This window comes from Nerophis ophidion, linkage group LG14 (assembly GCF_033978795.1).
Source record: "Nerophis ophidion isolate RoL-2023_Sa linkage group LG14, RoL_Noph_v1.0, whole genome shotgun sequence".
NCBI classification, from domain to species: domain Eukaryota; kingdom Metazoa; phylum Chordata; class Actinopteri; order Syngnathiformes; family Syngnathidae; genus Nerophis; species Nerophis ophidion.
Genome location: NC_084624.1, coordinates 25,192,538 through 25,320,441, shown reverse-complemented (window position 1 = coordinate 25,320,441; position 127,904 = coordinate 25,192,538). Strand labels below are relative to the sequence as shown.

Below are 127,904 nucleotides of genomic sequence, written 5' to 3'. Positions count from 1 at the left end.
TGCAAATCTCTTTTAACTTACATTCAATTGAATAGACTGCAAAGACAAGATATTTTATGTTCCAACTGAGGAACAAGATTTTTTTGCAAATAATCATGAACTTAGAATTTAATGGCAGCTGTACAGATGTTAAGTACAATATCACATAGCGTCCGGAGGGGGCGCCGTTGAGTGTATTGTGTGGATTAAGAAGAAGATGAAGAAGAACGAGTAAAGGAAGCTGTGTGAAGTTTACATGAAGTCTCTCTGACAGCCTGGAGTCTCTTATCCCGACCACTATGCGGTCTCTTATCATGTCCTCCTTTAAAGGGGAACATTATCAGCAGACCTATGTGAGCGTCAATATATACCTTGATGGTGCAGAAAAAAGACCATATATTTTTTTAACCGATTTCCGAACTCTTAATGGGTGAATTTTGGCGAATTAAACGCCTCTCTATTTATCGCTCTTTTTGCGATGACGTCAGAATGTGACGTCTCCGAGGTAATACAGCCGCCATTTTCATTTTCAACACATTACAAACGCCGGGTCTCAGCTCTGTTATTTTCCTTCTTTTTGACTATTTTTTGGAACTTTGGAGACATCATGCCTCGTCGGTGTGTTGTCGGAGGGTGTAACAACACTAACACGGAGGGATTCAAGTTGCACCACTGGCCCGAAGATGCGAAAGTGTCTGCCGCTAGACCCCCATTGAATGTGCCAGAGTGTCTCCACATTTTACCGGCGATGTCAGACATGACACAGAGATGTATGGATAACCTGCAGATGCATTTGCAACGATAAATTCAACGAAATCACAAAGGTGAGTTTCGTTGATGTTGACTTATGTGCTAATCAGACATATTTGGTTGCGGCGTGACTGCCAGCTAATCGATGCTAACATGCTACGCTAATCGACGCTAACATGCTATTTACCGGCGGCGCTAAAGCAGACATGGCACAGAGATGTATGGATAACCTGCAGATGCATTTGCAACTATAAAGTCAACAAATTCACAAAGGTAAGTTCTGTTCATGTTGACTGCCAGCTAATCGATGCTAACATGCTATGCTAATCGATGCTAACATGCTATTTACCGGCGGTGCTAAAGCAGACATGGCACAGAGATGTATGGATAACCTGCAGATGCATTTGCAACTATATTACGTTTCCTTCCACCCACATTTAATGCGAAAAAAACATTTACCAATCGAAGGATTTAAGTTGCTCCAGTGCCACGAGATGCAAAAGTCCTGATCGTTTAGTCCGCACATTTTACCGGCGATGCTAATGCAGCTATTCAGCCATGCTATGGCTATGAATAACGTCAATAGCTATTCGCTCAATAGCTTCAGTTTCTTCTTCAATACTTTCATTCTCCAACCATCCGTTTCAATATATGCGTAATCTGTTGAATCGCTTAAGCCGCTGAAATTTGAGTCTGAATCCGAGCTAATGTCGCTATATCTTGCTGTGGTATTCGCCGTTGTTTGTTTACATTGGCAGCACTGTATGACGTGACAGGGAAATGGATAGTCACATCGCAAATAGCGAAAATCAAGCACTTTAAAGCTTTTTTTAGGGATATTCGGGGACCGGTAAAATTTTGAAAAAAACTTCAAAAAATACAACAAGCCACTAGGAACTGATTTTTATTGTGATAATTTTCCTTTTAAGGCACCAAATTTGCAGTGTTCTGCCAGCTTATGCACATCTGTGATAAAGTTATCTGCAGACTCACCTTGTTGTTGCTGTCTGCTATTAATCTTTGCACACTCATAAATGACGTTGTGCTTACCTACAAAATGTTCATCAAATACTTTTGTCACCTCGGCATAGACGGTCTTCTGTTGGTCGCTTAGTGGTAGCGTAGTGAGAATGTCGTCACTCTTTTCACCCATCACATACAGTAGAGAGTTGACCTGATAGCCGTCCTCTTTTCCGCTCAATCCTGAAGCCATCCTGAACCTCTCGAACTGTCTCAACCATTGCGGCCACAAGCTGGGCTCCTTGAAGTTGAAGCTGCCAGGAGGCGCGATGGAGAATATTTGATCTGTCATCTCCCGTCCTTATCCGGGCTCCGATGCGGATCCACTGCTCTCCGTAGCCTAGCGTGGCTTAGCCTTCCGCCGGCCAGGTAAACAATGACGACTATTTCTGCCTCATTTCTCCCAACCACACCTACTTTTTACCCACAGTAGGTTCGCCTACTTCCGACACCATGTTGTGGTAGTGTTTATATACGTGAAAGCAGACTCCAGAGACTTCATGTAAACTTCACACAGCTTCCTTTACTCGTTCTTCTTCATCTTCTTCTTAATCCACTCAATATACTCAACGGCGCCCCCTCTGGACGCTATGTGATATTGTACTTAACATCCGTACAGCAGCAACACATTGCAAAAAAGTTGTCACAGGGGCATTTTACCACTGTGTTACATGGCCTTTCCTTTTAACAACACTCACATAAGGTTTGGGAACTGAAGACACCAATTTTTTTAAGCTTTTCAGGTGGAATTCTTTCCCATTCTTGCTTGATGTACAGTTTAAGTTGTTCAACAGTCCGGGGTCACCGTTGTGGTATTTTAAGCTTTATAATGCGCCACTCATTTTCAATGGGAGACAGGTCTGGACTACAGGAAGGCCAGTCTAGTACTATGAAGCCACACTGTGCAGAATGTGGCTTGGCATTGTCTTGCTGAAATAAGCAGGGGCGTCCAAGACCTTGCTTGGATAGCAAAACCTGTATGTACCTTTCAGTATTAATGGTGCCTTTTCAGATGTGTAAGTTACCCATGCCTTGGGCACTAATACACCCCCATACCATCGTGGATGTTGGCTTTTGAACTTTGCGAATGTGACAGTCCGGATGCTTAATTTCTTCTTTGGTCCGGAGGACGCGACGTCCACAGTTTCCAAAAACAATTTGACTCGTCAGACCAAAGGACACTTTTGCACTTTGCTTCAGTCCATCTTAAATGAGCTCGGCGGCGTTTCTGGGTGTTGTTGCTTTTTGATGCAGTACCGCCTGAGGAATTGAAGGTCCGTAATATCAATCAATCAATGTTTATTTATGTAGCCTGTGCTATATAATATCATCGCTTACATGCAGTGATTTCTCCAGATTCCCTGAACCTTTTGACGATATTACGGACCGTAAATGGTTATATCCCTAAATTCCTTGCAATAGCTCATTGAGAAGTGTTGTTCTTAAACTGTTGGACAATTGGTCACGCATTTGTTCACAAAGTGGTGACCCTCACCCCATCCTTGTTTGTGAATGACTGAGAATTTTATGCAAGCTGCTTTTATACCCAATCATGGCACCCACCTTTTCCCAATTAGCCTGTTCACCAGTGGGATGTTCCAAATTAGTGTTTGATGAGCATTCCTTAACTTTCTCAGTCTTTTTTGCCACTCTTGCCAGCTTTTTTAAAACATGTTGCTGTTATCAAATTCCAAATGAGCTAATATTTGCCAAAAATAACAGTTTTCCGGTTCGTACGTTAAGTATCTTGTCTTTGTAGTCTATTCAATTGAGTATAAATTGAAAAGGATTTGCAAATCATTATGTTCTGTTTTTATTTACCATTTACACAATGTGCCAACTTCACTGGTTTTGGGCTTTCGGAAAGCGTATGTCTCGCTGAAATGCGATCCAGTTCACATTATCCGCAGACGTTCTGCCCCGTCATAACCTCTCCAATAAAAAGAATCACATAAAAGTCAGTCCTAATTCTGCGTGCATTATTTGTCATGCACGTCTTCTTCTTTCTAAGTGACCCTTTTAAAGTAGCAGTATTGGCACAAACAGGACGGACAAACCCCCCAATTTTGTGAAAAAATAAAATAAAATTTAAGTAGCTTTGAAGGTGGACTCAAAAAGCTTGAAAAAAGCAAGGAAAATACATTCTATCATGTGGCTTCAAGGCCGTATATTTTTCCTATCACATTTGTAACCTCTGCGCCGTATTCAAGCAAGAAGTTACGGCTAACTTTTTTTCCACAAATGCGGTAAATCATTTCCCCCGCAGTGTAAATCTCACCTCATCCGTCTTTATCACGACAGCACTAGAGCAGTCGGAGGCCATCTATGGTATAGTTAGCGGTGGCCCGGAGCCCGCCTACCTCAAGTAGCAACAAAGATGTGTAATAAAAAGTCAGCTCAGGTAAATCACTCCTCAACCTGTCATCGCCCGCTGGCGTCTTGTTATTGGAAACAGGCAGCGCGCGGGACATGTGGATAGCAATGACTTCCATACTTCCTTATGCGTACATAGATACTGCCACAGGTCACAACTTTAGGTACACCCTCACATACAACAGATGTAGGGTTGTACGGTATACCGGTACGAGTATAGTATCGCGGTACTAATGAATCAAAAACGGTACTATACTCTGTTTGAAAAGTACCGGTTCCTAGGCATGATGACGCATCATCACGTCATGACATTGCTGGTTTTTTGAGCGGATGAGCATGTTCGGCAGCACACAACCACAGAGTACTTGCAAGCAGACACTGTGTAGACAGAAAAGGGAGAACGGACGCATTTTGGCTTAAAAACTAACAATAAATGTGAGCTATAACACTGAAACGGCCTCAGGAAGAGGAGCTTTAAAGGCCTACTGAAATGAGATTTTCTTATTTAAACGGGGATAGCAGGTCCATTCTATGTGTCATACTTGATCATTTTGCGATATTGCCATATTTTTGCTGAAAGGATTTAGTAGAGAACGTCAATGATCAAGTTCGCAACTTTTGGTTGCTAATTAAAAAGCCTTGCCTTTACCGGAAGTAGCAGACGATGACGTCACCGGTGTGAGGGCTCCTCACATCCTCACGTTGTTTATAATGTGAACCTCCGGCATCAAGAGCTTTTCTGACCGAGAAAGCAACAATTTCCCCGTTAATTTGAGCGAGGATGAAAGATTTGTGGATGAGGATATTGATAGTGAAGGACTAGAAAAAGAAAAATAATAAAGTTAAAAAAAAAAAAAGGCAATTGCATTGGGAGCGATTCAGATGTTTTTAGACACATTTACTAGGATAATTCTGGGAAATCCCTTATCGTTCTATTTTGTTGCTAGTGTTTTAGTGAGTTAAATAGTACCTGATAGTCGGAGGGGTGTGTCCACGGGTGTCTTGACGCCAGACTCTGAGGGAAGTCACGGCAGCTGCATGGACAGCGCAATCTCCGCTGATCTCCGGTAAGAGGCGACTTTTTACCACAATTTTCTCACCGAAACCTGCCGGTTGACAAGTGGTTGGTAACCATGTTCGCTTGACCGCTCTGATCCATAGTAAAGCTTCACCTCCGGGAATTTTAAACAAGGAAACACTGTGTGTTTGTGTGGCTAAAGGCTAAAGCTTCCCAACTCCATCTTTCTACTTTGACTCTCCATTATTAATTGAACAAATTGCAAAAGATTCAGCAACACAGATGTCCTGTGTAGTTGCGCGATGAAAAGAGACGACTTTTAGCCGCAAGTGGTGCTGGGCTAATATGTCCCCTCCAACCAATAACGTCGCAAACGCGCGTCATCATACGTGTCATCATTCTGCGACGTTTTCAACAGGAAACTCAGCGGGAAATTTAAAATTGCAATTTAGTAAACTAAAAAGGCCTTTCGGGCATGTGTTGCAATGTTAATATTTCATCATTGATATATAAACTATCAGACTGCGTGGTCTGTAGTAGTGGGTTTTAGTAGGCCTTTAAGACACAGCTAGCTCGCGAGTAGCTAACATCCATCCAGTATTTTAGCTACTTCTAAATCACTAATCCTCGCCTCTATGGCGACGAATAAAGTAAGTTTCTTTCAAGTAGCAATATCACTGCAGGACGAGGAACAGCCAAATATGCTACACGACACACCGTAGGGGGATACAATAGGTCAGTGGTTCTCAACCTTTTTTTCAGTGATGTACCCCCTGTGAAATTTTTTTTATTCAAGTACCCCCTAATCAGAGCAGAGTATTTTTGGTTGGAAAAAAAAGAGATAAACAAGTAAAATACAGCACTATATCAACAATTTCTGATTTATTAAATTGTATAACAGTGCAAAATATAGCTCTTTTGTAGTTGTCTTTCTTGAACTATTTAGAAAAAAGATATAAAAATAACTAAAAACTTGTTGAAAAATAAACAAGTGCTTCAATTATAAATAAAGATTTCTACACATAGAAGTAATCATCAACTTAAAGTGCCCTCTTTGGGGATTGTAATAGAGATCCATCTGGATTCATCAACTTCATTCTAAACATTTCTTCGCAAAAAAATAAATCTTTAACATCAATATTTATGGAACATGTCTACAAAAAAATCTAGCTGTCAACACTGAATATTGCATTGATGCATTTCTTTTCACAGTTTATGAACCCATCCATCCATCCATTTTCTAACGCTTTTTCCTTTTGGGGTCGCGGGGAGCGCTGGTGCCTATCTCAGCTACAATCGGGCGGAAGGCGGGGTACACCCTGGACAAGTCGCCACCTCATCGCTGGGTCAACACAGATAGACAGACAACATATTTTGTTGAAGTATTATTCATTAAATACATTTATTAAGGATTTTTGAATTGTCGCTATTTTTAGAATATTTAAAAAAAATCTCATGTACCCCTTGGTGTTGAGATCAGCTACTCGGATCTTCACAGATTGTTGCTTTGTTCTCTTTTTGTGTGTATTCTCTCCATATTACTCCTGATTTCCTGTTTGCTTTGTCTCCATGGTTCCTGATTTGTTCCACCTGCTAATCATGGTCTCTGCACACCTGTTTTCTTGTAATCACCTCCCTTATTTAAGCTCGCCCCTTTTTGTTGCTCATTCTGGGATTCTAATTTGCCTACGTGCAACAGTGACGACTGTCTTCTATGTACGTATATTCTTGCTGGCTTTCACGCTACCCCGTTGTTGTTTTTATTCTAGCTCTCATGCTAATGAATGTTTTCTCTTTTATGTGCCTTTGTGCCAAGTCTAGTTTTTTGTTTGGTATTCCTAGCTTTTATGCTAGCGTCCTTTGTTTGGTTATCTATTAGCTCCAGTATTTTTGTTCCTTAGCTCCCTTTGTTACTTTAATAAATTCATCATACCTTACCTTACGCTGTGTTCATTGTCGACGCATCCCTGGAAGATCGAACCCGGCAACAACATGCCACGTGGTCGTTTCACTTGGCATACCTTCAAATACCCCCAGGGGAACGGGTACCCCCATTTGAGAACCACTGCAGTAGGTCATCGGCATCACCGCTAACAAAAGCTAGACAATATTTAAGTTAACAAAATTTGCGATTACATGGAGTACATTTTTTTCCCCAACATAGAAAGAAAGAATACATTTAGTAGGAAAAGTCACAATACTTTATTGATACATACTATTTTCAGGCTTTTGAGGGCAAAATAAAATGAAGTGGTGGACCACATCTTGCACCCGGGCCTTGAGTTTGACATCTGTGGTATACATAGACATAGCTTCTGTTATGCAAAGTATCTATTATTATTAAATAGTTATGGCTACTTATACATTCTCCTTGTGTATTAAAGGCCTACTGAAACCCACTACTACCGACCACGTAGTCTGATAGTTTATATATCAATGATGAAATATTAACATTGCAACACATGCCAATACGGCATTTTTAGTTTACTAAATTGCAATTTTAAATTTCCCGGGAGTGTCTTGTTGAAAACGTCGCGGAATGATGACGTGTACGCGTGACGTCACGGAATGTTAAGAAATATTAGCGCTGCGCACACACACAGCTAAAAGTCGTCTGCTTTAACCGCATAATTACACAGTATTTTGGACATCTGTGTTGCTGAATCTTTTGCAATTTGTTCAATTAATATGAGAGAAGTCAAAGTAGAAAGATGGAGTTGGGAAGCTTTAGCCTTTAGCCACACAAACACACGGTGATTCCTTGTTTAAAATTCCCGGAGGTGAAACTTTCCTATGGATCAGAGCGGTCAAGCGAACATGGATCCCGACCAAATGTCAACCAGCAGTTTTCGGTGAGAAAATTGTGGTAAAAAGTAGCCACTTAACGGAGATCAGCTGAGCTTGTGCCGTCCGTACTGCTGCCGTCGACTTCCGTCAGACACTGGCCTCAAGACACCCGTGGACACACCCTTCCGACTATCATGTACTATTAAACTCACTAAAACACTAGCAACACAATAGAAAGATAAGGGATTTCCCAGAATTATCCTAGTAAATGTGTCTAAAAACATCTGAATCCGTCCCAATGCAATCGCGTTTTGTTTTTTTTAACTTGTTTTTTTGTTTGTTTTTTTTCTAGTCCTTAGCTATCAATATCCTCAAACACAAATCTTTCATCCTCGATCAAATTAATGGGGAAATTGTCGTTTTCTCGGTCCGAATAGCTGTTTTTGTTGGAGGCTCTCATTAAAAACAATGTAAGGATGTGAGGACCCCTCAACGGGTGACGTCATTGTCTGCGACTTCCGGTAGAGGCAGGGCTTTTCTGTTAGCGACCAAAAGTTGCAAACGTTATCGTGGATGTTCTCTACTAAATCTTTTCAGCAAAAATATGACAATATCACGAAATGATCAAGTATGACACATAGAATGGACCTGCTATCCCCGTTTGAATAAGAAAATGTCATTGCAGTAGGCCTTTAAGCAGTCATTAAGTAGTTCATACTTTGCACACGTTTTGTTTTGGTAGGCAAATGAAATGTTTATACTGCATTTTGCACGCTGGATCATCATAATTAAATCAGGGTGTAATCTGACCAAATAACCATGCCTAATTAATTAAACAGCCTCCGGTGGAAAAAGTCAAGTTTATGCTCCCTGGAAAATTAATTCAGGGAGTTATTTGACTTCCTCCTCCGTCTGCCGGTCCCGAAATCTAAGCCGCATCTGAGAGCGCTGCACTGTGAGGGCTTTACTGGCTTTCCTGCTCCCCAGGCAGCCCACAGAGCTGCTGACTTCACATTCTCATCCCTCTGGCCTTTCCTCTATCCCCCCCGGTGTCCTGTTTACCCGCCGTCGCTCTGCCACCTCGGAGACAATCCAGACCACCGAGGGGGCCCGAACGCCTCCCCTCATCCTGGGAACAATGGGGCTCTCCCAGTGGGTGAGGGTGTGGCCCAGACTGTGGTCACAGTGTGGGTGAAGATCATGTGATTAAACATGGCCGCTTCCTCCCGTGTCAACTGTAGAACCACTAGATGGCGCTGCACTTTCCAAAATATATTTTTTACATTTAATAGGCAGCCTTGGCAATGGGTAATAATACACACTACTTTCTTTTCCAGGACGGTGCGGGTTTGATTCCCAGTCAAGGTTAATAGAAGGGAAAAATAAGCCCTTTAGGGTCACAGTTCTAAAGGTTTATTGTCATGTGCACAATAGAAACATGTTTCATCTGTACAATAAAATGATGTTTTTTGTCTTCCACACTACTGTCGAGTACAGAAAAGAAAAAAGGCACAGTAATACAAAACCAAAAATCTGAGAAGTTGGCACCTTGTGTAAATGGTAAATAAAAACAGAATACAATGATTCGCAAATCCTTTGGAACTTATATTCAATTGAATGGACTGCAAATGTTCCAACTGAGAATTTTTTATTTTTTTTGCAAATAAATCATTACCTTAGAATTTAATGGCAGCAACACATTCCAAAAAAGTTGTCACATGGGCATTTTTACCACTGTGTTACATGGCCTTTCCTTTTAATCACACTCTGTAAATGTTTGGGAACTGAGGAGACCAAGAAACTTTTCAGGTGAATCTTTTCTCATTCTTGCTTGATGTACAGCTTAAGTTGTTCAACAGTCCGGGGTCTCCCTTGTGGTATTTTAAGCTTCATAATGCGCCATACATTTTCAATGGGAGACAGGTCTGGACTACAGACAGGCCAGTCTAGTACCCCACTCTTTTACTATGAGGCCACCGCTGTTGTAACACATGGCTTGGCATTGTCTTGCTGAAATAAGCAGTGGCGTCCATAAAAAAAGACGTTGCTTTGATGGCAACCTATGTTGCTCCAAAATCCTGTATGTACCTTTCAGCATTAATGGTGCCTTCACAGATGTGGAAGTTACTCATGTCTTGGGCACTAATTCACCCCCATAGCATCATAGATGCTGGCTTTTGAACTGTGCGCCTAGAACAGTCTGGATGGTTCTTTTCCTCTTTTGGTCAGGAGGACGCGACGTCCACATTTTCCAAAAACAATTTGAAATGTGGCCTCGTCACACCACAGAACATTTTTACACTTTGCATCAGTCTATCTTAGATGAGTTTGGGCCCAGCTAAGCCGCCACGTTTCTGGGTGTTGTTGATAAATGGCTTTCCCTTTGCATAGTAGAGTTTTAACATGCACTTACAGATGTAGCGACCAACTGTAGTTACTGACAGTGGTTATCTGAAGTGTTCCTGAGTCCATGTGGTGATATCCTTTACACACTGATGTTGCTTTTTTATGCAGAACCCGCCTGAGGGATCGAAGGTGGACATTCCATGTTGGTTTTCGGCCTTGCTATATACGTGCAGTGATTTCTCCAGATTCTCTGAACTTTTTGATGATATTACAGACCGTAAATGGTGAAATCCCTAAATTCCTTGCAATAGCTCGTTGAGAAATGTTGTTCTTAATTTGTTCGACAACTTGTTCATGCATTTGTTGACAAAGTGGGGGACCCTCGCCCCACCCTTGTTTGTGAATGACTGAGCATTTCATGGAAACTGCTTTTATACCCAATCATGGCACCCTTCAGTTCCCAATTAGCCTGTTTACCTGTGGGATGTTTCAAATAAGTGGTTAATGAGCATTCCTCAACTTTCTCAGTCTTTTTTGCCACTTGTGCCAGCTTTTTTGAAACATGTTGCAGGCATCAAATTCCAAATGAGCTAATATTTGCCAAAAATAACGTTTCTTAGTTCGAACGTTAAATATCTTCTCTCTGCAGTCTATTCAATTGAATATAGGTTGAAAAGGATTTGCAAATGATTGTATTCTGTTTTTATTTACCATTACACAACGTGCCAACTTCACCGGTTTTGGGTTTTATATATTGGTTAGAACAATTTTGATAGCAAGCAAAGCTAACTGCAGTTTTTTTCCCACGACAATTCACATTTTCTCAACTGGGAACATCTTCCTGCGGATTCTACTGTTACATTCTATACGTTCTGCTAGACGGGAGGTTTTCTTACCGTCCTACTTAGGTTTCCTCTGTAGTAATGAAAGGAATAAGATATGTTGTTTTTGACAGAATGCTGGCAGGGGAGCTCCATGCAACTACAAGTGTCCTTCCTTTCGAGAGTTTCAAGCGCCCCTCTATTGGTTTAAGGTGGCAATGCCTGCAATAACCCAGAACCCAGCCCCACGACGACGTCTATTTTTGCACGGGTGGTCCTCACGTTGAACCTGGTGACAGCGGGCCCTCGCGAGTGGAAGAAAATAGCGATGGCCCAATTTTGGGCGGTTAAAAGACGTTCCGCTTGGGGTCGACCAAGCGTCGAAAACCAAAAGTAGCACACCCGCTTGTTGCTGACTGCCAGGACATTGTATTCTCTGCTAGAGGCCCGCCACTGTGGAATGATGTAATGAGTGGGGAGTAAAATAAGGCCTTGTATAAGAGCTGCTCTGTGGCTACTTTTGGTGGTGGGGGAGTCGTACATGGCCATATGGGGTTAAAAAGAGACTGCTGGAGGAAATAGAGGGCGTGTGGAGGGGGAGAGGGGGGGGCACAGGTGTGTGTGTGTGTGTGTGTGCAGTCATTTTCTGCTGAGTTTCAAGAAAGTGGTTTCCTGCTTCGAGGCAATCAGCAGCAGTTTCCTTGTGGTTCTGATGGGTTCTGCCTGTCAGAAAGGAAGCTGGCCAGAGGGGTGGGGGCGAGGTTGACTTAGTAAAAGACCAATACCCACCTTTGTGCTCCGTTCTGTATTGAAAGAATGTTGCATGAACATGCGGCACGAGACTGTATACTAGAGCTGGGCAAATATTTTGACTCGGGAGCCACATTGAGAAACAAAAATGTGTCTGGGGGGGGCCAATGTGTATGTGTGTATAAATGATAAATACACATTTAGCTGTAAAATATGCTGTACATAATGTGTTTGGGTCACTTTTTTCCTAGAACACAAATACCAAAAGTCACAATGTCAGATAGATATCTAAAAAAGTTATGACAGACCACCTGAAAAAAACCGGAATGGAATTGTACAATTTTTTTTTACTGAATAAGGACACCCAAAATGTACATGGGGGGGGAAAAAAGAAAGTGGGGTTTACAGAATTAACTATGAACAATAAAACACTGAATATTGACAACATGCATTGGGGCAAAAAAGTATTTAGTCAGCCACCGATTGTGCAAGTTCTCCCACTAAAAATGATGACAGAGGTCTGTAATTTTCATCATAGGTACACTTCAACTGTGAGAGACAGAATGTGAAAAAAATCCAGGAATTCACATTGTAGGAATTTTAAAGAATTTATTTGTAAATTAGGGTGGAAAATAAGTATTTGGTCAACCATTCAAAGCTCTCACTGATGGAAGGAGGTTTTGGCTCAAAATCTCACGATACATGTCCCCATTCATTCTTTCCTTAACACGGATCAATCGTCCTGTCCCCTTAGCAGAAAAACAGCCCCAAAGCATGATGTTTCCACCCCCATGCTTCACAGTAGGTGTGGTGTTCTTGGGATGCAACTCAGTATTCTTCTTCCTCCGAACACGACGAGTTGAATTTATACCAAAATGGATACATGGGATGATACAGCAGAGGATTGGGAGAATGTCATGTAGTCAGATGAAACCAAAATAGAACTTTTTGGTATAAACTCAACTCGTCGTGTTTGGAGGAAGAAGAATACTGAGTTGGATCCCAAGAACACCACACCTACTGTGAAGCATGGGGGTGGAAACATCATGCTTTAGGGCTGTTTTTTCTGCTAAGGGGACAGGGCGCTTCATCTGTGTTAAGGAAAGAATGAATGGGGCCATGTATCATGAGATTTTTAAACCAAACTTATTTTCATCAGTGAGAGTTTTGAATGGTTGACCAAATACTTATTTACCACCATCATTTACAAACAAATTCTTTAAAAACTCCTACAATGTGAATTAGTGGATTTTTTTTTCACATTCTGTCTCTCACAGTTGAAGTGTACCTATGATGAAAATTACAGACCTCTGTCATCATTTTAAGTGGGAGAACTTGCACAATCGGTGGCTGACTAAATACTTTTTTGCCCCACTGTATGAACATCGCTCCTCTTTTACTTCTCAGACCAGATCCTTGATAAACATATTTTACAACAAAAATGTAAAAAACAGCAACATAGTAATGCAAAGGGTAATATACACCTACAATATCACATTTATGCAGAAATTTGTTGCAAAATATTGCGTCCGCATCTGTTCCTGACAGACCACCTGAAAAAATCGGAATGGAATATTACATTTTTTCTACTGAATGGGACACCCAAAATGTACAATACAAAAAAGGAAAGTGGGGTTTACAATATTAACTGTGAACAATAGAACACTGAATATTAACAACTTATGAACATCGCTTCTCTTTTACTTCTTGGACCAGCTCCTCCATAGACATCTTTTACAATCAAGCAAAAAAAACGGCAAAATATAAACACAAAGTGTAATAAAACCTACAAGATTATACATGATCACTTTTATGCAGACATTTGTTGCAAAAAAATTGCTTCCTCATCTGTTCCTGAGATATGCGTTTGGGACTGGTTGCTCTGAAAACAAAGCCCACCCACTCTGCTTTTTCCTGGTCTTAGCTGCTGTGACGTAGATTACCGTAATAACTTGGATAACACTCAGAAGCGCAGATTTCAACAATTGAAATACTTTCTATAGTTCAAAACTTATGGTCATTTAAAAACATAACTGCACATCATAATGACAGCTGCAGTTTTGATGTCAAAGGTCTAGAAAATTTATGTAGAACGTCCGGGGTGCCAGATTGAAAATCTTAGAGGGCCGCATGTGGCCCACGGATGTTCAGGCATATATTTGGCAATACATTCCATTCTGCAAATTTAAATGTTCCACTATTTAGAGACTTCCTAGACATGAAATTCCGTAAAAATAGGTTTGTGGTTTTAAAAAATATATATTTTATTTTATTTTATTTTTTTAATCTTTATTGAACCAGGAAGAAATCCTATTGAGAATAAAAAAAATAATTTTCAAGGGAGTCCTGGACGCAGCACAGTTAAAATGACATTGACATTACACATTAAAATGACAGACTGGACATCAAGTAAAACAGTTACAGATAACCGGGGTCCTCAAAGTTCTCTCGGTTTAGATTTAAAGGCATTTAAGGATAAAAAATTCAGTCAGCTTCCAGTCTCTTTGGAGCATGTTCCAAACACAAGTAGCTGCATAGACAAAAGCATTGTTCCCCCTAGTTCAGTGCAAGCAAAAGGGACAGAGACCCACAGCTTATTGTTGGATCTCAGTGCATAAGAGTTCGGACTTCAAGCTGGGGCCGTATAACTTGGTTGGCAGAGTGGCTGTGCGAGCAACTTGAGGGATACAGGTTCGATCCCCGCTTACACCATCCTAGTCAGTGCCATTGTGTCCTTGGGCAAGACACTTTACCCACCTGCTCCCAGTGCCACCCACACTGGTTTAAATGTAACTCAGATATTGGGTTTCACTATGTAAAAGCATTTTGAGTCACTAGAGAAAAGCGATATATAAATATAATACACTTCACTTCTCTGTGCACAAATGTAATCGGGCAATATCCCGGAAGAGCCTAGTAAATAAAAGTGTTCCAATGACACTGTCTCCTAGTGCAGTGGTTCTCAACCTTTTTTCAGTGATGTACACCCTGTGAAAATTTTTTTAATTCAAGTACCCCCTAATCAGAGCAAAGCATTTTTGGTTGAAAAAAAGAGATAAAGATATAAAATATAGCACTATGTCATCAGTTTCTGATTTATTAAATTGTATACCAGTGCAAAATATTGCTCATTTGTAGTGGTTTCTATTGAACTATTTGGAAAAAAGATATAAAAATACCTAAAAACTTGTTGAAAAATAAACAAGTGATTCAATTATAAATAAACATTTCTACACATAGAAGTATAATCATTAACTTAAAGTGCCCTCTTTGGGGATTGTAATAGAGATCCATTTGGATTCATGAACTTCTAAACATTTCATCACAAAAAAAAGAAATATTTAACATCAATATTTATAGAACATGTCCACAAAAAATCTAGCTGTCAACACTGAATATTGCATTGTTGTATTTTTTTTCAGTTTATGAACTTACATTCATATTTTGTTGAAGTATTATTCAATAAATATATTTTTTAAGGATTTTTGATTAGTAGCTATTTTTAGAATATTTTTTAAAAATCTCACGTAAACCTTTGCATACATTCAAGTACCTCCAGGGGTACGCGTATCCCCATTTGAGAACCACTATCCTAGCGGACAGAGAAGGTAATCCCAATGGAGAGTACAAGTCCCAATGGTGTGTCACAGCTGTACAGTTTGTGATGAACCTCAAAGGAACAAGGACAAGAACAAGTAGCATTCATGTAAAAAAGATAAAAATGTGGCAGACAAGGCACTTTTTTACAGCAAAATATATTTTATTACGGAAGAAAAACCCCCATTTAAATGTGTGTTTCTTTAACAGTTGATCGATAAAAGGTTTAAAAGTGAGCGAGTAATCAATTAAAACACCAAGGGTTTGTATTTATATTCATGCACCACTTCTAAGACATGACAACTGTAATGCCACTTCCACTGTTTACAACAATGTACATTTAAAATGGCATGAAGGTACCTATATTGGTCTGGTTGGCCTTTTTGGGCTTGCCTGCCATTATTGAAGTCCACATTGCTCTCAGACATGCAGAGGAAACAGGAAAAGAGTCAAATGCTGCTATGTGCATTCTTGGGCCTAAATCTACTTGACCACACAGCGAGTGGTCCAGTTTTGGGGAGCCACTATATGCGCTGTTGGCAGGCGGAACAGTGTTTTTGTGGTTTTTTTGGAGTCATTTTAGATGACGACCGTGATAATAATGATGATGGTTTGAATGGCAAATGACAGGAATTTGGGGCATGTTGATGTTGGAGGATTACAGGACCAGGTTGTAAATAAATGACTCGTAATTACCTTTCCTGCACATTTTGTTGATATTCTTAAACATCCCATGGACATATGGCTATAATAGAATACATGCATTATTTAACAAAGTTGTTCACATTCCTGAACATCAATATATCCTCTGCTGCAGACAACAGAATTGAGTACTGCACACCACTTGGTGAAAAGTGAACTACAATTATTATAAGGATCTGGACTTCATTGCACTTACAAAGGGTTGTCATGAGTATACCATTGTATGCTTTGTACAAAATATTTCAAATATTATAATTATATATTTTAAAACAGACTTTAACTAAGATTAATGTTGAATCAGTTTGAGTATGATCCCAAAATAAATCATAATGCTGGAGTGCATAAAACCCTTCTTTTTTTTCCCCGGGAAAGTCCAGTATTTCTCCCCGGCGCCCTGTTGTTTTATTCTTTTATAGTTACCCGTAAATTACCCATATTTGAACTTGTATTGATAAAAAAAAAAGAACCTCTCGTGTAGGTTACTGCCAATGGAGGCAACAATCAAGTCAGGTTGGGCCTCCAAAATAAAAGCACATCAGTAAAATAACACGTTTGCATTGCAATAAGAGGGTAGTCTTTCCTCTGGTACAACCAATGGCTGTAAAATCTTTGGGGAGAACTGAAAGCATCCAATTTGGTTTAATTTCCCCATTTACATGATTGCATGAAAAATTGCCCCCATTTTAAAATTTCAAACTAAAATGTTGAACACGGCAATCATGTATGGTAACTAATGCAGAAAAATGTTTTCATACAGTATTTACTGTCACGTTTTGTGGTCACGTTCTGTTTGGTTTTGGACTTATTGTGCACTCATGTTTGTTTTTTCACCAGGACAACTCATTAGTTTTCACTTGTCATGTCACACACCTGATTCACTTGATTTATCACTACAGCACTATTTAAGCCTGCAGTTGCCAGGCAGTCAGCCTGTCGACATCACCCTCTACATACCTTTGTTATCTGTGCTGATGATTCATGATCTTTTCTCGTTCCAAGTAAGTTGTCGTTAATCATGCAAAAGTTTGCAAGTTTTGTTTTATGTCCATAGTTTACGTTCTAGTAATAGTTTTTGTTTTCATAGCCAAGTTTTGTACCTCCGCTGAGACCGCCTTTTGTTTATACCCTTTGTTTTTTTATAATATTTTTGAGTTAATAATAAAATATGTCATTACCTTCACGGCGTGTCCAGTCCAGTCGCTTTGCACCACTGGAAAACAAACCGCACCAAAGTCCACGTCAAGACATATACACAAGTGGGCTCTAAGAAGCCCAAATACATTTCTAAATACTGTATCAGATATTGGATACATATTTTAACCAGCTTTGTGTTTTGACTTAATTGTTGTTTATTCAAATATTAGAAGTTAACTAACAAATTTTAAAGGGGAATTGTACTTTTGGGGGAATATTGCCTATCATTTACAATTATCATGAAAGACATGATGGATGGATTTTTTTCATGCATTCTAAAAATGAAATAAACGTAAATACAGTAGAAGTGGGAGCTCCACTATTTCGAACATTTAATCCGATAAGTAATCCTTCAAAAAGTGCCAACACTACTCCATTTACATTTTGTGATTTGAATATTGAATATTAACCAAGTATTAGTGATATCGTTATTATAGACGGACAAACTGTTTAGAGCGGCGCCGTGATCACTTCCTGTGTCCTTATGTTTACATCATCGACTGATCAGCTACTTTCTCGCTTCCTTGCTCCCTGTAATTTTATTGTAGTTAATAAATCACGCCTCTCACCTGGACAAGAGGTGGCTTGTGTCATAATCCCACAATTTGGGACACTTTGACCGCCTCTTAGCATCTGGAAATGGCAAGAAACATACAAAAAGCGTTTGTTCCCCCACCCTGTTTCTTCACAAGGATTATGAGACATATTGCATCTAAATGGGAATTTATGGACATCCCAGTAGTCTGCATCCTAATGACAGCAGACATTGTACTGTAAGTGATGTTTGTTGGCTCTCATGAAGTCTGCAGTGAGTAATAATCATTGATAAAGAAAAAATAAAATGAGAAAAATCCGGTATATATTAAATGTTATTATAAATGTGCTTGTGACCACATTACATATATGTTCAACCCAACATCATTTGTATAAAACCCTAATGGAGGTGTTCGGATGTTTTTTAAAGAACTGAACAGCTCCCACAGGCTCTATTGTAAGCGGACTATGAAACACATTTATTTTATATTTAGAATGCTTTAAAAAAAATCCATTCATCGTCATGTCTTTCATAATGATCGTGAACGATAGGCAAAATTCCCCTTAAAAAAAAATTTCAACAGTGTTTTGACATCTTTCTTTAATGTAATGCAAGTAAAAAAAGGCACAATTATTTTTTTATGTACTTTCATTAAATGTTGTAAAATAAAAATGATTATAATTGCAAACACTATAACATTACTAACAGTTCCAAGTCATTGTTTTATGTAGCAGAAGTAATTGTTAATGAGTGGGAGAGGAGGAAGTTGTACCACTAAGGTGCCACTTGGAGGGGCTAACAATGGCCGCTCATATCCTGTGGCTGTCACACTATTGACGACCCAAAGCAAACACTTGCAGTCAGTTTTCCAGCTTTTGTGTTATTTTTGTCATGCGTTTAGCTAGATTTGAAACATTTCAATCAATCAATCATATCTTATTCACACAGCCCCTAATCACGTGTCTTCACAAACTCACAACCACGTCCTCTGATATCAACCCAGTTGGAACTAATTGACTGTTTAGAAGTCACGGTCTGCCGGCCTACAGGGTCATACTATACAGCAGATCTCAGCAAAATACGGTCCGCGGGCCACATGCGGCCCATTAAGATTTTAAATCCGGCTCGCCAGACATTCTACAGAATTTTGTTAAACTTTTAACATCAAAACTGTAGCTACCGTTATGATGTGCAGTGCTGTTTTTAAATGACCCTAAGTCTTTACCTTACGTGAACAGATTTTTATGTGATAATATATCATATTGTAGGTGTTTATTACCCTTTGCCTTTGGTATTATCAATCAATGTCAATCAATGTTTATTTATACATCCCTAAATCACAAGTGTCTCAAAGGGCTGCACAAGCCACAACGACATCTGCGGTTCAGCGCCCACATAAGGGCAAGGAAAAACTCACAACCCAGTGGGACGTCAATGAAAATGACTATGAGAATCCTTGGAGAGGACCGCAAATGTGGGTAACCCCCCGCCCCTCTAGAGGAGACCGGATGCAATGGACATCAAGTGGGTCTGACATAATATTATGAAAGTCCAGTCCATAGTGGATCCAAAATAATAGTGAGATTCCAGTCCATAGTGGGGCCAGCAGGACACCATCGGGAGCGTAGACGGGTCAAGAGTGCAGAGATGTCCTCAACCGATGCACAGACGAGCGGTCCACCCAGGGTCCCGACTCTGGATTAACGTTTCTGAAGAAAAGAGACCCAAACACACATACTGTACAGCAGATTTTTACAGCTAAGTGTGTATATATCATTTATACACACATACACATTGGTAAAGTGGACAGACGACGGCATGAAAGAAGGGATTGATGGGGAGAATAGAGAAGGAATGGAGTCACAGACAGAAGGATGGACAGACCAAGGGATTGATGAATGGGTGCAGCAGACAAAAAAAGAGATGGTGACATAGAAAAAGGAGACAAACATGAATGGATGGGCGTATTTTTAATTTAATGAATTTTAGTGTCTTTAATCTCGTTATATGCAAATATAATGACAATAAAGTCCATTCTATTCTACAACACACTGATACGATACATCACAGTATATCTACAACAAAGTGATGTGATGTGAGGCTGGTTGCGTTAGCGCAGGGGTCACCAACCTTTTTGAAACCAAGAGCTACTTCTTGGGTACTGATTAACGTGAAGTGCTACCAGTTTGATACACACTTAAATAAATTGCCAGAAATAGGCAATTTGCTCAATTTACCTTTAATAAATCAATCTAAATATATTTAAAAAAATGAGTATTTCTCTCTGTCATTCCCTCGTACGTTTTTTTCCATTTACTGAAGGTTTTTTGTAGAGAATAAAGATAAAAAACACTTAATTGAATGGTTTAAAAGAGGAGAAAACACAAAAAAAATGAAAATTAAATTTTGAAACATAGTTTATCTTCAATTTCGACTCTTTAGAATTCAAAATTCAACCGAAAAAATAAAGAGAAAAACTATCTAATTCGAATCTTTTTGAAAAAATTAAAAATAATAATTTATGGAACATCATTGTTAATTTTTTCTGCTTAAGATCTATTTTTGAATTTATGACATGTTTTTAAATAGGTTAAAATCCAATCTGCACTTTGTTAAAATATATAACAAATTGGACCAAGCCATATTTCTAACAAAGACAAATCATTATTTCTTCTAGATTTTCCAGAACAAAAATTTTTTTTAAATTCAAAAGACTTTGAAATAAGATTTAAATTTGATCCTACAGATTTTCTAGATTTTCCAGAATATTTTTGGGGACTTTTAATCATAATAAGTTTGAAGAAATATTTTACAAATATTATTCGTCAAAAAAACAGAAGCTAAAAAAATGAATTAAATTAAAATATATGTATTATTCTTTAAAATAAAAACAATAATTTACTTGAACATTGATTTAAATTGTCAGGAAAGAAGAGGAAGGAATTTAGAAGGTAAAAAGGTATATGTGTTGAAAAATACTAAAATCATTTTTAAGGTTGTATTTTTTCTCTAAAATTGTCTTTCTGAAAGTTATAAGAAGCAAAGTAAAACAATTAATGAATTTATTTAAACAAGTGAGGACCAAGTCTTTAAATATTTTCTTGGATTTTCAAATTCTATTTGAGTTTTGTCTCTCTTAGAATTAAGAATGTTGAGCAAAGCGAGACCAGCTTGCGAGTAAATAAATGCAATTTAAAAAATAGAGGCAGCTCACTGGTAAGTGCTGCTATTTGAGCTATTTTTAGAACAGGCCAGCGGGCGACTCATCTGGTCCTTACGGGCGACCTGGTGCCCACGGGCACCGTGTTGGTGACCCCTGTGTTAGTGCATCCAATACTTTGGTGCAAATTTTCAAAAAGTGAAAACATTTAAAGCTGCTTCTTCCTGGAATAAATACTTGACTGTGTTGGTCAGGTGGATAGACAGAAGAAGGGATAGTTGGAGAACATAATAGAGGAGTGAAGTCACAGACAGAAGGATGGACCAAGAGATGGAAGGACAGTGGATGGACAAATCGACAGGTGGACAGACGTTTAGACTTAAGCACGAATGAATAGACAAATCAAGTCATGGATAGAAGGATGGACAGACCAAGGGATAGATGGATGGGTGGACAGATGGAGAGGACAAAAAGAGACATGGTGGCATAGAAGAAGAAAACAAACACTGCATGAATGGGCGTGTTGGTCAGGTGGATAGACGATGGATCAGAAGAACGTATAGTTGGAGAACATAATGGAGGAGTGGAGTCACAGACAGAAGGATGGACCAAGAAACGGAATGACAGGTGGATGGACAAATCGACAGAAGTTTGGACTTAGGGACGAATGAATAGACAAATCAAGTCATGGGTGAATGGGCAAGGGTAGACAGACGGAGACACAAACGGAGGGCCTGATGAAGGGGACAGAAAGAGGGATGGCTTTGAAGAAAGGGATGGACAGAGGGACGGATAGACGGACAAAGGGAGACAAAGAAGTATTGAAGGACGGTTGGATGTGGATAGACATGTTGGTAAGGTGGATAGACGATGGCATGAAAGAAAGGATCGATAGGTAGAATAGCAAAGGAATGGAGTCACAGACAGACCAAGGGATGGATGGATGGATGGACAGATGGAGACACAAATGGAAGAACAGATAGAGAGGACAAAAAGAGAGATGGTGGCATAGAAGGAGATGAACATGAATTGAAGGACGGGTGGATGGGATAGACAATGGATCAGTAAAAAAGGATAGTTGGAGAACACAATGGAGGAGTGGAGTCACAGACAGAAGGATGGACAGACAAAGGGATGCAGGGATGTATGGACAAACGAAAGGAGGGATGATAGATGGATCTAGGATTGGAAAGACGAGTTTAGGCGTGAGGGAAGGAAAGCACTGGCTGAAAGAGACCTAGATACTTGGACGGTCTTTGAGGTCTTCTTTAATTGGATGTAGGGATGGATGAATGAACAAGGCAATGGACGGAGGGAGAGGGAAATGAAGTCCAAATAACTTCACCTCAGCGTGACCCTCCTGGGCTCTGTCTAATCTGTCATGTGTTGCATGCTGGGAAACATGTCACACTGTGATAGCCTTTGAGCTGCCATGTCCTCTGTCTTGTCCTCATCTAGCTGGGCCTCTCCCCGCCGCACTGACACCACCGCTGGGATCGTCCATCACGCTGCGCGGCGAGGGAGGACAAAACGCCGTGGGTGGTATACGGGGGAAACACGCCGGTATGTACAACATCATGTACAGTATGATTATGTCTAACATGTACATTACGTTGGAGACGAGGAAGCGGGGAGGATCCGATGAAACACCAGGGGATTTTTGTGGGAAGGACAATTAGACGTTTGCATGAGTTCATAGTAGTGGTTGAAAAGAGTAGTGATGTGTTCAAACACAACTACCTTTAGTCCAGTCAACAATGCACTGAGCTCCATATTCAGAGCACTGAAGTGGCCGTGATGAATGGGGGCTCTCTTGGCTTTAGAGACAACTCAGCAGGGCTGGCGGACTGAACAGAGACCCCGTGCTGGCATCGGCGTGAGTCAGAGGGACAAGTAAATACAAATCCGATGGAAAAGGAGCCCCCGTCGTGAGCGCGTCGGACTAGTCCAACTCAGAACTGGAGCAGATGACCCGACTGGAGTGAACCTCCCAGCTCATTCTAGGCCATTTGATCACATCTAAAACTGACGAGTGCAAACACTCGATTCGGCAAGTCTCCTTTGGAGTCTCGTCTGCATTATGACGTTGTGACAGAGTTCATCAAGATTACCCGTGCTGTGTTGTCGGTGCTTCTTTTAGGGTGGGCAAATCAAGCGCTCCTTTTCTCCGACTCATGTCATGGACCACAGGTGTCAAAATCTGGCCCTCCACGTCATTTTATATGGCCCACAAAAGCCTGGAAATAATGTGTGTCGATAAAATACCTTGTTTTGTTTTCTTTACATTCTTACTTTCTTACTAAAGGTATTAGGGGTTTTTTCTAATTTGAAAGAAGAAAAAAATGTGTTCAATATTGCAACAAATATTATATTATCTAACTTTTTTGGTCAAAATCCAAATTAATACTTAAATATCTGCTTAACTTATGATTTCGAAGCAAGTTATCCATCAAATTGTGCACTATAAAAATGAGCAATAGATTTTACTGTAAAATTTCGATATATTTTTACAGCATTTTAATGTACCGTATTTTCCGCACTATTAGGCGCACCTAAAAACCTAAAATTTTCTCAAAAGCTGTCAGTGCGCCTTATAATCAGGGGCGCCTTATATATGGACCAATACTGAGCCACAACCGGTCTCACAACTACGGTAAGCAGCTGCCGATTTCATTTCCCCCGTAGGAGAAGAAGCGCGCGGTGCATGCTGGGATATATGACTGCGCCAGGCCGTGCCGTTTCATTTCCATTTGTGTGTTTATGTAAAGACCCCAAAATGGCTCCTATTGAGAAACATGATTTCAGGAAAGCAGGAATTGTCACTGAACTGCTAGACAACAGCAGCAACACTGACTCCATTAACGACGTCTCGAAATAGTGCAGAGCAATAACAATATATCAATAACTCAACGTTAATCAAACGTTAATGTCACACAACACAACACACAAAATAAACATGTAAAGCTCACTTTATTAAGTTATTCCTCATCCATGAATCCCTAGAATTCTTCTTCTTCAGTGTTCGAATTAAACATGCCACAAGAGGTCTCGCAACTACGGTAAGCAGCCGTCTACCTTATTTTCTCCCGTAGAAGAAGAAGTGTGCTTATTCTTCTACGGTAAGCAGCCGCCTACCTTATTTTCCCTTGTAGAAGAAGAAGCGCGCGGTGCATGTTGGGATACTGCGGGCATACTTGCCAACCCTCCCGGAATCTCCGGGAGACTCCCGAAATTCAGCGCCTCTCCCGAAAAGCTCCCGGAAGAAATTTTCTCCCGAAATTCACGCCCCCTCCAGCTCCATGTGAACATGAGTGGGGACAGCCTGTTTTCACATCCGCTGTCCTGTTATATAAACCGCTTGCCTGCCCAATCACGTTACAACATCTACGGATTTTTTATAAAAAACTGCACACACAAGGAGACGAAGCAGAAGAACGAGGAAGTTATAGCGATGGCGACGCCGTCTGTAATAGAGTGATTCTATGTTGTCTGTTGCCATCTCCTGGTGAATGTTGGCTATAGCGTTATGGGGTTGCTTTTTGATTGGCCAACGATTTACGTGGTGTTGTGCACCTGACGGCAAGTGACTCTCGCCAGTACGGCAAGCAAATGGCAGAACAAAGCTTATTAAAATAGTGAAAGGTAAGTGTTGTTGTTTTTTTTAGTAACCAGCAAGCACAGTAAAGTTAGTAGAACAACTGTGTTTTTATTACTGTGTATTTGATAGGTGCCGTCTGAAATTCAACTATTTCTTTTATTTATATATATAATAAAATAAATATATATAGCTAGAATTAATTGAAAGTCAAGTATTTCATACATATATATGTATATATATATATATATATATATATATATATATTGTAAATATATATATGAAATACTCGAGTTGGTGAATTATACTCGTCCCCTCTTAACCACGCCCCCGCCCAAACCACGCCCCCAACCACGCCTCCTCCCCACCCCCGACCACGCCCCCGACCACGCCCCCCACCTCCCGAAATTGGAGGTCTCAAGGTTGGCAAGTATGGACTGCGGGAGGCGTGCCGTTTCTGTGCAGAGTTTAAACTCAAGGCAATCAGTCACACAGTAGAATACGGGAATAGAGCAGCAGCGAGAGAATTGAACATTAACAGCAGCGACAGAATTTAACATTAACACAGCAACACTGACTCGTTTAATGACGACTTCGACAAGACGGAGCCGCATGTTGAATGCCGTATTCGCCCAACTGTTTGATTTGAACACTGAAGAAGAACAATTTGAGGGATTCGTGGATGAAGAATAACTTAATAAAGTGTGCTTTGCATGTTTATTTTGTGTGTTGTGTTGTGTGACATTATCCTTTGAGCAACGTTGAGTTATTGATATGTTATTTCTTTGTACTATTTCGAGTGCTATTATATTGTTATTGCACTAACGTTTGATTTACCGTAACAGTATCAGTTTTTTACGTGTTTATTGAATCGGGGAAAATAATAAAATAGCTGTTTATTCATTTTGGGAGTGAACGGAGTTATCAGAATGCTGGTTTGTAAACTATTAATAAAGTTTGACTGACCTATCTGACTGTTTTCTTGACATTCCCTTTAGCGCAGCTCCATCTAAAGGATGCATAACGTAACTCTAGCCTCTACTGTAGCATCTATTCTATGCGCCTTATAATTCGGTGTGCCTTATATGTGAACAAAGTTTGAAAATAGGCCATTCATTGAAGGTGTGCCTTATAGTGCTGAAAATATTGTAAGTTGAAAAAAAAAGACCAATGTTTTTTTTTTTTACAGTAAAATACTGTCAACTGAGCAATCAGTTTTTGTTTGTTTTGTTCACTGTAAAATCCACGGTTGATGATTTTATGTTGCCACATTTTATTATGGTAAAAAACTGGGAGCCAAGTTGCTAAAATAAAATGAAACAGGTGGACTGTATTTCTATTTACAATAATATGTTATAAATTAGAAAAAACACCATGTATTTTTACAGTAAAAGTCTGGCAACTAAGATGCCAGGTTTTTTCTGGAAAAAAAAAACACTGGTAAAATCCACACATTTCTTTTACTCTTCACTAAAAAAAATATTTCAATTGACAGGCAAATTCATTAATTATTTACTGTTGCAAGCGGCACTCTAATGGCAGCCATGACTGTGGTTGGGCCCTCAATGAAAACAAGTTTGACACCCTTGTCTTAGACTTACTCTGAGCTCATTGTAAACAAACATAGCGTTGACCTTCTATGCGGTTTCATTTCGCGGGCTATTTGCACCAAACGTTCTGCTGACATTCCGCTAGGAGGAAAAAACATCACACATCAACACATCAAACTTTATCAGCCACTCGAAACACTGATCGCGTACTACGAACGAGACAAGCGGTAGACAATTAATGGATGGATGGATGATACACTTAAAATCCTTTAATTTTCTCAAAACTCAACAGTGAGCCTTATAACCCGGTGCACCTAATGAAAGGAATAATTCTGGTTTTGCTTACCGACCTCAAAGCTATTTTATTTGGTACATGGTGAAATGATAAGTGTGACCAGGAGATGGCAGTCACACACAAGAGATACGTGTAGACTGCAATATGACTCAAGTAAACAACACCAACATTTTATATGTTCCATTAAAAATATAGAACATTACACACGACACTCAAAAATCTATGAGAAATGTTTTAGTATGACTTTGGTAAGCTATGAAGCTGCATCGCTTGATGGATTGTACTGTACTTCAACATTCGAGTATTATTATGGTGTGTGTATAAGGTAATACATATTATCTAGAGTTTTGTTTCGCAACATTATGCAAAAGCAATTTTTCTTACCTTCTGGTACCTGCTGATGTGTATTTGGGATCTGCATAAGTCTTGAAAATGCGCTCGCGTCTGCCTTGTCGGCACGGACCTTTTTGCCACAAAGTTTTGAAGTTTGAGGTGAAAAACATACCTCTTCACTTGTCTTGACTATGTAATTTTTCTTTGTTTATACTCGTGATCGAAATGTTTATGTTGTTATTAATGCCTTATTCTATAGTGATGTCTTCATCATGATGCCTGTAAGGTGTCTTTGGGTGTTTTGAAATACACCAACAAATAAAATGTGTTATTATTATCATTATTTATTTTTTTATTTATTTGTTATAATTATTTTTATTGAAATTCAATGCATGAAAACAACAATAATTGTTTATAATTATTATTGTTATTATTATTATCATTATTATCATAACATTATTATTATTATGTATTGTTTTATTTCTTATCAATATTATTATAACAATGCATGAAAACAACAACAAGTGTTTATTATTATTATTATTATTATTATCATTATTATTATTTTAATATTATTATTATTATTTATTGTTTTATTTATTGTCATTATTATTATTAAAACAATGAATGGAAACAACAATAATTGTTTATCATTATTATTGTATTATTATTAATATTATGAGCACATTTTACTTGAAATGCTATTCCTAGAATTACTTTGGGTTTTTGTTGTTGTTTTTTAATTTGAAGAACTGCAGCTATATAAAACAAAAATACGATAGTTTAACTATATACAGTTAAATTAAATTCAATGTGCTTTTGTTATTTGTATGACTACTTTGTAAATTGTCTTGAAGTTAGTCACCTGAAATGGTTTACACATCACACATGTCCTTAAAGCTCATGGAGAGAATGCCAAGAGTGTGCGAAGCAGTAATCAGAGCAAAGGTTGGCTATTTTGAAGAAACTAGAATATAAAACATGTTTTAAATTAGTTCACCTTTTTTTGTTAAGTACATAACTCCACATGTGTTCATTCATAGTTTTGATGCCTTCAGTGACAATCTACACATTGGATGTTTCAGACTAAGTATTATAAGGGGTCGAAGAAAAATAAGTCAGCAGTTTTTGGGACACAGACATTTTTTTTCCATGGCGTTAGTGAGGATATTTAAAGCAGCATTTTTTTTTGTGCTGGAAGAGGACGATCCAGCTGGTACCTTCTGAAGGTGTGACAGCACAGGTCCCACCAACATAGAATGTGTGTGAGCCTATTACTGTACACATTACTACATACAGTATATATATAAATATATATACATATATATATATATACATATATATATATATATATATATATATATATATATATATATATATATATATATATATATATATATATATATATATATATATATATATATATACACATATTTATACATATATTTATATATATATATATATTTATATATATATATATTTATATATATATATATATATTTATATTATAGGTGTGGGAAATAATCAATTCGAATACAAATCGCGATTCTCACGTTGTGCGATTCACAATCTATTCTCTTTTTTTTTTTAATCGATTTTTAATTATTTTTTATCAATCCAACAAAACAATACACAGCAATACCATAACAATGCAATCCAATTCCAAAACCAAACCTGACCCAGCAACACTCAGAACTGCAATTAACAGAGCAATTGAAAGGAGACACAAACACAACACAAAACAAACCAAAAGTAGTGAAACAAAAATGAATATTACCAACAACAGTATCAATATTAGATATAATTTCAGCATAGCAGTGATTAAAAATCCCTCATTGACATTACAGTGGCTTACACATGCATCGCATCTCATAAGCTTGACACCACACTGTGTCCAATGTTTTCACAGAGATAAAATAAGTCGTATTATTGGGCCATTTAATAGTTAAAACACATTTACATTATTGCAATCAATTGATAAAACATTGTTCTTTAAAATTATAAAAGCTTTTTAAAAAAATCTACTACCCTGCTTGCATGTCAGCAGACTGGGGTAGATCCTGCCGAAATCCTATGTATTGAATGAATACACAATCATTTTGAATCAAAAAATATCGTTTTTGAATCGAGAATCGCGTTGAATGGGAAAAATCGATATATAATCGAATCGCGACCCCAAGAATCGATATTGAATCAAATCGTGGGACACCCAAAGATTCGCAGCCCTAATATGTATATATATATATATATATATATATATATATATATATATATATATATATATATATATATATATATATATATATATATATCATATGTATGATATATATATGATTTTATATATATATATATATATATATATATATATATATATATATATATATATATATATATATATATATATATATACACATATATATATACACACCCGTTTCCATATGAGTTGGGAAATTGTGTTAGATGTAAATATAAATGGAATACAATGATTTGCAAATAATTTTCAACCCATATTTAGTTGAATATACTACAAAGACAACATATTTGATGTTCAAACTGATAAACTTTTTTTTTGCAAATAATCATTAACTTTAGAATTTAATGCCAGCAACAAGTGACAAAGAAGTTGGGAAAGGTGGCAATAAATACTGATAAAGTTGAGGAATGCTCATCAAACACTTATTTGGAACATCCCACAGGTGTGCAGGCTAATTGGGAACAGGTGGGTGCCATGATTGGTTATGAAAACAGCTTCCCAAAAAATGCTCAGAGTACACCCCTTTGTCCACAACTTTGTGAGCAAATAGTCAAACAGTTTAAGAACAACGTTTCTCAAAGTGCAATTGCAAGAAATTTAGGGATTTCAACATCTACAGTCCATAATATCAAAAGATTCTGAGAATCTGGAGAAATCACTCCACGTAAACAATACACATGGCCGGAAACCAACATTGAATGACCGTGACCTTTGATCCCTCAGACTGCACTGTATCAAAAAACCCGACATCAATCTCTAAAAGATATCACCACATGGGCTCAGGAACACTTCAGAAAACCACTGTCACTAAAAACAGTTCGTCGCTACATTTGTAACTGCAAGTTAAAGCTCTACTATGCAAAGCGAAAGCCATTTATCAACAACATCCAGAAACGCCGCCAGCAACTCTGGGCCAGAGATCATCTAAGATGGACTGATGCAAAGTGGAAAAGTGTTCTGTGGTCTGACGAGTCCACATTTCAAATAACTCCACATGTGTTCATTCATAGTTTTGATGCCTTCAGTGACAATCTACACATTGGATGTTTCAGACTAAGTATTATAAGGGGTCGAAGAAAAATAAGTCAGCAGTTTTTGGGACACAGACATTTTTTTTCCATGGCGTTAGTGAGGATATTTAAAGCAGCATTTTTTTTTGTGCTGGAAGAGGACGATCCAGCTGGTACCTTCTGAAGGTGTGACAGCACAGGTCCCACCAACATAGACGTGTTCTGTTCCCTCCTCCCAAATCAGAACCACCTGTTCTGGAGGCAACTCTCCTTCATTCTGGACCTCCATGTAGAAAGTGAGAGTGAGAGAACACTCCTTGTTTGGACTCACGTCAGGGAATCTTACATGAAACGTGGAATCTCACCCTTCCCATACCCTCCTACAACTCGCCTCCCTTCTGGAGCACAAGCCTCAATATTTTTTAATTACGCACAGGAAACTCCTGTTACAAAGGACACTTTCTTAGTGGATCTGCAGGGGGAGGCCATGAGAACTTCCAACTCTCTGTGGCCTCTGCAGTGTGTGGGTGGTACATGTATCGCCTAACAAGCCCAAGAACTTGCCACCCGTAGTTTTGGGTCACTGATGATATTTCCCCAATGCCAAGATGGCTGACTCCATGTAGCCAAAATCCTTTCCACGTTGTACAATATCATTTTATACATTTGGATCAAGATTTTCTCAAGTCAGTACTTTTTCTTTTCAGTCTCGTTTTTTTTTTTTTTTTTTTTTGCTGCGGTGGTCTTTAACTGACAGGAACTCAAGCACTATTTGTTATCTTTAGGCCCAATAAGTCCATCTGGTTTTGGTTTGGCTCTCGGAGATCGCCCCTGGAGATGTGGATGGAGGGGACTAGGAGGTGAGGCGGGGCAGTTCCAGCAGGCCCCCCTCTTTCTCCTCCTAAATTGAATTTCTCACCATTCCGACCCGGGATCGAGCGAAAGCTTGCATCTGGCTTCCAACCCTCGGGCTTCTGAAAAGCCTCGCAAAAAAATATTTGGAAGAAATCAGTATCACCTGTTTTGTCAGGAGTCATCGCTGCATGCTACTATTACTAACCCTTGGCTGTATAGTTGACTTTCATGGGTTATTTATGGTGCAAAACTCATGTAAGCAAGTATGATACATTATTTAAATGCAATATGTAAAAGGTTCTCAAAATGTTAGGTCACTATTAGACTTGATAAAATCAGTTAATATATATATACACATATATATATATATATATATATATATATATATATATATATATATATATATATATATATATATATATATATATATATATATATATATATATATATGTATACATATATATCCATCCATCTATTTACTACCGCTTGTCCAGAAATATGAAAAAATTATCATTCACCGATCTTTCTTTACTGTAAAAAAAAAGGTATAAACCATGAAAATATATATGTGTGTATGTATGTATGTGTGTGTGTGTGTGTATGTGTGTATCCATCCATCCATTTACTACCGCTTGTCCAGAAATATGAAAAAATTATCATTCACCGATCTTTCTTTACTGTAAAAAAAAAAAAGTATAAACCATGAAAATATGAAAATATATATGTGTGTATGTATGTATGTATGTGTGTGTGTGTGTGTGTGTGTGTGTGTACGCGCGCGCGCATACACAATTTAGAAAAATTAATGATTTAGGGTGGTTTGAAAAAATTATGAAAACATTACTGCACTATTTATTGTCTGAACTTACACAAAAGTAATATCAATAACCAACAAAAATGAGTTGAGCATTTCTTTTCATCCGAAAATGAAAATGAAGAAATTAGTTCCATTAAAAATGATTTGCATTTTACAAGCAACAAAACAAAAAGTTATAAGTAATGCAACAAAACCAATATTGTACAGTCACCTTTAACTTTTTCCATTTTTGAAACTTCACCCTTTTGAAAGTTTGCCAATCAATGTCATTTATAAGTATATTTCAAGGGAGAATCATATTAGGGATATTACAAGTGACGTATTTAGGCCTTGGAACCAAAAACACCACTCTCAGCTGGCTGCCAAAAAATAAAATAAAAAGTTTTATTAGGCATTTTGCTGATATTCATACAGTACATAAATGTAACAACATGTCAGTAAAATATCCTGCATTAAAAACTGTTTACCACCTGTTTAGGTCTTGTGACAGCACTCCATCACTATGGGGTTTGATCTTGGACAATATTTATGACAAATTTGTGCTTTGTCTTAAAGATGTGCTTTTGGATTTACACAGAATGAGATATCTTTCGAAAAAGGAATTTAACCTTTGGAACCTCATTATACTATTGGCTAAGTTTTATATTCATAAATGTAAGTTTCTCAATACTCAACCTGTTTTGTGTGCCTTTAAAAAAAGAGTTACAACTTTACTTTAAAACGCTATCTACCTGTGACAACCAAAAAGCTGTGAAAACTATGATGCTACGCTCCAAATTTAAACTATTTACAGAATGTGTGTGAGCCTATTACTGTACACATTACTACATACAGTATATATATAAATATATATACATATATATATATATACATATATATATATATATATATATATATATATATATATATATATATATATATATATATATATATATATATGCATATATATATATATATATATATATATATATATATATATATATATATATATATATATATATATGTATATATATATATATATATATATAAAATATTATTTTTTATTTTATTTTGTTTACATATATTGAATTAACAACCCCCTGGTGCTGTATTGTACTGTACTGTTTTTGTACTTGTTTTAATTGTCCTTGTTCATATGTTCGTTTGTAAAAAGAAAATAAATAAAAACAGATCAGCTAATGTATGATTGATATATATAAAAATAATAATCATATTTCTTAAATAATCATTTTGAAAAACTACATTTAGTACAATAAAACTATTAATTAATATCATTATTTACATTTCAACTAAACATCTCACATACTTTACTGTATATATAAATATATATATATAATTGAGGAATATAAAGTAAATATATTTAATAGTAAAACATCATAAAATATTAAATATATCAATTATATATATATATATATATATATATATATGTATATATACATATACATATATGTATAAATACATACATATCATATATATATTTGTATCATATATATATACATAAATATGATATAAATATATATATGACATGTATGTATTTATACATATATATATATATATATATATATATACATATATACATATATATACACATATATATACATACACATATTTATATACAAACATATATACACACACATATTTATATACACACACATATATATATGCATATATATATATATATATATATATATATACTTTATATATATATATACATACTTAAATTGACATATAAATAATGACATGTGTATAGTTATATTATTTCAGAAATGTGAACAAATTATTATTAACCTATATTTTTTTACTGTAAATGTTTACTGTAAATGTTTGTAAATGTTGAACTTTATAAATAAAGGTGTATGTAAAAAAATACAATTATATTAAAAAGTAGTTACAGGGCAGCCAAATAGAAAAAAAAAGCATATATATATATATATATATATATATATATATATATATATATATATATATATATATATATATATATATATATAGACACACAATATCCTCAGAGTACATTAGCGACCTCTGCTGGTGATTTAAGGAACAGCATGCTTGTTGGTACAATGACTTCCCAGCCAACAACCCTGCGCTGTGATTTGACGGCGGAAAAGCTCGTGCGTGACGTCAGTCAACGCCTCTTGACACCCTTTCTCTTTTTTTGTTTTTATTCTAGTGTTGCACCTGTGCTTGACTGTCAGGACTGAGTGCCAGCGCCTCCCCAGGAGGGGACAACAGCTCTGTGACAAAGGTCCCTGGACACAGCCCTGCCGGGACCCCCAGATGTCCAACCAGGTAGGTCTATGTTTCACTCAAAGGTCAAAGTTTATGCATCTTGACGGTCACATAGTGGTACCTGTTCATTATGTTGATGTGTGTCATGGTGGACTTCTTCCACGCGTCTATTTATAGCGGTGTACAGTAGGACGTCCTTCGTTTTGTCTGCAGGAGAGGCATGGAGGAAAGCTACGAGACTTTTGAAGAAGAGCTAGGACGGTCGAGAGAAGATTTTCCTCCGCGGAAGCCCGTTCGACAACACCCAAGACCAGCTGGTGACACACAACAACACACATTTGTCTATTGTGTAGGAACACTATTGCACGTCTATAAATACCTGGTGTGGCCACAGCTCTGGAGAAATATGACCCCCGTAGTCCTGAGATGGTTGCTGCGTGAATCACTTCACCATCAATAATCAGCTCTCATCACACCTGATGTTTGTGGGACACAGCCTGAAAAAGTAGCAGGCTCCTGGCATCAACACTCGCTTGTTTGGACTTGATTCCACCACGTTCAGGGCCATTTGGATCAGACCTGGGAAAATTAAGGCCTGGTGGCCGCATGCAATCTGCCCGCCTTACATTCCCAAATCATTGTTTTAGATCTTTGTGGAGTTTGCATGTTCTCCCCGTGAATGCGTGGGTTCCTTCTGGGTACTCCGGCTTCCTCCCACCTCCAAAGACATGCACCTGGGGATAGTTTGATTGGCAACACTAAATTGGCCCTAGTGTGTGAATGTGAGTGTGAATGTTGTCTGTCTGTCTGTGTTGGCCCTGTGATGAGGTGGCGACTTGTCCAGGGTGTACCCCGCCCACCGCCCGAATGCAGCTGATATAGGCTCCAGCACCCCCCGCGACCCCGAAAGGGACAAGCAGTAGGAAATGGATGGATGCATCTTTAAGATGGAAACTGTAGCTGCCTTTATGATGTGCTATGATGTTTTATAATGACCGTAAGTCTTGAACTACCGTATAGAAAGTATTTCATAGGTTGGAATCTGCGCTTTTCCATGATATATTAGTTACTATTAGTTACTATGGTAATTTAATTAGTTACAATGCTAATTTGATTAGTTACTATGGTAATGTAAGTCACAGCAGCTCCCACGAGGCACCAAGCAGTGTGGGTGGGGAGCGTTTCCACACAGGGTTTCCAGAGCGGCCAGCCTGAAATGCGGGTGCCAGGGACAAACACAGAAGGAGATTTTTACAACAAAGTTGTAAAGCTTAGTGATGTATCAGACTGTAGGTATTTTGTTTTGTTTTTTTTACCCTTCGCATTTATATTTCACTGTTTTTGTTGCGTTTCGCTTGATTGTAAAATATGTCGGCAATATGTTGTCAATATTCAGTGTTTTATCCTTCATAGTTAATATTGTAAATCCCACATTCTTTATTTTCGTGTACATTCTGGGTGTCTCATTCAGCAAAAAATGTAAAATTCCATTCCGTTTTTTAAGGCGTACTGTCATTACGTTATTAGCATTCAATCAGACATTATTGTGAGGTTTTGTATTAGTGTTCCTAAAAATCAGATATACCGGCCCCCAGACACGTTTTTTTCTCTCAATTTGGCCTCCCGAGGCAAAATAATTGCCCAGGCCTGATGTAGAGTAGTCAATAATAGTGACATTTGGAGCCTTGGAAGGTTGAATTCAATTAAAATGGGGACAAAAAAAGGTTCATTGAGTTTCTCAAACAATGAATGGTTCTCAAACTTTTTTCCACCAAGTACCACCTCAGAAAACCCTTGGCTCAAAGTACCGCCATAAAGTAAGTAAGTAAGTAAAAAAATGTTATTCATAAAGTGATTGTAACAGACAAAATCACAAAAAGTTGTACAAAACATTGGTGGATTAAAACAACAATTCAATTAAAACAACATCGTAAAAAGGATTTTAAAAAGTGAATTAAAAACATTAGTTTAAAAAGTGCAGTAACTAAATGATAAGTCTTCAAATGTTTCTTAAAAGTGTCATCACAGTCAAGATCACAGAGGGACTGGTGCAAGTTGTTCCAGAGTCTGGGAGCTATAGTTTGGAATGCCAGGTGTCCACGGGTTTTAAAATTGGGTTTTGGGAATCTTTAGGAGACCCTGGCCTGAAGACCGCAGGCTGCGCCCTGAAGCGTAATGACCAGAATTATGATACAGTAGCGTAGTACTCCTAAGTATTCATTAAAAACAATGGCACTGGTTTTATTAAACAATTGTCTTGGCCCTGTGATGAGGTGGCGACTTGTCCAGGGTGTTCACCACCTTCCGCCCGATTGTAGCTGAGATAGGCGCCAGCGCCCCCCGCCATCCCAAAAACGGAATGAGCGGTAGACAATGGATGGGTTGAATGTATTTTATAGTGTCGGTCACTAGAACATTAAACACAGTTTTAACAGTAACACTTTAAGTGTAGGGAAATAAAACACTGTACTTTGACAAAGTGATTAAGGGTTTTCTCAAGACCAATATTTTAGTACAGGTACCAAAATATATTTTGATACTTTTCGATACTTTTCTAAATAAAGGGGACCACAAAAAAATGGCAAACATTCACTTCACTTAAAAAAAAAATATTAGGGTACATTAAACATAAATAGTGATCATACTAGACAACTTGTCTTTTAGTAGTAAGTAAACAAACAAAGGCTCCTAATTAGTCTGCTGACGTATGCAGTAACATATTGTGTCATTTATCCATCCATCCATTTTCTACCGCTTATTCCCTTTCGGGGTCGCGGGGGGCGCTGGCGCCTATCTCAGCTACAATCGGGCGGAAGGCAGGGTACACCCTGGACAAGTCGCCACCTCATCGCAGGGCCAACATAGATAGACAGACAACATTCACACTCACATTCACACACTAGGGCCAATTTAGTGTTGCCAATCAACCTATCCCCAGGTGCATGTCTTTGGAAGTGGGAGGAAGCCGGAGTACCCGGAGGGAACCCACGCGTTCACGGGGAGAACATGCAAACTCCACACAGAAAGATCCCGAGCCTGGATTTGAACCCAGGACTGCAGGAACTTCGTATTGTGAGGCAGACGCACTAACCCCTCTGCCACCGTGAAGCCCTGTGTCATTTATCATTCTATTATTTTGTCAACATTATAAAGGACAAACTGTAAAAATGGATTATTAATCTACTTCTTCATGTACTGTTCATATCTGCTTACTTTCTCTTTTAAAAGGTTCTATCTACACTTCTGTTAAAATGTAATAATCACTTATTTTTCTGTTGTTTGGATACTTTACATTTGTTTTGGATGATACCACAAAGTTGGGTATCGATCCAATACCAAGTAGTTACAGTATCATACATTTATCATATTTAAAGACCTCATTTTCCCATGGACGTATTTCTTGAGTTCATAATCATATGATATTTTGTGACTATAAAAAATATTGATTTTAATTATAGTAGTATCGACTAGATACACTCTTGTACTTGGTATCATTACAGTGGATGTCAGGTGTAGATCCACCCATGGTGTTTGTTTACATTGTGACGCCGGTGAGCTATTGTATCCTCCTACGGTGTGTAGTGAAGCATGTTTAGCTATTCCTCGTCCTGCAGTGATGATACTTGTAAGAAACTCACTTTATTTGTTGCCATGGAGGCGAGGATTAGTGATTTGGAAGTAGCTGCAACACTGCCAACTGCGGATGGACGTTAACCACTAACTAGCTAGCCATGTCTTAAAGCACCTCTTCCTGAGGGCGTTTCAGTGTTATAACTTCACCTTTATTGTTAGTTTTTAAGGCAAATTGCATCCATTCTCCCTTTTCTGTCAACACACTGCGTCTGCTTCTGTGTGTGTGCGCTGCCGAACATGCTAATGTGCTCGTAAAACGACGTGACGACGACGCACTGTCGTACCTGTAAAAAAAAAAAATAAGGAACGGGTACTTTTCAAACAGAGTATAGTACCGTTTTTGATTCATTACTACCGCGATACTATACTAGTACCAGTGTACCATACAACCCGAGAAGTGATACTTTAACATACCACTAGATGAAGCCTGCATACCACGAGTGTTACACGTCAGTTTGAGACTTACTGGTCCAAAAGATAAAGTCTGCTTTTTCGCAATGTCATCGCAGAAAGGTACCACTGATGACAAAGAGGAAGAGTGTGACAATAATCATAGACGCGGGAATGTACCTAAAAAATCTTTATCATTGTATTTGATCCATCACTCTGTGTGGTGTTTATCGACACAGCAGAGATACTACCATGCGCTAGCAGTCGAAAGTTTGGATACAATGTCCCATTTAAAGGCCTACTGAAATTAGATTTTCTTATTTAAACGGGGATAGCAGGTCCATTCTATGTGTCATACTTGATCATTTCGCGATATTGCCATATTTTTGCTGAAAGGATTTAGTAGAGAACATCGACAATAAAGTTCGCAACTTTTGGTGCTGATAAAAAAGTCTTGCCTGTACCGGAAGTCACAGACGATAACGTCACCAGTGTGAGGGCTCCTCACATCCTCACATTGTTTTTAATGGGAGCCTCCAGCAGCAAGAGCTATTCGGACCGAGAAAACGACAATTTCCCCATTATTTTGATTGAGGATGAAAGATTCGTGGATGATGATATTGATAGCGAAGGACTAGAAAAAAATTAAATAAAAAAATAACAAATAATGTTTAAAAAAAAGGCGATTGCATTGGGACGGATTCAGATGTTTTTAGACACATTTACTAGGATAATTCTGGGAAATTCCTTATCTTTCTATTGTGTTGCTAGTGTTTTAGTGACATTAAATAGTACCTGATAGTCGGAAGGGTTTGTCCACAAGTGTCTTGACGCCAGTCTCTGAAGGAAGTCGACGGCAGCTGCATGGACGGCGCAAGCTCACAATTTTCTCACCGAATCGTGCCGGTTGACAAGTGGTTGGGAACCATGTTCGCTTGACCGCTGTGATCCATAGTAAAGCTTCACCTTCAGGAATTTTAAACAAGGAATCACCGTGTGTTTGTGTGGCTAAAGGCTAAAGCTTCCCAACTCCATCTTTCTACTTTGACTTCTACATTATTAATTGAACAAACTACAAAAGATTCAGCAACACAGATGTCCAAAATACTGTTTTATTGCGCCATGAAAAGAGACGACTTTGAGCCGCAAATAGTGCTGCGCTAATATTTCCTGACAGTCCGTGACGTCACGCGCACGCGTCATCATTCCGCGACGTTTTCAAAAAGAAACTCCGCGGGAAAATTTAAAATTGTGATTTAGTAAACTAAACCGGCCGTATTGGCATGTGTTGCAATGTTAATATTTCATCATTGATATACAAACCATCAGACTGCGTGGTCGGTAGTAGTGGGTTTCAGTAGGCCTTTAATCTCATGTAGCGGACATATTTACAGTATATATTTATTATAAGAGATGAACAAACAGCCTTTTACCACTCAAAAGGGAGAGTCATATTACTCAGTTTTAACTGTATTGGTCAAACTATCAAATCTGGAAGAGTTATTCACTTTATATTTATTATTTCCTATGAAGAAAAATGGGAAATATCTTAAAGCTCCACATGCGTTAACTTTGGAGGTTCATCCATAAAAAAGGATTCAACACAAATATAAAATAAAAAATGGTAAAATTATATATTCATTCTTAGTACACATAATTATGTAATATATCTGAGGAATATAGAGTAAATACAAATATTTAATATTAAATGATAAAATATTAAATATATTTTTCCATCCATCTTCTTCCACTTATCTTAGGTCAGGTTTCGGGGGGCAGCAGCCTAAGCAGGGAAGCCCAGACTTTCCTCTCCTCAGCCACTTTGTCCAGCACTTCCCAGGGGATCCCGAGGGGTTCCCAGGCCAGCCGGTAGACATAGTCTTCCCAACGTGTCCTGGGTCTTCCCTGTGGCCTTCTACCCGTCAGGCGTGCCCTGAACACCTGCCTAGGGAGGCGTTTGTTAATAAATATAATTGTTTATATACATATATACTTACTGTATATACAGTCCTTCATTGTCACATTTCATTTTACTTTTCATCTCAATTTAAAAATATGATATATTTAATATTTATATATAAATATAATATAAATATATTTATATATAGATATTGATGTATCTAATATTTTGTGATATATCAATATTAAAAATTGTATTTACTTTATATTCCTCAGATTATATATATATATAGTATACTATATGAAAAGTTTAGTTTAACTATAAATATGCTTAACTGTACTAAATGTAGATTTAGTACAGGTATTAAAAATATCAATTATATGTTTTAATAAATATGACATTTTATCTATATTTTATTATGTTTTAAATAAATAAATGACATTTGAGAATGAAGGACAATATCATATATGTATACAGGTACGGGTCATATTATTAGAATATCATGAAAAAGTTGATTTATTTCATTAATTCCATTTAGAAAGTCAAACTTGTAGAATGTATACATTCATTCCAAACAGACTGATACATTTCAAGTGTTTTTTGCCAAAAAGGAGATGATTATAGCTGACAACCAATGAAAACCCTAAATTCAACATCTCAGAAAATTAGAATATGGTGAAAAGGTCAGATATTGAAGACACCTAGTGCCACACTCTAATTAGCTAACTTACTCAAAACACCTGGAAATGCCTTTAAATGGTCTCTCGTTTTGATTCTGTATGACACACAATCATGGGGAAGACTGCTGACTTGACAACTGTCCAAAAGATGACCATTGAAACTTTAAAGAAGGAGGGCAAAACACAAAAGGTCATTGCCAAAGAGGTTGGATGTTCCCAGAGCTCTGTGTCCAAGCACATTAATAGAGAGGCGAAGGGAAGACAAAGATGTGGTAGGAAAAAGTGTACAAGCAAGAGGGATAACCGCGCCCTGGAGAGGATTGTCAAACAAAACCGATTCAAAAATGTGGGGGAGATCCATAAAGAGTGGACTACAGCTGGAGTCAGTGCTTCAAGAACCACCACGCACCGACGTATGCAAGATATGGGCTTCAGCTGTCGCATTCCTTGTGTAAAGCCACTCTTGAATAATAGACAACATCAAAAGCGTCTCGCCTGGGCTCAAGACAAAAAGGACTGGACTGCTGCTTTGTGGTCCAAAGTTATGTTTTCAGATGAAAGTAAATGTTGTATCTCCTTTGGAAATCAATGTCCCAGAGTCTGGAGGAAGACAGGAGAAGCACAGAATCCACGTTGCCTGAAGTCCAGTGTCAAATTTCCACAATCGGTAATGGTCTGGGGTGCCATGTCATCTGCTGGTGTTGGTCCACTGTGTTTCCTGAGGTCTAGGGTCAATGCAGCAGTCTACCAGGAAGTTTTAGAACACTTTATGCTGCCTGCCGCAGACCAATTTTATGGAGGTGAAGATTTCATTTTCCAAAATGACTTGGCACCTGCACACAGTGCCAAATCTACCAGTACCTGGTTTAAGGACCATGGTATCCCTGTTCTTGATTGGCCTGCAAACTCACCTGACCTTAACCCCATAGAAAACCTATGGGGTATTGTGAAGCGGAAGATGCGAGATGCGAGATGCAAGACCCAACAATGCTGAAGAGCTGAAGGCCACTATTAAAGCAACCTGGGTTCTCATAACACCTGAGGAGTGCAACAGACTGGTCGACTCCATGCCACGCCGTATTGCTGCAGCAATTCAGGCAAAAGGAGCTGCAACTAAGTATTGATTGCCTAACATGCTGAAACTTTCCATGTTCATACTTTTCAGTTGGCCCACATTTCTAAAAAATATTTTTTGGTACTAGTCGTAACTAATATTCTAATTTTCTGAGATACTGAATTTGGGATTTTCAGTAATTGTCAGTACTAATCATCAAAATTTAAAGAAATAAACATTTCAAATATATCACTATGTGTGTAATGAATTGATATGTAAGTTTCACGTTCTGAATATAATTACTGAAATAAATCAACTTTTTCATAATATTCTAATAATATGAACAGCACCTATATATATATATATATATATACATATATATATATATATATATACATATATATATATATATATATACATATATATATATATATATATACATATATATATATATATATATATATATATATATATACATATATATATATATATATATATATACATATATATATATATATATATATATATACATATATATATATACATATATATATATATATGTATATATATATATATATATATATATATATATGTATATATATATGTATATATATATATATATGGACGGTGTGGCGCAGTGGTAGAGTGGCCGTGCGCAACCCGAGGGTCCCTGGTTCAATCCCCACCTAGTACCAACCTCGTCACGTCCGTCGTGTCCTGAGCAAGACACTTCACCCTTGCTCCTGATGGGTGCTGGTTAGCGCCTTGCATGGCAGCTCCCCCCATCAGTGTGTGAATGTATGTGTGAATGGTTAAATGTGGAAGTAGTGTCAAAGCGCTTTGAGTATCTTGAAGGTAGAAAAGCACTATACAAGTACAACCCATTTATCATTTATATATATATATATATATATATATATATATATATATAATGGGTTATAATGGGTTGTACTTGTATAGCGCTTTTCTACCTTCAAGGTACTCAAAGCGCTTTGACACTACTTCCACATTTACCCATTCACACACACATTCACACACTGATGGAGGGAGCTGCCATGCAAGGCGCTAACCATCAGGAGCAAGGGTGAAGTGTCTTGCTCAGGACACAACGGACATGACGAGGTTGGTTCCAGGTGGGATTTGAACCAGTGACCCTCGGGTTGCGCACGGCCACTTTCCCACTGCGCCACGCCGTCCCTAATATATATATATATATATATATATATATACATATATTATATATATATATTTATGAATGATATTGTCCTTCATTCTCAAATGTCATTTATTTAAAAAAATAATAAAATATAGATCAAATGAATTTTATCTATATTTAATATTTTATGATATTAATTATAAATATTTCTATTTATGTTCCTCCGATACATTACATAATTATATATATTAAGAAGAAATACATCATTTTACTATTTTGTGTGCATTACATATTGTGTTTAATCCTTGTTTATGGAGGAAGATAATATGTATCATTATGTATGTTGTTTTTTACATAAACATTTTTTTTATCTGTAGTTTATTTAATTTAAAAAATGCTTTCTTTAATTATTATTCATGACTCTGTCATTCCAGAAATGTACATCAGCAGGAAAGTTAGAGAGGTTTGTATAGATAAACAAACATAACTGATATGTTTCACATAACATTTACTTATTTCTTCATCGTATGTTATGTTTGATGCAGGAAATGTCTGCAGCTCCTCAGCAACCAAAAATAGAGCCAAAGACCTTACCGAGGGAACCGAGCGCTCCCAAGAAACGTGGGTCAATTTTTTCTGAATTGGCCTTTTTTAAACAAAGCAAAACAGATGACGCATTTGTTTCTTTTCTCCCTTCAGTTCCTTTACATAAAAGCACATCCATGCAGAATGTGAGCCAGAGTGAAACACCGTGGGAAAACGTCACACTCAACCGCTGTCTGTTTGTGGCCATCACCATCCTGGTGCTCACTTCAGGGATGCAGAGACTTCACGGTGAGAACACTTGTTACACTTACAGTATATTCTCAAGAGATATAGTATAGAACAGGGGTGTCAAACTTGTTTTCAATGAGAGCCACGTTCCAGCTATGGCTGCCAGCAGAGGGCCACTCGTACCAGGAATAATATATGAGTTTGCCTATGCAGCGGATTATTATACAAACCCCAAAACCAGTAAATTTGGCACATTGTGTTAATTGTAAATAAAAACAGAATACAATGATTTGCAAATCCTTATCAACCTATATTTAATTAAATAGACTGCAAAGACAAGATACTTAACGTTCAAACTGGTAAACTGTTATTTTTTGCAAATATTAGCTTATTTAGAATTTGATGCCTGTAACATGCTTCATAAAACTGGCACTAGTGGCAAAAAAGACTGAGAAAGTTGAGGGAATGCTCATCAAACACTTATTTGGAACATCCCACATTTGAACAGGCTAATTTAATTGGGAACAGATGGGTGCCATGGTTGGGTAAATGAGCAGCTTCCATGAAATGCTCAGTCATTCACAAACAAGGATGAGGCGAGGGTCACCACTTTGTGAATAAATGCGTGAGCAAATTGTCCAACAATTTAAGAACATTTCTCAACCAGGATTTTAGGGATTTCACAATCTACGATCCGTAATATCATCAAAAGTTTCAGAAAATCTCGAGAAATCGCTGCACGTAAGCGGCAAGTCCGTGACCGTCGATCCCTCAGGCGGTACTGCATCAAAAAGTGAAATGAGTGTGTAAAGGATATCACCAAATGGGCTCAGGAACACTTCATATAACCACTGTCAGTAACTACAGTTAGTCGCTACATCTGTAAGTGCACGTTAAGACTCTAGTAGGCAAAACGAAAGCCATTTATCAACAACACCCAGAAACGCCGGGTCAACATTTCATATTGTTTTTTGGAAACTATGGACGTTGTATCCTCCGCAACAGAGAGGAAAAGAACCCTCTGCATTGTTAAAGGCGCAAAGTTCAAAAGCCGACATCTGTAATGGTGTGGGGGTGTATCAGTGCCCAAGGCATGGGTAACTTACACATCTGTGAAGCCACCATTAATGCTTAAAGGTTTTGGAGCAACATATGTTGCCATTCAAGCAAAGTTATCACGGACGTCTGCTTACATTCTGTTTTTCTTTACAATTTACACAACATGTTAACTTCACTGGTTTTGGGTTTTGGGCATTGATTTTTTTTTTTATGACTTTGCAACATTTAAAAAACAACGCTCCACATTGTAATTAGCGGGTATTTATTGTCTGTGGGATTAAAAAAATAAGTTTTAGTGTATTTTGGAATAAAAAAAATGTACATTACAAAATGTAGAAAAGGTGAAGCGCTGTGAATACTTTCCCGATGTGCTGTACATTAAAAATAGGTGTCTGCATGGTCTTGTAACAGAGGCTCTGCGTGGTCGGGAGGGCACGGAAGAGGAGGAAAAGGTGGAATTGACTGAGGGACATCCATCCTCATTACCACACAGAGGAAAACCACCACAGGTATAGTAAAAAAAGGATTTGGTGTTCAGTATCCCTGCTCATTAAAAAAAACATACTTATTGTTTGTAGCATGAGACAACGCTATGGGAAGTTTTTTTTTGGTGGCTGCCAGACCTTGACAATGATGTTGGGAAACGACAGGAGAGGAAGGGAGGTCTCCGAAACAAACCAGTCCCAGACAAAAAACTCATGAAACATCGAGAGGGGACATTAAAGAGCAGAAGAGCCAACAAAAGCAAACGTCAACAGGCTAAAGACAAGAGCAAAATGGAAGAATTGAAGACACCGGAGGAGGAAAAAGAGGAGGTACCTGACACTAAGACACGGGAAAAGAAAAAAGCGACTCAAAAAGGATGATTTGTCTTTCTTGGTGTCGACAAATTGTTGCGGTATTGCCCACAACTTCTTATGAATATAGCTTAAGTAATGGAATTAAAAGCTCCAAAATGTGCCCTTCTGTTTTTGTGCCGAACTAAGTTACCACAACCATTAACAATTTATTTACACATACAGTAACTATACTTAAAAGTTTTAAGCCTGTGGACACAGATTTTAAAACGCAGTTTCTATTCATTCTTTCTACAAACCCCAAAACCAGTTAAGTTGGCATGTTGTGTAAATGGTAAATAAAAACAGAATACAATCATTTGCAAATCCTTTTCAACCTAAATCCAATTGAATAGACTGCAAAGACAAGATGTTAACGTTCAAACTGAGAAACGTTATGTTTTGCAAATATTAGCTCATTTAGAATTTGATGCCGGCAACATGTTTCAAAAAAGCTGGCACAAGTGGCAAAAAAGACTGAGAAAGTTAAGGATTACTCATCAAACACTTATTTGGAACATCCCACAGGTGAACAGGCTAACTGGGAACAGGTGGGTGCCATGATTAGGTACAAGAGCAGCTTCCATGAAATGCTCAGTCGTTCAGAAACAAGAATGGGGCAAGGGTCACCACTTTGTGAACAAATGCATGAGCAAACCATCAAACAGTTTAAGAACAACATTTCTCAGCGATCTATTGCAAGGAATTTAGGGATTTCACCATCTACAGTCTGTAATATCATCAAAAGGTTCAGATAATCTGGTCAAAAAACTGCATGTAAGCAATATTATGGACCTTTGATCTCTCTGGCGGTACTGCATCAAAAAGCAACATCAGTGTGTAAGATATCACCCCATGGGCTCAGGAACACTTCAGAAAACCACTGTCCGTAACTACAGTTTGTCGCTACATCTGTAAGTGCAAGTTAAAACTCTACCATGCAAAGCAAAAGCCATTTATCAACAACACCCAGAAACTATTCAATTGAATATAAGTTGAAAAGGCTTTACAAATCATTGTATTCTGTTTTTATTTACGAATTACACAACGTGCCAACTTTACTGGTTTGGGGTTTTGTAATATGAATAGGGGCAATACATCAGATTAGCTATTGTTATGTTATTTGACAAGTGATCTCTCAACCATGTATCAGTTTTTACCAGAAAGAATTCATGAACATTGCAGGGTTCACACAATCACTACCAAACACGTTCAAGTGTCGCATGTTGTGGAAAACAAACAGATCAAAACATTTGTCGACAGTATTTAATTACAAAATCTTTGTAAAACAAACGTGTAGCTCCGTAATGAGAATCTTTTTGCAAACATGGTTACATTTAGCCAGGTAAAACAACAAAAACTGTTGGTGTGGACAGATAAAATAGCAAAAACACTAAACAGTCAGTTTAATTGTTAGCCATTATGCCTTCAGGGGGTGGCGGCCTCATGGGCATTGGTGGCATAGGCATCTGAGGTGGCATTTGCGGGGTACCTGGAGCACCAGGGGGCAGAGGCGGCACCATACCACCTGGCGGCGGCGGCATGGAGTCATTCTGTGGGCGAGGTCCGCTCATGAGAGGCATAGGACGCTTCATTCCCACCGGAGGTGGTTGACCAGTGGGTGGTAGCAGAGCTTTCTCCATTTTGAAGTGGAATTGAAGGAAAAACTGGGAGGCAAAGAACACAATTTAGTCCACAGGAATGACTCAAACACTGTTGTTAGGTCTTGCACCTGGTACCTGTTTAGTTTCTCGGTTCCAATGTGTCCAGAAGCGGCTCTCTGCTTTGTCTATTTCTCGACTGGGGACCTAGGAAGAGGCAAAATGTTAACATGATGCCACGTGAAGAATCAGGGCTCAATAGTCACCTTAAAGGCAATAGTCTCGTAGGGTTCCGCAGCGAGCAGCAGGTACTGCCAGCGGCGGTCAGGGGGCTCAATGCGCTGTTCGTATGCAGACATGAAACGGTGCCTTGGCCCAATACCTTCTGCAACTTCTGGGTAGTCAATCTAATCGGCGGAAGAACAAGTTAAAATCTAGAGAAAAAACACATTATTATTTAAGCAGCGATTCCAACCAACCTGGAAAAGTAAAGATTGCTGCCCGCTCTCTGGATCTCGCTGCTTGGTAACTGAGATGACAAAGATGTATATAATAGTCAGATTTATAAACACCTGATTACCATCCTGGATTAGTTTGGACTCTGCCTAGTGTTCACAGGTATGAGGTGAGTTAAGCATTAATATTTCATCATTTGACAAAGTTCAACACGTTTTGGGTAATAAATTAGTATTAGTATACATTTTAAATTTCCTGAACACTAGATGGAGCTTGTGTGCCATCAGGGGTACACATAACACAGTTTTGATAGTCCATACAAGTACCGTAGTTTGCGGACTATAAGGCGCACTTTAAAATCCTTTCATTTTTCTCAAAAATCGACAGTGCGCCTAATGTGCAGAATTATTTTGGTTGCGCTTACTGAACTTAAAGCTATTTTATTTGGTACATGGTGTAGTAAGTGTGACCAATCATACATAGGAGATACGTGTAAACTGCAAGATGACGCCAGTAAACACCAAAACTTTAAATGTTCCATTGAAAATATAGTACATTACACACAACGCTCAAAAATCTGTCAAAATGTTTGTAGTAAGACTTGGGTAAGCCACGAAGCCGCACCGCTTGATGGTATGTCGGCGTAATAAACATACGAGTATTAACATGGTGTGTGTATTTGAACAGCAAAATGGCACCTATTAGCAGACATATTATCTGGGGTTTTGTTTTGCAATATTATGGAAAAGTACTTTTTTCTTACCTTCTGGTACCTGCTGATGTGTATTTGGGATCTGCATAAGTCCTGAAAATGTGCGCAAGTCTGCAATTGTAGTCCATGCCAACGTCATAGTCTTCTTCTTTTTCTCTACCTTCTTATGTGGCATTCATCCTCTGCTGTTGCCATATCTAATATAAAGTAGTGTAAAGTTCTTACTTATATCTCAGTAGAACAGCTATCAAAGCGCTAAAAAATGTAGTGGGTTTACATAATTCACCCATGGAACTTTAGGTATGAGGGTTCCGGTCGGGACGGTTTTTCATGGGACACATTTCCGGCGTAGTTATTGCAATATTGAGCCACGGATGAGGAGATGCTGCTCCATTATTGACTTAATTAAAGTCTGAATGTCATTAAAACAGTTAGCTCCATCTTTTGACACTTCTTCCACTCTTGTCTTTGCACGCTACACCGCTACAACAAAGATGATGGGGAGAAGACGCTGTCGAAGGTGTACCACGTAGTTAAGACCGCCCACAAAACGGCGCATCCTGAAGAGACGCGCAGAAAGCTACTTGAAAATGATCTGTAAGAAATAATCTTTGCAACACTTTCACCAAAGAACCACCATTACATGTTATGTACACAACAAGTTAGTGTTTTACATATAGAAAAAAATCATATTATGACCCCTTTAATGCGCCTTATAATCTGATGCGCCTTTGGTATGAATATAGACCTGAATAGACCCGCTCATCTGCAGTGCGCCTTTTATTCCAGTGTGCCCTATGGTCGAAAAAATATGCTGTTTGTAAACTTTTTACATTTCTTGAACACCACTAGATAACAGATTTGAGTCTCCATACAAGTAACCACACTGATACATGATCACATTGTCACACTTACCTTTGTATCCCGGTCGACCAATTTTGACAAACTTCCTGACCTCGACCTTCACTTTTGCTGGAGCTGGCTGAGCAGGAGCTTCCTTGGCCTCTTTGGCAGCTCGCCGGGCTCTGAAAACAAAAAAAAATTGTGCAACCACAATTCAAGAGGCTGATGCTTGAGTGTATAATGACGCAAATATATGGCACTTACAGATTGGTTTGATGTTTCTTTCCTTGTGTATGAGCTAGGTAGCTTCCCTGTAATAAGGCACACAAACATGTATTATTGTACAAGACCATGACGCACGCGAACACTTAATGTAATAATTGTAACCTCGTTGTTATGAAGCGTCAGGCAAAGTTTACACTCGTATGAGCCTAAATGATTCTTCATGAAATAGGGGTCTTTATTGATATCGATGGTCTCCAGAGCCAGCTGGCGTAGCCGTTCTCGTCTGTCACGATTGCTTTCCGAGGACGAAGCCACACCGCCGCTTCCTGTCTTCCCTCCAGCTCTGTGTTGGAAATCCATGTTTGCACAGTGACGGACCCAAACACACTTGAGGGGAACAGCTCAATCCACACTGGACGATTCCTTCTTGTTATCCTCCTTGGTTTGGTTATCTAATTAGGGAGAGAGGAAGGTTTACAAATGTAAGGATGCCACTCATATGCATTATTAAGGCTGGGCGATATATACCATATATCACGGGTTTGTCTCTGTGCGATATAGAAAATGACCATATCGAAATATTTGAGTATACTTTGCACGCAGGACTTTTAGCTGCGGGCGTACACTTCAGGCTCTCCTTGCTCTTTCCTGTCTCCCCTTCTCACAGACAAGCAGGCGCACATTCTTACATATGTCACAAACTGTCAAGTCATACGTCACAAACACGCCCTCGCAGGGCAGAGAGGTGGCGGCGTGGCTAACGTTAGCTGCTAACGTAGCCGTATGAGAAAACGATGGTGCGGATCAGGTAACAAATGGAGGAATACTTAATTCCCAATAAAAACAGTAGGGTTTCCATCGTCTGGCGGTTGTTCGGCTTGAAGTGGGAATATGTCGAACGGACAACCGTAATTTGTCAAGTGCAGGGGGGAAGCGTGTCTATAAAAAGTAGCATCATTTGTAAAGTCACTCACTAGAGAATGAAGAGAATTTCATAACCTTAGTAACATACCACATAGTGAAGGACAAATACTATTTAAAATGACAATCTTGCACTTTATGTTTTGGAAATGACTTGAATGTTTGTGCCATTGCTTAATAACTTTAATAAATAAACTTTTGGTGAATTGACTTAGTTGTGATTTCCCTCTCTCCATGAAAGTTTAAAAGTAGCATATATTAATGCAGTATGAAGAAGAATGTTTTAATGTAGACACATAGAATCATCATACTGCTGTGATTATATGTATCAAATGTTCATTCAAGGCCAAGGCAAAATATCGTAATATATATCGTATATAGCGATATGGCCTAAAAATATTGTGATATTAAAAAAATGCAATACCGCCCAGCTCTATGCATTATACATGTAATACAATTGACATTAATACATAGAGTTGGGTATCGAGTGTCGATTGGAACCGGGACTAACTTTACGATTCTCCCGGAATCGTTCAAAAGTTTAAATTTCGATTCCTAGTTTCGATACCCAGTCTGCCGACCGGAAGAAGAAGCCGCGAACACCAACGAAGAAGCGCCCACCACCGGAAGTGTTAGCATAGCCGAGCGAGTCAGTCAAGCATGGATAGTGGGCGTCGGCGGTCCAAAGTGTGGCTTTATTTTACTAAAAAAAATGAAATATCGGCAAAATGTAACACGTGCGACAGGAGGACTGTTTCGTGCTTAGGAGGACGCACGTCGAACATGATGAAGCACCTCCGAGTTCATGGAGTACAAATAAATGCGTGTCCCGTCTTCGACGCGCTGCACCGACCGTCCTCCTCTGCCTCTTCCTCTGGCTCCGGCTCTGGCTCCGACGTCCAGCCTGGCACCTCGGTGACTGCAGTGCAGTCCGAATCCGGTAAGTAAAACAATATATATATAATAAATAATGTGTTTTGCGCTAGCGTTGAGGCAGCTAACAAATTAGCTTGTGTATTTTTCATAGACAATTTACAACCTGCTAGCCAGGCTCCGCGATGTGCTCAGCGTACTCCGTTCACCGTTGCGGCAATGGGGAAGATGTCGGTGCCAAAGACGGAAGAGTGCCACAGAAAGGTCACTGCACACACAGTCAAAAGACTGCATCGCTTTTCAGAGGTGGAATCTCCAACATTTAGGTTAGTTAAGCAATAACGTTAGAGCTAAGCTAATTGATACTGGGCTAAACAGTAACAGCAACATTACATGTTTGTTTATGTTTGCTGGGATATGGGGAAAACTCTCAACCCAAAATACATACCACCTTCCAGGGACTACCTGTCAAACACATGGTACAAGAAGAATCGGAATCGAGAATCGTCAGGAATCGGAATCGAAACAAGGAATCGGAATCGTTCAAAATCAAAAGGATACCCAACCCTAGTAATAAGTTGTTTTTGGACCAATGTTAATAAATGTAGACTGATACACATTTAAAACGGTTGCAAAAACCTGAGTGAGAATTATGTTGTGTATGTTGTAAGCACAATACCAATGGCGCGCAATTTGCAAAATGTTTAATGTAAAATCTAATCAAATGTTAATTGGATGCATCAATATACAGTGTACATCCACGACAGAACTACTGACTAGACTACTTCCACAACTTGGTTTAGTATTTATAAAATATAATAATGTAGGTTTACCTGAAACTTGAAATAGACCACCCGGCCTGAATCCACACTTGGTAGTAGTTTAGTTAGTAGTCGTGGATGTACACTGTATAGTGATGAATCCAATAAACATTTGATTTGATTTGACATTAAATTTGCTAAATGCAGTTGCGCATTTTGCAAATTGCGCGCCATTGGTAATGTGCTTACAACATGTATCTGGTATTATATCAGCCAACTACTAAATAAAGTGTGACAAAGCTAATGCTAAGCTAGTAGTGTAGCTACTAGCTAGCTCGTAAGAACAGCTTGTAACAAACATTCAAAATGCAGGATTACTACAAAACAGCAGTCATGTGCATGAACATAGTCGTAAAATAAAAAAATCAGAGTAAACATGTTAATAATGTATTAGGTAAGCAGTGTATGGTTTAATTTAGCGCTAACACTTACCAACAATACCCCGATAGGATCACACCAGCAATGAAGGTAGTCAGTGTGTGCGCATGCGCTGCTTTTTCAGTCTTCTTCGTGTCCCATCTACAGGTTCTTCATTGTGTTAGGGCGCCACTCTATGGACGAGAGTCTGCAAAAGCCAAATTATGACATTTAAAAAAAGTATATATAATTATATGAGTATTTAAAGTAAGATTTTGAAATGTTCAAGTTGTGCATAAACATTTAGTAAACAGGAAAACAGTGTATGGATTTTTTTCGCCCTAACACTTCACCAACCATGAATTGATTGACCGTATTTCCTTGAATTGCCGCCGGGGCGCTAATTAATTTAAAACCTCTTATCACTCCTGCGCTTACCAAAGGCATGCGGTAAAAGTAAGCATGCGCTAATTCTTTTAAAACCTCTTCTCACTCCGGCACTTACCAAAGGTATGCAGTAAAAATTTGGGTGTGATGTAAGCTTGGACTTTAAATCTTACTGAATAGCTCTTAATCTTCTTCCCTTTATGCGATTTCAAATTACCGTTATTGAAATCAGCCTCCTCCAATTTGAAAATGACGACAGGGAAAGTGTCACTCATATTGTCACGAATTTGACCAGGCGGTAATACTAAGCATGCGTTAATTATTTTGGGAAGCGAGTTTGACCCGGCAGTAATTCAAGGTAGGCGCATACTATATGCCAGAGGTGGGACCAAGTCATTGTTTTGCAAGTCACAAGTAAGTCTCAAGTCTTTGCCCTCAAGTCTCAAGTCAAGTCCCGAGTCAAGACAGGCAAGTCCCGAGTCAAGTCCAAAGTCAATACTGTGAAGTCTCAAGTCAAGTCCCAAGTCCTGCATTTTGAGTTTCGAGTCATTTCAAGTCTTTTTAAACACAGACTAATATATGTACACAGATTGTGTATGCTTTTAAAACGCTGTATGTATTTATTATTAAAAAAAAACAATGCTTACACTGCACTTCATAATAGCACTATTGACCAGTTATTCTAAACATTTAACTCATTCCTTTACAGTATAAACACATTTCAAAAAACAAGTTCAACTGTACTTATTTCCACAAGTGTTAACATTGTATTTCCATGGAATATTGCATTGTAACTAGTTCCACAGCACTTTATATCATGTTCTTACCTTATGTGGAGAGGGGCGTGTTCCACGCGTCCCCTGCGGGCGGGGTATGTGCAGGGGCCGGCCATGAAGCAGCCAACAGGAGAGTGGATACCTCAGCTGGAACGAGTTATCTAATCACCTGTTCCCTTTATTAGCAGCGCTGGAGACCATGAAGTGAGAGAGGCATGAGGACGCAGGACAGAGGCACAGAGACGAACAAGAGACAGCTGAAAAGCTGGACAGACGACAATTGTGTAAAGTAAAAGATGTACTAAAGACTGTGTCAAACCTGAGAAGCTGAACAGACGGACAATTGTGTAGAGTAAAAGATGTATTAAATACTGTGTCAAACCTGTATCCTGAGCTGTGTGATACTGTGGTCAGAAGAAGCCGGGTGAGACGCAGGAAACCTCCACAACTGGCACCCAACTTAAGCTGACCACGACGATGTCCACCACATCACCCCTGGAGGCGCTCAGGCAAGTGCTTGCCGAGGTATCGGCAGCAAGCCGGCAACAGACGCAGCTAATCCAGCAGCTGATGGACAGATCCACGGTAGGAGGGGGAGCAGCGACATCCATGCAGCGAATGGGGGAGGCAGAAGATCCCCACACCTTCCTGGATGTCTTCGAGGCCACGGCGACCTCATGCGGATGGACAGAGGCAGAGTGGGGAGTGAAGCTGCTGCCGCTTCTGGTGGGGGAGGCACAGCGAGCGGCGTTGGCCCTCCCGGCAGCCGCCAGGATGCAGTACGACAACTTACGCCACGCCATCCTAGATCGGGTCGGCAGCAGCTCGGAGGATCACCGGAGGAGGTTCCGAGCGATGAAATTGGGCCAAGAAGACCGACCATTCGTCCTGGCGCAGCAAATGAGGGACGCGGCGAACAGATGGCTTCAACCAAATGGTCAAGATCCTCGAGTGGTTGAAAGAATCCTCCTGGAGCACTTTGTCGACGCCCTCCCGCCCAGGACCGCAGCATGGGTGAGATACCACCGTCCAACGGAGGTAAAAACAGCAGTGGAACTGGCTGAGGACCACCTAGCGGTCCAGAGGGACAACACACCGAAGGCAGCGGAAAGGCCCATCCCAGGTCCACGCCAACGACTCCCACCACCAGACCGACGGGCACTGGAGTGGCGCCCTCACCTGGCCGGAGGACCGGGAAGCAAGGATCAGGTCCCCTCCTTGAACAATCAACACAAGCACACACACACACGCACCCAGTCACACACACATGCACATCCAACAAGGGGGGGGGGAACCGGGGAGCTAATCCACTGTCTCCTTGTCTGTTTCAGGGTACCAGCGCTGTCCAGAGAGGGCTTCCCTCACAGAGGGCGCCTCAGACGCCCGGGCCGGTGTGCTGGGGTTGCGGTCAACCCGGTCACATTCGCCGGAAGTGCTCCGTAATGGAGGTGGGGCATGTGATGCGGGTTGTCGGGATCCCAGCACCCGCCCCCGATCCGGGGGTGACGTACTGTGTCCCAGTAAGAATACAAGGGAGTACATACCGGGCAATGGTGGATTCGGGCTGTAAACAGTCCATGATGCACCAAAACCTGGTTCGACCCGGGGTGTTGAGGCAGGCGACACTGGGAAGAATTAGGTGTATTCATGGGGATGTGCACGAGTACCCGATTGTGCCAGTGGAAGTTTGGTATGAAGGTCAAAAGCATAATGTTAAGGTTGCCGCAAGCGCGCACCTTACGCATCCCATAATTTTAGGAACAAATTGGCCGGGGTTTAATCAGTTAGTGACACAATGTGTGGGGATGCGTTCACGGACTGTAGGACAGGGGAATATCCGCGCAGTACTCGCTGGCGACGCGGATTCATCCGGCACTGACAGGCGGGAACCGGCAGGGGCTTCGCGGGAGGCCCCACCGGCCCTCCGCTGGCAGTCCACGGAGGATTTTTCCCTTGAGCAGTCCCGCGATGAAACTTTGCGCGCGGCCTGGGACCAGGTGGTTTGCAAAGACGGTCAGCTGGTGCGCCCGGGGAAAACGCAGGTATTCCCCCACTTTGTGATTATTGGGGATAGGTTATATAGAGTGAGCCGTGACACTCAAACAGGTGAGGAGTCCACCCAGTTGTTGGTGCGAAAATTTGCTCCGCACCCAGCAACGGCAACAGCGTACGTACAACAAGGGAACCCAGCTGAGAAAATTTTCACCGGGAGAAAAAAATACTTGTACTACTCCCAACTTCTAGCTCAAAATTACTAGCAAAGTGGCAAGGACCCTTTGAGGTCACACGGCAGGTAAATGATGTGGACTACGAGGTTCGGCGCTTGGACCGAGGTGGAGGCTTACAAATTTATCATGTAAACCTACTGAAAGCATGGAGGGAGGCCGAGCCTGTCTCCATGGTGATGGTAGTGAGAGAGGAGGAGGAGTTGGGGCCAGAGATCCCGCACTCTGCTTCTTCTTCTCCTCTTCCCTGTGATGATCAGCTCACATTGGCTCAAAGAGCGGAGGTTGCTGAGTTACAGCGGCGCTATGCAGATGTGTTCTCCTCGCGGCCCGGGCGCACGGATCTCATCCAACATCATATTGAGACCAGCCCGGGGATTACGGTGCGGTCTCGGCCATACAGGCTTCCCGAGCACAAACGCAAAATAGTGCGCGACGAATTAAAAACCATGCTGGAGTTAGGAGTAATAGAAGAATCCCACAGCGCATGGTGCAGCCCTATCGTTCTTGTAGGGAAGAAGGATGGGTCTGTGCGGTTCTGTGTGGATTACCGCAAGGTGAATGAGGTGTCACGTTTTGACGCCTACCCAATGCCTCGGGTCGACGAGCTTCTGGATCGGCTGGGCACTGCTCGTTTTTTCACGACACTGGATTTAACCAAGGGCTACTGGCAGATTCCCTTATCACCAGAGTCCCGGGAAAAATCGGCCTTCTCCACTCCGGAAGGTTTATACCAGTTCGTGACGCTCCCGTTCGGGTTGTTCGGTGCGCCTGCCACGTTCCAGCGCCTCATGGACCGGGTGCCGCGACCCCACGCTGCATACGCGGCTGCCTACCTGGATGATGTTATCATCCAGAGTAGCAGCTGGGAAGATCACCTGCGGCGGGTGGGGGCGGTGCTCGAGTCCTTGAGGCGGGCGGGGCTCACCGACTACCCTGCGAAGTGCGCGGTTGGCCGGAGGGAGGTACAGTATCTGGGGTACCACTTGGTGGGGGGAAGGCTGCAGCCACAGGTTGACAAGACGGAGGCAATTGCAGCCTGTCCACCCCCCAAGACTAAAAAAGAGGTGAGGCAGTTTTTGGGACTGGCGGGCTGCTACCGTAGATTTATTCCCCGGTTTGCAGACCTGACCAGCCAACTGACGGACCTCACCCAAAAGGGTGCGCCAGACCTGGTCCAGTGGACGGAGCGGTGCCAGCAGGGGTTTGAGGAGGTAAAGAAAGCATTCTGTGAGGAGCCGGTACTGCGCATGCCAAATTTTAACATTCCTTTCTGTCTGCAGGCGGACGCGTCGGGCCGGGGACTGGGGGCCGTTTTGACTCAGCGAGTGGAGGGCGTCGATCGCCCCATACTGTACATCAGCCGGAAATTGTCGGACCGGGAGGCGAGGTACAGTACGGTGGAGAGGGAGTGCCTCGCCATCCGGTGGGCGGTCGGGGCCCTCCGCTACTACCTGCTGGGGCGGGCCTTCAGTCTCTGCTAAGATCACAAACCTCTCCAGTGGCTCCACCGTATGAAGGACGCCAATGCGCGGATCACCCGGTGGTATCTCGCATTACAACCCTACAACTTCCGGGTGGTCCACAGGCCGGGAGCGCAGATGGCCGTGGCAGACTTCCTCTCTCGCCCAGCTATTGGAGGGGGGCGAGGGGGAGTGGGCGCGGCCGGACGGGTGCCTGGACTGTGTCTGGCGGTGGAGGAATGTGGAGAGGGGCGTGTTCCGGAAGATTTAGGGCTGCATTGGATTCTGGGTATTTGTTCTGTTGTGTTAATGTTGTGTTACGTTGCGGATGTTCTCCCAAAATGTGTTTGTCAATCTCATTTGGTGTGGGTTCAGAGTGTGGTGCATATTTGTAACAGTGATAAAGTTGTTTATACGGCCACCGTCAGTGTGACCTGTATGGCTGTTGATCAAATATGTCTTGCAGTCACTTCCGTGGGTCTGCAGAAGCACAATATGTGACTGGGCCGGCACACTGTTTGGTTGGTGGAAAAGCGGACACGACGGAAGGTTGTAGGGGACGTTAAAGGCAGTGGCATCACGGCACGCCCTTAATATCGTTGTCCGGATGAAAACCAGGAGAATAATTGCCTCTGGAGATTGTCGGAAGGGGCACTGATATTCGGGTGTTTCCCGGAAAGATCGCAAGAGTTGGTAAGTATGTCGCTGTTGCTAGGGCGGGAAAGCCATTCAAAGAAATTTAATTTATTAAAAAGTGCATGTTAGATTTTTTTAAGAAATCCTTTCTTGCGGCCCAGCCTCACCCAGTTTCTGCATCCAGTGGCCCTGTCACGCCAAATTTCTTCTACCCTACAAAAACCTTCCCCATGAAAGACATTTGGCGTGACAGGGCCACAGGATACAGAAACTGGGTGAGGCTGGGCCGCAAGAAAAGATTTCTTTAAAAAATCTAACATGCACTTTTTAATGAATTCACCTTCTTTGAATGGCTTTCCCGCCCTAGCAACAGCGACATACTTGCCAACTCTGGCGATCTTTCCGGGATCTTTCCAAAGAGGTCTTTCCACCCTCATTGGGGTCCTTCAGGCATTACTGAAGGACCCCAATGAGGGTGGAAGGACCTTAAAGCAGCCCACACAGCTGCCTGTTTTAACAGCATTAAAATTGGCTGATTGTAATTGGTGAAAAATAACGGTGAGGAAAAAATATTAGCATTCCAGCATGCTAACCTTTCAAGCTAGTTTTGCTTTGCTAATTTTGCAGCTGTAACCCTTAAGAGTCATATAACTTGCTTAAAGCATCCCACACAGCTTCCTGTTTTAAAAGCATTAAAATTGGCTGATTGTCATTGGTGAAAAAGAACGGAGATGAACAAATATTAGCATTCCAGCATGCTAACCTTTCAAGCTAGTTTTGCTTTGCTAATTTTGCAGCTGTAACCCTTAAGAGTCATATAACTTGGTATTATCACACTCTCATTGGTGTCCTTCAGGCATTAAAGGGGCTGTCACGCCAAATGTCTTCCGGGGGGGAGGTTTTTGTCGGGGGAAAGAAATTTGGCGTGACAGCCCCCAGGTGAATTGAGTTTGAGACCCCTGATCTAAAGGTTCTTGATTGTGTTAAGGCGTCACCATATAGACGGGAGGCAGCTAAAGCCAAACTATGACGTTTTAAAACAAATTATAATTATATGAGTATTTAAAGTAATTTTTTGAAATGTTCAATTTGTGCATACATATTTAGTGTGCGCATATTATATTTGCGATGAGGTGGCGACTTGTCCAGGGTGTACCCTGCCTCCGCCTGATTGTAGCTGAGATAGGCACCCCCCGCGACCCCAAAGGGAATAAACGGTATAAATGGATGGATAATATATATTTGAAATATATATGCGTCCGCCTAAATTGACCCTTTCCGAGTCCCGTACAACGACCCAAGAGGAGTGGCACTTCTGCTGACACAACGATGTGCAGTGAAGTGTGAAGCTGCAGGGACACTTTTACATGTGTTTACTTTATTAACATGACTAACATTACTCCGTCACAGCCAGCAAACATCGGATAGTGCGGAAGAGACGTGTCGAGCAACAATACTCGGAGATCGTGGGGGCGTTGATCGGATGACATTGTTGTGTTCCCATCTCGGGGAAATGGCCGCGCTGTAGCTGGCGTGTGCTCTGTAACATCGGCCAGTGATGCGCTTCAACGAGAAGGAGATGGTGCATTTAAGCCGCCAGCCATCAGAAATGGTCGCTGAGCTGGGGATGCGAGGACCCAAGAAAGGAGACGGTAACCCCGTTCAGATAACATCATCTAGTCGCCCCCATGCAGCCAATGCTAACATTAGCCACAACACTGCTTCCTTCCCGTGTGTGTGACTCTCTTGTCTTTCGTTTTTGTCTTGCAGTTGTGAAGAGGAGGATGGTGAAGCTTGTTGTCAACTTCCTCTTCTATTTTAGGCCTGATGAGGAAGAAGTAAGTTGAAGTAATTATTTAGATTTCCAAATGCTCCATAATACAAATACCAGTGAAGTTGGCACGTTGTGTAAATGGTGAATAAAAACAGAATACAATCATTTGCAAATCCTTTTCAACCTATATTCAATTGAATAGACTGCAGAGACAAGATATTTAACGTTCGAACTAAGAAACGGTGTTATTTTTGGCAAATATTAGCTCATATGGAATTTTTACCATGAATTGATTAACGTGGACCCCCGACTTAAACAAGTTGAAAAACTTATTCGCGTGTTACCATTTAGTGGTCAATTGTACGGAATATGTACTGAACTGTGCAATCTACTAATAAAAGTATCAATCAATCAATTGATGCCTGCAACATGTTTTTAAAAGCCTACTGAAACCCACTACTACCCACCACGCAGTCTGATAGTTTATATATCAATGATGAAATATTAACATTGCAACACATGCATAAACGGCCTTTTTAGTTTACTAAATTACATTTTAAATTTCCCGGGAGTTTCGTCTTGGAAACGTCGTGTAACGATGACGTGTACGCATGACGTCACAGGTTTTTAGGAAGTATAAGCGCTGCGCACACACACAGCTAAAAGTCGTCTGCTTTAACGACATAATTATACAGTTTTTTGGACATCTGTGTTGCTCAATCTTTTGCATTTTGTTCACTTAATATTGGAGAAGTAAAAGTAGAAAGATGGAGTTGGGAAGCTTTAGCCTTTAGCCACACAAACACATGGTGATTCCTTGTTTAAAATTCCTGGAGGTGAAACTTTCCTATGGATCAGAGCACGGTCAAACCAACATGGATTCTGACCACATGTCAACCAACTGGTTTCGGTGAGAAAATTGTGGTTAAAAAGTCAGTTCTTACCGGAGAAAAGCTGAGCTTGTGCCGTCCATAGCTGCCGTCGACTCCCCTGAGACACTGCGCGTCAAGACACCCGTGGACATACACCTCCGACTATCAGGTACTATTTAACTCACTAAAACACTAGCAACACAATAGAAAGATAAGGGTTTTCTTAGAATTAACCTAGTAAATGTGTCTAAAAACATCGGAATCCGTCCCAATGCAATCGCGTTTATTTTTTTTTTAACTTTTTTTTTTTTTTCTAGTCCGTTGCTATCAATATCCTCAAACACAAATCTTTCATCCTCGCTCAAATTAATGGGGAAATTGTCGTTTTCTCGGTCCGAAAAGCACTTTTTGTTGGAGGCTCCCACTAAAAACAATGTGAATATGTGAGGAGCCATCAAACATGTGATGTCATCGTCTGCCACTTCCGGTAGAGGCAGGGCTTTTCTCTTAACACCAAACTTTATCATAGATGTTCTCTACTAAATCCTTACAGCAAAAATATGGCAATATCGCGAAATGATCAAGTATGACACATAGAATGGACCTGCTATCCCCGTTTAAATAAACGGGTATATTTTAGTAGGCCTTTAAAGGCCTACTGAAATGAGATTAGCAGGTCCATTCAATGTGTCATACTTGATCATTTCGCAATATTGCCATATTTTTGCTGAAAGGATTTAGTAGAGAACATCCACGATAAGTTCGCAACTTTTGGTCGCTGATAGAAAAGCCCTGCCTTTACCGGAAGCATGTGCGCGTGACGTCACGAGTTGCAGGGCTCCGCACATATTCACATTGTTTTTAATGGGAGCCACCAGCAGTAAGAGCACTTCGGACCGAGAAAGCGACAATTTTCCCATTAATTTGAGCAAGGATGAAAGATTTGTGAATTAGGATATTGATAGTGAAGGACTAGAAAAAAAAACGTGGCGGCAGTGTGAGCGTTTCAGATGTAATTAGACACATTTACTAAGATAATTCTGGAAGATCCCTTATCTGCTTATTGTTTTAATAGTGTTTTAGTGAGATTTTAAAGATTGTCAAGACATACCAAGAAGTCGGATGGCTGCAGTGAACACGAAGTGTCTCAGAGAGAAGCCGAGGAGCCAAGCTCACAGCTGCCTTTTAAACAGCTGCTGCAGGACAACGAATAATCCAATGATTTCTCCGGTAAGATATATATCACAATTTGCCCATCCAAAAATATGCTGGTTGACGTAGAGAAAATATGTTCGTTTGGCCGCTCTGTGTTAAAGCTTCACAACAAACAAAGAAACACCGGCTGTAATCCAAGACAGCTGCAATCCACCGCTTTCCACCAAAAGCAATGTTCTTTATAGTCTCCGTTATTAAATGAACAAATTGCAAAAGATTCAACAACACAGATGTCCAAAATACTGTGTAATTATGCCATTAAAGCAGACGACTTTTAGCCGTAACTGGTGCTGAGCTAATATTTCCTGACAGTCACACAACGTCACGCGTGTGCGTCATCATTCCGCGACGTTTTCAACAAAAAACTCGCAGGAAATTTGAAATTGCAATTTAGTAAACTAAAAAGGCCGTATTGGCATGTGTTTCAATGTTAATATTTCATCTTTGATACATAAACTAACAGACTGCGTGGTCGGTGGTAGTGGGTTTCAGTATGCCTTTAAAAAATAGGTGGTACAAGTGGCAAAAAAGACTGACAAGTTGAGGATTGCTCATCAAACACTTATTTGGAACATCCCACAGGTGAACAGGCTAATTTGGAACAGGTGGGTGCCATGCTTGGGTATAAAAATAGCTTCCATGAAATGCTCAGTCATTCACAAACAAGGATGGGGTGAGGGTCACCACTTTGTGAACAAATCCCTGAGCAAATCGTCAAACAGTTTAAGAACAACATTTCTCAGCAAGCTTTTGCAAGGAATTTAGGGATTTCACCATCTATGGTCCGTAATATCATCAAAAGGTTCAGAGAAATACCTGCATGTAACATTGAAAGCATTTGACCTTCAATCCCTCAGGTACTGCATCCAAAAGCGACATCAGTGTGTAAAGGATATCACCAAATGGGCTCAGGAACACTTCAGAAAACCACTGTCAGTAACTACAATTAGAGTATCCTCCGTGAGATCGGTAGGTCATGAGTTCAAACCCCGGCCGAGTCATACCAAAGACAATAAAAATGCTTGGCACTCAGCATCAAGGTTTGGAATTGGGGGTTAAATCACTGTCGTGAATTAACCAAAAACAATTTTTATCATCTCAGAAATATTTCTAAAGTGAAAAATTTGTTGTCAAAATTGGATCTCGAAATGGTCATTCGCGCCTTCATTTCGTCTCGCATGGATTGTTGCAATTATCTCTTCACCCTTTTTAACAAGTTAACGCTAAAGAGACTTCAAATTTAAGTCCTGACATTCCATAGGTTGCATGGTGGGGCCTCTCAGTACAAAACTGACTTGCTATGCCCCTACTCTTCAGGGCGCAGCCTCCGGTCTTCAGGCCAGCGTCTTCTAAAGATCCCGAAAACTCGTTTTAAAACCTGTGGAGACCTGGCATTCCAGGCTATAGCTCCCAGACTCTGGAACAATTTGCACCAGTCCCTTCGTGATCTTGACTGTGTTTAAACTTTTAAGAAACATTTGAAAACTTCTCTTTTTAGTAAAGCTTTTAGTTAATGCACCTTTTAACTATCATTTTTAATCCACTTTGTATCCTTTTTATAACGTTGCTCCTGTTTTTTAAAATTGAATCGTTGTTTTACTTTACCTATGTTTTGTTTTTTTTTCCATTGAAAATGTGTGGCGCATTATGAAGCCTATAATACCACAACGGAGACCCCAGAGTGTTGAACAATTTAAGCTGTACATCAAGCAAGAATGGGAAATAATTCCCCTTGAAAAGCTTCAAAAATTGGTCTCCTCAGTTCCCAAACGTTTACTGAGTGTTGTTAAAAGGAAAGGCCATGTAACACAGTGGTAAAAATTACCCTGTGACAACTTTTTTGCAATGGACTGCTGCCATTAAATTCTAAGTTCATGCGCAAAAAAATTTAGTTTCTCAGTTCAAACATTAAATCTATTGTCTTTGCAGTCTATTCAATTGAATATAAGTTGAAAAGGATTGGCGAATCATTGTATTCTGTTTTTATTTACGATTTTCAAAATTTGCCAACTTCACTGGTTTTGGATTTTGTAGATAAGCATTACAGTGTATTTTGTCTTTTTAGCCTGTTGGAGCTTTGCTGTTGGAGCAGTGCAGGGTGGAGAAGGAGGACCGCCTGACATTTTCCATTGGTGAGCTGCAGTGATGTCTTGATATGTTTAGTTCCCAATTATCATAACTGATGCACTGTCTTTATTATATCTTTGTAGCATTTTTAGAAGAGGCAGAAAGGAAATATCTTTTTGAGTGTAATTCAGAGGAGCAGTGCAACAAGTGGATGGACTCCATAATCAAGGCCAGGTAATATGATGAGACTTTAACACCAGCATTCCAGGATCTACATCTTCAAGGTCCCATATTATGCTATTTGTCACCAATTTGAAATGCATCTCAGAGGTCCCGCAACAGTGTATTACCCTAAAACACAGCTGTCAAACTCAAAGCCCGGGGGCAAAATCTGACCCGCAACATTATTTTAGGTGGCCCTCGAAATCCTGGAAATGATATGCGTTAATAAAATGCTTAATATTTTCTTACTAAATATATTTGTTCTTTCCCTTTTGACATTAAAATTCATGTACTGCATGCAATTGCATATATTTTAAAATTCTATATTATATTATCACATATTCCAAAAATATTTGTTGTTAAAATAAAGATAAATATTGTACTTTACAGTCTATACAGTCGGAGTCAGAGCGGTATCGTTCGGTTGGTAGAGTGGCCGTGCCAGCAACTTCGGGGTTCTAGGTTCGATCCCCGCTTCCGCCATCTTAGTTACTGCTGCTGTGTCCTTGGGCAACACACTTTACCCATCTGCTCCCAGTGCCACCCATCCATCCATTTTCTACCGCTTATTCCCTTTTTGGGGTCGCGGGGGGCGCTGGCGCCTATCTCAGCTACAATCGGGCGGAAGGCGGTGTACACCCTGGACAAGTCGCCCCCTCATCGCAGGGCCAACTCAGATAGACAGACAACATTCACACTCACATTCACACACTAGGGTCAATTTAGTGTTGCCAATCAACCTATCCCCAGGTGCATGTCTTTGGAAGTGGGAAGAAGCCGGAGTACCCGGAGGGAACCCACGCATTCACGGGGAGGACATGCAAACTCCCCACAGAAAGATCCTGAGCCTGGGATTTAACCCCGGACTGCAGGACCTTCGTATTGTGAGGCAGACTCACTAACCCCTCTTCCACCGTGAAGCCCCCAGTGCCACCCTCAGTGGTTTAAATTTAACTTAGATATTGGGTTTCTCTATGTAAACCGCTTTGAATCACTAGAAAAAAAGCGCTATGTAAATATAATTCACTTCACTTCACAGTTAAATTCTGCCTACTGAGTTTTTTACCATAAAATCAACTTTGATACTGTTTTTCCCATACACAGTAAGACACTAAAACATTAAAAAAAAAGCATTAAGACAAGATTTTATGTTATAACAACTGGTTTCAAGAGGTTCAAGACTGTTGGAAAACCATTTCAGGTGACTCACTCTTGAAGCTCATGGAGAGAATGCCAAGAGTGTGCAAAGCAGTAATCAGAGCAAAGGGTGGCTATTTTGAAGAAGCTTGAATATAAAACATATTTTCAGTTATGTCACCTTTTTTTTGTTAAGTACATAACTCCACATGTGTACATCCACAGTTTTGATGCCTTCAGTGACAGTTTGCAATGTTAATAGTCATTAAAATAAAGAAAACACATTGAATGAGGAGGTGTGTTCAAACCTTTAGCCTGTGCTGTGCATACATTAACATGTTCTCCAAATATTGTTGGCAATAATACTGTTTGTTTGTTAATGTGTGGAACAATATATAGTGCAGCAAAATGTGTTGTTGGCCTAGGCTTATGAAGTAGTCATATTTATAACACATGCTTAAAAATATGTCAAGCTGAATCTATTGTAAAAACGGATGGCTAAATTAGAGCCACTAAATTCCTTGTATTCTGAGTTGGGACATCCTCATGGAAATGAAAACCAGCTCAGATGGCGGGTGTCAAGCAAGCAGGGCGCAAACTATCTTATGTGGAAAAAAGGCTTAAAACTGTCTTGAAAAATGCATCCATCCATCCATCCATCCATCCATCATCTTCCGCTTATCTGAGGTCGGGTCGCGGGAGCAGCAGCCTAAGCAGGAAGCCCAGACTTCCCTCTCCCCAGCCACTCAATAAAGTACTATCTACTTCGTCTAACTCTTCCCGGGGGATCCCGACGCGTTCCCAGGCCAGCCGGGAGACATAGTCTTCCCAACGTGTCCTGGGTCTTCCCCGTGGCCTCCTACCGGTTGGACATGCCCTAAACACCTCCCGAGGGAGGCGTTCGGGTGGCATCCTGACCAGATACCTGAGCCACCTCATCTGGCTCCTCTTGATGTGGAGGAGCAGCGGCTTTACTTTGAGGTCCTCCCGGATGGCAGAGCTTCTCACCCTATCTCTAAGGGAGAGCCCCGCCACCCGGCGGAGGAAACTCATTTCGGCCGCTTGTACCCATGATCTTATCCTTTCGGTCATGACCCAAAGCTCCATGACTATAGGTGAGGATGGGAACGTAGATCGACCGGTAAATTGAGAGCTTTGCCTTCCGGTTCAGCTCCTTCTTCACGACAACGGATCTATACAATGTCCGCATTACTGAAGACGCCGCACCGATCCGCCTGTCGATCTCACGATCCACTCTTCCCCCACTCGTGAACATGACTCCTAGGTACTTGAACTCCTCCACTTGAAAAATGCAGATACAAGCAAAAAAATCCAACTATGTAGTGGAATAGGTCACTATACTTTACCAAAAAAAGATTTGTCGAGTGATATCAAGGATTATGCGTCGGTCACATTCCCAGAAATATGGAATTATTGTGCTCCAGATACTGTTCTATACAATGGAAACTTGGAAAAGCAAGGTCTGCAACTTCTTTGTGTGTGGCTGGGTCAAGGACATTGGTATCAAGACTCAACCGGATAAATATGTATCGATTTTGCTCGTTTCACGTTGTATTTCATGATTCAACTTCCCGTCTACTGTTGCACAAGTAGTGCGCTTTTCCCTGTCTTTATCAAAATATCATTCAAGATGTCAACATTGTTTACGTGCTGAAAGCTTCATCTTGAAGGGGATCTATACTTTTTTTTTGGAATTTTGCCTATCGTTCATAATGTACAAGTTAAAGATGACAAACACTTGGAAGCCTCGGCTAATGAGAGTCACTGTTCATCTATATATATATATATATATATACACACACACACAGTGGGGCAAAAAATATTTAGTCAGCCACCGATTGTGCAAGTTCTCCCACTTAAAATGACAGAGGTCTGTAATTTTCATCATAGGTACACTTCAACTGTGACAGACAGAATGTGAAAAAAAAATCCAGGAATTCACATTGTAGGATTTTTAAAGAATTTATTTGTAAATTATGGTGGAAAATAAGTATTTGGTCAACCATTCAAAGCTCTCACTGACGGAAGGAGGTTTTGGCTCAAAATCTCAAGATACATGGCCCCATTCATTCTTTCCTTAACACGGATCAATCGTCCTGTCCCCTTAACAGAAAAACAGCCCCAAAGCATGATGTTTCCACCCTCATGCTTCACAGTAGGTAGGGTGTTCTTGGGATGCAACTCAGTATTCTTCTTCCTCCAAACACGAGTTGAGTTTATACCAAAATGGATACATGGATCATACAGCAGACGATTGGGAGAATGTCATGTGGTCAGATGAAACCAAAATATAACTTTTTTCATGACTATTTAAATTGTAGATTGTCACTGAAGGCATCAAAACTATGACACCTGTGAAGTGAAAACCATTTCCATTGACTACCTCTTGAAGCTTATCGAGAGACTGCCAAGAGTCTGCAAAGCAGTAATCAGAGCAAATGTTGGCTATTTTGAAGAAACTAGAATATAAAACATGTTTTCAGCTATTTCACCATAACTCCACGTGTTCATTCATAGTTTTGATGCCTTCAGTGACAATCTACAATGTAAATAGTCCTAAAAATAAAGACAACTCGTTGAATGAGGTGTGTCCAAACTGTTGCCCTGTACTGTATATGTATGCTTATTATGACTTTGTGCTAAAATGAATGATACAATTAGCATATTTTTGAGTATTTTCTTATATCTTTTATTTGCTGCAGCTATGAGTTCATGAGGAGGAACCTCATATTCTACAGAACTGAGATACACAGGCTGACTGGCAAGGTAAGTTTATTTTTAGCCATTGTTCCTTAGCCTGTGAATTTTAAACTTGACATACATTACACAAGGCCACAAATGCCACTGTGTATAAGTTGGGTTTTTTTTACTGTATTTTGCCCATAGGATCCACTGGAGCAGTACGGTATTTCAGACGAAGCTCGCTTTCAAGTCACGAATGGTCTGCAACATACACCGAGAGACGCCTCTTCGATGTAGCACAGCACTCCGTCTGGAATCTTCTTTGTTTTATTGACAGTTCATATTGCCACTCCAGACAATGCCTGCATTCCAAATGGACAACCAGAGGCATTACTATAACAGCTCCATTGTTTGTACACACTTTTGTTTGAACATGTCAAACTGCTTTAGCAACGTGTGACTCTGACCCTTCTGACTTGGACTATTGAATACTTGTCTTTTGGTGTTGGGTGTCATTGCCCGTTTGTCACGTCACGCCTGTTTTAATATTTTCAGTTTAATATTCTGTAGTTTTTAAATATTCAGATTCTCAGTGGACAATTTATTATCATATACAGTGACAATTAGAAAAAATACAATTATTTCAAGATGCCTGATTCAATTTAAGCTTAGTGATGGAATTTTAAAAACTGCTGAGCTGAGCTGAGCCATGTGTTTTATTGTTTTATTTTCCGTATATTAACGACTTAGCTTGTCAAAATAACTACTTATGCACACTTTGTTTTGGGAGATTATTGTATAGAAAACATTTACTTGAAACCTTTATATTTGTATAGCACTTTTATCCATGTCTTGGGTTAAGTCGTTGGACCATGCTAAGATGCAGGACACTTGACTCCCTATTGGAGCATGCTAAGATGCAGGACACTTGACTCCCTATTGTTTTTGTATCTGTAACCACATTATTTGTGAAGACATGTACATATGCTGTAATTTGGCTAAATGTGTTGATTTCCATGCACAATCATAATCATATTTCTACTGAGGGTCAATATTTTTTTCGCTGAGTGTATGTTTTATGATGAGATTGTTTTACTGCCTTAAACTTCTACAGATTTTTATTTTTTTTAAATTTCAGAATGAAGTAATTGTGTACTACATTTAGTGAGAAATGTTGGTATTTGAAAGTAATACCGTAACAAAGTTACATTGAGATATATATGTATATATATATATATATATTTTTTTTAATTTAAAACAAGAGCCAACAAGGCGCTGGTATTAGCCAACATTGTTAATTTTGGTTTTACAGGAACATAAAATCTCAACAATTTACGAGTTGTTTGTTTATTGAAAATTCATATTTTTTTCGGAAGGAAGTAAACAGTGTCCGTTTCCTTAGCAACCCGAAAAGCGCGATTCAAAAACAGTGACGTCACCGTTCTCCCGTGATGCTTAGCGAAAGAGGCATTCAACGCTAGGCGAGAGAAAAGCCCTTCTCTAAAACCTTTTAACGATACACTAATTTAACTGTATTTTTTTAATAAAAACTGACATCAGGAAGGAAAAGGCCTCTCTGAGTGTGGGATCGGCGGACGTTTTCCTAAACGGGACGGTGAGCATTAACGCAAATGTAAATTGTAAACAATGCCTCTACTTAAGTTCCTGCACCGCGAGCGTAGTTAGCGTAGCTGGCTATCATTAGCATAGCATTTAAGGAATTAAGAGGTTCAAGTTCGGTTTTTCCAAATCGAAGTCTTTGCCGTGTCTGATTTACCAACCGATTAAACTGTTACTTTACTTCGATTTATTAATTTTACATTTAAGTGTCCTTGGTTGTCTTAAAATAATGCGCTTACAATGGTTAGCAGCTTGTTAGTGAAGCTACTGTTGTGCTGCTAAAGGTGCAATATAATAAGCTGTGAATCAGTCAGCATGCCTGTTGTTATATTTAACAGTATTGTGTTAAGCAAGGTTTCATACTACCATCGGCTTACATTGTAGCCTTTCTATATTATGGCAATGGAGACTTTTACTTTTAAATTAGGTGAACCTAATTTCTTCTGACGGGTGTCACACAATTGTCAAAGGGATGGTCAGCTGTTACTTGCTGTCAATTATAATATATCTGTCACGTTAAGACATTCAATCCCTTCCAACTACTACTCTCTAACAACACCTTAAGACACGATTTTTGAAAGTGTATTTGATATGCAGAATATAGGCCAGGGGTGTCCAAAGTGCGGCCCGGTGGCCATCTGCGGCCCGCAGGTAATTTTTTACCGGCCCCACGGCCCATTTTAAAAATGCAATTTAAAAATTTTTAAAATGTAAAAAGTGATGTAAATAAGCAAACGGGTGAAACGTAACAAGAAAATGTTGCAATATTTACCCTAATAACACAAAGCTGCCATGCAGGCTGTTTCTTTGTTTATAAAACAATAATGAATCAAAATCAATGTCATTATGAATTATTGCCCTATTCAAGGCTCCAATTATGTCATTTTAAAGGCCTACTGTAACCCACTACTATCAATGATGAAATATTAACATTGCAACACATGCCAATACGGCCTTTTTAGTTTACTAAATTGCAATTTTAAATTTCCCGGGAGTTTTTTCTTGAAAACGTCGCGTAATAATGACGTGTACACTTGACGTCACGGGCTGTTAGGGAATATGAGCGCTGCGCACACACGCAGCTAAAAGTCGTCTGCTTTAATGGCATAATTACACAGTATTTTGGAGATCTGTGTTGAGGAATCCTTTGCAATTTGTTCAATTAATATTGGAGAAGTCAAAGTAGAAAGATGGAGTTGGGAAGCTTTTTAGCCTTTAGCCACACAAACACACGGTGATTCCTTGTTTAAAATTCCTGGAGGTGAAACTTTACTATGGATCACAGCGGTCAAGCGAACATGGATCCCAACCAAATGTCAACCAGCAGGTTTCGGTGAGAAAATTGTGGTAAAAAGTCGCTTCTTACCGGAGAACAGCTGAGCTTGCCCCGTCCATAAAGCTGCCGTCGACTTCCCTGAGACATTGGCGTCAACACACCCGTGGACACACCCCTCCAACTATCAGGTACTATTAAACTCACTAAAACGCTAGCAACACAATAGAAAGATAAGGGATTTCCCAGAATTATCCTAGTAAATGTGTCTAAAAACATCAGAATCTGTCCCAATGCAATCGCGTTTTTTTTTTTTTTTCTAGTCCGTCGCTATCAATATCCTCAAACACGAATCTTTCATCCTCGCTCAAATTAATGGGGAAATTGTCGTTTTCTCGGTCCGAATAGCTGTTTTTGTTGGAGGCTCCCATTAAATTCAATGTGAATATGTAAGGAGCCATCAACATGTGACGTCATCGTCTGCGACTTCCGGTAGAGGCAGGGCTTTTCTCTTAGCACCGAAAGTTGCGAACTTTATCGTGGATGTTCTCTACTAAATCCTTTCTGCAAATATATGGCAATATCGCAAAATGATCAAGTATGACACATAGAATGGACCTGCTATCCCCGTTTAAATTAGAAAAAAACATTTCAGTAGGCCTTTAAATATTAAATTTTGAGATATTTTTTGAGGAAAATGTTACATATTTTGTGTTTGCCATAAAGAAAACTGAGCTGTTTTTTTAAAGAAGGGCCTAAAATGAACAAACAAACAAAAAAAAAAACAATAAAACTTATAATTGACAGATAGATCTGAAGTTGATCTCGATATTATTGTGTTAAAAGTAAACAGTAAAAAAATGTATTATTTATTTTAAAACACTTTAATGAGTAGGACCCTTTTGGATCCCCAATCATTTCAGTGCGATTTGTTTTTAAGTGTAATTGCTCAAAAATAATAATTAATTAAAATCAATGGTGTTATGATTTATTGACCTTTTTAATGCTCCAATTATTATATAATCTCAAATATTCCACTTAAAAATTTATTGGATGAAAATATTGCATATTTTGTGATTTTTCCATAAACTGTTTTTTTTGTGACAAAAATAGCATACAACTCAAATCTTTGAAATCATCATATTGACAGATAGACCTAATGTTGATCTAGAGATTTAAAATGTGAATAATGATAAAAAATAATAATACTGAATAATGACACATTTTTAATATTTTTTGGACCAAAACCCTTTGGGGTTCCCAGGATCAAGCCTGTGTGGAGGCCGATATGTATATTTTTTATACATATATTGTATTGTTTTTTAAAATAAAAAATATCAAAATTGCCCCTACTTGCTTTGAATTTTCTGTCTGCGGCCCTAAGTGGAAAAAGTTTGGACACCCCTGATATAGGCGGTGAAGATTGACCACTGCCTCTACTGATCAACAATCCTTATGAAATCTTTTAAAATTCAATATAATCAAAATATTATATTATCACGTATTCTAAAAATATTTTTTGTTAAAATAAAAATAAATACTGTACTTACATATCTACTTAAGTTATGGTTTTAAAACAAATTATCAATCAAATTGTAGACTGTAAAATTGTCTATAGATTTTACGGTTTAAGTATGCTGACTGAGTTTTTTACCATAAAATCAACTTTGGTACTGTTTTATTTTCACACACAGTAAGACACTAAACATCAAAAAACAAACAAAAAACTTTAAGATGACAAGATTTTACGTACAAAAAAAAAGCAGCTCCGTTGCTTGAATTTTACCGCTAAAAACACTGGTATTGTTTCTCCATTCCATTTATTAATTTTTTTTATATGCTTTAAAAAAAAAAACACTGCTCTTACTGTAAAATTCTGGTGACTGAGCTGCCAGTTTTTAAAGTAAAATGTAAATATTTTTTGCAGCTTATATGAAAAATATATTTTGTGTGTGTGTGTACATATACATATATATATATATACACATATAGATACACATATAGATTTGGGGACGGCGTGACGTGGTTGGGAGACTGGCTGTGCCAGCAACCTGAGGGTTCCTGGTTCAATCCCCACCTTCTACCAACCTCGTCACATCAGTTGTGTCCTTGAGCAAGACACGTCACCCTTTCTCCTTATGGGTCGTGGTTAGGGCCTTGCATGGCAGCTCCCGCCATCAGTGTGTGAATGTGTGTGTGAATGGATGAATGTGGAAATAGTGTCAAAGCACTTTGAGTACCTTGAAGGTAGAAAAGCGTTATACAAGTATAACCCATATATATATATGTATGTATGTGTGTATATATATATATAATATATATATATATATATATATATATATATATAGTATGTATGTATATATATATAGTATGTATGTATATATATATAGTATGTGTGTATATATATATAGTATGTATGTGTATATATATATAGTATGTATGTGTATATATATAGTATGAATGTGTATATATATATAGTATGTATGTGTATACATATATAGTATGTATGTATATATATATATATATATAGTATGTATGTATATATATATAGTGTATATATATATATAAGTGTATATATATATATATATGTATATATATATATATATATATATGTATATATATGTATATATATGTATATATATATATATATATATATATATATATATATATATATATATATATACATATATACATATATATATATATATATATATATGGTTCAAAACTGATGCATTAACAACCTCTTTTTAGACACTATGGATCAGGACTACGAGTCCAGGCTGCTAAGACAAATCAACATCCACAATGCCAACGCAAGCCCAGTGGTAAGTACACACAGTGCAAGTATTGTTTGGAAAGCTATCAATTGAGCTCAATGGTTTTCACTTTGGTAGGATAGACTTAGACAAACTGTAATGATCGATCCACAAAGGAAATTGTTCCACACAGTAGCTCAGTTACAAAGGATGGAAAGGATATTGCACACAAGGGCACAAAAAGATGGCAAAAACAAAATGTATAAAGTAGACTAAAAATGTGCCATAGTAGCAGTATCAAATGTAACATACATGTAATATTTGATTTGATTGATTATTGTAGATCGATTAGTAGAGATGGTGTATCACTCCCCCATATGTAAGAATAAACACTTAAATTGTGCTGCCTTAACAGATGGTGTCACTGGAAAAAAACATAAATACAAGATGACGAAACAACTGGCTTTTGTGGCTGTTAATGTGTGTGTGATGGTTAATGTCTTGGACCGGGGGATCAGCAACCCGCGGCTCTTTAGCGCCACTGGGGTGGCTCCCTGGAGCATTTTTAAAAAAGGATTAAAAATGGAAAAAGATGGGGGGACAATATTTGTTTTGTTTTATTGTGTTTTTTGTTTGAGGACAAAGATGACCAAACCTTCCCAATTGTTAGAAAGCCCATTGTTTAATATATTTCTGTGTGTGCTTTGCTGATGACAGTATTTGGTGAACATCATTTTGTCCTACTAATTTCAGCGGTTCTAGAACTCACCATAATGTGTGTGTGACAATCATTGGTACTTTAACTTTAACTTACATCGTGTGTTGCCTTCATGATAAGACTTGACTTATGTACGGCTTTTAATTTTTCACGGCTCCAAACAGATTTGTTTTTTGTATTTTTGTTCCAATATGGCTCTTTCAACGTTTTGGGTTGTTGACCCCTGCCTTAGAAAAAAAATCTTATTTTATGGTCATTGTGATAAGTCAGTTGAAGGCCTTTGGTCATAAATGACTTCTCCCTTATAGAAAGCTTATGGAGGGCTGCGAGCTTTGTCACCAGCCGGCTCCCCACTGTCCTCCCCGAGCAAACACGGCGATCGCTTCATTCCTTCGCGGGCCGGAGCCAACTGGAGCGTCAACTTCCACCGCATTAATGTGAGTGTGCGGCGTAACGCAACCAGAGGGGCTGGCTGTCACTCGCATATTTGTCAAAGCCCCGTTGGAGCTGATAGTTAATGATGTGCTCAATCAAGTGTAAAGTCTCACTTGATGAAGCGTAATGTGTCTGTGTTGTTTTGGCACAGGAAATTGAGAAGTCACACAATCAGAACAGGAAAACGAAAGATGGCACCGCAGACAGTAACAAAGGTAAAGCATGGATGTGATGCAGTCGTTCCCACATCATTGGGTTTGCATAATTGTAAGATGTTGTTTTTTGGTAAGTTTACATTTGAAAATAAGGCAAATTACCGTGGAAATATTTGGGGACTAAAGTGTGCATTCACTTCATTATAGTGTCTGAATTTCACTACTGCAAGAATTTCTTCCTTTTTTATCCGATAATATACTGTATTTTTCGGACCATAGGGCGCACCGGATAAAAAAGGCATACTGCCGATGAGCGGGTGTATTCAGGTCTTTTTTCATTGAAAAGGCACACCAGACTAGAAGGCGCATTAAAGGGGTCATATTATGATATTTTTCTAAATTAAAAACACTGTGGTCCACATAACATGTACCGAGTGTGTGCGTGACTATTTTTACTTTAACGGTGGTTCTTTGGTCAAAATGTTGCATAGATTATGTTTTACAGACCATCGTCAAGCCGCTTTCTGACAGTCTCCTCAGGATGCGCCATTTTGTGGGCGGTCTTATTTATGTGGCTCACCTTCGACAGCGTCTTCTCCCCGTCATCTTTGTTGTAGTCGTGTAGCGTGCAAGGACGGGAGTGGAAGAAATGTCAAAAGATGTTTAGGACCTAAGTTAGAAAGTATTTAATAAACACATAGTTCACCCTATTATATTTATATCAGAACATCAATGAATCATCACTAACACTTAGGCGACACCATTAATGCTTCAAATATATATCTTTAAGCGCAGGAAAATAACATTGCAATGACTTCTGCACCAATAGCAAGCGGCAGAGACACTAGCATTACTGATGGACAAAACCGAAAGCAGAAAGGCCACTTTCAAAGTAAAAAGCTTCAAAATAAGAGTCTGGTTGCAATGAATTCTTAAATGATAGAGGCAAATCTATTTGTGTCAGTCCCAATGTATTTGTGGCGGGCCATCCAAAATAAATGAATGTTTGGGAAACACGTGCAGCTGAGATAGGCTCCAGCACCCCCGCGACCCCAAACGGGATAAGCGGTTGAAAATGGTTGGATGTTTTTGTTGAAGGTTTTTGACAGGCAATACGACTGACCTGCTATTGGTTCCAATTTTTAAAAAAAATGTCCCCATGAAAATAAAATTAACTGTTTTGGTAGTGCAATACAATACAATCATGATAGTTCAGTTTTGAAACCAACCAAAATTCTGGAGAAGATAATACAAATGATTGTGAGTATTCACCACTGATGATGATGACAAAAAGGACAAGTGTGAGGAAAGTGATTGAAGGTAAAAGTGTGTCCTCAGTACGATATGGCCAATGGGAAGACATCAATACAGCACATTATCACTTGTTACATCATTTTATAGTCTTTTTAGTATTTATGCTTTGAGAACAGATTCATTAGCCATACAGTAATTTAAAATGTTTCCATGATATATACAATACATGCCAACAGTTTGGACACACCTGATTTTAATGCTTTTTTATTTTATTTTCATGACTATTTACATTTTAGATTGTCACTGAAGGCATCAAAACTTTGACACCTGAAGTGAAAACCATTTTAGGTGAGAATGCCAAGAGTGTGCAAAGCAGTAATCAGAGCAAAGGGTGGCTATTTTGATGAAACTAGAGTATAAAACATGTTTTCGGTTATTTCACCTTTTTTTCGGTAAGTACATAACTCCACATGTGTTCATTCATACTTTTGATGCCCTCAGTGACCATCTACAATGTAAATAATTATGAAAATAAAGAAAACACATTGAATGAAAAGGTGTGTCCAAACTTTTGGCGTGAACTCTACGCTTTCCCACATCTCAACAATTTCCTTTTTCAGCCCTATGGTCATCATCACGTTCCTCTCGGGCTTCTATCAGTGGTAAAATACTATTGCCAGGTCAAGTCTTATGATGCTCACTGATCTAAGGTACTGTATGCCTACAGTGGCCATAATTGGTCCCCGTATTTGTAGCCTGGTTTGACATTTCAAACAGGTATATCTAACTCGGTTGCATTGCGTGACAAGGTTTATTCCTCCGTGCTGTATGCTTGCTTTGTTATCACTGCTCATTTCCATAAAATCAAATGTAATCTTTTAAATGGTTTGCCACGCTTACACAGACTTAACAAGCAAAGTGACTATTCAGTGATCTTCCCGGGAAAATACGGGCTTTGAATGAATTTATCTGCATTTGCACTTCTCTGCCCTCAGCCGACGGTCTCGCTTACTCTGCACTGCTGAAAAACGAGCTTCTAGGAGCCGGCATAGACAAAGTCCAGGACCCCCAATCTGAGGATCGCCGTCTGCAGCCATCCACTCCCATCCGGAGAAGCCTTTTTAACGTAAACTACTATTCTGTATTTTTTGTTTAGCTTAGCATATTTACGTAAAATATCTGCTTGTATTTTGTAGTATTCTTTAAGTACTAAAAGGTCTCTTGAAGAAGATGGGAACGCAGTTTCTCCGTATTCTTTATCGCCTGTCAGCAGCAACAGGTTGAACATCAACTTTGTATTAATGTAAGAAAGGAAAATGGTGTGATACTCATGGTATGTTTTGTATTTTGCAGCCAAAAACTTTTGCGATCGCCACGAAAACCCATGCGCAAGATTTCCAAAATACCGTTTAAAGTTCTGGACGCTCCAGAGCTCCAAGATGACTTCTACCTCAATCTAGTGGACTGGTCCTCTCTCAACGTCCTCAGCGTGGGATTGGGCACTTGTGTGTACCTGTGGAGCGCCTGCACCAGCCAGGTGTGTGTGTTATGAGCTCCCTGCTATTAAAAAGAATACAAAAGGAAATCATATGCAGAGATACCTCGTTTAACGCTGGGGTTAAGTTCCAAAAAATACCCGCTTTAAGTGAAATCCGTGTAGTGCAGACGTTTAGATTTTCAATCCAGATGTTGTACATAATTTTTTTTAGACTTTTAACATCAAAACTGCCATTGTGATGTGCAGTGCTGTTTTTAAATGACCATAAGTCTTGAACTAAAGTATTTTAATAGTTGAAATCTGCGCATTTGGGTGTTATAGGAGTTATTACGGTAATCCACGTCACAGCAGCTCAGACCAGGAACAAACCAGAGTGAGCGGGGTTTGTTTTCAGAGCAGCCAACCCAAAACGTGTGTGTTAGAAACAGATGCTGGAAGCAGATTTTTATGTGTGAATATACTGTATCATAATGTAGGTGTTTATTACACTTTGCATTCATATTTTTTCGTTTTTTACATTTTTGTTGTGTTTTGCTTGATTGTAAAAGATGCACAACTATTTGAGGAGCTGGTCTGAGAAGTAAGAGAAGAGCAATGTTCATATGTTGTTATAATTTAGTGTTTTATTGTTCATAGTTAATATTGTAAATCCCACTTTCTTTATTTTCATGTACATTTTCGCTGTCCCATTCAGTAAAAAACTGTAAATTTCAATTCCATTTCTTTGACGTGGTTTGTTTTTAGAATTCTATCAAACTCTGTGACTTTTGATATTTGTGTTCCGGAAAAAAAAGGGACCTAAACACACATATTTACAGCAGATTTTTACACCTAAATGTGTACATATAATTTATACACACATACATATTGGCCCCCCAGACACATTTCTTCTCTCAATGTGGCCTATTTGCTCAGCTCTAGCGTAGTAGAAGTAGATTTTTTTTTCGTTTGTGTTTTCATCAATTATATATATTTTCATTTACATTATATGGTTTTTATTTACAGGGTGTTTTTTTTTCATTTACTCCGCATGTTTTTTCATTTACAATTTTTTTTGTATTTATTACAGGACTGAACAGTATATCGATGCTCGCATCAAACAATTTTGTCAATTAGGCAAGCTGAACGCATTCTGTACTGTACAGGACACATGGCATGAAGAAGATTGATTGACAACGGTCTACAGTCCCTTAGCGAATCAGGACGCAGAACACAATGCGCGCTGTAAAATACAGCATGCTACATTGTGAAAAATGACACACACAAAAAAAATCTGTGTAACAGCGAGGCTGCGTAAAGTGAACCATGTTGTAGTGAGGGAACACTGTATCCAGAAAAGGTATAATAACCATGGAAAATCTAAGCAAGGGGGATTACACATGCAATGTGCAGTTACTACTTAATATTACACTTGGATTTTAAATACGTACCCTTTCTTTTACAAACAATTCAAGACAAAAACTAGATCTGGTAGAGTACAATAAAAATATATCATATCTGTGCTTAAATGATTGTCATTATCTTCAAATAGGCATCAGAACTCCTGTTGTTAACGTTTGAAACACCCTTGTTTTCAACTGTATCTGTGTTCCGTATGTCTTGCATCGCTTCAGGTCGCTGGTGTGAGTGACAGGAAGAAAAGCTCAGTATTCTGTTGATTTGCATGTATAAATCTCTAGAATTCATATTCAAGACACCAATGTTCCCTCTAATTTTTGATGTGTGTGAGCAAAGGCAAAACTCCTTGAGCATTCAGTGGCCACATGTGCACACTGTGGCCACACTAGCAACACACCTGTCCCAAACCTGACTAAATAACAAGTTAAATGTTCTATTATTATAATCAAATGACCGTAGTCATTTTCATTAGATTATTTTCTAATATAAGTGTTTTGGCCCACTTACAATGACAATAACAAAAACTAATGTTTTTCATGAGCTGTGGACTAGTATTGTATGTCTGGGTGGGTGTACTGCTTTGGACATTATTTGTCTACCTTTCAGGTATTGTATTTAGTTCCCATTAAAACATTCACATGTTGCACAATGAGATGTAAGCATGGGATCATGTGTACATTCCTGTAACTTTCTCTTTGTAAAATATATATTTTTATTAAAATGTATTTAATATAATAATAGCATATCATGATTAATATTTATGAATTAAGATTCTTAATAAATGACACTGGAATAAGCACACATTTGATTGGTAAATCATAGTGTAAAGACCAAGAATTGCACATTTTGTGTAGTGTTGGAGTTGTCCGACTTTTTGTGTGGCTGTAAACGCATCACTGGCTAAGTGTTGGCGCAAGTCAGAAAGAGCAAGCGGCTGCTGTTAATATGACAGATGACAAAGTTCGTTTTGGGCTGGTTTGTACAGCAGAAAATGACCAGTTTTGCTCGATAGAAAATGTTTACCAGTGTTTTTGGTCATGTGTTTGAATAGTTTTGCTTGATAAAGTGATCGATGGAATTCATGTCCTCCTTACAGACGTTACAATAATTGAAGAGTGATGAAAAAAATGGTTTTCTTTGCCGTGGCTGCTTGTTGTCAGTAACATTGAAAATTGTTATGCGCTTATTTTTTTTACTGGATTTTGTGCGTTGCATAGCTTTGCGGTGCGCAGAGGACGCATGAGCAGTGCGCAATTGCACGGACGCGCACCTTAGAGGGAACATTGCAAGACACTGTACTTTTTAGACTTTTTTTCTCAGGGGAAAACAACTGCGGCGTCCTATACATTTGCACCGAATATATTTTTTTTGCCACCTGCTCGCTTTTGCTCGAAAACATATAACTCACCTGGTCTGTCAGAGAGTAAGGGACAGAGCAGGAGGGATTGCTGTTGCCATTTTAGCGACTTTGTGGGAAATTGGCAACCACAAGATACTCTTTCAACAAAGCGACACTACTAGTGGGGACTTTTGGGTACTAAAGCTGGGTACACAAAGACAATTTTCCAGAGACAGCAAACGCCCGATTATCTTTTGTCTTATAATATTGCCTTATGATCTGAGTTGTGTTAAGATGGAATTTGTCCCAATAATTGGCTTCAAAACGGGTCAGGGTAGACAATGGTAAATATTAAACTTGTTCAAGGCAGAGGGGTTAGTGTGTCTGCCTCACAATACGAAGGTCCTGAGTAGTCCTGGGTTCAATCCCGGGCTCGGGATCTTTCTGTGTGGAGTTTGCATGTCCTCCCCGTGACCTCGTGGGTTCCCTCCGGGTACTCCGGCTTCCTCCCACCTCCAAAGACATGCACCTGGGGATAGGTTGATTGGCAACACTAAATTGGCCCTAGTGTGTGAATGTGAGTGTGAATGTTGTCTGTCTATCTGTGTTGGCCCTGCGATAAGGTGGAGACTTGTCCAGGGTGTACCCCGCCTTCCGCACGAATGTAGCTGAGATAGGCACCAGCGACCCAAAGGGAATAAGCAGTAGAAAGTGGGTGGATGGAATATTTACGACCAAAACTCTTCATGTCTGTGTGGAAATCGAGTAATTTGCTGGACGTATAAAAGTGAAAATAGAAAAATAGTATCGGTCCTTCCACGCTAGTGTCTGATACCATCTTTTTTTAAATTGATACGCCCGCTCCTTTAGATAACGTTTCGTCACAGGATATTTCAGGCTTGGTGGACTAGAGTCTGGTTCCGTGGTGGGCCAGAATCGTTATGTGTGTCCTGTGCTGTGTCGATATTACAGTGGCACACCACATACATAAAGATCCAAACTTCTAAATGCCTGATTTTGTGTCGTCATGTGTGTAGTAGGGTTGTACGGTATACCGGTACTAGTATAGTATCGCAGTACTAACGAATCTAAGACGGTACTATACTTTGTTTGAAAAGTACCAGTTCTTTCTATCTGTGTTGGCCCTGCGATGAGGTGGCGACTTGTCCAGAGTGTACTTCGCCTACGAACCGAATGCAGCTGAGATAGGCTCCAGCACTCCCCGTGACCTCGAAATGGACAAGCGGTAGAAAATGGATGGATAGATGGTTTCCCTATTTTTTTATTTTTTTTACGGGCATGACAGCGTGCCGTCACGTCATGACATTGCTGGTTTTACGAGCAGAGGAGCATGTTCGGCAGCGCACAATCACGGAGTACTTACAAGCAGACACAGTGTGTAGACAGAAAAGGGACAACGGATGCATTTTGGCCTACAAACTAACGATAAAAGTGAAGTTATAACACTGAAACGCTCTCAGGAAGAGGTGCTTTAAGACATGGTTAGCTAGTTAGCAGCGAACATCCATCCGCAGTCGGGAGTGTTTTAGGTACTTCTAAATCACTAATCCATGGGGACAAATAAAGTAAGTTTCTTACAAGTATCATCCCTGCAGGACGAGGAATAGCTAAACATGCTTCACTACACACCGTAGGAGGATACAATAGCTCACTGGCACCACTGCTAATAAAAGCTAGTGTGCCTGAATGTAAACAAATGCCATGGGTGGCTCTACATCTGACATCCACTGTAATGATACCAAGTACAATAGCGTATCTAGTCGATACTACTATTATTTCATCAATATTTTTTATCATCATAGAATCTTTTTTTTTAAATTCATATTATGTTTATAAACTCAAGAAATACATCCCTGGACACACGAGGACTTTGAATATGACCAATGTATGATCCAGTTACTTATTTTTTACAGCTTGTCCCTCATAATTTTGACAAAATAATAGAATGATAAATGACACAATATGTTACTGCATACGACTGCAGACTAATTAGGAGCCTTTGTTTGTTTACTTACTATTAAAAGACAAGTTGTCCACTATTTTATTTAAAGACAACATTGTTCTTCGATTGCAATAAGAAACATATGTTTAATGTACCCGAAGATTTTTTGTTAAGATAAAGCCAAAAATGCAATTTTTTGTGGTCCCATTTATTTAGAAAGGTATAAAAGTAGCAAAATACATTTTGGTACCGGTACTTGTACCAATATGTAGGTATCGGGACAACCCTAGTGTGTGGTCTGTTAAATCTGTGCCAGCCTTCAGATGAAACTTTGAGTCCTTCTCCTACCTAAAAGCACCCACAGGCCTTCTGTCTTGCGACATTGAAAAAGGTGGTTTGTATTTTTGAAATGTTTTCTGCTTTTCATGTTTTGGTCTCACTTTTTGTTAATTATGTAAAATTGCCGATCATGTCACTAAATACTGTACAGAACCGTCTTATATTGGATTCAATCCAGAACATCTGTTAATAATAACACATCGGAACATGTTTTTTATGTCTTTCTAGGTGACGCGTTTATGTGACCTTTCAGTCGAAGGGGATTCTGTAACGTCGGTGGGCTGGTCAGAGAGGGTTAGTTTCCACTTCCAAAACAAGCAATGCTTCAAAGAAAATGTCTCCAGAGGATATGAAGCTTCAGTTCTAATTTTAGGGCAACCTGGTTGCCGTGGGAACTCATAAAGGATACGTGCAGATATGGGATGCCGCTGCAGGGAAGAAGCTGTCTGCTCTTGAGGGACACACGGCTAGAGTGGGTAAGTGAAGAGGCAAAGAAGTTGTAAATGATTGTGGATTCGCTCGGTCTCCAAGCCCCTCCATCTTGTGCCTTCAGGTGCCTTGGCATGGAACGCAGACCAGCTCTCGTCCGGCAGCCGTGACCGGGTCATTCTGCAGCGGGACATCAGAGCCCCGCCTCTGCAGTCCGAGCGTAGGCTCCAAGGACACCGGCAGGAAGTGTGCGGCCTTAAGTGGAGCACTGACCATCAGCTGTTAGCATCTGGCGGAAACGATAACAAGGTAGCAGAGAATCTTCAAATCTGGAGACAAACATCACTTCACAAATTACCGGCCCATCTCCCTTCTGCCACAGTTATCAAAAATATTGGAAAAATTATTCGATTATAGACTTCGTGGCTTCATTGAAAAGCACAAATTATTATCTGATTGTCAATATGGGTTCCAACAAAATAGGTCAACTTCATTAGCTTTAATTAATTTATTAGAGAACATTACTAATGGTATCAAAAAGAATAAATGTGTTATAGGAATTTTTATTGACCTGCAAAATACTGTTGATACCATTGACCACCAGATTTTGGTAAATAAACTGGAAAACTATGGCATAAGGGGATTGGCAGGGAAATGGCTGGAGAGATACTTAAGTGAGAGACAGCAGATTGTTCAGATGGACCAACATCAATCTACACTCATGAACATAACCTGTGGAGTTCCTCAGGGCTCGATACTGGGACCCACACTATTTATAATATATATTAACGAAATCTGTAAAGTATCAACGCTGCTGAAATTCATCCTCTTTGCTGATGATACAACAATTACATGTGCAGGTGACGACGTGAAGCAACTTCTGACTTCTGTAACTGAGGAGATGATAAAGTTAAAAACTTGGTTTAATACAAAGAAATTGTCTCTGAATTTAAAGAAGACCAAAATAATGCTCTTTAGCAATCGCAAAAGTAATATACCGATTAGGATAGTTATTGATGATACACCAATAGAATATGTTCATCAAAATTCTTTCTCAGGAGTATTAATAGAGTAAAATATCTCCTGGAAACCTCATATAAGTTACCTGAGGAAAAAAGTTGCTAAATGTGTTTGAATGATGAGGAGATCATGTCATCTATTGAACACCAATGCTCTGCTGTTATTATATCATTCATTTATCATGTCATATTTAAACTATTGTGTTGAAGTCTGGGGAAATTGTTATAAATCACATCTACACCCTTTAGTCACTCTGCAGAAAAAGGCCATCAGGATTGTTTCCAATGTTCACTACAGACATCATTCAAATCCACTATTTATGAATTTAAAGCAACTTAAACTGAACGATGGATCAATTTTAAAACTGCTCAAATTATGTTTAGGGCATCCTAAAACTCTCTACCATCCAATATACAGAACCTATTCCATGACAGAGATGATCACCACAGTTACAGTTTAAGAGGAAACAACAAATTATATTTGCCTAAATTTAGAACCACTTTAAAATCAATGTGCATTTCAGTGCGTGGAGTCAGTCTGTGGAACAACTTAGGGGACGAGTTAAAAATGTGTTCTAGCATGATTCAATTTAAAACACTGTTTAAAAAAGAAGTACTGAAGAAGTAAGTACGGGAAGGAAAGAGAGTGATGCCCTCAGCACAGAGCGATGGGAGAGAGGTGTATGGTCAGAGAGTGTTTGGGCCCGTGTGTGTGCGTGCGTGCATGCGTTTTGTCTCGTCTTGTCTTGTCTCATGCTATTGTTAGTGTACAGGAGTTTTTCTTGTTTTGTTTATAGAGTATTGTTCTTGTATTATATTGTTTATGTCAAATGTGGAATGAGTGAGAGGGGTTGGGCTATTATAAGCAGCTGCTTCATCCAACCCCTTTTCAAGCCTTCCATAAATATCTTCGCCAACATGTAAAAAAAAAAAAAACTGTGTTTAGTTGTACTTTGCAGGTTTGAAATAAATATTTAAATTCAGTTCAAAAACTTTATTTGTACCCAAAGGTAGATTTGTTTTGCAGTGTAAAACACAAGAGAGGCCAGAAGTTTGGGCACACCTTCTCATTCAATGGGTTTTCTTTATTGTCATGACTATTTAAATTGTAGATTGTCACATCAAAACTAAGAATGAACACATGTGGAGTTTAGTACTTAACACAAAAAGGTGAAATAACTGAAAACATGTTTTATATTCTAGTTTCTTCAAAATAGCCACCCTTTGCTCTGATTACTGCTTTGCACACTTTTGGCATTCTCTCCATGAGCTTCAAGCACACCTGTGAAGTGAAAACCATTTCAGGTGACTACCTCTTGAAGCTCATTGAGCAAAAGGATGGCTATTTTGAAGAAACTAGAATATAAAACATGTTTTCAATTATTTCACTTTTGTTTTGTTAAGTACATAACTCCATGTATTCATTCATAGTTTTGATGCCTTCAGTGACAGTCTACAATATAAATAGTCATGAAAATAAAGAAAACGCATTGAATGAGAAGGTGTGTTCAAACTTTTGGCCTGTACTATGTATTAATGTAAGCAAAGGTATTAACACAAAACAGATCACAACAGGCGGCCAGGAGAAGAAGAAAGAAATAGTCACATGAACAATAAAAAGTAAAAGTTAGTAAAAGACAGTAGGCTAAAACTACCATGAATGAATAGGTAGATACAAATAAATAAATATAGTTTGTTTTAAATAATAACAAAGAAGTTCTTATACCGAGATGTACTGCATTTTGAGACCCTAAGCTGGAACTCACCATGTTCCAGATGTCGCTTTCTATGCACTCATTTACCCTTTACGTGTACAGTTGCTTGTGTGGAACCACTCCAGCGTCCTCCCGGTGCAGCAGTACACAGAGCACTTGGCTGCGGTGAAGGCCATCGCATGGTCCCCGCACCAGCACGGCCTCCTGGCCTCCGGGGGCGGCACGGCAGACCGCTGCATCCGCTTCTGGAACACTCTGACGGGCCAGCCCCTACAGTGCACCGACACCGGCTCCCAAGTGTGCAACCTGGCCTGGTCCAAGCACACCAATGAACTGGCGAGTCACAACTCGACCTGGAAAGAAGGTGGAAGAAAGTCTTAACCTGGTTGTTGTTTTTCTTCAGGTCAGCACACACGGTTATTCCCAGAACCAAATCCTGGTGTGGAAGTATCCATCGCTTACTCAGGTGGCCAAACTTACCGGACACTCCTATAGAGTTCTCTACCTGGTCAGTGTGAGGTTACAAGTAGAGTGTTGATTCAATCATAGAGTCGAAATATGATGTGTGTGTGTGTGTGCGTGTGCGTGTGTGTGTGCGTTTGTGTGTGTGTGTGTGTGTGTGCGTTTGTGCGCGTGTTCGCGTGCGTGTGCACGCAGGCTATGTCCCCTGACGGAGAGGCCATTGTGACGGGAGCAGGAGATGAAACGCTCCGCTTCTGGAACGTCTTTAGTAAGATGAGATCCACAAAGGTAAATCACCTTTTAATGTATTTGTACATTATTTTAGACCAAGACCCCATACTCACAGATTTTTTTTGAACAGAATCGATGTCGCACAAAATTCATTGTGTATTCTCAATGAACAATACTATAGGAAGAATACAAACGTGTGTGATTTAGAGTAGTCAGTGTACATCTTGAATGGAGTTATCGCGATCATGCTTTGCTTCAGATTGTCACAGTACATTCTAGGATTGTCTCGATCCCAAAATGTATTTCGATACTTTTCTAAATAAAGGGGACCACAAAAAAAATGAATTATTGGCTTTATTTTAACAAAAAAATCTTAGGGTACATTAAACATAGGTTTCTTATTGCAATTTTGTCCTTAAATAAAATAGAGAACATACAAGACAACTTGTCTTTTAGTAGTAAGTAAACAAACAAAGGCTCCTAATTAGTCTGCTGTTGTATGCATTAACATATTGTGTCATTTATCATTCTATTATTTTGTCAAAATTATAAAGGACAAGCTTTAAAAACACATTATTCTTTTACTTGTTCATTTACTGTTAATATCTGCTTATTTTCTGTTTTAACATGTTATCTACACTTCTGTTAAAATGTAATAATCACTTATTCTTCTGTTGTTTGTATACTTTACATTAATTTTAAATGATACCACAAATTCATGATCCGATACGAAGTAGTTACAGGATCATACATTGGTCATATTTTAAGTTCCCAGGTGTCCAGAGACATATTTACTGAGTTTATAAACATGATATGAATTTTTTTTTAATAAATAAAAATATTTTGTGACGCTAAAAATTATCGATGTAATCATTTTAGTAAAGACGAGATACGCTCTTGTACTTGGTATTATTACACTGGATGTCAGGTGTAGATCTGTCATGCCTTTTGTTTACATTGTGACACTGGTGAGCTATTGTATCCTCCTACGGTTTGTAGTGAAGCATGTTTAGCTATTCCTCGTCCTGCAGGGATGATACTTGTAAGAAACTTACTTTATTTGTCGTCATGGAGGCCAGGATTTTTGTTTTAGAAGTAGCTAAAACAATGCAGACTGCGGATGTGCAACATCCGCTAGTTAACTAGCCATGTCTTAAAACACCTCTTTCTGAGGGTGTTTCAGTGTTATAACTTCACCTTTATCTTTAGTTTTTAATCCAAAATGTTTCCGTTCTCCCTTTTCTGTCTACACACTGTGTCTGATTGTAAGTACTCTGTGATTATGCGCTGCCGAACATGCTTCTCTGCTCGTAAAACCAGTAATGTCACGACGTGACGACGACGTCATGCCTGCAAAAAAAAGAAATATGGCGAATCGGTACTTTTCAAACAGAGTATCGTACAGTTTTTGATTCATTAGTACAGCGATACTACACTAGTACCGGTATACTGGACACCCTAGTGCATTCATTCATTGAGTGCCAGCAGCAGTCATGCAGCCCCCGACCTCAACACTACCACCACCATGCTTGACTGTAGGCAAGACATACAGTCATCATGTTTGGTGCTCTGCTGAGTTAGTACAGACTTGTATTTATCTCACAATGGTTGCAGTGCAGATTTCTACATACAGTAACAAAAGTCAAAGGTAACAAAAAATTTAAAATGGGTAATGGATAATACATAATGCACACTAAGGATTGCACTTCATAGAGATAAATCAACTATTGGTTATTTTAGTCATCGAATAATCAATTAATTTGTTCGATTAATCAAATAATCGAATAAAACACAACTTTATTGTCTTAATGTGTCTTTTAGGGGAAATAGTCGAAATAAGGATATTTATGATTACCTTTATTCTTTCTTATAAGAGCACATAACATTAAAATTGCACTCTTACCATAGGAGCAACTAGGGTTCTACGATATACCGGTGCAAGTATAGTATCGCAGTACTAATGAATCGAAAAGGGTACTATACTCTGTTTGAAAAGTACCGGTTCTCTCTATCTGTGTTGGCCCTGCGATTAGGTGGCGACTTGTCCAGAGTGTACCCCGCCTATGGCTTGAATGCAGCTGAGACAGGCTCCAGCACCCCCTGCAAACCCAAAAGGGACAAGCAGTAGAAAATGAATGGATGGATGGGTTCCCTATTTTTTTTCTTTTTTAACAGGCATGACGGTGAGCTGGGACGTTGGGACATTGCTGGTTTTACGAGCAGATGAGCATGTTCGGCAGCGCACAATCACTGAGTACATTTTAGTCTAAAAACTAATGATAAAGGTGAAGCTATAAAACTGAAATGCCCTCAGGAAGAGGTGCTTTAAGACATGGCTAGCTATCAGCAAACATCCATTCACATTATGCAGTGTTTTAGCTACTTCTAAATCACTAATCCTCGTCTCCATGGCGACAAATAAAGTACGTTTCTTACAAGTATCATCCCTGCAGGACAAGGAATAGCTAAACATGCTTCACTTTCTCACCGGCGTCACAATGTAAACAAACGGCATGGATGGATCTACACCTGACATCCACTGTAATGATACCAAGTACAAGAGCGTATCTCGTTGATACTACTATGATTTCATCGATATTTTTTATCGTCACAAAAAATGTTTTCTTATTCTTTTTTAAATTCATATCATGTTTACAAACTCAGTAAATAGGTCCCTTGACACATAAGGATTTTGACTATGACCAATGTATGATCCTGTAACTACTTGGTATCGGATCGGTACCTAAATTTGTGGTATCATCCAAAACTAATGTATAGTATCAAACAACAGAGCAATAAGTGATTATTACATTTTAACAGAAGTGTAAATAGACCATGTTGAAACAGAAAGTAAGCAGATATTAACAGTAAATAAATGAACAACTAGATTAATAATTCATTTTTACAGCTTGTCCTTTATAATTTTGACAAAATAATAGAATGATAAATGACACAATGTGTTACTGGATACGTCAGCAAACTAATTAGGAGCCTTTGTTTGTTTATTTAGTACTAAAAGACAAGTATGTCTAGTATGTTCACTATTTTATTTAAGGACAAAATTGCAATAAGAAACCTAATATTTTGTTTTAAAATAAAGCCAATAATGAAATTTGGTCCCCTTTATTTAGAAAACTATCGAAATACATTTTGGTGCCGGTACCGGTACCAAAATATTGGTATCCGGACAACCCTAGGAGCAACACAATATAATACTTGCATTTAAAAAAAAAAACAAAAAAAAAAACGTCGTCACCTAAAACCAGCTAATTGATAATGCATAAAGAATCAAACAGTTAACAAAAACACGTGGGATAAATTAAGTGACGATGTATCAAGCAATTTTAACACAATGAAAAAGTATTAATTACCGGTAATTGTGGAGGACTGTAGATTCTTTTGATCTTATCAATTCCCATCCCTATTTTCTTCCTATTCTCACTCTTGTTGACAATATCAGCTGTGTGTTGACCCTTTAACATTCGTTATTTCATTGACTACTCTAAAGTGTGTTTTTTTTTTTTTTTTTTTAGTTTTTAGTGTGTTTTTATTTAACAAACCCCATGTTGTTGTTTTTTATTCCAGGAGTCCGTCTCAGTACTCAACCTTTTCACCAGGATCCGATAGTGAGCACTCTCTCCTCTTCTGTACAGTGGGGAATGTAAAAAAAAAGAAGAAGAAGAAGGAAACGTTTTAAAAAATGGAATTTTCCTGGCATGAATCAAGTCCAGGCTTAAAATATTCATCCATCCTCCCCAGTCCTCAGCTCATTAAGATAAAAGCACACTCAGAATTCAACCCACTACAATATCATCTTTACAAGTTGTGCATACCTGCCAAATGTTGAGTTTGTCTTGTTTTAAATTGTTTTATTTATTGTGTTTTGTTTTTTTAAATATTTTTCATCGTTGTTTTTTTGTTTGTTCGTCATGATATAATTCTTTATTTGTGTCATTGCAATTTATTTGGGGTTGAAATCTGTGGAGTTGGGCATTGGAAGTGCTTACAGGGGATTGCAGAACGATAATGTAAAACAGCATCATGATCGCCTGCATTAATAGTGGCTTCACTGCATATTTTGTTTTTTCTTTGATGTATGCATGAAGCAATGAGAGTATTTTTAATGGAAACAAAATCGGTTTCATTTGAGTAGAAAGCGCAAACCTGGCCCTTTTAAGCCTTGCTTGTGCAGAACACTCAACAACAGGAACATTAAAACATTGCCCGTCATTATTAACAGCAATTAAAGCCTTAAAATAAACGCAATTATCTGCGCTTGTGTGCTGTTATCTGCTAACAGCATTTTTTTTTTTTTTTTTTTTTTTTTACTCCTTTTGCCTGATTTGTGCAGGAATACATTTCTCCTACTTTCTATATCTGCAATCCCCATTGTTGTTGTTTTTCAGTTTGGCTGATAAGTACACTAGTGTGCTGCATTTACATAAATTATATTTATTTGTGTTGTGTACAAAAAAATGTACAGTAATAATGGCATGACTGGAGGAAAGCAGTTTAACACCACTTAAACGTCAATACACTTACGCCGACTTGATTTATGTTAAATAATGTCTATTTCTCACAGGAGATAATAAAAGACATATTTTACATAATTTTGGCTCGTTTTGACTTGTATTTATTGTTTTTTTACGCCACCAATTCCAATGACTAATAGAGGGTGATGTTGTTTTGTGCGCACATGCCCCGTTTGGCCACCAGAGAGAGCCATTCGGCATACATTTCAGTGATTGCGTGTTGTTGCCACACCCTGAAGATCACTCTTAATGACGTTACCTTAAAGGTGAAACTCAGGTTAAGCACTAACAAGACGATATGTCGCCCATAACGTCAGATGTCTTTATCGCAGCCTCAGAGGCCGCTTCAACATTTATTCTCTCCTTACCCAGCAGTAACGCCTTTAAATGGCTACTACAACACCCCGAGGCGAGACTGTAAATAGTCATCTAATTGTTCGCATTTAGTGCATAGAATATCATGAATGATCCCCACCAGTCATAAATAACCTGTTCGTGCCAACTATCTTCTTTTTGTCCTATTTATTTAGATACTTAGTTGTTGCTTTGAATAAATGCAGAGCTATTTGTAGCGCTGGACAGTAAATTATGATCTATAGTAGGCTGGCCATATTCTGAAATTCCTAAAAGAGGAGACATATGCGTGCCAAGGCCGGATCTAGGTGAACATTTGCCAGTGATACTTGAACTTGCTTTATAAATAATATATTTATTTAACTAAAGCATTTTTTGTCCTCTGTTGACAGCAGTGTTGGCGCTAGGAATTTTCAAAATGGGGTCCCATTCCTGGAATTTTTTAGAAACTTGGAAATAGGCTAGTTTGAATTTCCAGAAGAATAGGCTAAACAGTTTGAAGTTGGAACGGTTTGAATCGGGTGAAGAAGAAGAAGAAGAAGAAATTTAATGGAAATTACATTAATCCAATTCTGTCATTTGGTTTATTATTTATTTCATCTGATGGTAGATTGTAAAATTACACTAATATAGTGGGAACAAACAGCACAGAGTTTGCCTCAGCCAGACCCTCCCGCGGCCCCCGGGTAATTTGAGTTTGAGAGCCCGCATGTATTGCATCAGTTTATACCCTAAAATCACAAGGCAAGCAGAATTTTGACAATGTGTAAAATGACGTTGATGAAGCATATGGTACATTTTTTGAAACACGTTCATAATGTTTTATGACAAATATTGTCCATGGAAACAACTCAGTAGAAAGCAGAGAAAGAACAATCAACCATGAATGACAGAAGGATTAAGAACATGCATTTAATAATAAAAATATATTACAAAGAACATTTATAACACAAAGTACTACAGGGGCAGAAAATAAGTAAAACAAGTAAAACAAAAAAAAAACAAGCTAACTAGCATACTACGAACCTTTCCGAAAATAATATGAATTATTAATCAGGAACAAAAACAATATGAGAGCAACCTCAATAGCATTATTTAAAAATGGCACTAAGCGGTATTACCACAAATACTTCTCGGACGGAAACTTGAATAATGAAAACATCCATCCATCCATTTTCTACCGCTTGTCCTTTTTGGGATCGCGGGGGGTTCTGGAGACTATCTCAGCCAGCACGAAGGACATATTACTTTGTAAAAATTGGACCGATATCGAAAGAAAGGATTCCAGACCCAGTTTCAACTGAGGACTTCAATGACACCATAGATAGAAATCCCAACTCAATGTTCCTTATGAACGTGACACAAGAGGAAATAGGTAAAATATTATATATATATATATATATATATATATATATATATATATATATATATATATATATATATATATATATAATATTTATTATATATATATATAATTTATATATATATATACATACATACACAACTACTGTCTCTCTTTCGCTCTCTCTCTCTCTCTCTCTCTCTCTCTCTCTCTCTCTCTCTCTCTATATATATATATATATATATATATATATACAGTACATATATATATATAAATATGTAAATGTATGTATATATATATATACACATACATACATTTACATATTTCTATATATATATGTACTGTATATATATATATACATATATATATATAGAGAGAGAGAGAGAGAGAGAGAGAGAGAGAGAGCGAAAGAGAGGGATACAGTAGTTGTGTATGTATGTATATATATATATATAAATTATATATATATATATTATAAATATTGCTATATATATATATTATAAATATATATATATATATATATATATATATATATATATATATATATATATATATATATATATATATATATATATACACACACACATACCGTATATTATCAAATAGTAGCCCGGGCGTTTATTTCACAAAATCATTTTTGGAGACGGGGGTTTAAAAGAAGCAGGCGGTTATTTGCACAAGGCTTTTATTTATTTTGCTCCAGCCTGCACCAAGCCATTATTTGGTTACAATGGTTACTGTCCAGTATTTTTTTTCATCTAAAAAAACTTAAAAGATATTGCAAACATACAAACAAAAAAACAAGACTATCAAAAGACAATAGATCAACAAGGCCTCAACATGGCAGTAGTGCAACAATTGTCAAATAGAATACCAATACTGAAAATAAATAAAGTTTTTAAATAAAGCAGCCTAAATAAAATTATGGTACCAAGTACTCAAATATAAAACCCACCATCAAAACAGAACAATAATAGCGTCACTTAAATAAAATAAAGGCTACAGTATTCCAAGTTTTAAATAAAGCAGCATACAGGAAAAATAAAATTTTGGTACCAAGTACTCTATAAAACTATCAAAACAATAATACTGCAGCAAACACAACTCCAAATGCAACTCAAACCCACTCATCATCCTCCTCCTCCCCCCCTCCTTCCTCCTCCTCTTCTTCCACCTCCTCTCCCTCACCCCCCTCATCCTCCTCCTCTTCAATCACAACTTCATTGAGGAACTGCTGTACCTCATCACCCTCCTCTTCCTGAACCACAGCAGCACCCTGCTGTCTAGCCCTCAACAGCATCTCTCTGCCTGCCTGACATGGCTGTCCCTCCTTGAGGCAGTAAATGAGCTGGTCCTCACTCCCATCAGTTGCCACCGTCAGCCCACACACCTTGTAGGATACCAGAAAGCAACAATCAGCTATGGCTACTGTTTGCAACACACACACACACACACATACACACAGCCAGTGAGCCTACCTTGAATGAGTTCATTAGTGTCCAGATCTAGAGCATCCCAGGTTCCCAAGACCCAGTCGACCAGGAGGCGGCGGGAAGGGGCTCTCAGGTTCCCTGACTTGGTGTAGGTCTTGTCTTTATCACCAGCCATCCAGTCATCATAGAAGTCACGGAACTGCGCTTTGAAAGGGCCATGACACACAAAATCGGGGGGCTGCAGGTACTTTGTGCAACCTCCAGATATAACAGCCATTGTAAAGTTGTAGCCCCTTTTGAGCTCTGCCTTCGTGGCCTCGCTGATATGGCATCGGTACGAGTCCCATGCAAGTAGCCTCAGTCCGAAGTGAAATTTCCCCACTGCCCTCTGGAGCCAATCCTTTGTCAGGTCATCATTAAACCAGCCATTCTTGGAGGAATCTATGATCACCCCGGGGATGCTCAGCATAGCCTTTATATCACGGACAGCACCTTTAAACACAATGTAAGGCTTCATCATTCTGCTTAGGCTGCAAGAGCCACCGTGACGCGTGCCTTCTCGTGGCCGGTGGTTTTGAGGCAGATGGAGCGGGCGCCCCTCTCATTGACCGTACTAAAACCAACCATGTCAAACCAGACGGCTGTTTCATCCATGGCGATGATATTCTTGGGCTGGATTTTCTTGGCCTCTCTCTGTTTATTAGTGAAAACGAGGAAGTTGACAATCTTCTCGACGGGAGCGTCCTTTTGTGCAACAGTTGTTCTCCTCCTGAGGGTAAGGTTGTTCCGAAGCAGGAATCGATGAAGCCAGCCACTCGTTGTACCAAACACCACCCCGGTGTCTCTCGTGTCACTCACGGTGGCATACAACTCCTTGGCCTTAATGCGGATCATTTTGCAGGACACACGGTGGTTCAGTCCACGAAGTGAAGTATCCACTGACACAAATTAGCATCAAGCTCGTCGCTCACTTTCTTCCTACCTCCGCAAGATAAGGGAGCCCGTTTTCCATCGATTGCTGACTGACATAGTAGTTCTCCATTTTTTTGTTTCCATTCACGTACACGCTTCGGGTCAACGTTAAACTGCCTGGCCGCTGCCAAACCAGAATTCTGCGCCGCATACTTCACAACTGCTAGCTTTAACTTTAAGTCAAACTTTCTGTTCTTCTTCCCCCTTAAAGTATTCCCGTCCATCAGTTGTGGCGTACCGCTATACATGGGCTATTATTAGGAAGAGCCGTTTAATTCACAAAATGGGCTCAGACCGGGGGCGGCTATTAGGACATGGGCGGTTATTTGCCCAAGGGCGTTTACTTGGTAATATACGGTATGTATTTATATATATATATATATATATATATATATATATATATATATATATATATATATATATATATATATACCCCGTTTCCATATGAGTTGGGAAATTGTGTTAGATGTAAATATACACGAAATACAAAGATTTGCAAATCCTTTTCAACCCATATTTAATCGAATGCACTAGAAAGACAAGATATTTGATGTTCAAACTCATAAACTTTATATATTTTTTGCAAATAATAATTAATTTAGAGTTTCATGGCTGCAACACATGCTAAAATAGTTGGTAAGGGCATGTTCACCACTGCGTTACATCACCTTTTCTTTTAACAACACTCAATAAACGTTTGGAACCTGAGGAAACTAATTGTTGAAGCTTTGAAAGTGGAATTATTTCCCATACTTGTTTTATGTAGCGCTTCAGTCCTTCAACAGTCCGGGTTCTCCGCTGTCGTATTTTACGCTTCATAATGCACCACACATTTTCGACGGGAGACAGGTCTGGACCGCAGGCGAGCCAGGAAAGTACCCGCACTCTTTTTTTACGAAGCCGCGCTGTTGTAACACTTGTCTTGCAGAAATAAGCAGGGGCGTCCTTAATAACGTTGCTTGGATGACAAAACCTGTATGGACCTTTCGGCATTAATGGTGCCTTCACAAATGTGTAAGTTACCCATGGCTTAGGCACTAATACACCCCCATACCATCACAGATGCTGGCTTTTGAACTTTGCGCCTATAACTATCCGAATGGTTATTTTCCTCTTTGTTCTGGAGGACACCGCATTCTCTGTGTTATGTACGTAAGGGGTTTGAAGGAGACGACAGTACGTAGGCTACCAGGTTTATTGTAACTTTTGATGATTGTGTGGGATGTGTATGCTACTGTTAGTGTTGGTTGCAGGATTAAGTGTCGAATTAAACATGTAAATAATTCAAGAGGATGTTGTACATGCGTGATGGAGGAAATCATCGTCTGACCAAGTTGGTAGGCACAAGGGAGATCCGGGGACAGGCAGGAGGTCGAAGGCAGGCGTTAAGCAACAATGTCCAAGTCCAGGCGAGTGAACGAGGATCAAAGGAGGCAACAAGGCGGGTACTGCAAGGAGGACAAGGGACAAGTCAACAAGACAAAAAGAGGCAAAAGACAAAAGAGGCGAGGACAATGAGAGGGAAGCCAAATACGTGAATATTTACTACAGGAGTCAACGACGTTCCGGTGCTGATTCCAAGGAGTGACTGGTTCCTAAGCTGTCTTCTTGATTGCAACCAGGTGAGATGATTGCTGATAGTCGACAGCTACCGCGAAGCGCGGGCGTGAGGTGTGAGGAACTTACGGGGGCGTGTCCTGGCATGCTGTCAGATAGAGTGTGGGAGAATCTCTGGTTCGAATCCGCGTTGTGACACTTTATTTCCAAATGTAATTTGAAATGTGGACTCGTCAGACCACAGAACACTTTTCCACTTTGCATTAGTCCATCTTAGGTGAGCTCGGGCCCATTTAAGCTGGCGATGTTACAGAATATTGTTGATAAATGGGTTTGGCTTTGCATAGTAGAGTTTTAACTTGCACTTACAGATGTAGCGACCAACTGTAGCTACTGACAGTGGTTTTATGAAGTGTTCCTGAGCCCATGTGGTGATGTCATTTACACACTGATGTCGGTTTTCATGCAGTACCGCCTGAGGGATCAAAAGTACGTAATATCATCGCTTACGTGCAGTGATTTCTCCAGATTCTCTGAACTTTTTGATGATGGTAAAATCCTTAAATTCCTTGCAATAGCTCGTTGAGAAATGTTATAAAACTGTTCGACAATTTGCTTACAAAGTGGTGACCCTCACCCCATCCTTGTTTGTGAATTACTTAGTATTTCATGGAAGCTGCTTTTATACCCAATCATGGCACCCAACTGTTCCCAATTAGCCTGCACACAAGTGGGATGTTCCATATAAGTGTTTGATTAGCATTCCTCAACTTTATCAGTATTTATTGCCACCTTTCGCAACTTCTTTGTCACATGTTGCTGGCATCAAATTCTAAAGTTAATGATTATTTGCAACAAAAAAAAATCTTTATCCGTTTGAACATCAAATATGTTGTCTTTATAGCATATTCAACTGAATATGGGTTGAAAATGATTTGCAAATCATTGTATTCCGTTTATATTTACATCTAACACAATTTCCCAACTCATATGGAAACGCGGTTTGTATATATATATATATATATATATATATATATATATATATATATATATATATATATGTATATATATACATACATATATCTACATATATATACATATATATGTAGATATATATGTATGTATATGTATAAATATATGTATATATATACATATACATACATATGTATACATATATATTTATACATATGTATGTATATATATGTATGTATGTATACATATGTATGTATATATATATGTATGTATGTATATATATAGGTATGTGTATATATATATATATATATATATATATATGTATGTATGTATGTATGTATACATATATATATATATATATATATATATATATATATTATGTATATTTTGCATGTTCTCCCTGTGACTGCGTGGGTTCCCTCCGGGTACTCCGGCTTCCTCCCACCTCCAAAGACATGCACCCTGGGATAGGTTGATTGGCAACCCTAAATTGGCCCTTGTGTGTGAATGTGAGTGTGAAAGTTGTCTGTCTATCTGTGTTGGCCTTGCGATGAGGTGGTGACCTATACAGGGTGTACTCCGCCTTCCGCCCAAGTGCAGCTAAGATAGGCTCCCGCGACCCCCAAAGGGACAAGCGATAGAAATGGATGTAAATTTACATATATATATATACATATATATATATATATATATATATATATATATATATATATATATATATATATATGTATATATATATATGTAGGTGTGGGAAAAAATCACAAGACTACTTCATCTCTACAGATCTGTTTCATGAGGGGTTCCCTCAATCATCAGGAGATTTTAATGGAAGCATTCACATACAATGGTTTATATAGAGCACAGAGTGGGTGGGTACAAGCAGGCGTAGGGTGTGGTGATTGGCTCATGTGTTACCTAGGAGGTGTTTCCTTCTGTGGCGGCATGTTGAAATGATTTCACTGCGCTTGTTGAGGGATGATAAATCTGGATGATATATAATAAACAGTTTCTCTTTTAAGCATAGGTTGCATCTTTTATTACCACTGTTGTAAGGTGTGCTGGATGCAAGAATTTGCCATGTTATTGAATATTCAATATATATATATATATATATATATATATATATATATATATATATATATATATATGTATATATATATATATATACTGTATATGTATGTTGATTAATTTATTGATATATTATGTTTCATTATTATGACATTGTTCATAATATTATAACAAAATACAATTGGAAAATGATTTTTAATCATGTAAACACTAGTTGTATTATGTAGTCACTAACTTGGCTGATAAAAAGAATTAAAATAAATATTCTTAAAAGTAATTAAAACATTTAGAAAAATAAATAAAAAAATGTGAATGAAGCTCATGTCATAAATGTCTTATTATGTATTAAAATGACAAAGAATATGTTTTTGGGGGAGTGGTTTTCTTATAGCACCTTTTTTGTTTGTCGTGTACTTGTTTTATTTCGGAAGTTCATATGGAAAACTGCCTTTGCCCATGCCTGGCGGGTCATAATTGGGAAAAAAAAATATATATTGAGATTTTGCAAAAAAGTATTACATTTGTCACTTTATATATTCTTTCGGCCTTCAACGCGTAAAACTTCACTTTAACCCAAAAATATGACACAATTTGGACTTTGCCTTGTTATTTCTACCAGAGCTATATGCAGCAAGAATGTTCCACTATGAGTCATTGTGGAGTCTTGTCTCCCCTTCAGAGCCATGATAATGTCATCTAAAGGACAGGACAGGTCGGCCATTAGGAGACAAAGTGTGCAGATGTGAAAGCGGAGAGATGGCGGGGGATCGCTGCTCTGCATAATCCCACCTCCTGAGGTTTCTATCAAGGGGCACAGAGTGTGATGTTGGTTATACAAGTCAGGCCTCATGCTTCCCTGCAGGGTCGTCCTCCCAAAGCTGCATTGTTAAGGAGCCGGCAGGGCGGCGTATCAAAGGGAACACGACTAATAGTAGCTGAAATGGAGAAAGGGAGAAGGTCCGCCATGTGCCTTATTTACAAATACACTCCTGTCACCCCAGCACTCATGCAATGGGGGAGGGGTGTTTGCTCCTCTGCACCACCATCAGCTGTCACACGGCAGATGTCAGACATGATGGAAATAGCTTCATGCAGGAGGAAAAAACGACGAGATTACAGGGCAGAAGTTGTTGATATTCATGATTTGGTGTCACTCTTGCAAGGTCTTGAACGCAGCATGAAGCCTAATGAGGAGCAGCGACCGTCGCACAGGACATTTGTTTTTGGTCAAAATAAATAGTTTGTTCATATTTAAATATTTAAAATTGAATTTATTTAAATTATCTTTATGTGCCTGTAGTTTAATGCTAAAATGAAAAATAAATATGTTATAAAATTTTCACAAAAATAAAGTAGTTTTACTGTAATTTTTCATTGATATCTCTTATTTATTAAAGATATTAAACTATAATTTTACATCTAAGTTAGTATTATTGACCTATGTTTTTTATTTTTTATTTTAATCCTATAATATTCAATTGGTGACATTTATCTTTAGTTGTTTCTATTTTTGTGCTAAAATGACAACTATATAATTAAATTATTCACAAAGATGAAATACAATTTTTCTAGTCTATTAATTAAATTTACTTCTCATTATAGAGAAAAAATAATATATAGTTTTACTGTAATTTTTCATTTGCATATTTTATTTATTGAACATTTTAAACAATAATTTTTCATCTAAATTAATAAGTAATTTTATTTCAATCTCATAATATATACTTGATGACCATCTTTATTTTTCCCTATCTTTGTGCTAAAAAAAAACTATAATTAAATTATTCAGAAAAATCAAATAGAATTCAATATTTTTCTATAGGGGGCGGTATCGTTTGGTTGGAAGAGCGGCCGTGGCAGCAACTTGAGGGTTCCAGGTTCGATCCCTGGTTCCGTCATCCTAGTCACTGTCGTTGTGTCCTTGGGCAAGACACTTTACCCACCTGCTCACAGTGCCACCCACACTGGTTTAAACGTAACTTAGATATTGAGCTTTGCTATGTAAAGCGCTTTGAATCACTGGAGAAAAAGCGCGATATAAATATAATTCACTCACTCACTCACTTTAACATTGAGTTCATTGTGGAAAAAAATATACTGCTCATTCAATAGAACATTAGTACATATTTTTACTGTAAATTTTCATTTACATATTTTATTTATTGAAGATTTTAAACAATAATTTTACATCTAAGTTAGTATTATTAAATAATTAATTTATTTTATTTGAATTTCATAATATTTACTGGATGAAATTTATCTTTATTTTTTCATATTTGTGTGCTAAAAATGCATGCATATATATATATATATATATATATATATATATATATACATACATATACATATATATTTACATATGTATATATATATTATATATATATTTACATATGTATATATATATAAATATACATATATATAAATATATATATATATATATATATATATATATATATAGTTATTTACAAAAATAAAATTAGATACTATATTTTTTTAGCAATAGGTTAATTATGAAATAAATACACTGCTCATTAAATAGAAAATTAGTACAACGTTTTACTATAAATTTTCATTGATATCTTTTATTTATTGAAGATTTTAAACAATAACTTTACATGTAAGTTAGTATTATTAATTTATTTTATTTTAATCTCATAATATTTACTTAATAACATTTATATGAATTTTTTCCTTTTTTTGCGCTAAAAAGACACATATAAATATATATAAATATATATATACATATATATATATATATATATATATATATATATATATATAGAGAGAGAGAGAGAGAGAGAGAGAGAGAGAGAGAGGTATATATGTACATAGGTATATAAAGGTATATACAGTATAGGTATATATATATATATATATATATCCATCCATCCATCCATCAATTTTCTACCGCTTATTCCCTTTCGGGGTCGCGGGGGGCGCTGGCGCCTATCTCAGCTACAATCGGGCGGAAGGCGGGGTATACCCTGGACAAGTCATTGCAGGGCCAACACAGATAGACAGACAACATTCACACTCACATTCACACACTAGGGACAATTTAGCGTTGCCAATTAACCTATCCCCAGGTGCATGTCTTTGGAACTGGGAGGAAGCCGGAGTACCCGGAGGGAACCCACGCATTCACGGGGAGAACATGCAAACTCCACACAGAAAGATCCCGAGCCTGGATTTGAACCCAGGACTGCAGGACCTTTGTATTGTGAGGCAGACGCACTAACCCCTCTTCCACCGTGTATATATATACAAATATATATATATATATATATATATATATATATATATATATATATATATATATATATATGTATATATATATATATATATATATATATATATATATATATATATATATATATATGTATATTTACAAACCTTGTTTCCATATGAGTTGGGAAATTGTGTTGGATGTAAAAATAAACGGAATACAATGATTTGCAAATCATTTTCAACCCGAATTCAGTCGAATATGCTACAAAGACGGGCTTCACGGTGGAAGAGGGGTTAGTGCGTCTGCCTCACAATACGAAGTTCCTGCAGTCCTGGGTTCAAATCCAGGCTCGGGATCTTTCTGTGTGGAGTTTGCATGTTCTCCCCGTGAATGCGTGGGTTCCCTCCGGGTACTCCGGCTTCCTCCCACCTCCAAAGACATGCACCTGGGGATAGGTTGATTGGCAACACTAAATTGGCCCTAGTGTGTGAATGTGAGTGTGAATGTTGTCTGTCTATCTATGTTGGCCCTGCGATGAGGTGGCGACTTGTCCAGGGTGTACCCTGCCTTCCGCCCGATTGTAGCTGGGATAGGCGCCAGCGCCCCCCGCGACCCCGAAAGGGAATAAGCGGTAGAAAATGGATGGATGGATGCTACAAAGACAACATATTTGATGTTCAAACTGATGAACATTTTTTTTTTTTTGCAAATAATCATTAACTTTAGAATTTGATGCCAGCAACACGTGACAAAGAAGTTGGGAAAGGTGGCAATAAATACTGATAAAGTTGAGGAATACTCATCAAACACTTATTTGGAACATCCCACAGGTGTGCAGGCTAATTGGGAACAGGTGGGTGCCATGATTGGATATAAAAGCAGCTTCCATGAAATGCTAAGTAATTCACAAACAAGGATAGGGTGAGGGTCACCATTTTGTAAGCAAATTTTCTAACTGTTTCACAACAACATTTCTCAACAAGCTATTGCAAGGAATTTAGGAATTTTACCATCTACGGTCTGTAAAATCATCAAAAAGTTCAGATAATCTGGAGAAATCACTGCACGTAAGCGATGATATTACAAACCTTTGATCCCTCAGGCGGTACTGCATCAAAAACCGACATCAGTGTGTAAAGGATATCACCACATGGGCTCAGAAACACTTCATAAAACCACTGTCAGTAACTACAGTTGGTCGCTACATCTGTAAGTGCAAGTAAAAACTCTACTATGCGAAGCAAAACCCATTTATCAACAATATCCTGAAACGCCACCGGCTTGGCTGGGCCCAAGCTCACTTAAGATGGACTGTTGCAAAGTGGAAAGGTGTTCTGTGGTCTGAGGGGTCCACAATTCAAATTATATTTGGAAATAAAGTGTCACGACGCGGATTCGAACCAGAGATTCTCCCACACTCTATCTGGCAGCATGCCAGGACACGCCCCCGTAAGTACCTCACACCTCACGCCCGCGCTTCGCAGCAGCTGTCGACTGTCAGCAATCATCTCACCTGGCAGCAATCAAGAAGACAGCTTAGGAACCAGTCACTCCTTGGAATCAGCACCGGAACGTCGTTGACTCCTGTAGTAAGCATTCACGTATTTGGCTTCCCTCTCATTTGCAAATCATTGTATTCCGTTTATATTTACATCTAACACAATTTCCCAACTTATATGGGAAGGGGGTTTGTACTTCAAAAATTATTTATTTATTTATTGATTTATTTTTGTTGTGATTACTTAAGGAGTATATTGTGAAGACTTCGAGAACAGGAAGTGAACAAAAGTTTTAGCAACTGTTATGTAAAAGAAAAGGGGTAGGAATTAAATAAGCTCTGCTTCTTCTTACTCCTTTTGGAGCATGTTGAAAAGAGAAACTGGAAATTGTGATGTATCATGTTGTATGCTTGCATGTTCCAAATAAAATCAAACTCAACTCAACTCCACTCAACTCAAAGAAACAATGATGGTGGTCATGGTCTGAGGCCATCTGCCGACATCCCCTTTGGCTATTGATTCGATGATTCTGGCTGTGTGTTCGTCGAATTGGTGCCAGACTTTGTGTTGGCTTGCAGGAGGCCACTTGATACCAGACTGCTTTATTACTTTGCTGGGAACTGGAGGGTTTATCACATGGAGGTTCTGGGCTCCGTGGGGTGTCTCCCGGCCGGGCTCCTCCGTCGTCTCACCAGGACTCGGTCATGTGCGCTGTGTGTCACTCTCCTGCACCAAGCATTTCATTCGACCATGATGGATTTTTAGGCCACACTCGTTCTTGAGGCTCTTGCCACAGATGCATCTTACGGGTGTCATCCTTGTTAAGCCGTTTGCTAAAGTCGTCAACGTTGGGTCTGTCCTGTTGGGGAACTCATCCTCCCCCCCTTTCGGGTTCCCCCGGGGGTATTTCCAAGGAGGTCGTTAGTAGTTATATAAATGTATCTAATATATATATATATATATATATATATATATATATATATATATATATATATATATATATATATATATATATATATATATATACATATATATATATATACGTATATATATATATATATATATATATATATATATATACATATATATATATATATATATATATATATACATATACGTGTATATAGGTATGTAAGGTATAGTAAAGTATATACAATATAGGTACAGTCGTGGTCAAAAGTTTAAATACACTTGTAAAGTACAAAATATCATGGCTGTCTTGAGTGTCCGATATATATATATACATATATATATATATATATATATATATATATATATATATATATATATATATATATATATATATATATATATATATATATATATTTATATATATACAGTGGGGCAAAAAAGTATTTAGTCACCCACCGATTGTGCAAGTTCTCCCACTTAAAATGATGACAGAGGTCTGTAATTTTCATCATAGGTACACTTCAACTGTGAGAGAGAGAATGTGAAAAAAAAAATCCAGGAATTCACATTGTAGGAATTTTAAAGAATTTATTTGTAAATTATGGTGGGAAATAAGTATTTGGTCAACCATTCAAAGCTCTCACTGATGGAAGGAGGTTTTGGCTCAAAATCTCACGATACATGACCCCATTCGTTCTTTCCTTAACACGGATCAGTCGTCCTGTCCCCTTAGCAGAAAAACAGCCCTAAAGCATGATGTTTCCACCCCCATGCTTCACAGTAGATATGGTGTTCTTGGGATGCAACTCAGTATTCTTCTTCCTCCAAACACGACGAGTTGAGTTTATACCAAAAAGTTCTGTTTTGGTTTCATCTGACCACATGACATTCTCCCAATCCTCTGCTGTATCATCCATGTATACATTTTGGTATAAACTCAACTTTTTTTTTTCACATTCTGTCTCTCACAGTTGAAGTGTACCTATGATGAAAATTACAGACCTCTGTCATCATTTTAAGTGGGAGAACTTGCACAATCGGTGGCTGACTAAATACTTTTTTGCCCCACTGTATACTGTGATGAGGTGGCGTCTTGTCCAGGGTGTACGCCGCCTTCCGTCATAATGCAGCAAAGATAGGCTCCAGCGACCCCCCGCAACCCCAAAAGGGACAAGCGGTAGAAAATGGATGGACATATATATATATATATATACACGTATATATACATATTATGGCTAGGGCTAATTTTAGTTTCATCTGACATCACATGGACAAAGTTAAGACCTTCTGGAGGAATGTTCTGTGGTCAGATGAAACTAAAATTAGCTGTTTGGCCACAATACCCAGCAATATATTTGGAGGAGAAGAGGTGAGGCCTTTAATACCAGGAACACAAGCCCTACCGTCAAGCATGGTGGTGGTAGTATTATACTCTGGGCCTGTTTTTCTGCTGTTTTTCTGGTGTTTTACAGAGAATAAATGGGACAATGAAAAAGGTGGATTACCTCCAAATTCTTCAGGACAACCTAATCATCAGCCCGGAGGTTGGGTTCAAGGCGCAGTTGGGTGTTCCAACAGGACAATGACCCCAAACGCACGTCAAAAGCGGTAAAGGAATGGGTAAATCAGATTAGAATCAAGGTTTTAGAATGACCTTCCCAAAGTCCTGACTTAAACGTGTGGACAATGCTGAAGAAACAAGTCCATGCCAGAAAACCCACAAATTTAGCTGAACTGCACCAATTTTGTCAAGAGGAGTGGTCAAAAATTCAACCAGAAGCTTGCCAGAAGCTTGTGGATGGCTACCAAAAGCGCCTTATTGCAGTGAAACTTGCCAAGGGACATGTAACCAAATATTAACATTGCTGTATGTTTACTTTTGACCCAGCAGATTTGGTCACATTTTCATCCATCCATCCATTTTCTACCGCTTATTCCCTTTCGGGGTCGCGGGGGGCGCTGGCGCCTATCTCAGCTACAATCGGGCGGAAGGCGGGGTACACCCTGGACAAGTCGCCACCTCCCTCATCGCACATTTTCAGTAAACCCATAATAAATTCATAAAAAAACCAAACTTCATGAATGTTTCTTGTGTGTGAAATTTGTTAACTGTTAGCATGCAATTGATAGCACGCTGGCAAGCTAACTTAAGCATGCTAAGTTTTTCATCTCATTGCCAATTTTACACTTTTTTCTCTATTTTCACAGGCATACACCTTTCAGTCATGTAACTTGGTATGTGAAACATGCATACTGTTCTTATGGTAACTTTTGCACACATGCTAAATGTTAGCATTTTAATTTAAGCATGCTAATATCTTTTTCAGCTAGTTTTGCAACCGTTTACACCAGAGTCATATGTGACATTTGTTAACTGTTAACATACAAACGATAGCATGCTGCCAAGCTAACTTAAGCATGCTAAGTTTTTCATCAAATTTTACACTTTTTTCTCTATTTTCTCAGCCATACACCTTTGTGTCATATAACTTGGTACATGACACACTGGTGAATGAACGATGAATGAATGTTTGGTGGTGGTCGGAGGGGCCGTAGGCGCAAACTGGCAGCCACGCTTCCGTCAGTCTACCCCAGGGCAGCTGTGGCTACTGATGTAGCTTACCACCACCAGGTGTGAATGAATGCTGGGTCCCACTTCTTTGTGAGCACTTTGAGTGTTTAGAAAAGCGCAATATAAATCACATTTTTGATTTATTTTTTTATTTTTTTAACTGTTATCATGCTAACATTTGCACACATGCTACATGTAAGCATTTTAATGTAAGCATGCTAACGTTTACACCAAAGTCATACAATTTAGTATGTGACATTTGTTGACTGTTAGCATGCAAACGATAGCATGCTGGCAAGCTATTTTGAGCATGATAAGTTTTTCAATTTAATTTTACACGCATTTCTCTATTTTCTCAGCCATACACCTTTGAGTCATATAACTTGGTATATGAAACATGCTAACTGTTATCATGCTAACATTTGCACACATGCTAAATCTTAGCATTTTAATGTAAACATGCTAACATTTACACCAGAGTCATATATTTTGGTATGTGACTTTTGTTTACTGTTATCATGCAAACGATAGCATGCTGGCAAGTTAACTTAAGCATGCTAATTTTTTCATCTAATTTTAAATTTTTTCTATATTTTCTCAGCGAAACAACTTTGAGTCATATAACTTGGTATATTAAACATTCTAACTGTTATCATGCTAACGTTTGCACACATGCTAAATCTTAGCATTTTAATGTAAGCATGCTAACATTTACACCGGAGTCATATATTTTGGTATGTGACTTTTGTTTACTGTTATCATGCAAACGATAGCATGCTGGCAAGTTAACTTAAGCATGCTAATCTTTTCATCTAATTTGACACTTTTTTCTATATTTTCTCAGCCAAACAACTTTGAGTCATATAACTTGGTATATTAAACATTCTAACTGTTATCATGCTAACGTTTGCACACATGCTAAATCTTAGCATTTTAATGTAAGCATGCTAACATTTACACCAGAGTCATATATTTTGGTATGTGACTTTTGTTTACTGTTATCATACAAATGATAGCATGCTGGCAAGCTAACCTAAGCATGCTAATCTTTTCATCTAATTTTACACTTTTTTCTATATTTTCTCAGCCAAACAACTTTGAGTCATATAACTTGGTATATGAAACATTCTATGTTATCATGCTAACGTTTGCACACATGCTACATCTTAGCATTTTAATGTAAGCATGCTAATGTTTACACCAGCGTCATACAATTTGGTACGTGACATTTGTTAACTGTTAGCATGCAAACGGTAGCATGCTGGCAAGCTAACTTAAGCATGCTAAGTTTTTCATGTAATTTTACATGTTTTTTCTCTATTTTCGCAGCCATACACCTTTGTGTCAAATAACTTGGTATTTGACATTTGTTAACTGTTAGCATGGAAATGATAGTATGCTGGCAAGCTAACTTGAGCATGCTAAGTTTTTCCCATCTAATTTTACATGTTTTTCTCTATTTTCACAGCCATACACCTTTGAGTCATATAACTTGGTATATGAAACATGCTAACTGTTACCATGCTAACATTTTCACACATGCTACATGTTAGCATTTTAATGTAAACATGCTAACATTTACATCAAAGTCATACAATTTAGTATGTGAGATTTGTTAACTGTTAGCATGGAAACGATAGCATGCTGGCAAGCTAACTTGAGCATGATAAGTTTTTCCCATCCAATTTTACACGTTTTTCTCTATTTTCGCAGCCATACACTTTGGAATCATATAACTTGGTATATGAAAAATGCTAACTGTTGCCATGCTAACATTTTCCCACATGCTACATGTTAGCATTTTAATGTAAACATGCTAACATTTACACCAAAGTCATACAATTTAGAATGTGACATTTGTTAACTGTTAGCATGCAAACGATATTATGCTGGCAAGCTATCTTGAGCATGCTAAGTTTTTCAATTTAATTTTACACGTTTTTCTCTATTTTCGCAGCCATACACCTTTGAGTCATTTAACTTGGTATATGAAACGTGCTTACTGTTACCATGCTAACATTTTCACAGATGCTACATGTTAGCATTTTAATGTAAACATGCTAACATTTACACCAAAGTCATACAATTTAGTATGTGACATTTGTTAACTGCTAGCATGGAAACGATAGCATGCTGGCAAGCTAACTTGAGCATGCTAAGTTTTTCCCATCTAATTTTATACGTTTTTCTGTATTTTCGCAGCCATACACCTTTGACTCATATAACTTGGTATGCAGCATAATGTAAGCAGCTGTTTCTAATATTCTGCACGTTTTTATATGACTACTTCCTAAAACAGCTAGGCACATAATGAAGTATCCGCTCGGGCCGCACCCTTAACAGGTCTTATTCAAATAAATAAAATATAAATGACATTTAAAATAGAACATTAAAAAAAAAGGGAAAAACGTCCTGAATGCACACACACACAGGGCTCCGTCTTCTTCTCCCTGCCTACGTCACCGGCCGTGACCCCGCCCCCTTCTTCTTGTCTTCTGGCGGGCAGACATATAAAAAAACACCGCCACCGTCCATCTCCCCGCAGCCTCCCCGGGAACACCGCCGTGCGTGGCCGCCCTATGCGCGCACGCCACGCGGACTCGTGGAAGGGGCGGAGGGATCGCAAGAAAAGACGCGAGAAAAAGAAAGCAAAAAAAAAAAAAAAGGAGATCCAGATGTTGCATCATCCCCAATAACGGTATGTCCACCTTTTTTTCTCTTTTTCTTCATTTGCACATTTAAAAAAAAAACAATAATAATAACTGTGATATTATTTGAATGTTGTAAAAACGTCTGTCAATCAACGCCAATTAACCAGCACGTCGATCGTTTAAGAGGGGGAGAAAACGCACAACAAATGCGCGTAAGTCTAATAAAACCAAACGTGGATGTCAGTGGGTTTTTGTGTGTGTGTGTGTGTTTTATCCAGTTTCCTGCGAGAAAACTTTGGTGCAGCAACAGGTGTCTTCTTTTTTCCTCTCTCCCTCTCTCTCTCTCTCTCTTTTTTTTTTTTTAAACATGACGCGGAGGAAAAAGTAGGGCGTCATTCAGCACCAGCAGCAGTGGACAGCTCCCCGCTTCTTCTGGGCGCTTTTACTGCAACATTGTGCGTGTTTGAAATCCACATTCATACGTTTTGTCTCCTTTAAAACATCTTCCCATCCCCCCTTCCATCCATCCATCCATCCATCCATCCATCCATCCATCCATCCATCCCTCCATCCACCCCTGACTCCCAGTCTTGTTGCATAGCTACCAGCTCACAAGCATAGTGGATATGCAGGACAAGCTGTCTGTCTTCCCTCTAAATGTGACTAATTGGGAAGGAAGGAAGCACACAAACGCATCATCATTGCATTTGTCATAAATCTTTTCATATTCTGCCCTCCTCCTCCCCCCGCTTCTCCTCGGGCCTCCGGCTTTGGAGAAGAGCAGAAAGGTTGGCATTAGAACAACAAAGGAAGGATGGAATGTCAGCGGGCTTCAGAGAGAAATTAGCAGAGCAAAGGGGAGGGTCGGCGTCTCCTGTATGGAATTGAAAGTTCACAAGCCACTGATGTCTGCTTCCACGCCACGCCGCACAATCAATGTGGAATATTTCATGTCGTTCTTCCACGGCGTAGGATCTGGGCAGCGGCAAAGAGGAAGTGTCGGCGCTGAGTGGAAGACTAGTGATTTTGTTGTGGTGCTCATCAGAGAACAACAAGTCCCAGTCTGCCTCTCAGCACAAGCAAAGCTCTTCAGCTCACAATCAAGCTCACATTTCACGCCTCATCTGCTATTTTATTTTTATTTTTATTGAGCAGCATAATCCCAATACTACACATGAAAGGATTGGTGCTATATTCATGCATGCACATATTTTCTCAAAGTTTTTTGGACTTATTAATAAAGCCTTCTGTCAACCTCTGAAACATGTCTTTATGTTAAATATGTATTTAAAAATTTGTATGTCAAAGTCGTATTTTTTTTTCTGGAAAAGTAACAAAAATGTACCTTTGGGGTCTTGAGAAAGACAAAAATGGCATCATGTTACAATACGGCTTATAAATGGTTGAAAATGTTCATCAATGTTCCTTAAGGCGTTGGTTCTCAACCTTTTTTCAGTGATGTACCCCCTGTGAACATTTTTTTAATTCAAGTACCCCCTAATCAGAGCTAAGCATTTTTGGTTTGGGAAAAAAAAGAGATAAAGAAGTAAAATACAGCACTATGTCATCAGTTTCTGATTTATTAAATTGTATAACAGTGCAAAATATTGCTCATTTGGAGTAATCTTTCTTGAACTATTTGGAAAAAAAGATATAAAAATAATTAAAAACTTGTTGAAAAATAAACAAGTGATTCAATTATAAATAAATATTTCTACAAATAGAAGTAATCATCAACTTAAAGTGCCCTCTTTGGGGATTGTAATAGAGATCCATCTGGATTCATCAACTTCATTCTAAACATTTCTTCACAAAAAAAGAAATCTTTAACATCAATATTTATGGAACATGTCCACAAAAAATCTAGCTGTCAACACTGAATATTGCATTGTTCCATTTCTTTTCAGTTTATGAACTTACATTCATATTTTGTTGAAGTATTATTCAATAAATATATTCATAAAATATTTTTTGCTATTTTTATAATATTTTCAACAAATCTCACGCACCCCTTGGCATACCTTCAAGTACCCCCAGGGCTACGCGTACCCCCATTTGAGAACCACTGCCTTAAAGGTTTATAAATAAGTGACAAATCAAAGGTGTCGAAGTGGTTTTCACTGAGAGCCACACTGCGATTATGTTTGGCCCCAGAGAGCCGTTTCTAACAGTGAATACTATTATTACGCATTTTTTTAAAGCATTTTCTTCGTAGATTTTTTTTACTAAAATGTAAAAATAATATATGTATTTCACCTCAAAATGTAGTGTATATTACTGTAAATTGAAAAACAGTACTGCTGTTTTTATGGTAAAAAAAATAGGCAGTTCAGTTGCCAGAATTTTACTGTAAAATGTACTTAGTTTTTAACTGTATATAACAAAAAAATGCAATTTTACAGTAAAATTTTGGCACCTGAGCTGCCAGCTTTTTTGTTTTTTGTTTTTTACCGCAAATCAGCAACTGTAGATTGTTCAGTGTATTGCTGTAAATGCCAAAACGATACCACAGGTTATTACAGTAGAAAAAAAGTATATATTTTTTAATTCGGAGAAAAATGCTGTAAAAACCACAATGAATTTCACAATTTCACCATGAAATTTATTGCTACTTTTACATTGCACAATTTAATCGTTATTATTAGTATTTATTTCTATTTAAAAATGGTTTGAATGTTTCATCACGAATTTTTGCATAATCAGACAATATTTAAATTAACATAATTTGCGATTACATGAAGTACCTATTTTTCTTCCTCCCAAAATAGAAATAAATATTAAATCTAGTAAGAAAAGTTACAGTAATTTATTGATACATATTATATCCAGGCTTTCGAGGGCCAAATAAAATGAGGTGGCGGGCCACAGTTGGCCCCTGGGCCTTGAGTTTGACAACTGTGGCTAAAGCCATGTGATAAAATGCACCTAACAACATACAAAGTTGAACATTCTAGTAAGTAGTTACGTCTTTACAGCTGTAAAGGGAATATGAATGCTTTATATATGAAATAACTCAATAAAATGTAAAAGTATTTATTAATATCTCCATTATATCAGTTATCAACATATCATTATTCCATTAAATAATTGTAGTAAAGCTACTAACAAATAATTTACTTAGTGACCAATATTTATTTTATGATCAACTTATGCATTTTGTGTGTTTCATCATTTTTAATTTATTTTATTTTTATATTTTATGTATTGTTTTTTGTGTGAATGTTGTCTGTCTAGGCCCTGCGATGAGGTGGCGACTTGTCCAGGGTGTACCCCGCCTTCCGCCCGATTGTAGCTGAGATAGGCGCCAACGCCCCCCGCGACCCCAAAAGGGAATAAGCGGTAGAAAATGGATGGATGGATGTATTGTTTTTTGTAATTTTAGCAAAAAAATAAATATAAATGTTATAAAGTAAATATTATGAGTTTAAAACTAAATAACTATAATAATTATTAATCAGTTCAACGTAAATGTATTGCTTTAAATCATCAATAGTCCAAATGTGATGAAAGTGTTTCCCAAAACACCAATGTGGGTGGCACTGGGACCAGGTGGGGGAAGTATCTCTCCCAAGGGCACGGCGGCAGTGTAGATGATGCATACAGAAATTTTCTTAATACTTTCCCATTGATGACAAAGGGTTTGAGAAATGCATGAAACAAAAAAATACATTATACAGAACATTTACAACACAAAAATCTACAAGTACAACTAAATATAAGAATAAACTAACTTGCATACTATGCACATGTAGAAAAGAGCACTACAGTCAACTAATAGACAAGAACAAATTAAACATAATAATATGAACATATTAAATAGTTTCATTAAAAATGGTGCTAAGAGAGAGTACCCACAATACTTTTGATACCTGAATAAGTACTTTGTAAATATTACAATTAATCTAGAACAGTGGTTCTTAACCTTGTTGGAGGTACCGAACCCTGTCAGTTTCATTTGCGCATTCACCGAACCTTTCTTTAGTGAAAAATAAAATGATTTTTTTTTCAAATTCAAGACAAAGTTGTATGTTTTTTGTAACACTTTAGTATAGGGGAACATATTCTAAGTAAGAAAGACTTAATTTAGAGTTATTTGGACACTAGGGGAACATATTCTAAGTAAGAAAGACTTAATTTAGAGTTATTTGGTTAGGGTCAGGGTTAGAGGGTTAGGGTTATAATAAGGCCATGTCGAATAAGGCATTGATTAAAGTACCAATGATTGTCACACACACACACGAGGTGTGGTGAAATTTGTCCTCTGCATTCGACCTATTCCTTTGATTACTCCCTGGGAGGTGAGGGGAGCAGTGAGCAGCAGCGGTGCCGTGCCCAGGAATCATTTATGGTGATTTAACCCCCAATTCCAACCTTTGATGCTGAGTGCCAAGCAGGGAGGCAATGGGTCCCATTTTTTTATAGTCTTTGGTATGACTCGGCCGGGGTTTGAACTCACAACCTACCGATCTCAGGGCGGACACTCTAACCACTAGGACACTGAGTAGGTCTAATTCGTCTAATTAATGACTAGTTAAGAGCCAATATGTTACTAATTTGCATGTTAATAGGCAATTAATTAATGGTCAATATATTCCCCGTACTTAAGTTTTACCACATTTTTTTTACTGGTGCACAAAATCAACTGTGCATGAACATCACCTTGTCCAAACAACAAAACTAAGACAGTGCATAAACTCACAACAAATTACACACCTGCAAATCAGTCAGCTGTTGCCGTATCTGTAATATGCCAACAGGGAGAAGTTTGTATTTACACGAAGAGTCGGGTGTGTTTTGATCTCCGCCGAACCTCTGAGGTCGACTCACCGAACCCCTAGGGTTCGATTGAACCCTGTTTAAGAACCACTGATCTAGAACAAAGGATTCCGGATGTAGTTGATGGATCAGTTGAAAACTTGAATGGCACAATTATCATAAAAATAAGCTAACTAGCACACCACGCACATGTAGAAAAGAGCACTATTGTCAACTATTAGACGAGAACAAAAACAACATGAGAGCGACATATTAAATGGCATCATTAAAAAATGGTGCTAAGAAAGAGTACCCAAAACTTTCAAGACAGAAATTTGAAAAATGACAACATGGATGAAGTAGTTGAACACTTGAAGAAGTACTTTGTAGATATTACAATCAATCTGGGTCAAAGGATTCCAGATCTCGTTGATGGATCAGTTCAATCAATCAATCAATCAATCAATCAATCAATCAATCAATCAGTGTTTATCTATATAGCACTAAATCACAAGTGTCTCAAAGAGTTGCACAAGCCACAACAACATCCATGGTTCAGAGCCCACATAAGAGCAAGGAAAAACTCACAACGCAGTGGGATGTCAATGTGAATGACTATGTGAAACCTTGGAGAGGACCGAAGATCAACTGGTCTAAAAAGTGGGTCAATTTAAAGGTTAGAGTATACAAATGAGTTTTAAGATGAGACTTAAATGATTCTACTGAGGTAGCATCTCTAACTGTCCATCCATCCATCCATCCATTTTCTACTGCTTATTCCCTTCTGGGGTCGCGGGGGGCGCTGGCGCCTATCTCAGCTACAATCGGGCGGAAGGCGGGGTACACCCTGGACAAGTCGCCACCTCACATCTCTAACTGTTACCGGTGGAACATTCCATAGTACTAGAGCCTGAATAGAAAACACTCTATAGCCTGCAGACTTTTTTGGGGCTCTGGGAATCACTAATAAACCGGAGTTCTTTGAATGCAGATTTCTTGCCGGCACATATGGTACAATACAATCAGCAAGATAGGATGGAGCTGGACTCTTTAGTACTTTATACGTAAGTAGTAGAACCTTAAAGTCACGTCTTAAGTGCACAGGAAGCCAGTGCAGATGAGCCAGTGTAGGTACATATGTATATTAAGGTATATAAAGCATAGGCGTAATGTGATCAAACTTTCTTGTTCTTGTCAAAAGTCTAGCAGCCGCATTTTGTACCAACTGTAATCTTTTAATGCTGGACATAGGGAGACCCAAAAATAATACGTTATTGTTATAATACGTTATTATTATAATACGTTATAATACGTCAGTTGAAAACTTGAATGACACATTAATATAAGAATAAGCTAACTAGCACACGCACATGTAGAAAGGATCACTACAGTCAACTATTAAACAAGAACAAAAACAACATGTATATTAAATAGTATCATTAAAGGCCTACTGAAACCCACTACTATCGACTACGCAGTCTGATAGTTTATATATCAATGATGAAATATTAACATTGCAACACATACCAATACGACCGGTTTAGTTTACTATATTGCAATTTTAAATTTCCCGCGGAGTTTCTTGTTGAAAACGTCGCGGAATGATGACGCATGCGCGTGAGGTCACGGACTGTCAGGACATATTAGCGCAGCACCACTTGCGGCTAAAAGTCGTCTCTTTTCATCACGCAATAAACAGTATTCTGGACATCCGTGTTTCTGAATCTTTTGCAATTTGTTCAATTAATAATGGAGAAGTCAAAGTAGAAAGATGGAATTGGGAAGCTTTAGCCTTTAGCCACACCAACACACGGTGATTCCTTGTTTAAAATTCCCGGAGGTGAAGCTTTACCATGGATCAGAGCGGTCAAGCGAACATGAATCCCGACCACTTGTCAACCGGCAGGTTTCGGTGAGAAAATTGTGGTAAAAAGTCGCCTCTTACCGGAGATCAGCTGAGCTTGTGCCGTCCATGCAGTTGATGTCGACTTCCCTCAGAGACTGGCCTCAAGACACCCGTGGACACACCCCTCCGACTATCAGGTACTATTTAATTTCACTAAAACACTAGCAACACAACAGAAAGATAAGGGATTTCCCAGAATTATCCTAGTAAATGTGTCTAAAAACATCTGAATCCATCAATCGCATTTTTTTTTTTAACTTTATTTTTATTTTTTATTTTTTTTCTTGTCCTTCGCTGTCAATATCATCATCCATGGATCTTTCATCCTCAATCAAATTAATGGGGAAATTGTCATTTTCTCGGTCCTAATAGCTCTTGCTGCTGGAGGCTCCCATTATAAACAATGTGAGGACGTGAGGAGCCCTCACCCTTGTGACGTCATCGTCTGCGACTTCCGGTAAAGACAAGGCTTTTTTTATCAGCACCAAAAGTTGCGTACCTTATCGTGGATATTCTCTACTAAATCCTTTCAGCAGAAATATGGCAATATCGTGAAATGATCAAGTATGACACATAGAATGGACCTGCTATCCCCGTTTAAATAAGAAAATCTCATTTCAGTAGGCCTTTAAAACGGTGCTAAGACAGAGTACCCACAACCTTCCAGACAGTAATAAAATAAATGATGAATGGACAAAGTAGTTGAACACTTGAATAAGTACTTTGTTAATATTACAATCAATCTGGAACAAAGGATTCCAGATGTAGTTGAATGATCAGTTGAAGACTTGAACGACACCATAGACTAAAATCCTGACTCGATGTTCCTCAACAATGAAATGAAAATAGCAAAAGTTGTAGCAACTTATTAGAGTCGGGACAAATACAAATTTACGAATCATAGACCGGTTTCTTTACTGCCACAAAGTTTTAAAGTTATTGAAAACGTATTTGTTAACAGATTGGACAATTTCATGAACAAAAGTGGAACACTCACGGATGATCAATACAGATAGAGAGCTAACGTTTCAACATTGATGGCTTTCATGGAAATAACGGAGGGAAATAGCAATGCAGTGAATCACAGGTGTTAAGCTCAAGGCTCGGGGGCAAAATTTGCCCCACCACATTATTTTTTGTGGCCTGCAAAAGCCTGGAAATAATATGCGTTAATCAAATGCTTAATCTTTTCTTACTAAATATATTTGTTATTTCCCTTTTGACATTAAAAAACATACACTTGTTGTGTCACGCACACACTCTGTGCTTCCTGCTGCTACAAGAGCACGCAGAAGATCCCCTGCAAACACCAGAGACTGCCACACACTCATCAAGCGGACCACGCCCACTCTCCACGGCAGCCGACGGCAGGCAACACCTGATGCTAATGAAGGAGCGCAGTATAAAGATGGCCGACGCTGACGCCTCGGTGTCGGAACGTAAACTACCTTTGTAAGCTGCGTGTTTCTGACTACCTCCTGATCTCGCTCATTGCCATATCCTTATGCTCCTTGTGTTTTCCCTGATCCCTGTTTCTCCTGCTCTTCCCACAGTGTTGTGTTACCACCGCTGTTTCCCTTCTGGTCCCATCTTGCCTTCCCGGATCCTCGACCTTGTTTATGGACTTTGGACCCGCTCTACTGCATGGTCATTCATGCAAACACATAGTAGCATACACACTCCACACAATCATCAAAGTTTCAATAAATCTATTAAACTTGACATCCCGATGCTGTGCCGTCTCCTTCGCAAGTAAAAACCTTAACAGTACTGCATGCAATTGCATATCTTTTAAAATTCAATATTATCAAAATCTAAATACTATTTTATTATGTATTACGTTTTTGTTTTTGTTAAAATAAAGATAAATACTTTACTTAAAGGCCTACTGAAATTAGATTTTCTTATTTAAACGGGGATAGCAGGTTCATTCTATGTGTCATACTTGATCATTTCGCAGTATTGCCATATTTTTGCTGAAAGGATTTAGTAGAGAACATCGACGATAAAGTTCTCAACTTTTGCTCGCGAATAGAAAAGCCCTGCCTTTACCGGAAGTATGTGCGCGTGACGTCACAAGTTGCAGGGCTCCACACATATTCACAGTGAGAGCAATTCAGACCAAGAAAGCGACAATTTCCCCATTAATTTGAGCAAGGATGAAAGATTCGTGGATGAGGACTTTTAGAGTGAAGTAATAGATAAAAAAGAAGAAAGAAAAGAAAAGGCGACGGTTCCAGGCGGCGGCAGGCGCCGTTTCGGATGTAATTGGACACATTTACAAGGATAATTCTGGAAGATCCCTTATCTGCTTATTGTTTTAATAGTGTTTTAGTGAGATTCTAAAGACATACCTGAAAGTCGGATGACTGCGGTGAACGCCAGTGTCTCTCAGAGAAGCCAATGGAGGAGCCAATATCACAGCTGCCTTTTTGAGCTGCAGGAGGAAGTCCCATAATCCACTGATTTCTCCGGTAAAACTTAATATCACAATTTTCCCATCCAAAAACATGCTGGTTGACGTAGAGAAAACATTTTCGCTTAAACGCTGTAAGTCAAAGCTTCACAACAAACAAAGAAAAACCGGCTTTGTCTCGGTGCTAAAGAGAGGTGCAATCCACCGCTTTCCACCAACAGCATTGTTCTTTATAGTCTCCATTATTAAATGAACAAATTGCAAAAGATTCAGCAACACAGATGTCCAAAATACTGTGTAGTTATGCGGTTAAAGCAGACGACTTTTAGCCGCGAGTGGTGCAGCGCTAATATTTCCTTACGGTCCGTGATGTCACGCGTACACGTCATCATTCCGCGACGTTTTCAACAATAAACTCCGCGGGAAATTTAAACTTGCAATTTAGAAAACTAAACTGGCCGTATTGGCATGTGTTGCAATGTTAATATTTCATCATTGATATATAAACTATCAGACTGCGTGGTGGGTAGTAGTGGGTTTCAGTAGGCCTTTAAATATCTGCTTGACTTATGATTTAAAAACAAATGATCAATGAAATTGTAGACTGTAAAATTGACAATTGATTTTAGGGTCAACTTCCGCCAACTTAGTTATTGACCGTAAAATCAAATTTGGTACTGTTTTTTTCCATATACAGTAAGACACAAAAAACAAAAACATTAAAAAAATATTTTACGGTAAAAAAACAAACAATCTGGCAGCTCTGTTGCTTGAATTTTACTACTAAAAACAGTGATATTGTTTCTCCATTCCATTCCATTTATTCCATTTTTCTATATGCTGTAAAAAAATACCACTGCTTTTACTGTAAAATTCTGCTGATTGAGCTACCAGTTTTTAAAGTAAAATTTTAATATTTTTTTTGCAGCTTATGTAAAAAAATATTTTGTTATTGAATTGTTGTTATATTATGTATATATACATGTATATTCATATATTACTCATTGTTAAAAGTGGCCCTCTGAGGGCAGCCTTATCAGTGATGTGAAACTCAATGAAAACGAGTTTGACACCCCTACAGTAGATAGTAAACAATGTCCAGCTGCAGTGTTTATGGATCTAACTAAAGTATTTGACACAACTACTGTAAGCATAATATATTCATCAACAAATTAGAACAGCATGGAATCTGAGGATTGGTTTTGTACTGGGTAGGAAGTTACTTAAACAGGAAGCAATACGTGAAGCTAGGTGGAAAAACTGTCAACAGAACTTAACATATCTTGTGGTGTTCCACAGGGATCAAAACTGGGACCAAAATTATTTCACCTGTATATAGACGACATTTGTAAAGTTACAAAGGACTTAAAGTTAGCATTGTTGGCGAATGACCAGTGTTTTGTTCAGGAGGGAACCCACAAAAGCTAATACAAATAACAACAGAAGAAATAAACTAGTTAAAAAGATGGTTTGACAAAAACAGACCATGTTTGAGTTTCAGTAAAACTAAAATAATGCTATTCGGTAACAGTAGAAGAGAAAGTAGACAAATACAAATACAAATAGCCTGAGTAGATCTTGAAAGTGTGAAATAAATCTAGTTTGTAGGCGTAATAATTGCTGATAAAATGAAGGTGGCAAGACATGTTTCAACAATGAATACAACTAAAAAGGTTCTGGACCACAATTACTTCATATTCTCTACTGCTCACTAGTTGTCAGGCTTGTCCCTGACAGTTTTGGTCTATGTCTTAGTTTTTCCTCTGCGTTTGTCTTTAGTTCCTGTCAGCACTCTTATTTTGGTTCTGTTTCCTGTTTGTCTCCCTGAGTGCTGTGTAACCCTCAGCTGTGGCTGATTGGCACCTGGCCACACCTGGGATCAATCAGCCAGCCACTATTTAAGACCTGTTTTCTCCTCCAGTCAGGGCTGGATTATTGTTGTGTCAATGTCATTTTCTACTTGTCATTCCTACTGGTCGTGTGAATGCAGCGTAGTGGTAAGCTATATTTGGTAGATGTTTTGTAGCTTACTGTTTTTTGTTCCCTGCTTCCGATTAGTTTGTTCATAGCCCTTGGTTTGTTATATCCTCCCATGTGCGTGCATTTTGTTTGTACCCTTTTAGTTTTGTTTTTGTCTTAGTATCTTTATTAAATCATGTTTACTTGCCAAATGCCTGCCTCCTTCTCTGCATCTTGGGGTTCGACACCAAATAACCATGACACTAGTGTTACAAATCTGAGTTATTGTGCAGAAATTTGGGGAAATAACAACAAATGTACACCTCATTCGCTAACGGTGTTACAAAAAAGATCAATTAGAATAATACATAATGTAGGATATAGAGAACATACAAACCATTGGTGTCGTTAGTCCTATTTTAAAACATTCTTAAGCGGTCCCTGGTGTGATTATTATTATTATTTATTTATTTATTTTTTTTTTTCAAAAAATTGCAATATAAATATGCATGGATATGCGTTTGGATGAATAATAATATAACCTGTCATTATTCATTATTATAAATAATTTCAAAAACCTTTTTCAGCGCTTACTATCCAATCCAATCCGTTCCACCAGTAACGCTCAATCCTTGGTATGTGTTCATCTACAAAACCATTCTAGTTTACTAAATTGCAATTTTGAATTTCCCGCGAGTTTCCTGTTGAAAACGAAGCGGAATGATGACGCATACGCGTGACGTCACGGACTGTAAGGAAATATTAGCGCTGCACAAAACACGGCTAAAAGTTGTCTCTGTTCATGGCGTAATTACACAGTATTTTGGACATCTGTGTTGCTGAATCTTTTGCAATTTGTTCATTTAATAATGGAGACTATAAAGAACAATGCTGTTGGTGGTAAGCGGTGGATTGCAGCTGTCTTTAGCACCGAGACACAGGCGGTGTTTCTTTGTTTGTTGTGAAGCGGAGCGGTCAAGCGAACATGTTTTCTCTATGTCAACCAGCATGTTTTTGGATGGGGAAATTGCGATATATATCTTACCGGAGACATCAATGGATTATTCGTCGTCCTGCAGCAGTTGTTTAAAAGGCAGCTGTGAGCTTGGCTCCTCGGCTTCTCTCTGAGACCCTGCGTGTTCACCACAGCCACCCGACCTCTAGGTATGTCTTTACAATCTTTAAAATCTCACTAAAACACTATTAAAAGAATAAACAGATAAGGGATCTTCCAGAATTATCCTAGTAAATGTGTTTAAAAACATCTGAATCGCTCACAATGCAATCGCCTTTTTTTTTTTAACTTTATTTATTTGTATTTTTTTCTAGTCCATCGCTATCAATATTCTCAGCAACAAATGTTTCATCCTCGCTCAAATTAATGGGGAAATCTTCGTTTTCTCGGTCCGAATAGCTATTTTTGTTGGAGGCTCCCATTATAAACAATGTGAATATGTGAGGAGCCATCACACAGGTGACGTCATCGTCTGCGACTTCTGGTACAGGCAAGGCTTTTTTCTTAGCGACCAAAAGTTGCTAACTTTATCGTCGATGTTCTCTACTAAATCCTTTCAGCAGAAATATGGCAATATTTCAAAATGATCAAGTATGACACATAGAATGGACCTGCTATCCATGTTTAAATAAGAAAATCTCATTTCAGTAGGCCTTTAACCAAGAAACAAGGAAGTCACAATCTGCGTTCAATGAATGTTCTGCAATTTGTTGTCCCCAAAGTAAGAACTGAACTGGGCAAGAAAGCATTTAGGTTTTCAGCACCGAAGGCTTGGAATACTGTATCCTACTAGTGAATATTCAACTTCAAACCTTTGTTATGTTGAATGAGTTTAAAGCTTCTGTGAAAGAATTGCAGTCTATCTTGTCTGTATACACGTGTGATGTAAGCAAGTTTTAATGTTGTAAATTTGATGTTTTATGTGTTGTTTACTGTTTTTAATGTAACCTTGCTGCTGCCCTCTTGGCCAGGTCTTCCTTGGAAAATAAATATTTGATCTCGATGGGACTGTTACCTGGTTAAATAAAGGCTAATTAAATAAAATAAAATAACATTTGTATTACTAGACTGAAAATCCAATCCAGGTTTTCACTGTTGCCTTAGCAAGGTCCAGCCAGACCGCACTCCAGGGTGGGATGTCCAATTCAGATCTTTATATGCAATTGTTCATATTGCAAAAAAAAGTTTCTCCAGACTCTTATGTGAATGCAAACTGGCCCAAATACAGACTTGGCATCAGTTCCCATGAATTGATTAACGTGGACCCCGACTTAAACAAGTTGAAAACCTATTCGGGTGTTACCATTTACGTAGTGGTCAATTGTACAGAATATGTACTGTACTGCGCAATCTACTGATAAAACGTTTCAATCAATCAATCAAAGTGTTTAGGGAAGTAGACGTGCTTCAACTCCACTCGTCTCAGTACTGGCGAATTTGTGGCAATTTCACGGATTCTGTGCAATCAAAGTCAACATTTTCTGTACGGCGGAGAAGATCAGTAAAGAAGATTTCTCCCGCAGTTTTGGGGACATTTGCCTCGATGTCTGCTCCTGTAAAACATTGACTGACGTGAGTTCCCAAAATATTATTTTCGCCTGTTTCTGCTCATTTCAATCAACTATTTATTTTGAATCTGTCTATTTTGGTGAATAATGATGACTCTTATGATAAGCGTCATGATTAATCACCAGTATGCAACCGGAGCGCGCAATCTGGTTGATTTGTAATATAAAACTCATAATAATATCATATTTCTGACAGAAAAATATGACATAGTTTAATAGCCTTAGTGTTTTTTAGAGTCGTGTTTTGGAAGTTCTAAAGACTGAATGCACTGACAGACTTATAGTCAAAAAGGTGATTTGTATTATAAAACTCTTAATATAATATTGCTGACAGAAAGATAAATTCCATACTATATGGTAAGAAAATCGCACTACTACAGCTTTGCTGTACAGGTGTGCTACCTAAACTTCATTGATGTAGTTTAACAGTCTTACTGTTGTTTTAGAGTCGTGTTTTGGGGGCTTTGAAGACTGAGAAACTCAAGGTCAAACAGGTGAAGTTCTTTGGGTGTTTTTTTAATCTTCCCTTTTATCATATTCACCATAAATGGCAGGTTATTGTTATAGTCCATATCACCCATCCCTTAATTGGCCAGATGTCACCAGTGAGCCTTGAATTTGACACCTGTGGTCTGACTGATTTTTTATATAAAACTCATAATTATATAATATTGCTGACAGAAAATATATTTCCATACCGTACGGTAAGCAAAGTACATTATATCTTTGCGGTACAGGTGTGTGACTTAAACTTTATTGATGGAGTTTATTAGCCTTAGTGTTATTTTAAAGTCATGTTTTGGGGACTCTGAAGACTGATAGACCCATAGTCAAAAAGGTAAAGTTCCTTGTTTATCTTCACTTTTATCGTATTCACCATAAATGGCAGGTTATTGTGATAGTCCATATCACCCATCCCTACCTACCATGCCTTAAATTTGACACATGTGGTCTAAATGCCTTAAATGAACAATACAGTCATAACAATAAACTAACAATATAGCTTTTCAACCATTTTGATGTCTTCAGTATTTGCTGTGTTATTGTAATACAGTAACAACAATTTGTAAGCAAAAAAATCCTCAGAAATATTGAATCAAAGAGTTTGTGCACAGACAACACATCTTTGGGTGGACATCCAGCCCCTGTTTTCCAGACAACAATGTTTCTTTCCACCAGAACCTCCTCTGTTTTCTGGTCAAGTCTGTAGTTCTGTGCATGTTGGTATACACTGCTATCATCTGTGCAACCTTTCCCTGTTTACAAGTTGTCTGCTAACTTTTCCACACAACAACAATGTCCTTATGTGTTTGGGCCATCTCATGCTTACTAAAGATGACTGAAGCTTTCTTACACTTTCAACCATTTAGATGTATTCAGTGTTTGTTGTGTTTTTCTAATACAGAGGCAAAAAGTTGTGAACGAAAAGATCTTGAAAGTGCTAATGCTCCCTGTTCTTCAAACCTTGTGACACCCCTGATAAAAAATACTTTATAGACTCCAAAACACCGAAACTCAACAATTTGGTGCATTTGCAAACAGCTAAACTTCTGCACACAGCAAACTATAAACTGCTGTCCAAGAATGTACAAACATTCTTCCCGACAAAAGAGGAGAAATATAACCTTAGAGCAGGGATTGGCAACCTGCGGCTCTGGAACCGCATGAGGCTCTTTGGCCACTCTGATGTGGCTCAGCTGCACAATCACCAACCCCCCGATTGTTACGGGGTGATTCCGGTTCTCGGCGCCTCTTCCGGACATCACCCAGGGTCAACATTCTTCGATTTTACACTCAGACAACAATATTGAGGGCGTGCCGTGATGGCTTTACTTTTAGCGCCCTCTATATTTTGTCGCGTTGCACAAAATAAAGAAGACAATGGGAGCCGCAACCATTCTCGCGAATAACAGCTGGTGGTCACCTATATAACAGTAATAAGGGTGTGCCATGAAGCCATTGCCATTAACGCCTTCTACAACATGTACAGATTTCTTGCCAGTCCAGTAACATGTTGTATGTGGCTTCCGCAGATACACGTACACGACTGCAAGGTATACTGGGTGACACAAAGTACACTGAAGGTTGTGATATAAATAACTTTAACACTCTTACTAATATGCACCACACTGTGAACCCACACCAAACAAGAATGACAAACACATTTCGGGAGAACATCCTCACAGTAACACAACATAAAAGCAAGACAACACATACCCAGAATCCTTTGCATCCATGACTAGTCCTGACTATATTATACACCCGCGCCCACCTCAACCGACGCACAGTAGGGGGGGGGTTGGTGCTAGCGGGGTATCTAATATAGCCTGAAAGAGTCATCGGAGGTTCGATGGCTGGTGGGGCTGGGGCGGTCTTCCCGTCCGGTTGCGGGGAGTCTCTGGGGCCCTGGGCGGGGCGTCCCGACTTTCTGCCCATGTGGGGTGTGGTTTCTCGCTGCAATAAGGACCGGCTGTCCACTGCTTCTCCCGTGCCTTGTCCTCTGCCGGGCGCGTCTGTCTGCAGCCGGCTGCTGGCTCTTCCGGGCGGAATTGTTGGCCCAGGCTCTGGGGTTCCTGTCGCTGGCCGGCCTGGCTGCATGGGGCCGGTGGTCCCTGGGCGCCACACCTGCTGTTTGTGGGTTTGGCGCTCTGGGTGGCTGGGGCCGTACTCTGGCTCCCACACACACTGGGAGTCAAATATAATGTACAATATATTGTACATACAAATACACATATAATCAAATACACACCGTTATTCATACATACATACATACATAGGTACCTACGCTCCCACATACATACACAAATACAGAACATACCTACATTCTCAAAGTTCGTACATCCACACGCACATTCACTGTATAAACTTACATATACTGTACACTTACTGTACATATACATTCACTGTACAAACATACATATACACATACTGTACATATACATACATTCATTCACATAATCACATTTCATCAAACATAAATCAACGTTGTTGCCCTTGGGTAAACTGGGTAACACATGACACACTGACAAAGCTTATCCTATTGTTATTAAAACAGTCTACAAGGTTAAAATAGGTTGCTTATCTTTTGTCCCTCCATTTTTCTGCATTATTTTGTATCTCTAGTTATTGTTACATACAGTATATGTAGTGTTGCATTTGAACAACTGCACTGTTGATAATAGAGGTAAATTATTGGTAATGTTCATTTTCAACAGCGCTATTTCTATTGGTATTTGTATTGCTCCATTTGTAGTGTAAAAATGCTCATTGTCATTTTTGTATTATTACTTATTTCACTAACTGCTGCTTTGGTATCACTATTACCATCGTATTTGTACACATCCTATTTGCTTATGTTGCTCTATTGTTGTTGTTGTTGTTATTGTTGTGTTTGCTGTTGTTGTTTTTGTCTCTCTGTCTTACCCAAAATTCTCCCCCGTCTTCCCTTTTTTCCTCTTTTTCTATCCCCTCCTGCTCCGGCCCGGCTGCACCAAATGATAATATAAATACATTTAATAAAGTCAAATACAAATAAGGCAATATGAGAAGTATACTCCACTTCTCTTTTGAAAGTAAATCTGAACAGCAGATATAGGGCTCCACATCAACCATATAATTTGCCCGAGAAGCTGGACAGGACAAAAAAACAAAATATAAAAAATTAAAAATTACAACATTTCTGACAATTTAATATAAGAAAGAAAAATGTAGCGATCAAAACACAACCAATAAATGTAGAGACACAATTAAAAATAATCTGGAGAAATCACTACACATAAGCGATGAAATTATGGACCTTCAATCCATCAGTGTGTAAAGCCCACATGGGCTCAGGTACACGTCAGAAAACTACTGTCAGTAACTGCAGGTGGTCGCTACATCTGTAAGTGCAAGTTAAAACTGTACTATGCAAAGCCAAAGCCATTTATCAACAACACCCGGAAACCCCCCCGGCTTTCCTGGGCCCGAGTTAATCTAAGATGGACTGATGCAAAGTGGAAAAGTGTTCTGTGGTCGGACGAGTCCACATTTCAAATTGTTTTTGGAAACTGTGGACGTTGTGTCCTCCGGAACAAAGAAGAAAAGAACCATCCGTATTGTTATAGGTGCAAAGTTCAAAATCCAGCATCTGTGAGGGTATGGGGGTGTATTAGTGCCCAATGCATGGGTAACTTACACATCTGTGAAGGCACCATTAATGCTGAAAGGTACATACAGAATTTGGAGCAACATATGTTGCCATCCAAGCAACGTTATCATGGACGCCCCTGCTTATTTGAGCAAGACAATGCCAAGTGTGGCTTCATAGTAGAAGAGTGCGGGTACTAGACTGGCCCGCCTGTTGTCCAGACCTGTCTCGCATTGAAAATGTGTGGCGCAATATGAATCCTAAAATACCACAACTGAGAACCCGGACTGTTGAACAACTTAAGCTGTACATCATGCAAGAATGGGAAAGAATTCCACCTGAAAAGCTTCAAAAATTGGTCTTCTCAGTTCCCAAACATTTACTGAGTGTTGTTAAAAGGAAAGGCCATGTAACACAGTGGTAAAAATGCCCCTGTGACAACTTGTTTGCAACGTGTTGCTGCCATTAAATTCTAAGGTAATGATTATTTGCACACAAAAAAAGGAAGTTTTTCAGTTGGAACATTAAACATCTTGTTTTTGTAGTCTATTCATTTAAATATAAGTTGAAAAGGATTTCCAAATCATTGTATTCTCTTCATAATTAGCATTTACACAACGTGCCAACTTCACTGGTTTTGTATTTCTGCACTTTCTGAATGTGAGAAGAAGATTAATCGATAAGTATGGTATAGAATAGCATTAAACACAATAAAAAA

General features: G+C 38.7%; 4 protein-coding genes across 8 annotated transcripts; 3 read left to right on the top strand and 1 right to left on the bottom strand.

Moving 5' to 3' along the window:
- The first annotated feature begins 33,874 nt into the window (after positions 1-33,874).
- LOC133568361 (uncharacterized) lies at positions 33,875-45,579 on the top strand. Of its 4 annotated transcripts, XM_061920246.1 has the most exons (8): positions 33,875-34,033; positions 34,187-34,290; positions 39,757-39,865; positions 43,221-43,249; positions 43,332-43,407; positions 43,486-43,620; positions 45,031-45,128; positions 45,198-45,579. In XM_061920246.1, exons 4-8 carry the CDS (start codon positions 43,223-43,225, stop codon positions 45,483-45,485), a joined length of 624 nt encoding a protein of 207 aa, XP_061776230.1. In that variant the 5' UTR covers positions 33,875-34,033; positions 34,187-34,290; positions 39,757-39,865; positions 43,221-43,222; the 3' UTR covers positions 45,486-45,579. The 4 variants fall into 4 exon arrangements, 3 of the variants coding, with proteins under 3 accessions (XP_061776230.1, XP_061776228.1, XP_061776229.1); XR_009809580.1 differs by lacking the exon at positions 39,757-39,865 and having other exon boundaries at positions 45,008-45,128; XM_061920244.1 differs by lacking the exon at positions 39,757-39,865.
- Positions 45,580-46,707: 1,128 nt separating this feature from the next.
- Positions 46,708-52,474, bottom strand: sf3a2 (splicing factor 3a, subunit 2). Its single transcript, XM_061920243.1, has 8 exons — positions 52,340-52,474; positions 49,455-49,744; positions 49,332-49,378; positions 49,140-49,249; positions 47,536-47,585; positions 47,323-47,463; positions 47,195-47,263; positions 46,708-47,122 (listed from the first exon to the last, which is right to left on the bottom strand). The coding sequence occupies exons 2-8, from the start codon at positions 49,650-49,652 to the stop codon at positions 46,862-46,864; spliced, it is 876 nt and encodes a 291-aa protein (XP_061776227.1). The 5' UTR covers positions 49,653-49,744; positions 52,340-52,474; the 3' UTR covers positions 46,708-46,861.
- Positions 52,475-59,020: 6,546 nt separating this feature from the next.
- plekhj1 (pleckstrin homology domain containing, family J member 1) lies at positions 59,021-68,782 on the top strand. Its single transcript, XM_061920242.1, has 6 exons — positions 59,021-59,403; positions 59,522-59,589; positions 63,678-63,744; positions 63,823-63,913; positions 67,762-67,825; positions 67,946-68,782. Exons 1-6 carry the CDS (start codon positions 59,310-59,312, stop codon positions 68,036-68,038), a joined length of 477 nt encoding a protein of 158 aa, XP_061776226.1. The 5' UTR covers positions 59,021-59,309; the 3' UTR covers positions 68,039-68,782.
- Positions 68,783-69,144: 362 nt separating this feature from the next.
- On the top strand, positions 69,145-90,955 carry fzr1a (fizzy/cell division cycle 20 related 1a). Of its 2 annotated transcripts, XM_061920241.1 has the most exons (15): positions 69,145-69,356; positions 70,689-70,825; positions 73,386-73,459; positions 74,417-74,545; positions 74,695-74,758; positions 76,948-77,078; positions 77,149-77,231; positions 77,306-77,489; positions 82,718-82,783; positions 82,863-82,965; positions 83,043-83,227; positions 85,755-85,988; positions 86,056-86,160; positions 86,310-86,402; positions 89,931-90,955. In XM_061920241.1, exons 3-15 carry the CDS (start codon positions 73,391-73,393, stop codon positions 89,970-89,972), a joined length of 1,488 nt encoding a protein of 495 aa, XP_061776225.1. In that variant the 5' UTR covers positions 69,145-69,356; positions 70,689-70,825; positions 73,386-73,390; the 3' UTR covers positions 89,973-90,955. The 2 variants fall into 2 exon arrangements, with proteins under 2 accessions (XP_061776225.1, XP_061776224.1); XM_061920240.1 differs by lacking the exon at positions 70,689-70,825 and having other exon boundaries at positions 69,162-69,356.
- The last annotated feature ends 36,949 nt before the right edge of the window (positions 90,956-127,904 follow it).

Bases quoted from the DNA above. Each gene is read 5' to 3' on its own strand.
- LOC133568361 (XM_061920244.1), top strand. From the start codon at position 34,194: ATGGAGGAAAGCTACGAGACTTTTGAAGAAGAGCTAGGACGGTCGAGA. The intron at 43,250-43,331 runs GTTTGTATAGAT...TGTTTGATGCAG, and splicing joins TCAGCAGGAAAGTTAGAGAG to GAAATGTCTGCAGCTCCTCA. The intron at 43,621-45,030 runs GTGAGAACACTT...GTCTTGTAACAG, and splicing joins AGGGATGCAGAGACTTCACG to AGGCTCTGCGTGGTCGGGAG.
- plekhj1 (XM_061920242.1), top strand. From the start codon at position 59,310: ATGCGCTTCAACGAGAAGGAGATGGTGCATTTAAGCCGCCAGCCATCA. The intron at 59,404-59,521 runs GTAACCCCGTTC...TTTGTCTTGCAG, and splicing joins AGGACCCAAGAAAGGAGACG to TTGTGAAGAGGAGGATGGTG. The intron at 63,745-63,822 runs GTGAGCTGCAGT...ATATCTTTGTAG, and splicing joins CCGCCTGACATTTTCCATTG to CATTTTTAGAAGAGGCAGAA.
- sf3a2 (XM_061920243.1), bottom strand. From the start codon at position 49,652: ATGGATTTCCAACACAGAGCTGGAGGGAAGACAGGAAGCGGCGGTGTG. The intron at 47,264-47,322 runs GTGACTATTGAG...GCCTCTTCCTAG, and splicing joins ACGAGACTATTGCCTTTAAG to GTCCCCAGTCGAGAAATAGA. The intron at 47,123-47,194 runs GTACCAGGTGCA...TTTGCCTCCCAG, and splicing joins GGAACCGAGAAACTAAACAG to TTTTTCCTTCAATTCCACTT.
- fzr1a (XM_061920241.1), top strand. From the start codon at position 73,391: ATGGATCAGGACTACGAGTCCAGGCTGCTAAGACAAATCAACATCCAC. The intron at 77,232-77,305 runs GTTGAACATCAA...TGTATTTTGCAG, and splicing joins TCGCCTGTCAGCAGCAACAG to CCAAAAACTTTTGCGATCGC. The intron at 85,989-86,055 runs GCGAGTCACAAC...GTTTTTCTTCAG, and splicing joins CCAAGCACACCAATGAACTG to GTCAGCACACACGGTTATTC.